This window comes from Cygnus atratus, chromosome 5 (assembly GCF_013377495.2).
Source record: "Cygnus atratus isolate AKBS03 ecotype Queensland, Australia chromosome 5, CAtr_DNAZoo_HiC_assembly, whole genome shotgun sequence".
In the NCBI taxonomy this organism is placed as follows: domain Eukaryota; kingdom Metazoa; phylum Chordata; class Aves; order Anseriformes; family Anatidae; genus Cygnus; species Cygnus atratus.
Window position 1 is genome coordinate 55,653,836 of NC_066366.1, and position 144,179 is coordinate 55,798,014.

Below are 144,179 nucleotides of genomic sequence, written 5' to 3' on the forward strand. Positions count from 1 at the left end.
TTTTTGAAAGATGTATTTTCCAAATACAGTTAATTGTCCATATCAGCGGTAACGGCATCCCCATGAGATAAATGGGGTGACAAAGTTGCTGCTTGATTACAATGAAGAAATGAATTTTTGCTAGTGGATTTGTTTCTGATTCACTTCCTTGGCAAAACCTTATGTGAGAACCCATGATTTCAGAATGTGCATGACTTTCAGTTTAAAAGTTCATGATTTTCAGCAATTTATACTGGTAGCTGATGAGTGCCAATGATTATTTCCCCAACTAGTTTTTGTTCTATCTCTATCTGACAGAGGAGGCACTTATTTTCATCTCCCTTTAGCTTACATGGCCTCATACAATCTTTTTGGTGTTCTTAGACAGACCCAGTGCTCAGATAATGTTTTTACTGGCATCTGGGAATACCAGTAAAGGTATTTTTGAAGTAAAGACCTTTTGAAAGCACTGTTTTCTACAAGCATGTCCAGAAAGTTTGTTGTATCTACGGTTTGATCATGTTTCTTTTCCTCACTTTCTGGGGAAAATTTGGATCTCAGGGTGGGGGTTTAATAGTATTTGAAGTTGGGGTAGTGTCCTCCTGACTTAACTTTTGTTGGACACTTGGATAGGATTCACCCAAACAAATCGTAAATAAAATTCTTCATTGCCTGAACTAGCTTTAGGGTTAGTGCAGACAAATGGGCGTTCTCGGGTGCGATGGATCTTACCACCTTGAAGTGGTTGGCCTAAGTAAGACAGACTAATTCTACCCTAAATGTACCCGTTTCTCTGTTTGCCATGAAATGGTGCAACATCCCTGTATCAGCCACAGACCTCTACGTTTCAGGCTGTGGTGACTTGAACCACCTTGTGAGTCTCCCTGCAGTCTTAGTCCTGCACAAACCCCAGAGCTGCTCAGCTTTTAGGATAGATGCATGTTGTTCCTCAGCTGCTAGGTTTATTTGAATTACCTTTTTTCTTCCTGGAGTGCAGCGGGAAGCAATTTTTAGAACAACAGGCACTAAAATTAGAAATAATTCAGTGACGCTTTTATAGTAGCCGCATGCAGGAGTGCTTGTTCTGTAGTAGTTTAACCTTCACAGTATCATAAAACAGCTGTAGAGCTGTTTTTGGTGTCAAGATGAAATAAATTTATAATAATGTTTAGTTACTACATTTCATGAGTCTTACACAGAGCAATTTTTGCCAGTAGTTTTTTTTTTTTTTCCTGACTCCATAAGAAATTGGGACTAGGAGGACTGGCCTCAAACCTGTCCCTACTGTTTTGGTGGGGTGTTTTCTGTGTTTTTTTTTGTTTTTTTTTTTTTTTTTTGGTCAGTTGATTTTTCACAGAATGACAGCATGGTTGAGGTTGGCAGGGGCCTCTGGAGGTCATCGTGTGCAGCCCCCCTGCTCAAGCAGTGCCACCTGGAGCAGGTTCAGACAGGGACATTGTGTGCAGTTGGTCTGAATTAACACCTGAAGTGTAGTGTATTGGCCCTTTCTTCATTTCAGGCAGTTTTAATCTGTTCTAGCAAATAGGTCAGCTTTCCTGGGCCTTACAGCCTAGCCACCCTTCTGAACCTGTTTGGTATCAATGGTTCATTAATTACTCTGGTAGTTTCATCCTGAAGCCCTTCTCAGCTGGTTTTGTTCCTTGTCGGCTTATTTTGCTAGATACTTTTTTGCCCTTAAGGCTCCAGCTTCAGAATTCATGTGACTTAAACATAACTGAAAAACTTTAAGACAGTTTCTAACTCTCATTGTGGAAGATGGGTTTGAAAAAGTAATCTGTGGGCACCAGAAATGCTCAGAAACTGGTAAACAAATGGAATCAAAGTCATTTTTACTCTCGTGATTTTTGCTGTAGGGTGGGGATGAATGATTCATTATGCCTTTTTCATTATTTAATTTTCTTGACGCTCGGAATTGGCAATATTGCATTGTAATAAGCCTGTAAAGATGTTCTCCATTAATATTATGACATCCAAACAGAAAGCCAAATCTTTTCTCTTTCACATGGGCTTAAAACCAGGAAAACTCCAGTTATTTGTATACTCTAATGGAACGGAATAAACAAATAGAAGCTACTAGTACTGCTACAATGATCAGAGCCTTTGCTGCTTCAGGTAAAACCAGAGATTCCCTATCCCAAACGCTGTCTGGTTTAACCCAAATTAGAAGGCTTGTGAAGCTACATTGTTGCATGGAAAAAATACTTTTGGTGGGCTGTTGAGAAGCACACTTTAAATTCTGGAAGCAAAAGATTGAAGAGGTCCCCTTGATGCCTCTGTTGCCTGGGCAGGGAGGATTCATAAGCACTTGAGGCCAGGTGAATCTGAAATATGAAGAAGAGGCTCTTTGCACTGTAGTCTTCTCTGCAGTATCTCCTATCTCCTCCACTGATGGACAGGGACCGAAATGATAATTTAGATTTAGGAGAATATCATGCATACTCCAGTGTGTTCCTTCTGCTCTCAGTGCAGTCTGTGAACTCACCTCATCAGGATGTGTTCACTCTGCTGCAGTTTCACAGCTTGATGTGGATTCAGCAGTCGTGCAGGTTTTTTTGGGGACTGCTGCTGGCTTCGTACCTCCGCAGACAAATGCTAAAGGTTGGTGTGGTGGCATCCCAGGCTCCCTCTAACCAGATTCAGATGTAAAATTGAAAAAGGCAATTTTATGCTCATGTCAAATTAAAGAATAGTGTTTTATTGTTTTCATAGACTCAAAGTTTATAAGGCCAGAAGAGGATACTCACATGACACTAATTTTAGACGGCATGTGTGAGAGGCTTATCTTCCAGGCATCTCCAAAGGGAGGACAGAGGGCTGTTGTGAGGATGGAATCCCCTTTGCTATAGAGGGAGCGTAGAAGACAGGCTTAAATCAAATGCAAGTCGGTAGGCGCTGTGAATGCTTTGGGATAAGCTAGTTCCCTCTGTTGCATAACACTGCTAATAGGATGTCCTTGGAATATTTATGGTTTGGGGTGGAACACATCTTTTACAAAGACGTGCAGTCCAATTGAAGAAAACAAGGCAATTTCCAGACTCTCTAAAATAAACAGGAGATTCATCACATATAATAATATTGTTCACGTCTCCCCTCCCTATTTTTCTTTCCCTAGTAAATACAAATACATTTTTCCTGGCTTACAGATTCCATTTTGTAATAAGGTTTTGGACAAAAAGCAGAGTGACCACCATACTGCTTTAAAAACAGGTGCTGAATTTTTATGTATGCGCAGACTGTTCAATAAACACCTAATATTCCAGAAGAGGCCAGCGTCTTGAAAAGTCTTACCTTTCCTGCCCCAAAGCCTAGACTTAGCTCCACAATCCATACCTAGACTTAATTGTAAGTGGTCTAGAAAGGCAACATGCAAGATACTGCAACTTTCAGCCTGTTGGCATCCAGGAGTGCGGGCATGTTGCTGCTTGTTGCCTCATGGTCATCATAAATCTGGTCTGGTGTAAGTTTGAGTCCATCCAGTCAGTTGTGACTTAGAGACTAACTCTGGTAGCTTGGCTCTTTCATTCAAGTGTGTTCAGTCACGGCCTTTCCCACTTAAGTCACTGGTGCAGAACAACATGGAAACTCCCATCTTTTCAAAGATAACTGTAAGCGGTATAGACGGGGACTTTACTGCTGCTGTCACCACCCGTGTAGCTGTGTAGTTGGTGGCTGAGGGGCTGGGATGGGTGTGTGCAACCTTCTACAAACGGCGGTTATTCCTGACAGGGTGCTGGAAGTTGAACAAGACCTATTTAGGAGCTGAAGTTCGTAGGCTTTTTTGGGGCAGGAAGAGTTGCCCTGTCTCCAGAGGAGCTGGGGGGTTCTTGCTGTTCATGATGTGGAGAAATGAGGGGTGGGCAGTGGGTGGGAGGCATATCTTGCTGCAGGAGCAGTGTGCGGAGGAGCTGGCCTCGGAGAGCAGCCTGCCAGTGCGTTCCTTGCACTGAGCCAAGAGTATGCTCCTGGGCAGGCATGATAAAAGAGGTGGGTTAAAATGGAAGCAAGAAAGGCATGGGTGCCCTGGTGGGGTAAGGAGAAGAATTAGGATGAATGTGTTAGGAAAAAAGGTAGAAAAGAGAGTGTGTTGGGTATTCATTTACATTTGTCTCTCTTTCAATGAAGTTTTGACCCAGTAGCTCTCTCCCCATGGGGAATCTGCTCCTGTGCACGAGTGCTACTTTTTCTAACCTTTTATTAGACTTTCCTTGCCTTCTCTGTTTCCATCTCTTTTCTTTCTTGACTCCTTTCTTCTTCATGCATCCTTTTCCTGAGTGCATTTCCCAAATCCTGTTTTCCTGACCTCTTCCTCCAGTCCCACCTGCCAGAAGGATCAGCAGGGGGGTAAGTAACCTTTGTTGCCCAGAGGTGTTGCTAGTTTTTCCAGGTATGTCCCTGCTAAGGTTTAGTTAGCAGGATCAGTGGATCAGGGAGATTGCCTCTCCCAGTTATTGTTTTTTTTTCTGAAGAAGATGTTTCTGAATTCTTTTTTCCCCCACTGGAAACAAGCTTTTCCTTTGTTTGAACAATCAGTTTGCGTCTGGTTTGTGATGGACTGTTTTGGCTTGACGTGTTCAGCAGAGCTGGCTTAGAACTTCTCAGCTATGCAGGAAAAGCAGCCAAAAAGTAATACATTGCCGTACAAGTAAAGCATGGGCCAGGTGCCTTTTGCCATTAGAAGGAAAATATTGGGGGTTCTGGTTCGCTGTCCCTTCTGTTATCAGGGAGAAGTGCCTGTACGAGAACCAGAGACGTTCCTTTTTCCCTCAGGAGGATCAGCAGCCTCAAGCTTGGCTTTCTAGAGCTCTGGCAAAGGCAGTAGAGACACTGGAGCTCATGGTCTTTTTTGCCACGTCTGGCTGCCTGCTGCTCTAGACAATACTAGCCTTGCCAGGGGTTGGAGCTGGCCCAGATGTTCCTTTCCTCCGTGTTCGTTTCCTGCTGGGTCAGGATGGCCCAGAGGTACAAACGCAAGGGCACGCGTTGTATCTGGTGGTGAGCACGCCTGAGCTTTGTGCACCAGTGAAGTATCTGTAGCCTGAAAACGTCTGGGTATGAGTGGGTACAGGGGGAGTGCTTTTCCCGTTTTGTGAACCATTTATAGTTTGTGTCATATTATGCAAGAACCTGTCATCACTTTTTGTGTCATAGGCTCTCCAGCAATGTTTTCCATGTGCAATACTGATGCTCTCACACCCCTTTCCTCCTTGTTTCACACAAAACTGCATTCATTCTGTTTTGCCTTCTCAGGCTGTCAGCACCCTGACACTGGTTTAGCTCTTCATCCTTCATATCCTAGGACAGAGGATGAACAATAGACAGCCAAACTTCAGTGCAAAAGTTGAAAAACTGGAAAAAGAAGGCTTTCTGGGAGGAAAAAAAAGAAGACTGCTTTAATGAACTGGTTGTTCTAACCACTTGATTACAAATTTCCTTTGTAAAGCATCTTCATGCAGAAGGGAGGAAAAAAAAAAGGAAAGGAGAGGCATCAAGGGTTTGTTGAGTCATTTGTTTATTGTGATATGTATTTTATTGAGACTTTTTCTAACGTGCAAAATGCGTGGCTAACCTCCAGCAGTTACCGTGCAGGTATTCCCCGATCCACTCAAATCCAGGCCTTGGCAGCTTTCCCTAGTGCCTCAGCCCCCCAGCCGGGCAGAGAGATGTTTGGTCCTCGCTGCAGCAGCAGCCCAGGGGAAGGCGAGCGCCCGGCCGAGCAGTGCCACCTGCCGTGAGCGGGGAGCACAGGCCGGGGGCTGCCCGACTCCAGACGGCTGAATGCTGATGGTTTTGGATCTGCTCGAGGCTTGGGATTCAAACTCCTCCGCCCTAGTCCCTAAATTTACCAGTGTTTCTGAGAGAAGAAGGTCCTGTCTGTGGCTGGCGGTGAAATGTGCTCTGAAGAGCTGCTAGGCTGTTGAAAAATGATCACCTGCTTTTTTCTTTGTCTCGTACTGACAAAGCAAGCCTCTTTTTTTAGTCAAGATACACAATTTGCTCTTTCCAATCAAGTGTGTCTAAATATTGAAGTTAGAAAATGGAGTATTTATGCTTGGTTAAGGGGTTAATGAGACCCCGAGCTCTGGACAGGGCAGTAAGAAAAATGTGCTCAAGATCCAGTGTGAGGAAAGAAAGAAAACAGCAACTTCTCTGGTAAGACAAGGCATCAGATGAGATGCCTCTGGAGAGCATTTGGTGATTTTGTTCCTTACAATATAGTCTTCGTTGGGTGGGGGGGATTATTTCCAGGGCCGTGCACGTTTTGTTCTCAGGTCACAAGAGCTGTAAATGCTTCTGTGTGGCTGGCAAAGCTGCTTCTTTCTGCTTCAGCCTCTTGGATCTTTTCATTTTTGACATGATGCTGTTTTACCTCTGATGAAAACACAGTTGTGAACATGATGTTTGATTTTTAAACAAGTGGCTTGTCACAAAGCAGCGAGGCCCTGGGAATGCCTCTGGGTGTGCTGCTCAGGGGAGGCAGGGGAGCTGTCTGAGGAGAGTGGAGATGGTGCCGGGCTCTTCCTCTCTGTCCCCTTATGCACTTGAGGCCTCCCCTAGGTCCTGTTTGCTGTCCGGGGCACTCACAGCCCCACAAGGTCTCTGCCACCTGGTGCCACTCCACTGATGTGAGGAAGAGGAGACTCCACTGATCCCACTTGGTGCCCCCACAGCAGGGGGATGACCTGCCCCAGCGAGCTGAGGGCCCCCGGCCCCTCACGGCCCCAGCCAGCTCCTTGGCACCAGGCCGGTATTGTTGGCAGCAGAGGTGTTTGTGTAAGGCATGGGTGATTTTTGGTTCTTGCCCTGTTTACGTGGGTTTTGTGAGGCAAAACTATCACAGGAAGGGGCACGACAGTCCCCAGAGCGCCTTGCTGCGAGCTCCTGTCGCTGGCCTCCCTTACGGCCCTGTGGAAGCCTCTAGGGGACGAGCACAGCCCCTGAGCTTGTCCCTTCAACATCTGCCCCCCGCTGCCTGTAGTTCGGGGTGCCACAATGTGAAAGGACACAAAACTGATAGGGAGTGCCCAGAGGAGGGCTACAGAGATGGTGAAGGGTCTGGAGGGGAGGGTGTATGAGGAGCAGCTGAGGTCCCTCGGTTTGTTCAGCCCCGAGCAGAGCAGGCCGAGGGGAGGCCTCATGGCGGCCTGCAGCTCCCTCACGAGGGGAGCGGAGGGGCAGGCGCTGAGCTCTGCTCTCTGGGGACAGCGACAGGACCCGAGGGAACGGCATGGAGCTGGGACAGGGGAGGGTCAGGCTGGGGGTTAGGAGCTCTGCCCTCCGCCATTCCAGGCCCGCTCCCCTCAGGCGGCAGCGCCCCGCTCCCGCCCCGTCTCCTTCCCGCCGCCGCCGCTGTCCGTGGTGCTGAGGCCCGGGCCCGGTGCTGCCCCCGCGGCGGTAGCAAGGGAGGGGAGCGGGGCCACGCGGCGTGACTGGGGCGACAAGAACCGAAACGGGAGGACGCGGATCGCGTGCCGCCTCTCTTTACGGCTTGCAAATTAGAATGGAAATTAAAAGGCTTGAAGACGGAGATCCCCACGCCTCCCGGACACGGACAACTGAGCACAGGATTGCCTGCAGCCGTCCCTTCCCCTGACCTTCACCAGCCGGTTGCAGGAGGGGCTGCGGCTCACGGGGGACCAGGGGCCAGGCGCGAAGTCAGCACCGAGCTGCACCCCCTCCAGGGGGTGCCCAGAGACCCCCCGGCACAGGTTGTCCCACCCGGACCTCCAGGCAGGTCACATCTGCTGCTGAGGTCCCTGAAGAGCGGTGGGGAGCAGCCAGAGGTTTTGGGTCCTGGGGAGCCGGGGCACAGGCACCCAGCCCCACCTGGGCACCCCCGGCTGCCCCAGGGTCTCCGTTATCTCCAGCCATGTCACCAGGGTGATCGCTGTTCTCTCCACAGCCTGCGAGGGCTGAAGTTTGCTGGGTGGTCACAACCACCCCCATCAGTTAGTGAAACCCAGTGCCAGCAAGCGGGCCCAACCCGAAAATGGATCAAACAGTGAACAAGTGAGAAACAAATGCACCCCAAAACTTGCAGCATCCCACAACATCTGGGCTGGCCCTGGAGCTCCCCAGTCCCAGTCCTGGAGCCTCCCGGCCCGCATCAGGGCTGGCCCCGAGCCCGAGGAGAGCAAGTGGGAGCTCCGGGGTGAGGCCCGTTAGGCGTTATTTAAGGTTCTGACAGTGTCAGGTATCAGGGTGAAGAAAAATGTTATGTCTGACAAAATGCTTATATTTTCCAGTAGTATTAATGAGAAGCTTGCCCGGGGCTATTTCCCCATCTCAGAGGGCAGCAGATGCAGGAAGTCCTTGGGGAGCAGATCTTTGAAATTTCATCAGCATTCATGGGTGACCTAGCCTTTTCAAGCACAATGATAGACATGATAAATCATCTTTACAATGAATTCTAATTATCCTCTATATGGCCGGGCAGCCTCTCGAAAAGCAGAAATCGCACACTTTTCCTTATCGCTTCCAGCTTTCGGTGAGGGAGGCAAAAGTCTCGTGCCGTCCCTCCCTGCTGTGGCCCGCGTTGTGTGGCGTTAGCCCTAAACCCACGAGTGCGCTGGAGTCAAACACCTCTATTAAGTTACACGCCTGCCTGTATTGAACTAAATTTAATTCCTTTCCTCTCTTACCCAATGAAATTATGTGGCGCGGTGTAAGATAGGATTAGAAGTATATCATTATAGCAATTAATACTATAATGCCTCCATGATTAGTGTGCTACATTGAATTTCATGGATTTTTGCTCACTGTTGCCTAGATTTCCCTTGGGTCCTCTAGCCCAAACCATTGTATTCTTAGTAAATTAAATGTGAAATCGTAGCAATATACTTAACAAACCCGCTATCACCTGCGTGGCGTATTAATAAATGAGTCCCGTGCAACCGGTGCGACATCACCTTGTGACCTGGGCCGCTTGCACTGGGCTGCAGAATTTTTCTGCTGTGGAGCCATCGGCTGCCTGCTGTGGCCCTGCCTGGGCCATCCCCTGTGGGAGCCCATCGCTGCCTACCACACACAGGCACAGGGGCTGGCAGCTCGTGGAGCCTTGTCTCATCAGGAGGGGAAGGGGACGCACTGCAGCACAGCCTCCCCACCCTACCTGGGGATGGGGACGGGCTCCCCCTGCCCGGGGTCTTCGAGCCTTCCTGCTGGGGGGGGGGGGGGCTTTAAAAGGAGCCTGTTTGAAGTGGCCCTGATGGAAACGGGGCTGGGTGAGAGGTAATGGCAGCCCTGTTATCTGCAGCAGGGCTCTGTGGCAGGGAGATAAGGTATTTATTAAGAGACCCTTTTTAATGCTTGGGGATCGCTTTCAGAGGGCTCAGGAAAAATGGACTTTATCTACTCTATTATTACGTACAGTCACCACGTTGATGTTTTACTTTAGTTTAGGCAGCATGAATAAAAGCCCATAACTTTCCCTTCAGCTGCTTTATCGGCAAGACAGCTGAGGGCAGCAGGCTGGGGCGGTTTTTGTGTTGTGAGGGGTGATGGAAGAGAGACCTCCCCGGGCCAGGGCCGCGGCTGCACTGCACGGGGCCTGCAGTGCCTGATGAGTGGGGCAGGCTGTAGGGCCAGGTCTTTGCAAGGAGTCAGAGCTAAAGATGCAGGGCATGGGGGCAGATGCCTCGGGGCTTCCCCAACGTGGGCTTGGCCGTGTTCATCTCTGCCCTCAGAAGTTTCCAAGCGTCCTTCCCCAATGCACGGGAAATGTCATGTGTTGCTCTGGGTTCTGGCGATGAGCGCCTTCCTACCTCCTGCTGAGCACCTGTGTGGGACACCCTACCTGGACACCACCACTGTGCTTGAGTTGTCTTTCTTTCTGCCTTCCCCTTCCTACCCCCTCAGTAACGGGGCACCTTTCAAGCATGGGGATCTGCCAGGGGCTGGGGCATGCCCTTGCTGTGCAGGGGACGATGGTGGAGCGCCACGCATGGTGGGTGGTGGGGGGCTTTGCACAGCAAGGCAGGAGGCAGGGATGGGGTTGGTGGGGAGTGAGGGGATCAGTCTATGCAGGGTGGGACAGGGGCTGGGTCTCCCTCAGACTCCATTCCCAGTGGGTTCAGGCGCTTCTCCAATGCATGGGCTTCTCATCGGCTGGCAACCCGGAACAGGTGGCACATTAAATTCATAGAATCATTAAATCACTAAGGTTGGAAAAGACCTCCAAGATCACCTGCTCCAACCACCCCCCTACCACCAATGCCACCCACTAAACCATGTCCCTAAGCACCAGATCCAGCCTCTCCTTGAACACCCCCAGGGACGGTGACTCCACCACCTCCCTGGGCAACCCGTCCCAATGCCTGACTGCTCTTTCTGAGAAGAAATGTCTCCTCATTTCCAGCCTGAACCTCCCCTGGCACAACTGGAGGCCATTCCCTCTGGTCCTATCACTAGTTACCTGTGAGAAGAGGCCGATCCCCAGCTCCCCACACCTTCTTTTCAGGCAGTTGTGGAGAGCGATGAGGTCTCCCCTGAGCCTCTCCTTCCTTCTCCCCTCCCTCCCTTCCTCCCTTCCTCCCCTTTTCCCTTCCCCATCCCAACCTCCCCTCTCCCCCCGCAGCTCCCCGGCCCTCTCACACCCCGGGGTGGCGGCATCGAGGAGGGGGACACCGGCCGGGCCCCCCCGGCAGCTCCGGGAGAGGAGCCGCGCTCGGCTGCAGCCCTCGCCCCCCCCCGGGGCGCCCTCCTGAGCAGCTGAATTCACCTCCCTGCCCCTGCCCGCACGGAGCGGGGCGATGCTTTTGTCCGGCTGCGGGGTAGCTGTTTAGGTGGAAAGCTCGTGGAAAGGGGATTAACGCCCCCACCCCGCTGCCGCCCGCTCCGACGGCGCCCCCAGGAGCAAGAAGCAGCCCCGGGGGGGGCCACGCGTGGGGCCAGGGGGCGTGGGGGCGGCCGGGGTGGGAGCCCCCAGGTGCCCAAATCCCCCCTGCCCGCCGCAGCCGTCGGGGGGGCTGCCGCTCGCTTCCCTCGCCCGTGGCGAATAAAATTAACCGGGGGGTGGGGGGGTGGGGGTTGTGAAAAGCCGGGCCCTCTCCGGAAGGTGCTGCACTCCCGCTCCCTCAGCCTTTATTTATTTATTTAGTCTCCCTCCCCAGCCTTTTTATTCATTTTATTTTTTGCGCTTTTTTCCCCCCTCCTAAACAGACTTCACCACCAGCTCTTCCCTCCTCGCGCTCAGGAGGAAGAAGGAGGAGGGAAAGAAGAAGAAGAAGAAAAAAAAAAAAAAAAGAAAAAACCCACCCTAAACCCACCCAGCAGCGGATGGGGGCAGGCGGGAGGCTCGCAGTGCGGGCTCCTGGCCAGCGGGCGGTGGGAGCCCCCTCGATGGCCGGCGGCGGGGCAGCAGGGCGCTGCCGGCCCGGCGCACCCGGGGGGTCGGCGGGGCGCTGAGCGGGGCTCGCACCGCGCTCGCTCGGCAGCCGAAGGTGCCGCCGGAGGAGGGTTGGGGGGGGGGGGGGGGTTGGAGAAATTGGGGAGGGGGGAGAGCGGCACGGAGAGGCGGGGAGGCTGGCGGAGCTGCCCGGCTGCTGGCCGCCTCGCCCCGGCTGCGCGCATCCTGTTAGATGGAGGAGTAACTCGCCCGCGTCTGGCTTTTTTTTTTTTTCTTCTTCTTTTTTTTTTTTTTTGTTTAAGGGGTAACAAGGGGTGTTGGCTATTTTATCCTGCCCCCCCTCCCTCCCTTTTTTCTTCTTTTTCCCCTCTGTGTGCATCCAAACACATCGCCTCCGCTCAGGGAGCCGGATATCTCCAACCCCCCCCCCAAAAAAACTATGGCTTTTCCAAAACCTCCCGATGCCTCCAACGCCCCGAGGAAAAACCCCAGCCTGCTGGAGATAGGAGCCTTGTGCTTGGACTCGGAGATCATCTTCGGCTTCACCAGCCACCTCCTGCGGAGGAAAGCCAAGGTAGGGGGGCCTCGCCCCGGCTGGGAAGCGGGGGGTGGGGGGGGGGGCGCTGCTAGCCTTGCCCCCGGCCGGCTCTCGGGGAGGGCGAGCGCAAAGTTGGCGATGCGAAGTTGGCGGCTGCCGCTCCGGGGCGGGTTTCAGCACCACGAACAGTCCTGGAAGCTCCGCGGAGGGGCGCGGAGGGACGCGGGGGCACCGCGCTCCCCGCCCGCTCCCGGGGCTGCTCCCCCCGGGCACCGCGGCGGCTTCGGAGCGGGCGCGGGGCGCACCGAGGCTCGGCACTCCCGGCAGGGTTTTGGGGTTTTTTTAATAGGGAAAGGAGTGGCTCAGCCCAGCAGCACGGCTCAGCCCCAGCTGCGGTGGGGAGTACACGCCTTTAGCCCCCCACCACGCCGCCCCGTCAGACCTGCGGGGCGCGGGGTCTGGGGGGGTCTCCCCCGGGCACACGAAATGTCGGAGCCCCGCAGAGCCCCACCTGTGCCCGTGCTGCCCCCCCCCCCCCCCCGCTGTCCCCGCCCGCCCCCCCGGGGCTAAGCACCGGGGACCGTGCAGCCCCCGGGGGCGGCTGCCATCCCCCGGTCCCTGTTCTTCGCCTCCCCTCCCAAACGTTTCTGGGGCTCCGAGGGGCGCTGCGGGGGCGTCCCGGGGCGCACACGGCCCCAGCCCCCCTGGGGACACGCACCCATTTAGTTGGGGGGGGGGGCACACTTCAAACACGTGCTGGGCAGAGCCAGAAAAGTTTAAACAGCCGAAGAAGGTGTCCCTAGGCGGGGGGGGGATGCATTGATTTTTAGACAAATTCTCGCCCCCACTCCGTGCTCAGATCACCGCGGCACCCACCCTTCGGTGCGGGGCAGGGAGCCGGGAGCTGCCCCACGGAGCCCCCGCCGCTCCGACCCGCACCGGGGCCGGGCCGGTGGCGCTGCGGGTCCGGCAGGTGGCGCCCTGGTCACGGCGACGGTGGCGGCGGCGACAGGAGCGGGGCTGAGCCCCGCGGAGCTCGGGCAAGTCCCGGCTCTGCCCCGCCTGCGCTCCCCGGGGGGCGCCGGGCACCGCGCCGGCACCGGGACCGGGCAGCCTTTGGGGGGGGGGATGATGGAAAGCGGCGCCTGGTGCCCTCTCTGGGGAGCAAAACCTAAAAAATAAAAATAAAAATAAAAAGCGCTAGCTGCACGAGCCGGAGCGGCAGCCAAGTAGACAATTAGCTGCTAACGTTAATTTCTCTGTCTGGCGGGGGCATCGCGAGGAGGGGCTGCGGAGCCGGCCCCGGGGGTCCCGGGGGTCTGCCCGCCTGCGGGGGGGTCCGGGCCCCGCTGCGCTCCCCAGTTCCTGAGGAACCCGAGGTTTGGGTGTGCAACTTGGGTCGAGCCGCTTTGGGGCTTTGGGTCTCGTAGGGTCACTACGGAAAGACACCCCCCCTCCCCCCCCCCCAAATAAAACCAAACCCAAATCCCAGCCCGCCCCGTGCCGGCCCCGCTCACCCCACCCCACCCACCGCGCCCAGCCCCTCCTCCCCTGCCGGGCGAGCACTTTTGCAGCTTTTTTTCCGACGTGCTCCCGTGCTCCGCGTCCTTCCCCGGGCCGCCGCGGGGAGCTCGCTGCGCCTCCCTCTCCCTCCCCAAAGCCGACTCCTTGGGCAGCGATGGCAGGCAGCATCACCTAGCGCCCTGCGCGGCGGCCCGGACGGAGGGGGGCACCGACGAGATCACCCCCGAGACCCTTCCCCCCCCAAAAGTCTCCTTCCCCCCTCACCTGCCCGCGGTCCCCGAGCCCCGCCATGGGCCGGCCGCGCCGCCGGGTCCCGCAGCGCCCGCAGTAGCGGAGCGGGGGCTGCCCCCCAAAGCCCACCATGAGCACGGCCGCCGGCAGGAAGGGGCCGGCAGCCGAGAGCCGCGCACCGGGGGTGAGTTGTAGCAGCGCTCCTCCTCTCCTTTCCTTTCCCTTAATTTAACTTCAGGCTGAGTTTTCACCCTTTTTAGATTTTTTTTTTTTTTTCTTCTCACTTTCCCCGGAGGGAGGGTGGGAATGGGGTTCCCCCCCCCCCCCTCCCCGCGATGCGGGGCTCTCAGCTCTCTCCTCTCTCCGCAGGTGGCGGAGGGGAGCGCGGTGCGGGAGCTCTCCCCGAGGAAGAGGCCGGCGGCCGCCGCCGAGGAGCGCTGCGCCAGCCGCCCGCCGCCCGAGGGCGCGGGGGCCGCCGCCGGCACCGAGCCGCGGCCGCTGGAGCGGGCGGCGGCGGCGGCCGGGGGCTGGTGCCGGAGCTGCCAGGCTCAGCTGGCCGAGCTGCGGAGGCAGGCGGCGAGGCTGGCGGCCGGAGGCTGCCCTCCCAACGCCCCGCCGGTAAGTGCAGCCCGGATGAGGGAAGGGAGGCCGGGACTCCCCTTCTGCGGTCTCCTTGGGGGCGCGGAAAGTTGGAGGGGGCGCGGGTTGAGCGGGGATGGAGGGGCTGCTGAAGGCTCGGCCCTTGCTTGTGGGCACCGGCTGCCGGCAAACAGCCCCGAGAGCGCGGCTTTGGGACGCTGAGCTGCTGGATTTGGGGTGGGCTCGGCAGCGCGGGCACCCCCCGGGGCCGTCGGGTTCGCGGGGTCCCCGCTGCCCTGTCCCGGCGTCGCCCCGGGGAGCCGGGGCTGGGGCTTTCCCGTACCCCGGGGGGGCTCTGGCAGCCCCTGGGGGAAGGTTTGGCAGAGCGGAGCTCCGACGCGCAGGGCTACACGTGTGTGTGCTCGGCCGCGCAGTTTTTCTTTCTTTATCGGAGCTCTTCAGTATCGCTGCTTCTCTCCCTTCAGTAAGCACGTGAAAAACTGTTAAAAAGAGAGGCAGGTGGAAAAAAAAAAAAAGCCTTGACACCTGGGGAGATCCTCGGGGTTAGCTGACGGGCCAGAGAGCAGCAGAAGACGCTGTGGTTCTGGTTCAGGGCACAGAAAGTGTGTGCTGGGTTTTTGATAACGTTTGGAAGTTACGTATTGTTTTCCAAACAATGCTTATCGGGATGTTTGCAAGAACGGGGGGGAGGGTCTGAAGAGGAAGCCAAACCCTATTGACCTTCATTTTCATTCAAAGAGTTCCTGTATGATCTACAGAATTCCCATTGAATCTAAATATAGGTTTGTTTGGAAGTGCATTGTAGAGCAGTGTCCGAACGCGCCACCAGGTTTGTATTCTCAGGCCCTTTGAAATCAACAGGAGCCTCCTTAGTGACTTGCTGGGTTTGGAGGGAGCTCTTTTTTCTGCGGTGTGAAAGGTCCCGCATCTCACCTCACTGAAGTCAGGACCACTGGACCTTTAGGTTTTTGGATTGCCAGGGGAAATAAGTTTTGTTTCCTGTTGTGCAGTGCCTCTTGCCCCCTTCCCATTGCTGCAGTGGGCTCTTTGTCGTGATGGGAGCGAGCAGCATCCTGCCAGTGAGTGGGTCCCACAGGTGCTCGGGCGAGGAGGGTGGCGAGCAGGGGGCTGGCTGTGTGGTCTCCTCCCCGCCAGTCCCAGGGGGCTTCCTTCATAAGCCCTCGATGATGGGTAAATTAATCCCCCTTTTCTGCAGAGTTTCAAGGCATGCTAAGGAAACTAATGAAATTGTCATCACCGCAGTGGCACAACCTTGACGGACTTAGTCACGGAGTAACAGATACCTGCAGGTTATTTAGTGAGTAGCACACAGATACTCAGATTTCTTCAAAAATCCATTTTCTAACAAGTGTGAGACCTCTAGCCTTAATTGCAAGCTCAGAAACCCACTAATCCAGGCCGGCGAGCGGCTCCTCAGGAAGGAAGAGGCAGTGACCAGCCCCGCTTACTGCCTTCTGAGTGTGAAGTAGGTTCGCGGGAGATAACAGTCAGTGGTTCGGATACTCAGCTGCTGCGAATTGGCCTTGCAGTGGGAATCTGATGCAATAAGCTGGCAGTTTGAGCACTCTGTAATGTCTGTGCCAGAAAGGCAGCTTGTGTTGTTTTTTTTTTTTTTTTTTTCCTTTCTTGTTTAATTATATAACAAGATGTCTGAAACAGCAGCTCCTCTCCATAAGAGCTTCGTGCCCATACAATAAAAGTTCAGAGTTTTTCATAAGCTCTTCTAAAGTACTGTTGAACGGAGCAGCTACTGGCTGGGCAAACACCAGAAACACCAGCTGCTTGGAGCACACTGCGCTCTCAAAGGAGCTGTGTCCTTTGCCATAATAGCGGAGGGATCTTTCAGCAGAGATTCAGCAAGGTTTCCACACCTGGTTTAAAACCCTTTGGAAAGGTGGGTGGGTGCCTCAGAGATGAAAGAAGGGCTAGTTTCCTGCTGTTGATATCTGTACTGATGAAAGAGAGAAGTTGTATTCTTATGCGTGGGGCAGCTGACAAGGGATTGAATTCACATTAGAATAAAAAGCCAAGATGCTGTTTGCAGTCTGCAGGGATAACAAATCTAATTGCTTGAGAGGGCTATGATTCATCCAGTTTATATGTTGCTGTCCTTTCAATTAGACATATTTAAAATATATAAATAATTTAAAGTTTCGGTGCTCAGATGTTGTGCATTGATTACAGAATACTGTTAGTTGTTTGGGTCTTTTTAAAGTCCTCCAAATCTCTGTTGACAGATGGTATAAAGATATACCTCTTTGCTTATGCTAAAACTCCTCAGCAATTCTCTTAAATGCAAGATTTACTGCACCCTCCACCGTCGATTCCCTTCTTCTTACTGCTGCTGTCTTTACAGTTTGCTGCCACAGTGAGGCCTGTGAGTGAATGAAAATGTGATTTTTGACCCAGCAAGAATGGGGGGGGGGGGGGGGGGGGACAAACAACAAGGTTTAATCTTAAATTACTCCAGATTAGCATTTTGGTGCTGCAGTATCAGCATCTGTTGCTGGATCAAGTTCTGAACTAGTGGAGAAGGGGGGGGGGGGGGAAAAAGGTGTCTTGATTTATCCCTAATTAAAAGTTTGGTGTGTGCCTTGCAGGCTGTGTCCCTGGGGAGCTGGTAATGGATCCCAAAGCTCTTCCTCCCAGGGCTCCGGCTGGAGGCGAGGCCAGGTCGATGTGCCTGGACATTGCTGCTGTTGGCAGCTGCGGGGCCGTGGCTGGGAAATGAGTTGGTGGTCTCTGCCTCGCTCCCAGCTGGCAAGGAGCCTTGTCGCAAAACCACCACAACAATTACCGCTAATTGGCATCGTTGTTGGCAGTTTCACAAGAGAGGCTGAGTGACTGAATGAGGATGTAGATTAAATTAGTAATAATAATACTTAGCACCTAAAATCTTCGCAGTACTTCACAAATGCTAATTAATTAATTTGCGTGGTGCCCCTGCTCAGTAAACCCAAACGTGCTGTCGTTTCTGAAGAGGTGTGCGCTGGCACGAGGCGCGTGTCTCCCCGGGGAAGGGGACAGGCAGGGGCTGTCCGGCATGGGAGATGTGCTGTTGCATTGCTGGACCGCTCCCTCCTGTGCTGGCATGGCCTTAGGGAGGTGCAGTGCTCCAAAAACGGTTTTAGCAAATCCCTTGTGGGCAGGGGAGAAAAGGTCTCTTGATATGAGAAACGTGCATGCTAATGCAGGTACATCCACAGAGGGCTTTTCTTCTGGTGGTTCTTATTTTGGTTGCCCAAAAGGGGAACAGTCATACCTACTTATACTAGAATAAGAGCTTAGTAGTGATTTAAAAAAAACAAAAAACAAATAAATAAATAAATAAAAAAAAAAAAAAAACAAAAAAAACAACAGAGGAGGCCAAGATCAGAGGAAGTTTTCTTTGGAGGCGATCAGCAAGGAGTTCCCTGTTCCTCCCTGCCCAGGGGTTCAGGCACCTTGTTTTGGCTGTCCCCAGCCCGAGCAGCACGTGCTGTACCTGCCGCCAGGGCAGGTGGTGCCAGCGGCAGCAGCAAGGGACGGGGAGGCACGTCTGCTGCATTGTGACTCCAGTTTGGCCAAGTTGTTCTTGTCCCAGTTTTTGAGAGCTGCTTTTTTTCGCTGTCACACAGTAGTGTTACATGAGGCACACCACTGAAAGGCTCTCTGGGACTCTGAGACAAAGGAGTGAATGCTGTTTGCTGCTGGTGGGATGGAGAACATCCTCTGATAACTTAAAAAACCAAAACCCTGTGTTCTCTATATTCCCAGTTGACCCGGTAAGCCACGGTTGGGTACAAAGAGGCATCTTGCCAGTCCTGGTCTTGAGAGAGTGTTGGTGACCAGGACAGGCTGTGCCTTTGGCTGCTAATGAGCTGTGAATCATTTGAGGGAGCTAAGCAAGTCCTAGCCCGCCGTGTCCTTGGCAGGGCTCCGTGTTACGCCAGTTGGAGATGGAGGAAGCCCTGGCCTTCCTGGAAGAAGGGGAGGATAGCAGAGGCTTTAGGCATGCTGTTTGCACTGGCGTGTCTCAGCTGTGCTCCCACCACACCTGCTTCTTACCAAAGCCGTGATCTCTTGGTACACCTGTGTGCTGCTGATTGCATTGCCTGAATGGGAAACAAAGAGCAAAGTTTTGGGAACAGCATATGCTTTCCTGTGGGTTTCTCACCTGTGCTAATGGATGCTTTGCTCAGCTCCTTGGCCCTCCCTGTGCCTCTGCACTGGTCCCAGGTGTTCATCCTTGTCGCTTGATGGTAAGAGGCAGCAGGTTCTCTGTCCTTGGGGGATGCACACCCCCTGTTCGACTGGGAGTGAGCTCGTGTTCCCTGGCCACCTGGCTTCTGCCAAACAATTAGTAGCTGGTTGGTCCTGCACAGCTTCTCTCAGACCAGTTTGTGGAAGTTACTGGCTCTTACTCTGAGTCTCCCACCTCAAATTCAGATCATCTGACAGGTTCAAAAGCTGTTAAGGAGGGCTGGCAGCAAGGAGGATGGGGGGAAGGACAACGTTGCTGTTCTCATTGCTTTGGAAAAAACAGGCTAAAAGGACAGGCCCAGGACTGTGGTACTGATGTGCAGGGGCCAGGTACACTTTGTTACTTCTGCCTTGGCTGCTCTGACAGCAGGGTGTCAGCAGGAATGGGAGCAAGGAGAGCTCGTGTGATCCCTGACCTCTGGTACCTCTCTCCTTGCTGTTGTGTGGACTTATGTGTGCTTCAGAAGTCAGGAGCCTGTGCTGCTCACAGTGGAGCTGGGCAGTGGGTTTTGTGTCCATGCAAGGACACTGTGAGCTCATGGCTCCCTGAAAGAGCAAGGTTTTTGGAGTACCTAGACATTTCTCTCAATGTTTGAAGTGCATGTGGAAGATGTCTAAACTTTGAGAAGCAAGCCCTGACTTTTTGTGGAGTTTTTCTTCCCATGCCCACTACTTTCTACTTATGTGTCAGCCTTTCCTGTTGAGTGGCAGGATCACCTGGAATCCAAGAGCCCTCTATTACATAAGGGCTGTTTTCCTTTCAATGGGAGGCCTTTCTCTTGCTGGCTTACATGGATAAGGGATGCTGAGCGGGAGAATCACGCCTTTTACAGATTCCTCTGTAGAGGAATTGAGTTTTCAGGGCTCTTTACAAGCACTAAGTGCGCCTTAAAATGTTCTATATTTAACATTTCAAAAATGCATAAGTGGAAAAGTAAGGTCTCAGTTAATAAATACGAAACTACAGGGCATTTTTTTGAGATGCACTTTTAATATTTAATTCGGTGAGAGAGACTCTTGCAGAGACTTGGCTGTGGAGTGCTTGAGGCTATGAGCTCAGATGTGGATTGCAGGTATGTTTTGCAGCCTAATAAAGGGGTTAGTGACAACACTGCACTGTCAAATGTGTTGACATGAGCCCTTCGCTTGTTTCAGCCAGTGCAGCGGTCCCCGCGCTGCATGCTAGGCTGTGGAAACTAATTGTAATGAGTTTACTTTAGACATTTAGGATTTTCAAGCATGCCCTTTTAAAATACAGGTGAGCAGGATTACCTCGCCGTACAGATGCCGGAGGCGATAGACCTTCTCGCTGGGGGATCTGAAGTGGGGGAGAGCGGGGATTGCGCAATTAGCTCGAGGTACTGCGGTCTCCTGGCTAGCTGGGGGTAATTAGTACTGCTGCGGTCTCTCTGCAGCTAATGCCTTCAGCACCCTGCCCTATTAGGGGAAAGGGAGGAAACGCTTAAACCATTTCAAAATCCCAGGGGGTGGAAAAGAGCATCTGCTCCTAACATCTGAGGTTACTTTGAACCTGTTGAAATATGTAGTCGCTGCTTTATTGTTTTTGCCAAGAGTTTCCACCTACGGTGATCCCAGCCTCTGACTTTCACGGGGAGGTTGTAGGAGGCAAGAGTCATCCGCCTCCCCCGTGGCTCGCAGCAGCTGATAGTGGCTGCTCCTCTGGGCCTGACAGTGCAGGGTGTTGGAGTGGGGACAGCTGAAACCACCAGGAGATTTGTCTTTCCCAAGACTAGGATCACCCACCACGTACACGGTTGCTGCTTGGGAACCCCACCATCGAGTCTCCCTCCTTGGAGATCTTCAAAAGCTCTCTGGATGTGGTCCAGGGCAGCCTGCTCTGGGTGGCCCTGCTTGAGCAGGGGGTTGGACCAGATAGCCTCCAGAGGGCCCTGCCAACCTCAGCCATTCTGTCAGCCTGCAGTAACTGCTCTCTGTGGGTCTGAATCCTTTTTCCCCACTGTGAGGATGCTGATGTAGAGAAGAGCCAGCTAGTCCTTGGGTTTTCGGCTGGCTGATGAACAAATTGTTGTGAAAAGTGAGCGGAGATTTTGTTCCACCTTGTGCAGAGGAGGAAAATCTGTTTGGAGTTGTGTGTGTGTCCCGTGGAAGATTTTTCTATGATGATGGTGTTGTCTTTCTCAAAATTGTATTACCTTCATGAACTAGGTCTGTTAGGGTATTATTCGCATTGAGTGTGTCATTTAGGAGTATCATATCCTGATTTTTTAAAAAATATATTTACTGGAAACTTATGGAATTTGTGCTGTCTGAATTTGTCTCCCTTTCCTCTGACCTTAGACTCGCAACATTGGAATAACTATTTTGTACTTAAATTTCCGGTATATCCCCGAATGGAAAGCATCTTCAGGAACACAGGAGTCTTGTCTGTTAACTGGCTATGCACATGATCAGGAACAGGTTGATTTCTTTTATAAGTGCTTACTAATTTTGTATAGTATTTCAGATGAGTGGCTAATAGGACAAAAACTTGGGCCTTAACTTTCATGAGAATTGGGTCTCCCGCTGCGTTTGCCATCAGGAGGAATTGTTCAGACACTAGATAGGGACGTGAGTCCTGAATGTAATCCCTAGATGTGTCACTGCCTTTATGTATAAATCTGGACAAAGTAGCTTACATACATGTGCTTAACTTTCCCTTTGCCCAGCAGAGAGAATTTTTCTTTTTTCTGTTTCTGATGAAAACTTTTTTTTTTTTGGTGAGGACTCTCTTGCTGTTGGCTGGTACAACACTGAGCATCATTTTCTGTTGTTCTTAGGGGGGTGACTGCTCTTGTAATACATGTAACAAGGAGGAATACATAATACAGAGAAACACAGAAAACAGTGGACTCGCAACTGAACTTTCAGGTTGTGTGTAACGGGCAGGAGAAGGGGATTTGGGGTGGGGGTCTCTACAGCAGCAGAAAGAGCAAAGAAAGCCAGGGGCTTCAGATAATCTGAAGATAGTAACAGAGACTCCTGAAAATTGCCAGTTCTCCAGGAGGGGAGCATTGAGGCTGTGGAAGATGCTGCAGAGGATATCCAGGGAAGGTGAAGCCTGCTTAAGTAGCAGGTATCAGATCAGCTCAGGGAACGTGGATTAGAGAGCTATCGATGGTATCTAAAAGGGGCTTATCTGCATACTGTGCTGTGCGTCCCCATGATGAAACTAGAAAGCTGCCTTGGGGAAACGTGGTGTGTCCTTGCAGGAAATCGGGGAACTCTTCAGTGGTTTCAGCACCTCCTGCTGCTGTTTAAGTTTATGCTGAAGTGTGTTACTTACTAGTTTTTCATTAAAATCTTTTATTTTTAAATGGGGGGGAAAAAAGGGAAAACTTTGTAGAGAAACCCAAGAGAAAAGCTTCAAATGATTATCCCAAATGAAGCGGTGGGGGCAATGTCACTTTGCAGAAGCAATATATTCCTTTGGATAAATTTAAGTAAAAGCAAACTTTTGGGGCATAGTTCTTTGGACCGACTTCTTTGTTTTGAAGCTGCACGAAGGCATAGTTGGCAAATCTTCATTTTCATCTTGGAAAAAGGAAGTTTAGCTGGTATAAATAAGCCCACCTATTTCAGGCAGCATAATGCCGTTGTTGCATGTTCTTGTCGTCGCTAAGTGTCTGACTGTTGGGTGCATCACCCTAATGTAGAATGAATCAGCGAAATCTCAGCACTTGCTCAGGGAAAAAAAAAAAGGTTTAGGTGCACCCAATTATCCTTCTTTCTGAGTCAGGCCTTAAAATCAGTCTTTGATCAGCGTTCCTGGAATTTGGCAGGCTGCTCTGAGCTTCTGCTGGGACTGGGCCAGCATTACCATATGTCAATACCTGTGCAGCATTGATTGAAATGCTGGGCAGCTGTGGGAAAATGATCAATTTTCATTTAGCTCTTAGCAAATCTTTCCCTGCTATTGCTGAGGGATTTTATGCTGATGGGTGAATAGGATGGGAAGTGTTCTGTACAAAGCTGAAATGTGATACTTCTGGCTAGGCTGGGCATTGACTGGCTTTCAGCATTAACTGCGAAAGTGAAGTATTAGTCCTAGTTCTCACAGCCTTCAAAAGATTATGTTTAAATGTGCTTCCTGTTTTACCACAACATACAACTTGTTACAGCATAGTTTGTGTTGCTGTCAGTGTGTGTAGATTGATCAGTGCTGGTTACACCGTAAACGGGCAGCATTTGGCTTTGTGCTTTGAGTTATTTGGGAAGTTAGATGTACTCAGTTTGCATTGTGCTCTTTTTTTATTGCCTTATGCTGTTCCTATTTCATTGTGTGTGGTAGTGTGTATTTACTCCTTTTGGCATTGTTGCTACCCTCCTGGACCTCAGAGTACAGCACTTTCCTAGCTTTTCCTAGCAGTTTCATAAAGCTTGTGTAACTTCATGAAATGAAAGTTTTTTTCAGGGTTTGCCTACTGCTTTTGCATCTTACTTGGCTCCTGAGCATTTCAGAGGTGGAGGCTGTTCCCAGGGTTTATCATGCAGCCCTCGGTGGAGCAGTGCTGCTCTGTGTTCAGAAGAGATCAGCCTGCTGCGGTGCCTGAGGTCAGTGGCACCATGCTGGACATGTGGTATGTGTCCAATTCCCATCCCAAAAGAGGGCTGTGGGGAGCTCTTGTCACCCCCAGACTGTCCTCTGGCTCCTGGGACTCCTTGGGATGTGGCAGTCCTAACAGCTGCCTGGAATATGAAGACATGCAAGTACCTCATATGATCAGGAAATCTGTCCATCCTTGTTTCAGTTCCTTTACTGCTTTTGGGTCATCTGTAGAGGAACTGGTCTTTCTCTCCAGCTCACTGTGGTGAAAGCATTCAGCTCTTCCCTTGGTAGCACTTGGGTCCTCTTTGAGTGCCTCTGGATGAAACATGCTGGTGTTGTGACAGACCCTCTCTTTAACACCAAATTGTCTGGAGTGTGTCGTGTCAAAGCAACTGCTTGTATCTACTGCCCAGCTGCAGCCAGGCTATAGGAAACAATGGCACAGTTCCCAGGAGGAAAAGTGGCTGGGAGCCAAACCTTATAAATGTGCTTAGTCTGTGGAGTCCTTGGTCGATGCTGGTGTGGAAGCGGCTCCAGAAGCCAAGACTGCTGAGAGGCCTGGGCAACCAGTCACCAGCCCAGGCTGGGAGCATCCCACATGGCCTGTTTCAGGAAAGCAAATGACTTTCAGCTGCAATAAATAGTCAGCACAAGTTGGACGGATCTGGCCCGTGTTCAGCAGATAAAGCTTGACTGATGATGCCAGAGCTCTTGACATCTAAATGATTGAAGAAATTGTAGGGAAATAGTTGAGCGAGCTAATCCATGGCAGCTGGAGCAAGGGGGAGTTTGCTTTCCATGTGGAGAGTCTGCTTAGGATGAGTGTGAAGAGCATGTGTATTGGGGTTTACGTGGCAAGGTTTTGATAGCAGGGGTGGCCTCTGTGAGCTGAGCGCAGCAGCTGCCCCATGTCAGACCAGAGCCGGCTCCAAAAGGGACCTGCTGCTGGCCAGAGCCGAGCCAGTGAGTGATGCTGGTTGGGCCTCTGGGAGAGCAGATTGAAGAAAGGGAAAAATCTTCTGTGCAACTGCAGCTGGGAGAGAGGAGTGAGAACCAGCCCTGCAGCCCCCTAGGTCAGTGCAGAAGGAGGGCAGGAGGTGCTCCAAGCACAGAGAAGTTCCCCTGCGGCCTGTGGAGAGGCCCCTGGTGGAGCAGGCTGTCCCCCTGCAGCCCATGGGTCCCACATGGAGCAGATCTCCACGCTGCAGCCCCCCCTGTGGAGGAGCCCCCGCTGGAGCAGGTGGATGTGGCCTGGAGGAGGCTGCGACCCATGGAGAGCCCCCGCAGGAGCAGGCCCCGGGCCGGAGCTGCAGCCTGTGGAGAGGAGCCCATGCAGGAGCAGGGGGTCTGGGGGGAGCTGCTGCCCATGGGGGACCTGTGCTGGAGCAGTTTGCTCCTGGGGGATGGATGGACCCCGTGGTACGGAGCCATGTGGGAGCAGTTCTTGAAGAGTTCAGGAAGGACGGCATCCCGTGGGAGGGACCCCACGTGGAGCAGGGGCAGAGAGCGACCGTGAAGGAGCAGTAGAGACAAAGCGTCAGGGACTGACCGCAGCCCCCATTCCCTTACCCTGTGCTGCCTGGGGGAAGGATGTAGAAGAGGGTCGATGGGGGGGAAGGTGTTTGTAGCTTGCTTTTATTTTCTCACAGCTCTAGTCTGGTAGTGGTAGGCAATAAATTACATTAATCTATGCTAAGTCAGTTTTGTATGTGATGATAACTGGTAGGTGAGCTCCCTGCTCTTATTTCCATCCCTGAGCCCTTTCCGTCGTATTGTCTCCCCTTTCCCTTTGAGGGGTGGGTGTGAGAGAGCAGTTGTGGTGGAGCTCAACTGCCCAGCAGGGTAAAGCCACTGCAGCATGCCAACCACTTCCAGTGTTGGGCTCTGTGTTAAAGCACCAGAGTTATGTTGGTGCTTTGGCCTGGATTTAGTAAAAGTGAGTGCTGAGGGTTAGGAAAAGGGAAGTTTCGCAGACCTGGGTATTATTTGAGAAGTGTTAGCCATGTTGTGATAACACATTGCTTTTGTGCTGAACACGTGTTGGGTAGGGGCCTAGCTTTTTCCATTGTGACAACTGATGCTGCAGTAACAGTGAGGAAACCAAGCTGGATCTCTGATATAATCACCACATAATCCCCAGGTATATGCCCTAATGCTGGGTGTGTTGTGAGGAAGAAAGGTGTTCCTATACCTGTCCAGCCCGGGCCATCTGGTCCCGTGGAAGCAGTCATTAGTGATGAGAAATCAAGCCCTACAATTTGCCCTACAAGATGTGTAAGAACCCTTGTAGGGATCCACAGTGGCATTTGAAGGATGGGGCAGGGCACAAGTGTGTTTGCCACTGTCACTTCAGGGCAATGCCAGTGCTCCTTTACTGGTAGGCGGGTAGATGGGAGGGCTGGTTTGTCCCAAATACTGCTTTGAGAAATGTCTTAGCCTTAATAAGAACTACGGATGTTGGCAGAGCTTTTGTAAGCTATCTTGAAACGTATTCTGTGGGTGAAACACAGGCCAGGATTTGGCCTGTAACTATTTTGCCTGTAGCTTGTAATTAAATATAAAGCTAAACCCAGACTCTCCAGTTGAAATGTTCATATCTTAGTGTAGCTTGTGTAACTGTGAACACAGAAGTGAACTGTTCTGTTGTCTTCTGCTGAAGATTTTGATGCAGAGAAAGGGTACATTTGACATTCCTCCAACAAGCTCCACGAGGGTAATTTTGTATGAATGATTGACTGGCATGGAAGCTCTGTAAGATATTGTCCATTTGTGGGTTTTGTAAAGAGGAGATACAGTTGAAGTAATTTATAATATGCAGAGTCTCAGCGGTCTGCTGAGAGAGCTTCCTTAAGCAATTACCTGTAAGAATAAAATAAAAAGCATTTATTATTGATATCCACATTCCACATATTAAGAAATATTTCTTCTGATATTGTTAATTTTTTATTTGTAGGCTCCAAAGGAGTGTAGAGTAAGACAAATGTGATCGGGGAAGAAAAATATATGAGTTAATGTATTAAGTTTACATATCTTTCGTTTGATGGATTTATGGTTTTTAATTACACCTTCATGTCTTGCATTGGGATCCCTGGGGGCCCTTTCTGAATTTCATGCTTATACTCTTATAAATATGAGATGCTTTAACCTGCCACCTTCTGCATTCTTACTGCTGCTTGACTGACCTCTGGTGAAGTTATTTTTTATTCCAGTATAAAATTCGAGACACCAGCAAAGAGCTAAACAATTAGAAAATATTTGTGTCATTTGGAATTTCTCAGCCTGATATGTTGTACCTGTGAATCCCAGGCTGTGAATGGGTTTCTCTGCTGCTTTTTTTTGCACAGCGTGGACTTTGTACTCAGCATTTGGAAGTTCGTTCAGCAGTAGCAGCACCCTGGCCTCAGCTTATGCATTTGCTGGCTCCCTCAGGGCTGTTTGGCAGTGGAAAGTCATGTCTTTGCTAACAACCCTTTGTGAAGCTGTGGCTAGATTTAGGGGAGAACGTCTTCAGAAATAGGTAGTCCTGAGTCAGGCTGTATTCTCTCTACTTCTGTCTTCAGTTACATACAGCAGTGGATTCTCATTCAACAACAGTTTGCATCGTGGTTCATTTCTTGAAAGTGGAATTGGAAACCTGTGTTAACAGGTGGAAAATGAAGCCTGTTGGCGCTGTGTGGTTTCAGTTGATTGACGCTGGTGAAACAGCATTGGATCAATGTGTTTATTTCAAATTAGTTTCTCTACATCTTCTTTACCAGCACATCCCCTTCATTTTTTCTGTTCCGGGGGAATATGATTACCTGTGTTGGGGACAAGCAGTAATGACTCAGACATCGTTTATCCAAATCTAACGGCAGTTCATCTAAGAGGCAAACAACTCAGACTGATAATACACAAACTTTCCAAAAGATATTTGCCTTTGGACTGATGCTGAGCATGAGTATTCAGTCCAACCTGTGGCATTTGAAAGCAGTTAAAGTAAGAGGGGACGTTTAGCGGTGCTGCCTTTGGGAACTTTGGGAAGACAGTAAAAGGACACACAGAGTTTATGCTGCACTAGCGTTACGGTATCTGAACCCATTTTCTCAGATTTGTGTGCTATATCCTTCTATTATTCTGGTCATGACTACTCCTAAAGAGCAAAACAGCTCTGATTTCTGCTCTTAAGAATTTAGTTGGGTTGTGGCATCCTACTGCCAAGTCTTGTGATGACACGGAAGATGTATTATGTGCAGGGCTGGCTTTTCTGACCCACAAGTTCTTCACTGGGCTTTTTATTACTGTAGGAGGGCTTGATGCTTGTAGGATTGGGTGCAATGAAAAGTAGACAGGTAAAGAACTGCAATGCAGAACAGAGGTAAACACTTGACCCAGGGAAGTGAACACAAGCGAGAATACAAAAGCATTATTCTGATGATGCTTTGGAAAATCTTTTACTTTTCTGTGTTTTCTTTTTGTACTTCCTCTCACTAGCCCAGGTTTGATCTGATTTTCTTTCCTCTTGCCACTGGGACAACAGTCCTGGTTGCTGGTACTGGGAAGTAGTCCAGGGCATCTCCTGTCCTTTTTGAGGGCTGTAATCCAGCTTTCTATGGAAGCAGTGAAAGGTCTGGTACAGAAGCTCACCTCATTTAAGCATAAGGCTACAGAAGCAGCTTATCGACATCGAAAGGAGTGAGCTGAAAAATGTCTGTGATTGTTCAACAAGAAAAAATGCAGATCTACTGAGTGAAAAATCTGTCTCTTTCTATGCCTTGACAAGATCCTTTAAGTCTGTGCAAGAGCAAAGAGTTAAGATAATCCTGATCTTACAGAGTAGTTAACCCAGAGTCTTGTATCTCAGCTGAGTACAATGCAGGAGTGTCATCACTGTGAGATTAGAATAAGCTTCGTTATCTTCAAAGACTGTTTACTTAATGGTTTGGAAGCTCTGTTTGTAGGTAGAGGTAGGAAATGTCCTCAGGCAGGCAGGAGCTGATAGCATTAAATAGAGCAGCAATGTTTCTCCTTGCATCTTTACATCACGTGTGTGCTTCTCCCAGCCTGCTGGCTGCCCCTGCTCTTGTGTACACCATCGGTGTGGAGGTCTTTAAGAGACTGCCAAGGTAATTTTGGATGCTCAGCACTGAGCCCAAGCAGTATCTTTGTAGCTTTTGGATTATTTCTTCTATGTCCTAGCATCTGAGGCCTTTATAGGTTAATTATGTGGTCAGTCTTTAGCCTCTGGTTTGTTTTTTTTTGTCATCTGCCTGTAATTTTCTTCCAAATTTCAGTGAATTTTCAGGGGAGATGTGCTTGCAGGGCAGCTTCTAAAAGCATACACCTGAGTGCCCACAGCTTGTTTGTCTGGGGAACAATGGGATAGTAAAGAGAAGGGAGCTGGGTATGCTGCTTTTCGGTGTTGGGTTATCAGTGGTGCGTCCTGTGGTGCGATGGATGTGGGACATGTCACCATGTGTCACTGGCTCTGCTGGGAGTCCCATTTTGTCAGGGGAAGGTGTCATGGAGATAAATGTCCCCTTCCAAAACCCTAATGTGGTAACCACCTGAGGAATCAACTTCTGCAAATCCTGGGACAATACCGCTTGTATTTTTCTTACAAATATACATCAATACCTTTTCCTTAAAATGTTGGTTAGAGATCTTTTAAAATCTCAGACTAGAGCAGTGTTACCTAGCTCTGGATATTCCAGCTATCGCTTGTAGTCCCGTGCAAGACGATACGCAGTTGTTTTGGGCTTTTGGAGGCTCCTTGTGCAGGGCTTGGATCTTTTCTATTGTCCCATCTGCAGAGTGCCTTTTGATGGCAGTGAAGTCACTTCTAATCTCTAGTACAAAAGACAATTTGTGCAGCCTGCTTTGTAAAAGCTGCAATAAATTTAATTTGGAATCTATTGGGATGTGTAAACGTGTCCCACATGCAAGTGTTTAGCTCTTCCATTTTTCTCGTGAGAACATTCCTGTAAAAGTGGTCTTAAAAGCGAATTTGTGCCTCCTTGGCACTTTTTTTTTTTAAGACAAAGCAGAGATGCAGTGTTTTAGGCAGATATATTTTTGTTCCCAGCTGTTTTGAATGCTCATTTGATGTTAAGTCTTTGTTCAATCCAGTCCTATGTCATTAATGACTCTGGAGTAAGTAGGTATGCAGAGCTGGAGGAAATCCTGTTTTATATGTTCCTATTCTAGGAGAGCCTCAGAAAGACTAACAATAATGCTGCTTGGTGAGGTAATGGGTAAACATAGTAAGAAATAAAAACGTGCTTACTCCTTACTGAAGCAGAAAAATAGCTTATAAAGCATAATGTTGACTTTGATATGTGTAGATAATCTGACCTGCTTCAGTCTGTGGATTAAGACGTGAGCTACAGCCGTCAAAACAGGAGAACCTGTCCCTCTGGTTGTAAAGGAGTTGTCAGCAAATGCAAATGAGAATTAAAAAGAGGTGGGAGCCCAGTCATAACCCAGCAAAGTCATTTTAAAGGCTCGTTTTGACTTCAGCGGTCAGTTAATTCCTGTCTGAGGTGGAGGGGCATGTTGCGCAGCTCAGCACTGCGTGTTATCACGAGTCTGACTTCGGTTCCAGTGACGGGGTGGGTGGTGCACAGAGAAGCTCTGGTGAAACATTGGGTTTGTACCTCTTCATGTGCCTTTCAAGACACTGGGGGGAAACAGAGAATGGGGGCTTTTCCTTCCCTTTGCTGAGGGAAGTTTAGTAGGAGAGAAGTGTTTGTTTTCAAGAAGCATTTTTATAGGAGGGCAAACTTCTTCATCAGGTTCTTCAGGAAGTCAAAGCTGGATTTAGAGCTTTTGATCTTGGTCAGTATGTAGAAAAACAGGATGAGATTTTGGTAGAAGTTTTGGGAAACTGACTTTTTTTTTTATTTTTAGAAGAAAACATAAAACTGTGTATGATTTTTCTTGAGCCAGATTCTGTAGCAGCTTGTGTGAGCACAGTGGAACATCCTAACTCCAGCCTACTGTCCTGTCTGTGCTATGGACTTCCCTAGGGGCTAGGGCAAGTCAGCTAGCACTACAGATTTAGATGTATTTACACATTTCACATATGCATCACTCGCATATTAGTGAGTTGCCCACATATATACCAGACCTGTGTAGTTGGTGTGCCTTATATTGCATCATTTTTTTAATGTGCATTACTCTGGTGCATACACTCAACTATAGTGCCAATCTCACTGTACCTTCATATTTTTGACTGTGAAACAGCAGTGATGCCTTTACTTTGAGGAAGTAGGCAAAGTCATACTTGTGGCACATCTTAAGATCACTTAGAGGTTATAAGCTTATTTAAATATTGGTGATTTATCTTGTTTTGCTTTATTTGATTTCTTAAATGTCAGCTGCTGTGAACAGTTCTTAGGATTTGCCTCTTTTATTTGGGCAATGTCAGCTGAAGAGAAGGCAGTGGATGTGCTAAAAGCCTTGCTCCCCTAAGAATTCAGTTTGCAGTGTGTTTAGCTGGGGAGAAAGCTCAGTGACAGCTGCCCTTGGCTTTTTCTTTTCTTTTTCCCCTAAAAGTTGCCATCTTACGCTGTTGGTTTAATGTTGAAAACAATGCAACACGTTTACCTGTGCAATGCCTTCCAGGTGGTGAGAGAGAACTGAGGAATGAGAGCAAGCCTGAGTGTGTAGTTGGATGGCTCTTGGCTGACCTAAGCTGATGGCTCTGTATGTAATCCTGATCTCTGCCTGCTTAAAAGAGCTCTTTAATGCGGAGAGCTGCTGCCTGTGTGATTCCTTTTGACTCATGGGTATGTGCATTCCCACCTCCTTGGTGGATGCAGCTACCTTCAGTGCTTTTTTGCTCCCTTCTGTGCTTCTGGAAAGGATGACCCCACCAGGAAACCTTCTAGGTACAGAGAGCTCCTCCCTGATGGTGGGAGGGAGCTGGGCTGGCTGCTTACATCTGCTGTAGAGGAGCAGGCGGTCATGGCTCCCTGATGTGAATGGTGGTTCTTGGTGGAGTATTTAGGCTAAGGGAGTGAAGGAATGAATATGCATTGGGTGCCACAAGCCTGTAACTGACTGGCGGAAAGTGCGTAGGAAAAGCTGCTTTGTAATTCGTACTTGCAGCCTCTCCCTCCCCTGGGACCCCAATAACTGCATTACTGGCTCCAAGATGTAGGAGGGAGGGAGACTGTCCACGAACAGCTGCTTTCCAGAAACACTTGAGATCAGAGTCTAATGAGCGTGTATCACCTCTAGTGTATCTTGCTTGTTTCAGGTTATGTTGTGATGGCAGTCCTGATCATTATCTCATATTAATTTTCTAGAAGCATGATGTATGTGGATACACCTACTGCACTCAGATTTCACTGTGAGATTAGAGACATGTTTAGGAAATTAGTAATGAGAGAAAAACGCGTAATTAAAAATGGTATCAGTTTGGAAGCTCATCCATCTTCAGCCAGCTTTCTGGAAGAGAAAGGAGTCTTACACAATGCTTAGTGGTGGGAAAACGCATTTGGCTCTCTACATTTTAAACAGGAAGGAACTATTTAAATGACAGACTCACAATAGTAATCAGGGCATTTACTTGGGAACATTGGGTTGCGTATTGTAGCAGCATGATGTTGAGGTAACTCAAACTGTATAAAGTTTAGAAGGATCTCATATTTGTTTTAATGATGCCTTCAGACAATTGTTTTGATTGATTTGGACCTTTTATAAAGTAATTGAGTCCTTGGACTGAAAACAACTTTTGTATTTTGAGATAGTCAGATTTACATATGTTAAATAGTGGCTATAATGTTACGAGGTTGCACAGTTAACAATTTATTTGTTTCCTGAGATGTGCAATTTTATATGAAATGTCTTAAATTCAGTATGCAACAGAATTTTAGCTCTTCATCCCCAATGACCATTATAAAATTGCCATATGCCTAAAAATGTGCTCAGCACAACTGTGATTCTTCTGACTCTGAATTTTCTCTCATTTTATGAAGGGAACCTTAGATCAGAATAAAATTACTCTTTTTCAGCAATAGGATAAACACCATTTGGTTATATATAGTTCATTATAAAATACCACTTCTACGCATTTCAAACAGTACACATGGTTTGTTTGTGTTCTTTATGCCATTTTTCATGAGCAGTAGTTAACAGTAATGTCTCATTTTTTTGTCATGATATGTTCATAAACTCTGTTATCTTTCTCTTTGGTCCAACTTAGAAACACCCAGAAAACTGAAGCAGATGTCAGAGCAATAACCAGGTGTACATTGTAGTACTTTGCTAAGTTTTAATTGCTGCAGGGATGTTTCCTAGTTAATGGATCTGTTTATTAAGTGGTTCTATCTGTTGTGTCTTGCTCAGGAACTTACCTTACATATGGTATTTCGGGGCTGAATCTGGGTATGTTATCTAGCAACAACCTCAGAATAACCTTGCAGAGGGATGTGTTTCTTCAGTTGTACTGTATGAAGTTGTACTGTCTGCAAAACTGCTGAATGGCTTGTCGTGCAGAGCTCTGTGTAACTCGTGATTTTGGTAAACTCATTAAATATTTTATAAATGTTTTAGAGTTGCGAGTTTGACACAAGGGGGTCTAGAGCCAGCTGGGCTTCTGAATGTGACCAATGTGTAAATATTTATCCTTGTTGACTCTGTAAGCACTCTGATGTAAGGCCAGGCATGGAGGGGGTGGTTGGTGACAGGCAGAATGGCTCTGTCTTCAGCTCCAGAGCAAGAGCAGAGCAAGAGCAGAGCATTTTAGGGTGGCTCTTGGGGGTCTGACTGTTTGAGATGATGGCTGCCGTTATCTGGGAGAACAGTGGGCAAGAAGGGTATGGCCAAAACAGCTTGTAGAAGACAAGTAGTTCTCAGTGGTGCTTGGAGTGGGAAGCTGTTAAGTTGGTGGCCAAGGGACCTCCTGGGGGTCAGCAGCAGTGATGGAGAGTGGTGGCAGCTCCCCAGCATTCCCTGTAACATTCACCCACGGAGGACTGGCCTTCCTGGAGGGGTGCGAGAGGCAGCGTGGTCTCTTGGATGCTCCTATGGAGTCTGTGCTGTCGTGGATGGAATGGGGAGATGTGGATGTAGTCCACGGTTGTTCGCAGCTGCCCTGTGCTTTAAGCCCAGAAGCAACTACATGGTACGAAGAGGAGACCCTTGGTCATGTTCTTGTGTAGTGCTGCAGATTTGGACCCAGGCCAGGCCCTGGAGCCAGGACTGGGTCTTTTATGAGCAATATTATGTATTGATGGAATAAAGAGAATCTTTTCCTAGGAATTAAATAATTGCTTCCCTGATGAAAGGACCCAACATCTGGCTCTTGTGCTCCATGTACTTTGTCATGTAGATGTAACTGTTTGCTTTGTTCCTGGCAGTAACGTTAGGTTGTTAATGTATGAAGCTGTTTCCAGGTCAGTGGAAAACTGCATATAAATCCTGATTACATGTAGTTGATTGTCTTTAACTCTTTATAAGATATAAGTAGTGTCCAGTAATCATATTGTGGTGCTGTTGCTGTGATTACACTGGTAGTTAGTGTGCAGTGCAATTCTGGTTTTATAGAGTGGATCTAATGTTAGCTTGATTAAAATAAAGGATAAATATCAGCCTGTGGTGTTGGCCAGTTCATTTTCTCACCTTTCTGCAGGCCAGTTTCATTGCCTCCTGCAGTTCTGAGATGTGACTGCCTGCTGCTGAGTGGGTTCAGATTAAAAAGCTGTGATTTTTAATATGTGGTGCTTCAGGTTGAAGTGGAGCCACTTTCAGTAACGGTGTCTGCGATGGGAGGGAAGCAGTGGATTGCAACAGGGTCTTCAAGGACAGTGACTTGGTACAGTGCTAGTGCCTAGAAATGTTTTGATCCTATTGTAATGAATAGCTGCTAGTTCCTGTTGTTGTTTCTGTTTTGATTGAGTGCCCAGCCGGTGTATGGTGGAGATAGGATGTTAGGGCAGGGAAGGGAAGTAACTGTCAAAAGTGCATCTCCCTTAGGAAAACAAGAATGTGGAGGTACGGTAGAGTTGGGGTTTAAATAGCATTTATTTTTCCTTGGTTTTCGTAGTGCGCTGATTGTGTGCAGTTTTCCACGTGTTGGGTAATGGAAAGTTGGCCCTAGAGGAAGTTACTTTGTAATTCAAGTTTGGGGTTATAAAATCAATCACTGTTGGGTCACTAATTGGTGTGGAAGATAGGAATTTCCTATACAGTATGCTAAGTTCATTGTTTTTTTGGCAGTGTGTGCACAGTGGGCTGTTCCAACGATATTCTTTCCTGGTTCTGTTGTTAACTCAGGAAAAGCATCAGGTCATTTATAGCTACACCCAGATTGCCTTTTTTTTTTTTCAGAAGAGTAAGGAGGAGGGGGAAGTTTGATGTCATGTAGAATCTGCATGTGTTGTATGAAGTTTGTTTTCATCTGTCTGTAGCATAATAGCGAAGCTTGGCAGCCATATAGTAATCGTGAAGATTGATTGCTCTTGGTGTTAAGCATCTCGCATCTCTGAGTTTATGTCAACACAAGCCTTCTTCCAGCAGCAGCATCTGGCTCATTGGCAAGAGCTGCGGGCAGTTGTTCTGATTGCTCTGGAGATGCTTCTGGCTGTCATGTGGCTGCTGCCTTGGCCGTGCTGCTTTGTTATTCTAGCTGGTCCCATTTTCATTTATTTATTTTTTTGGCTTACCTTTGATTCTGATGAATTGCTCTTGAGATTGTGGTCTTGAATAAATCTTGCCTAAGTTCCTTGTGCAGGGACTTCCATGATATGATTATGTTAATTTACTTCATTGAGTGCTGATTGAAGCTGGAGCAGTAACATCCCAGTCTGTGCCTTCTGTGCAGGTTTTTCCTGTGAATCACAGCATCAGTCTTGCGAAGTAAAACACATTTTTGAGCATATTCTGCATGATAGATTTCTCAGAGACTAGAGTTGCAGGGGTAAATCAAATATTACCAGTACTCAGCTGGTGTTCGGGATGGTGCTCTCTCCTAAGCTCGGAGTCCTACAGACAACCACTCGGATTTGTCAGCTTGATTATATGGAGTAAAGTTTCTGGCCTCGCTGATATAAACTATCGCAGGAGCAAAGAACAGCATGTGTCAGCTCAGGATTTACATCACCTCAAGTGCTGTTGCTGCCTGTTTGATGGTATGTTTTTATTCATAGTACTTTAAAAACATGATTCTTTCAGAAGTACTGTGGCTTTGAAAAACATGTAGGCTCAAGTAAAAGTGAATGTTTCATAAAACACTGAAGTTTCTATTTACATTAAATAGGCCTATCAGGGTCATTGCCTTTTCTGGTTGAAATTATCAGGGCTGTGATGTGCAGGAGGCCAGACAAGATGGTTATCTTCACCAGCCTTAAGCTGTAATGATCTGTAGAACTGCTTCAGCACTGTCCACAATTGGAGCTGTTTGACTAGCTGTCAAATTTCATAAGGATGTTAGCAAGGGATGGTTACACACATTTCTGGTTTAAAATGTGTATTTACATCTGTAATCATAATAATAAGGCACCCTGGGTGGCATGTATGGTGTTTTTCTGGTGATTTACTGCAAATTTGATATAACGTTATCTATTGCCACAAAACTTGATTTTAAAATGAAGGGGAAACTTGCACGTAAATTTAACTCATCACCCAGCAACTCCAATCATGCACTTCAGATTCATGTTATAGAATCACAGAATATCCCAAGTTGGAAGGGACCCACAAGGATCATTGAGTCCAACTCTTGGCTGTGCACAGGACCACCCAAAATCAGCCCACGTGTCTGAGAGCGGTGTCCAAATGCTTCTTGAGCTCTGACAGGCTCCCTGCTGTGACCATTGCCCTGGGGAGCCTGTCCCAGTGCCCGACCACCCTCTGGGTGCAAAACCTTTCCAAACACCCAGCCTGACCCTCCCCTGTCCCAGCTCCATGCCGTTCCCTCGGGTCCTGTCGCTGTCCCCAGAGAGCAGAGCTCAGCGCCTGCCCCTCCGCTCCCCTCGTGAGGGAGCTGCAGGCCGCCATGAGGCCTCCCCTCGGCCTGCTCTGCTCGGGGCTGAACAAACCAAGGGACCTCAGCTGCTCCTCGTACACCCTCCCCTCCAGACCCTTCACCATCTCTGTAGCCCCCCTTTGGGCACTCTCTAATAGTTTTGTGTCTTATTTTATATTTAGTGGTGCCCCAGACTGCCCACAGTGCTGGAGGTGAGGCCGCACCAGCTCAGAGCAGGCCAGTCCCTCCCCTTGCCTGGCCAGCAGTGCCGTGCCCGATGCACCCCAGGGTACAGTTGGCCCTTCTGGCTGCCAGGGCACGCTGCTGGCTCACGTTCAACTTGCTGTTGACCAGAACCCCCAGACCTCTTTTCAGGGAGCTGCTCTCCAGCCTCTGGTACCCCAGTCTGTACAGATATCCAGGATTGAAGGTGCAGAATCCAGCGCTTGTTTTTGTTAAACTTTGTATGTTTGACTGGCCAGCCCTCTAATTTGTCAAGATATCTCTGCAAGACCTTTCTACCCTAGAAGGAGTCAACATCTCCTAATTTAGTGCCATCTGCAAATTTACTTGGTATACCTTTCTCTTGCACCGAAGTCATTTAAGAGAACTGTCCCTAAAATGGAGCCCTGTGCAACTCCGTTGGCTGGCTGCCAGCATGATGTAACCTCATTTACTATAACTGTTTGAGGCCAACCTGTTCACCCATCATATTATGTATTTTTCCGTAAGCTGGATATTTTGTCCAGAAGGATACTGCAAGAAACAGTATTGAAAACTTTGCTGAAATCCAAAAAGATTACATCAGCTAGTTTCCCTTGGCCAGCTAGGTGGGTGATCTTATCATAAAAGGAAATTAAGTTTGTTAAACAGAACTTTCCTCTTGTGAACCCGTGTTGGCTGTTACCAATGACTGCATTGACTTTCAGGTGGTTTTTGGTAACTGTCAGAATAATCTCCATAATTTTACCAGGCACTGAAGTGTGACTGAGAGGCCTGTAATTACCAGGATCTTTTTTTCTTGCTCTTCTTGAAAATTGGAACAACATTTGTCAGCTTCCAATTGATTGGGATCTCTCCAGATTCCCAAGACTGTTTAAAAATAAAATAATTGAGAGAGGTCTTGTGATGACATCAGCCAGACCTTTGAATACCTTGGGATGAATCCCATCAGTCCCCATAGACTTGTATGTATCCAGCTGGAGCAGCAAATCCCACACAAGTTCAGGGTTGACTGGGAGTTTGTTGTTATCACAGTCATGGTCCTCCATCTCCGGGCTCATCAGCGCTGAAGACGGGGGTAAAGAAGACATTAAATATTCTGCTTTATCTACCTCCCTGTTTGTGAGGTGACCATCCTCATCAAGTAACTGACCAATGTTATCTGTGGTCCTCCTTTTGCTGTTAACATATTTAAAAAAAGTCAGCTGCCATTATGAAATGGAAAAACACATTGGTGAAGGGGTGTTTGTTGTTGATTTGAAATAAGGAATGGGGATACATGAATTTAGAAGGAGGGAAATCCTGACTTGGTATTCGGTATGAATGTTGTTGTGGCTTTCCTTAGGGCCCAGGTCTCAGTGGGGCTGTAATTTCTCCTCTTAAAAGAAACCTTTCCTCCTCTGTACTTGGCCTTTTCCAGCAGGGGATGAGGAAGCTTCTCTTCCAAATGTCTCAGAACACAAATGAAAATAAAAACATCCTATTATGTCGTACCTTCAATTGAATGGGAGCATAAATGTATCCTGTGATTTTAAGCATTGTCTATATTTGTGGAATTTCTATGGAAGTGACATTAGATACCATAAATGTTTAAGAGCCCTGTGAGCGTGACTGGTAGGGTGAGCTAGAGTCTTTCATCTCTTAGTTGCTGGTTTTAATAGGATCTGGCTTGAAGAGCGTTGAAAGTTGTTGCCAGGTGTCTGATTGCTTCTGTGTCTCAGGAGATAAGGCTTTTTTTTGTGAGGAGCCTGAAAGAGTTTACAGAGGTATTTTAGCCAGCCACCTATAGGCACGTCTATGTATATGTCTATTTTAATGTGTTCATATCTCATGTTATAATAGAGCTTATAAACCATATTATCTTGTCTTTCAAGATGCTCTGAGTGTGGGTAGAGTGGCTTTTTGTCTGCTTGTGGGTATAACTGTGTTGATTTATGTTTGTAGAAGAGACACCTTAGGCAGAGGGAGTTTCTTTTCTTTGATTATACCAGCCCTTTGTGTGGGGAGGGGTTGCACAACCATCCTGCAGGTTTTGCAGGACCTCACTGGGGCTTCTCACCCTTGCTGCCATAAGGATTACAGGTGGGCATTAGTCACAGTATTGTTGCCCTGCTGGGCTGAGGGGAGAGTGAAATAAAAAAGGCAATTTCTGGCTTGTTATTTAGGTTGCACAGAGAATGTACAGTGCTTTCAGTGGTCCTGTTAGGTGTTTTAAAGGTACAAGGCTGGATACATGCTTTCTTGCTTACGATACAGCATAGCCCCTGTAAGGCTTGTGTTAGAAGTAAGTTGTGGATAAGCATTATCTAATAACGTTCAGGAGAACAGTAAGATCAACAAAAGCAGCAACAACAGTACGTTACTCTTAATAACCTTACTACTGCTACTACTAATTCTGTTCTTACTATGTTTTTTACATAGTGTCTTACTGTGGCACTGCTACTGTCTCGTGGTCCACAATGTAATAGGTGCTGAACTTTTTGTCTAAAGAAACTGTTGATATAGGAGAAAGGTGTAAGTAAACTACAGCCATAGAACACATGGATATTTAAAGTTTTCAAGAGCTCTTAAAAAAAACTAAATCTTATCATTCTTTGTTCAGTGTATACATTTAAGTTCTTGGCATCTCCATCCCTATGTCTTTTGTGGGGGTATTCAGAGAAAACCATGCTCTTTTTTTTTTTGGGCGTGTGTGTGGTTATTTGCTATTCCTGAAAACATGGTAGATAGTTCTCAGGGTTAGAGGAGCAATGGGTATACTGAGCGCATCTTTTGAAGGTGTTGTGAAGTGTGCTCGTGATACAGTCTGTAGAAGCATTTGGACAGATAAGCCTGAAGATGCCTATGGATTCATCTTTCTCATGCCATCCTGTTGTCAACATTTCTACTTTCTAATGCAAGATGGGGCCAGCAGAATAGGGTCAAATACTACTGTGTACCAGCATCTTAGTTGAAACCAATTGAGAACCATGGACCTTGTTTCCATCCAAATATAGAGATATGGGACTTTGCTTTCCAACAGATAGCTGATGGCAAATTTTTGAATTTACTTGCTGAAATCCCTCTCCTGAAAAGTAATAAAAATGTAGAATCCATCTTAAAGAGCTGCTGTGGGGTGAATAGACTGGAGAGATGTGGTGTCTTGCTAATATGCCACCAAGTAAGCAAAGGTTCTAGAGCAGGCTGTTCAAGGTAGTGTGTGGCCTGCTTGTGGCTGAGGAGTGTAAGTATACTTCATCCTTCCTTTTCTGTTGATCCTATTCATCCCTGCTCAGAAGTTTCTTTGCTTTTGTTTTCCTGATTAAGTCAAAGCAAGGAGAAAAAGGGAAAACTCTAAACCACTGCAGTACTGCTTAAATTCAGATGTAAACCCAATTATTTTCAGCCAACAAGTTAGTTTTTGGTGAAGCAGTTAAACTGAAGCAGTGGCATTTTAATTAAGATGAAGAATAAGTGTAATGCACTTTGTTTCTGAAGACAGACTGCCTGGTGTGCTAACTATGCACTATATGCAGCAATTTGTAGCTTGCAGGAGGAATACACAATGGGCAGCCCTTCCATTCTGAAAGCTAAATCGTTTCTGTATGGTCCTCAAGTATTCATTTACCCAACAAATAATTGATAAAATGAGCAAGTGAAAGAGACACTAAGAGGGTGTGATCCAATGCCAAGCACTGGTTTTCATAGTTGATTTTAAATCAGCATTATGCTAATGATGTTCATTTGGAAGATGTGTCCACTCCCTAACTTCTGCTGCTGAGCGTTCTTTTAATTGGATTCAGATGGTTGGACTGAAACAGTTTTAGGGTTAGTATACAGATGTCCTGAGTGCTCCAAGCATTTTTTCCCTATCCAGTATTTCAAAGCCAATATTGCTTTCACGGAGGCTGGAGTCCAGACGTTCCTGAAATCCCACATTAAAGGTCTGTCTCATACAAATGGGCACGCTTCTCCTGAGACAAATGTGGTTACAACCACTTAAATGTACTGAAGATCTCATCTGGAGCGTTACCTCCTCTCCTGGCCCATTGGGCTGTCTGGACTGGGATGCTGGTTTCCGGCCAGTTCATCAGTGACGGAGTCCATCTCACAAGAATTGCCATTGTGGTCTGGTTCTGAAAACATGGGCTGGTGTCTGAATAGATGTACTAGTGGAAAGAGCATTTTGTTTTGAGTAAAATGATATCAAGAGATAATGTTTCTGAGGCATTTTGACAAGACAAGACGTTTTTTGTGGTAGATGCTGCTCAGATTTTCATGCCTATGCTGAAATTCAGAGATGCTGTATTACTGGAAAAGGTTGACTGAACTCAGGCTGTACGTGGAGTAGGTATCATTCAATGTGATGAAGGCATCAGAGAACATCAGTTTCCAGAATAATCATTCTAACACTTTTCATGAGCATATAGTTTACTCAAGTTTTTTTTTAAAAAAAGGCAAAAGAGGAGAGAAGTTGTGACTATTTATAGAGTCTAAGAGTTTCTGTGGTCTGAGTTCCCATGCTTGTAGGCTAACCAAAATTTACTCTCCAGTTTCAAAAAAAAAAAAACAAACTACTTACATTTTTTAAATGTCTAAATTCTATCAAAAGTTTTTGTGTGATGATGAGCATGCAACTATTTTCCCAAATGCTTGCTGCTGTGCTAAATGATAATACAATAAAGAGAGAAAGAAAAACACAATGGGTGTTGGAAGACTGTTTTCATATGAACAAAATCAGTTCAGAATTTGCATTCTGAAGTTACAGTAAGTCACAGACCCAAGAGGGAAAATTAAAGGATTACTTAAAACCAACAATAAACATGCAAATTAAAAGTAATCATTTTTAAATGAAGTCATACACTATTAAAAATAAGCACAAAATTACATACTAGTTTGGATGTGTAGTTTATAGAATACACAGAATGTTAAAATTGAATCAAATTAAGAAAAACATTTTCCAAAGGCAAGTAAAATATCTGTTTAATTAGATCGTAAAGAAAGGAGATTAAAAGTAATATTTTGTAACAGAGTAATTACTATTTTTCAGAAGTAGTCAGGTTCCTGTGTGTTGATCTAAATTTAAATGTGATAGGACATCTCTTTGGGGTCCTTTGTTTTGTGTGTGTCTTTAATTATTTTAAATCACAGGCACTACCTTTATTTTGTTTTCTTTGCACTAAACACACTGTGTGGCTGTTTGCTCCCATACTCTGCTGGCTCACAAACGCCACTGCTCTCAGAGATCAGCTCATACCCTCTGGTTCTGGGAGGTTAAAAGCCAAATCATTGCAGGGGACTATACAGAAGATAACAGGAAAGGCCCCTGAAACCATTGGGAGCTCAGTTGAGGTGCTGATGGGAGTCTGAGATGTAAATAAACCAGATTGCTCTCATTTCCTCTTTCCACTGTATTATGCATTCCAATAGCACTATTCATCTTTATGACAGACACCTATTGCTCTAACTTTACTGCGGGCCACTGAAGTACATTAAAGTGGGCAGGAAATGGAAATAAATAGAGTTCAGTGGAGGCTTCAGAATAACTAAACATTCTGCAGTCATTTTTAGTGTGGGGTCATGTGTGTTTTAGCAGATTGAATGTATTGCTTGACTTCTGTTATAAAGATGGCTGCTGTTTGAAGGAGATGCAGTATAAAGTAAGTGTGCTCTGATTGATATATATGTATGTATCTTAAAATCTTTTTTTTTCCCTCAAACTCTTTGGATCGCCAAAGATGAAAAGAAATATGGTTAAGTTTCAGCTGGGTAGAGTCGATGGGGGATACATCTGTGTGCACTGCCTCAGGTTGTGGTTAGAAACAGAAAAATGGCCTTGGAGATCTGAAGAAATCTTGCTGGCTGACAGCATAGGTGGAGGACCACAGTCCATTGGCTTAAATTAATCTTCCTCTTAAAGGTAGTGAGATGTTCAGGTAGAGAGACCAGATGGAGTTTGGCCTTAAAAATGCATCCATTTGTTTACTAATCCATTTGTATGTTACTTGTTTTGGAAATGTGTATTGCTCTCCTGCTTATTCAGAGGTCTGGATGTTTCCACAGACAGCTAAGTTACACTGCATGTGCCAGATACCCTTGGAAGAGGGGATTTCCAGTGAATTCTGTTCTTGTGAAAGCTTTGTGTGTTTATTTTTCCTTGATTGTTTATACTCTGATAAGATATAGGTCAGTAACTGAATGAATTTACAATATGGGTTACTTGAAGACTTAGAGCTATTATTTTCACTCCCTTGAGATAATCAGCTACTTGGAAACTATTCTGTTTAAAAATAAAAAGCTATTAACATAGTTGCGTTTTTCCTTGATTACATTGAGTGGTATCTAGTTTTGCTGAGTGCTGTGTTCTTTCTTCTCTTTTTCGGACCGTGACTTTATAGTCAAAAGCAAGCATCAACCTTCATCATATTTATCAATGTAGAGGATATTAGTGGATATTCCACAATGTCATGTAAGATAAACTAATTTGTAAGCAGCACAGCAGAAATTGGGAAAGACAATTAAGACAAAAAATCATTATCATTGATCCTTTTGCACTGGGAAAGTACATTCCTTTCTCCCAAAGCATCTTTAAAAATGTTGTTTGCCTAGGTCTGCATTTAAGGATATACTTTAGTGTAACATTTGGTGCATTTTCTTTCTTTTTAATTATCTTTATATCAAAAATTTAATTTAATTTGGAATACTGCTGCAGATATTTTGCATTGCAGAAACTAGCAGCAGGCAGAATTACAGGTAATTATGGGGGATGGTTGTTGGCAATTTGACTTTTCATCATTTGTTCGTTGTCATTTGTTCACACTCTGTGGATAGTTCCTCACTGAAAGGATTAGGTTACAGATGGGTGGGTGGGTATTACTTCAGTGACTCTAAGTGAGAATCCAGATGCTTTTCTGCATCCTCTCCTGTTGCTTGGTTTGGAGGTTGGAAGTCAGTAGCTGCAGGTAAGATTTAAAGTTTCTATCCTTGTTTCTCATTTGCAAAGCTTTCTATCATTCTTTATTAACAAAACAAACAACCTAAGTGCAGGCTTTAAAAGCTTGGGAATTTACAGACTGAGGTAAAATTTCAAGAGAATCTTGAGTTTTGTTTAAGTGCATGTCACTCAAATGGACTCAGGCTCTGAAAAGCGTTGAGCTCCAGCAAGGTCATTTGGTGTTGCTTGCTTTTGGAAACCTGGCTATTATTTTGGTGTCTAAGCTCTAGTGGGGATTTTCAGTTACTGGCCTTTGGACACATCACAGTTGTTTTGAGTATGTCTGTGGTTTCAAGGGCAGTGGGTCTCAGGCTGCAAAGTGTTTTACAGTAGCGAGATGCTGGGCTTTGTTTGTGCCCCACATGCAGCACATCAGTGTTAGTTGCATCGCTGAAAACCTGCTTGGTACTTGCTGGATTTCACAGGGACAAAATGCAGCGGTTGAGTCACACATCAGAGAGTGATGTGCGAACTAAATATTTTTTTTTTCTTTTATAAGTTACTGGATATGTTCTCAAATCTGAGCTTGTTCTACCTACTTTTGGTTTCAGAGAGAAAGCCTGAAGGCAAACTCCAGGCTAAAAGCAGCAGCACTGAACTATGTGGGTATTTCACTATTATTTCTAGCATGAGCACAACCCTGCTTTCCCACGTTTACTGTCTTTCCGGGTTCAGCTAGGAGCCACTTGCAGACCAGGTCTGTATGTGCTTATCCTTGTGTGGGTAATTTGCATGTGTGCGCTTAATTTTCCAGGAGCTTGCAAGGTCGCTTATGTATGTTAAAGCCACTTGCTGAGGAGCACTGGTAAACTCGGGCATTTTGGAAAATTCTTGCTCACATAAGTACACACAACTCCTGCTGGGGGCTTGCTGGGCTCCCCAGTGCAGTTGTCCATGGTGGGGCCTTTTATTTTGCTCATCTAAAAATGTTGTAATGTTGAATAACTAAAATTTGTACGCAAAAGTTAAGAGGGCAAGACTGAAATCAGGCTTTTGGTTTCTGTAGTGGGAGGGGAATCTGAATGTTACTGCATGACAGCATTTTGCTTGCCTTCCTTCTGAGAAGATAAGAACAGTATTTGGAAAGTTGGTGTGAGAAACAGCACAGTTTGTTTATACTGTACAAGAGTGAAGGAATCATAGTCTCTGTAGCACAGCAGACAAAGGTGGTTTTGGAGCACCGTGTGGAGTAGAGGCTAATACGTTATACACTTGAGTTTTGTGCCAGTGCCCCGCTTTGGCTGGCTCACCTCCCTGCTGGCAGAGCCGCAGTGCGGGTGGCTTTAGCTGCTCCCTGTGCTTGTAACACATTTGGTCACAGCATTTTATTTCTTTCCTCTGTAAAACATGAGAGGGCAACTTTCATCCAACCTTGTTAGGGCACAAGCTGCTGAATCGGGGGCTCCCCAGGACCAGGTGTTGTCACCGGGTAGTAAAACCTCTTTAATGGGGCTGGCTTAACTTTTAAGTTAGCACTAATGTTTTTAACAGTAACTTGTGTTTCCTCTGCCCTTCATGCCCAACCATTAGCCAGGTGTTTGTGTCGCAGGGGATGGAAAAATAAAAGTAATCTAACCACGCAGCTGGGCTCTTGGTGAGGAAGGAGCTGGAGGAGGGAGAACAGCCACAGACACCAGCAGGGCGGTGGGCTGCAAGACTGCTGGCGAGGGCCTGGCAATTGGAAATGAGAGAGCTTTTTTTTCCTAAATATAAATGCATTGGAAGGTTTAAATCTGGTATTAGGTGTGCTTGTATTGTTTGTTTTATGTTATTTTCTAAATAAATCAAGTTTCCCTCCCCCTTTAACATGGCATCCACGCAGTTTCCTTTTAACTGCAATATGGGCCTGACTCTGATCTGCCTTACGCTGTAAACTGTGTTTATGGAGCTAGAATTGGGGGTCATTAATTTTCTTTACATCAAAAGAAAGTCGTTTCTTTTAAATGAGAAGCCTGCTTCACCTAGTAATTCGCTTTAATTGCTCATTTGAAACTTTTGACATTCGATAGCAATTTAAGCGTTGCCAGATGAGGCCTATGCAGGCGGGAGCTGCAGGTGCTTCCTTGGGTGCCAGGCTCCAGTCACAGCGGTGAGCCCAGGCCGCAGCCGGGCGGCGTGGCGCTGAGCTGGGGTATTTTGGGGTCTGTGTGGGTCGCTGCTGTGTGTTGGTGACTACAAGAGCGTGCTCATAGGGGTCTCTTGTGGAAGCCTTTCTGTGGAGTGCAGGGCTGATTGTTTTTCTTGGGAGCTAGAGGGCATGGTCTTTGGTTAGCCTGAGGCTCAACAGTGCTTGCAGGGCTGCGTTGTGATGTTTTTCCAGTCTAACCAACAGCACTTTCTGCTGGAGGGCTGCTGGGTTAGAAAAAAGTTTCTGAATTATTAATTACTACTTTTTTTTTCCTTGACTAATATGCGTTAATTTAGTGTTGCTGTCTTCTGGGAGGCATGGAGGGAAATAATTTTCTTTCTCAGGAGGATAGGCAAATGGTGCAACTTCAACAGCATTTCTACCAGGATCTAAACCTCAGTAAAGAGAAAAGAGACAAAAATGAAACACGGTTTTTCACTTGAGCTTGTGAACTCCTTCACTAATGTGAATGCAATGCATTGTTCAGTCTGCAGCAGGAGTAGCTTTCCTTAGCCTGAGAGGTATCTCCCCCTGTATACCCCCCCCTCCAAGTAAACAATTTAAATTATCATGGGAAAACTAACTTTTGTTAGTAGCTTTTGGCTGTGGAGTGATGTGGTGCTAGATACACACGGTAGTTTATATCAACGCAATACTGCATTTTGTGAGATAAATCAAAAATTATTGCAGGAGCAGTCTAGCTAGATTTGCTGCTGCTGGAGAAATTGGTCAGTGTTTTAGGGTTTTCTGAATTCAGAGCGAAGGGAAATAGTGCAGTTAAAAGAGAATAATGAGCAAAGCCAAAGTACAAGTGCCAAGACTACTTAAGAGTTTTATTGATGTGTGTTGTAATTAAAACCAGAATTAGTTAGTTTTCTAATAGGACATTAATTTCTTCGAGAGCAATTGCAGTTTGGCATAAAGTAAGACATTTTTAAAAGGAATACTGATCTAGGGATACCTCCAGCATACGTAGAAAGGCTGGCTTACTAGCTTTGCATGCCCTCCTTGTGAACAAGCAAATTAAATATTTGCACTTAAAATAATTGTGCAAATAAACCTTTGGCTGTTCTGTGATTTCATTAAAACCTTAATTGTTTAGAGAGCTCGACAAGAGTGTGTGAAGTTCGGTCAGTTTTAGTGCACGGCATTCGTCTTGATAGCAGATTTACAGCAGGGCTGGCTTTAATCTCCTGCCTGATCTTTCCAGTAGCAGGCTGGGGATGAGAAGGCGTTTGTGTGTTTCAGGAGATAGGTAACCCTATCTCTGGACTGGAAACACAGACCTGGGTTTTAAAATTTTTGGACAGCCTTAAAATGAACTAGCAATGGGGGGATGGGGGAAACAAAAATAGGTGTTGCTTTTAAATCAGCTTCTTAGCGTGCACATTGTCACACCTTCACACATGGCTGTAGCCTCAAATCTATTTCTCATCAAAGCAACTGTAGCGTAAGGGAATATTGCTACCATCTGGGTTTCAAAGATCAGAAATAATGGTCCTCGCTAGCAGAGGAGCCAGCTGTGGGCAGTACCATGTAAACTGTTTTTTATGCCACTTGATTACTAATTTTTGAGGGTGAGGACAACAAAACGTTTACCAGGTCATACACCAAGATTTATGAAATACTCCAGAGTCTTGCTTTTCTGGATTTAAGGTGGTGGTATGTCTTGGAAATTCTTTGATATTTGTAGGGTTAGCATCTCAACTATTGTTGAGACTTTCTGTGTTGTTTTGACTCAGTATGCTTTTTTTTTCTGCCTTTCTTTAGGACCCACGATTATCAGCTTTAATTTTTGACAAGCTTCAAGTGCCTGACTATTTACAGAAAAACAGGAATGAAGGAGAGAGCAGATGCGAAACCTGTGCCACTCACTTGAACCAGCTGAAGCAGGAAGCCATTCAGATGATGCACACCCTCAGTCAATCCAGCTACCCAGAAATGCCCGACCTCCCACCCGGCGCCACGGCAGTGACCAGCATGGTACCAAGGGTGGTCACTGTCTCTTCGCAGAGGGACCTGCCACTCATTGCTGGGCAGGTGGGCAGACAGCCTGGAAAATCGCCGAATCTCTTCTCTGGGGCAGAGAGGAAGAAGGGACTTGGATGGTCTCAAGGCACAGGCGGTTTTCCAAATTCCAGCGTTCAAGTCACAGTGGCCCCCAGTGGCCTCAGTGGTGCTCTGAGTTCAGTCACCATCCAAGCTCAGCAGTACCTTGAGGGCATGTGGAGTATCTCCAGGGTGAACAGCTTCCTGCCTCAGGCTTGTCTAGTAAGTAGTGATAATGCAGATGCACAACTTCTGTTTATTTGCGTGTGGGTAAAGATAAATTTTGAGATATATCTATATCTTAGAGGGGATCAGCTAATAGTATTCTAAGCCATGTTTCAAGAACTGAAGAGCTGAAAAAGAGCTTTGAACAATGTTCTGTCAGATGTCACAAGGAATTTGTTTTCTTATCTCAGATGGTGAAATCCTTTCCTCAGATGTTTTTGCACCTATTTTAGCTTTACGTATACAGGTGCTGTTATTTGGCTGTCAAATAACCACTGACCTCTTCAGAAAAACATAAAAGGCCAAGTTTGGCACATAAGAAGCCTGTGACATTCATGGCAGTTATATCAAAGATGAGCTTGACCCTCAAGTCTAGCACTGAACTTCTACTGTGTTCAATTCAGCAGATGGTGTTGATAGACTGCAATGGGGAGGATTAATCTTCAGGTTAGGCGTGTTGCAAAACAGCTTGCTGTGAGGGAGGATGTTCAGAAGGTTGCCTCGGTGCCACATCCCTGTACGTCCCTGTAAATGTTATTGCACTTGGATTCTAAGTGTTAAAGTTGGTTTTAAACAATTCCTGTATTTGGTGTACATTTTAAGATTTCTTGTGAGAAGGGAAAAAGCTTTATAGAGTGTATGTTACCTTCAAAAGCAAGTTCATTACAGATTTGTGACCATGTATGGAATGCTGCTAAGGAGAAAAGGATATACAAACTGGCTTTGACTATTTATTCCTAAATGATTTTCCTATGATAGTCAACAGGGGAGTGTGAATAGAAGTCATTCTTTTCACATAGACATTGCTGCCGATCTTGCAAGACCACAGATCTTGGTGCTAGTCAGCTTTAAATTTAACATAATGCCTTATGTACTGTTGTATGTAAACACTACCTAGTATTGCTTGGTAGCTTCAGCTGGTTGAGCTCCAAAATCATCAGAGAAAAATGTTTAAGAGTGCTGTTGTGTAACATCACTTTTACAGAGTGGCTGTTGTTTCCTTCCTGAGAAGTCTTGGAGACTTCCTCCCATACTTCTCTTTCGTATGGCTATTTGTGAATGCACACATTTCCCACCATTGAGGGGACCCCACCTAAATGCAGTGAATCTTCAATGGTGTTGAATCATTCTCCTTGAGGAAGAGGAAAAAAATATCCCATTCAACTCTTCATAGTACATGAGGAACTGCTGATATGAGTGCTGTTCTCTGTTCATTCCTTTTCTGCCCTTATTCATATTTTAAATAATTCACTACCTGCCAGCTCCAAATTTCTTCCTGCTTAACCATGCTGTCTGATAGATGTGGTTTCCCCTAACCACTCTATTATTCTATGATAAAACTGAGCTACCTCATTTAACCCCTGTGAAGGAAAAAATCTGTATAAGGCAACAGAGCTTAAGTGTGATCTGGAAATGTGCAAAAAAGCTCAATAGCCTGGAAAACAGTGACCTTTAATTAAAGGACAAACACTGTTAGACTGTGAGTGTTGGAAGCTGCTTGGATGTGATCCAGTCATCTGCAAGAATGGTTTAGAGTTAGAAGCGGCTTTTGGAGGAGAAAAGCTTTTTTATTTCTTATTTAAGACCACTGTGTTTACTGAAGACTCAGTTGTTCATCGGTACCCAAATTGTCCTTTCTGTATCTTTCTGAATTCTCCTACTGCCTTTTGGATTATTATGAGCCCTGTGTCTGATGAAGCTGTCTGGGTACATAAGGCAGAAAGTGCCTCCCTGTCCCTTTTCCCTGGAGGAATCACAGGTGTCAGAGGAAATAAGGTTGGTGGGATTTCAGGAATTAGCTGGTCTGTCCCTAGTCTAGGACAGCATCTGCTGCAGGACAGTGGATACTGTCTAATGCTTGTCTCATCCCATCTTCCAATTTTGTGAAGATTGAGATTTCATAAGTTCTGATGATTGTCAACTCTCAACTTGCTTTCCAATTTCTTTTTTTTAAAGTTAATCTCCGCTGCTGTATTTTAAACCCATGATTCCAGCTAGTTTACACGGAGAAGAGTTTATTCAGTTCCTCTTCATACCTATTCTTTTCTTTTGCATTCAAGGTTGATTCTCTTGTTTCTCTTCAGTCTTTTCCTCAACAATAAAACAAATTATAAGCATTCAGCCTTTCCTTGTTACTTGTGATTTCTGGACTTCTGAGGACTCTTGTAACTCTCTAGATTGCCTCTTCTTTGGCTCATGTCCATCTAAACACCAGTGCTCCAAGCCGGGTATTTTGTTACACCTGAGGCCTCATTGAAATGAGTTGGATGGATAGCTCTGAGTTTTTGGTTAACTCCCCGGTTTCACCAGAATCAGAGAAAATCTGAGTTTTGTCGTTGTGGAGAAAATCTTCAAAATATGGAACTGGAGTAAGACATGAACTGGTCTGGTTAGAGGAATTCTGGAGGAAGGAAAAGAAATGCAGTGAAAACAGTAGCACTGAATGTATTGTTTGTTATGTGTAATGTGACTCTGTCTTGGAGCCCTCAAGATAACTGCACAAAAGAAGAAAAGATAGGCCCTGCCTTGAGGAGTTCACAATCTTAGTTGTGATGCAAGTTACTTTGACCACTCTGTAAATACTCCTGTTTCACGTGGAGTCTGTAGTTATCCCTTTTTTCCCCTCACTGGAGGGTTCTTCCTGAAACAAGCCTGTACTCCTTGGAAGGGAACTGTTATCCAAGTGCTTCACATCTCAGTGGTTTAACTTTGTGCTACACACGAAGCAAGCATGATTCATTTTCTAAAGTCTGGATGACAGATGCAGATGAAAGCTGGGATTCGTCTCAACTATTTTCAGCTGCCAAAAAGACAGGTGTTTATTCTAAGCTAATTACTGAGGCTTCCTTAATAGTAGTGGGAGAGCAACAGGCCTCTCTAAGAGGCACTTTATTATTCTCATCTTGGATGTCTGTCCTGGTTCATTCTGGACATCTGTCTTAGCTCACCTTGTCTGCCGAAGATGCCTGTTGCTTTCTGCTGGTACCAGTAGAGCTCAGCTGGGTCATGGGGAGCAAACGCTGCCTCAGGCAGCTGGCGTGGCATGTTTTGTGCCCGGTGCCTTGCTGGGGTAAAAATACACCACAGCAAGTGGCTGCAAAAACCTTAGGAGACCTTTTATCTACAGATGTTTCTCCAGGATCCATATTTTTTTATTTATGGTCAGTTTTAATAGTGGCGATATTGGAATTGTCTGTGGAGAGAAAAAGATGACTTGATTTCTGCTTATCTCCCTCCCCAAACTCGCATGTATTACCTTGTAATGTCACTTACGGTTGCAAAAACACTTCTGGGCTGAATGTTTGGGGTCAGAAGTGCAGGACGTCATAAATTTTTAATATATGTTTGGAGTTCAAGTGTGAAAATCCATTATATAGATTATAAATTTTTTGAACAGGAATGCATTTTCAAAGTGTAGTGTGGGTGCTGCTCAAACCGAAATAATAACTGCGGGCTTCAGGAGCTGTGAAGAGGAACAGTAATTAAGGATCTGGAGGAAGGTCCAGGAGGGGAAAACTAGGATTGCAACCAGAGTGCAAGAGGTGAAGATGTAATCAGCTGCTTTACCCAAGTGGCCTGTTATGAAAAATTGCATAAAATAATCACCAGTAGCAGCGATAAGTAGTTTGACCAGACAGCGAGCACCGTGGAGGGGAGGGAGCTGACATAACTCCATGTAAGACAGCTGATTTGTAGTGGACGACTGACAACTGTAATTAACAAATAGTTCTATATTGATGTTTTTAATTCTAGACCTGACAACTGAATACAAGGTTACTACTCAAATGAAAAGGCACGTTAGCAGTGCTCGTCATTGCCATGCTGTTTAACACAAACAGAGAAGTAAGGGGAATTTAGGCTCCCTACATGTGTTGGAATCTGGCTGAGATGTAGAAAATTAAAGCCACTGAATATATATTGTACATCTATTAAAAGTATCTGTATGTATTGCTTATTGTAGGGAAAAGCGGTCCAACTGCATGCTTTGAATTGACTGTGTTATTAGTACGCAGTATTATATTGAATACAAGTGGTAATGTAGCTGTGCCATGCGCTGTAAAGACATCACAGTGAAATAGAGCTTATTTTGCAAATTGCTTTTTCTTTCATCTTATGCAAAATGAAATCCTTGACACACTATATTTCTAGTTTGAATATACACAAATGGTGCTAGTTGTAAGGCAAAATATTGTGTCTCCTTAAATCTTTACTAGTTTCAAAGTTGCTTTAAAAATATATTAAAAAAATGCTTCATCAAAAAATAGGAAAAGTTGCAGTACTGGAAAAGTGAAAGTGACTTAAGTAGAACTTTAAAACATATGTATTTAAAATTGAAAATTTATCAGTAGTCCAATGTATGTCCCTGAGAGTATTTGTAAATTTAAAGTTAGGTATATGTTTATGGCCAGATTGAGTGATTTTCTTCAACTAGGGGTGGGGAGGGTTAGGGGGTAAAGGGGGAGAAAGAGGACTTAACCATCCATTTGCACATGCTGCGGGTATGCTCTAAAACTAAGGGAGTTATGTTCTTTTGTTTTACGTGAAAAATCTCTGAAAGTTGATTTAGCCACAATTTAAGCTTTCCTGGAGTTCTTAGGAATCAGTCTTCTGCTTACCCTAATGTAAACCAGATGGATTCATTTGAGGATAGTTCAGCCCTTGTTGACTTTCCTGAAATCCTCTTTGTTTGTTTATAGCAAGGATGACTTACATTTTGCTTAGAAGATGAAATGAAAAGCTGACTATGGAGAACGGAAGAATGAGAAGATTTACTTTCCAGCATTTACTTTTTTACATTGATAAATGTCATACCAACTGGATTTCTAAATTAATATTTAAAGTCTTTCTTGATAGCTTTCTCAGTGACCTTTTATTAATACTATGCGTGAAATATATTTTGTAATGAAACAATTAAAATATAGTGCTTTGACCATAAATTTTGTGTGTAAGACGTTTGGATGACTTTGAGCTTTGAGACATTTCTCAGACTCCATGGATAACATCTTGGCTCTGCAGAAGTCAGTAGCAAACCCCAGACTGGTAGTGGGGTCAGGACTGCATAGAGGCTGTTCTGTTTTCTCTTTAGCTTTAGTGGTGTTTGTGTTACTGCCCTTGCAGAGGAAGTACATAAAGGAAGGGGGGTGACAAAGAAAAATCTTCAAAGCTAGTGTTGGTCACTCTCCGTAACAAGTCCGAACAGCAGAAGGAAACCTTTTGATCCAAGTTAGTAAATGCTCTCTCATATTAACTTAATTTTATAGCCCCTATGTAAAAGACCTTTCCTGAGGCTGTTGTGTCTCAGATGGGCACAGTTCCCTTCCGCAGCACTTTGTTGCCTTAGTGAATGTAGAGGGAGAGGTGTGATGTGGAAGGACAACACTGCTACCAGCACCTTACATTCAGAGTTGCAAGAGAGACCTTGTCTCAGCCATCAGGTAGCACATCAGCCTGGAAAACAAAGAGATTCAGCCTCTTACATGCACATAAAAATGTAGCCCACTGTACTGTGTGACTGCTAAGGGCTCTCTTTTTTTTTCTAGATTGCTCCCAGTGTGGGATGCTGAAGATAAAAATGAGCTTGAAATGACTTTTTAAAGTATAGCTCGGGTATCAGAGTGACTCAGGAAGATGGTAAGAATTGACAGAAGGGTATTGGCTACAAGATGGAAACGAGCATTTCTGTAGGTGAGGGTGTGGATCTTTATATTGTGTATTTGAACCTGCCATAGCGTTGGTTTTACAGTTGTGGGACAGGATAACTATCCTCAGGACTCAGACCCTCTCAAGGCTCAAATTACCACCTGAAAACAGTTCTTTTGATCCTTCACCCCTCTAGGCTAAGCGGTTATTATTACAGCTCTCACAGGGAAGCAAGTCCAGACTAGCTTTTGTTGACAACTGAAGTCAACAAGCAATAATAAAGAATGTTGGCCCAGACTTCACCTATACTCATCAGGGGCAGATTTAAGACAAGCAGATTTCAGAGGTTATTTGCAAATGATAATACACAGAATTTACCTTTGTTGGGTCTCAGGTTATCTCAAGGCCTGTTGCTGACGTTAATTGCCTTCAAACTCCCAGAGGTTCTCAGGGTAACTTCTGAGGAGCTCCCTGAGAATGTCATGGGTTTAGGCACTGCCTTTTTCAAAGTAGCAGGGAATTTAGGTCCACACTCTCTCTCATCTGGAAAATGTATCATAAACTACACTGAAAGAGAAAAAACACTTTTTTACCCCAGGTTTTAAAATTATCTACTCTCCCATTTGAAATTGTTTCTTTAGGATGGCCATTTCTCTTCACCCAGTTCACTTCAGTTTCTTTTGCTTCCTACTAGTACACTTAAACTGCACATATTAACTGAATGTTAATCTATGCATCCCGCTCCCCCCAACATTAGAAATCACCTTACAAGAAAGTTTCTTACTTTTTGATGAGCTCAGAAATGTCCTCCAGTAGAGTAAGGCTGGAGTAAGATTGATTTAGAGTAAGATTAATATCTAATCTGGAAGTGCTTGCGTGAGGCTACCATTGCTCTGCATTGGCTATGTTGGTTGTTAAGTGTGGTCTTCAGTTGGATGATGCCATGCAGTTTCAGAGGCAAAAGCAGCTGAGGAGCCAGATAAATTGAGGCTGAGCTCAGACCTAAGTCACATGAAGACCGGTGGAGGAAAAGGCTTTTGCAGAGGTCTCTCTGCCATGTGGAAGGAACTGATCTGCATGCCTGGATACAAGTGTGGATTGCCCAGTCATCCTGCTTGTGCAAAATAAGATTAAACATCGCACATTTTTTTGGAAAGCACTTTGAATTTAACATTTGCTCCATACGCTAAGTACTGGTATGATGGTATGTTGAGGTTGAGGGACTCCAGGTGGTCAGGCTGTGCACAGTGTGAGCATCTTTTGTTGTTTTGTGGTATGAGCAGCTGAACACGTGGCAAATACTGATACTCTCTTACTTGCAACTGGAATCACTGAATACCCTGAGTGGCAGCTTTTGAAAGGAAGTTTAAAAAGCATCGATACAAAATGAATCTACATTTCTATTTGAGCACTTGGGAGAGAATTTATGATGTATAGATAGAGTTCATAGATGTTTCAAGCATTTCATATGTGTGCGTTTAATGGAATGGATTGCCACTTTACTGAACATAGTATCAAATCGGCTCTGTTAATTGAAAAAGATTTTTCACATTATTGCTAATGATGTGACACAGTTTTGTTAGAGATGGTGCATAAAACAGTGCTAGTTGAAGTGACATTAATGTATGCATTTAAATTCCTTCTTTTCCATTTATGTGCATTATTGATTTTATTTCATTGCTGGGGAGATAATGGATTTATAATTAGAGTACAGTCACTGTAATCAATGATGAGATTATTAGACTTATAAATAGAACTTTAAAACTGCGATGAGGTAATTTCCCAGTGTAACGAAGGATCAATAATTAGAGGTTTGCTTTGAATCTTAAAGTAGTACTTGTAAGATTTGAGCATGAAATACTTCTAGGGAAGTGAGTCCATATAAATCATTATACAAATTGATGTTGCAGTTTTGCCTTTTTCCGAAGTTGGCCAATTTTTTTATTACTGCTTTAGTTTGATGCTTGAATGCTTATGAGTTTATTCCTCTGGGTTTGCACAGCTTCCGCTGTCTCAAAATTGGACAAGCTTGTTCTTTTCTGATAACTAATTTGAAGGAAGTGTTTGAAAGGTGACATAGGCAGGAGCCTGTTGCTGTATTTTTGGTGCTGTTGGGCAAAGATCGTGGGTGTGCTATTCGGAGGTTCTCCCCCTTCTGCTTCTCAAAAGTCAGGGTGGTAAAGTTGGTCAAGGCAGTCAGCTGTTGTAGGGAGAAGATAGTGAGAGGATGAAGATGGGGAGACGGGGCCCTCATGATGCTTGCCTTGGGAAGGGTCTGAGTTTAGCTGATCTCTGCAGAGTAGCTGTGCAGATACTGTCTTCCTTCTGATCAGCCTCTCCTGATGACTCTGAAGTACTTGCGGGGTCCTATGGGAGTTGCACAGCCTCCCTGCTTCTTGTTAAGCTACGAAAGACTCTAGTGAAAAGATGGATGTGAATGATAAGAACATAAGAAATATCCTACTGGGTGTGAGCTGCAGCACATCTTGCCCAGGGCTGTCTCCAGCAGTGGAACAACAAAAGGTGTTTAGGGAGAGCTGTGGAGCCTGGCTGCTTTCTGCATTCTGCTCATAACACTCAGCCTGAACAGCTGGGGAGGTCTGAGGGACACACCTCTGTCTGTTACCTCTCTGTCTCTGCTTATAGGCCCGTTGTCCAGGAATTTATCCAATTCCTCTCTGACCCTGCTGACATTCTGTGCCTCCACGACCACCTTTGTCAGCAGGTTCCATGAGTTTGCTACCCTAGTACAAAGAAGTACTCACTTTCTTTCATCACCTTTAAACTTAGACCCAATTAGTTTCATTGGCTGTCACCTCTACCTCGTAATACAAGTATGGGTGAACAGCAATTCTTCATTCAGCTTATCCACTACCTCGGTGACTTGGTAGACCTCAGACAGATGCCTCTCAGCCTTCCCTTCTCTAAGAGATAGTCCCAGCCTCTTTCATCTCTCCTCCTAAGGCAGCTGATCCATCCTCTCGACCATTTGACAGACTTGTTTGCCTGTCATTTCCATAACTCCACTACCTCTGTATTCAGATGCAGGACTAGAACTGCACCAGCTACTCAAAATGTGGACACCCTCCTTCTTTGTTCTTAGTACCCTGCATTGTGATGTCCAAAATCTGGTGTTTTCTTAGCTGCTGCTACATCTTGAACTACAGGTTTCAGAAAACTGCCAATAACTCTTAGATCTTCCATGAGCTGTAACTACCAGATCTGAGTTCAACATTCACAGAAGATCCCGAGTTGGAAGGGCTGCGATGAGGTCGCCTCTAAGCCCTCTCTGGGCTGAACAAACCAAGAGATCTCAGCTGCTCCTCATACATCCAGACCCTTCACCATCTTTGTTGCCCTCTTCATGTAGCTAGGGCTTGTATCTCTTCAAGTGAGATACTAGGCAATGGGTGCCCTGTACTTAGTAGCTGTCAGGTAAATTGTTCTTGAGGGATGCTCTCTTTAAAGCAGTTATATGTGACATATAAGCACTTCAAGCATGATTGAAAAAAAAATTAGGTATGACAGTCTTCTGGCCACATTTGCCTTTTATTTGCTGACATTATATGTCAATCATTATAATAACATAATAAATATATTCAAATTGTAATAATAAGGACCTGTAATTCTTGGGAACATGATTATTCCATTTTGTAGAATAGAGAAAGCAAGGCATGGTGAAACCTTGGTTGAGTTGCCTAAAGTCATTGAGAAATTGTATTTTACTGCAGCATCAGGAAGGCGACATAAGTTGTTCTGCTTCAAAGGTCTGCACGTGTCCTGTGCTTTGTTGTTAGAGATGTTTGTGGCCTGCGGAAGTCAGTCCTAATGGAAAAGCATTTGTCTTCTAGTAGGAAGACAAATCCTAAGCTAATGGAAATTTGCACTATTGTGAGCTTGTTAATGAATTCCTTTGCTTGCTCATATCAGCCTCTGACAAAAAGCAGGGATTCAACTGTATATTTCTCCATTTGAATAAACAGTTCATTTTTAATTTTGACCACAATGGTAAATTAAAATACCCTGAGCAGTACACAGCTATGTATTTTGGCTTTGGAGGCTGTAGCTATTGTAATACATGTCAACAGAGAGGGCTTTGAGCAGCATTTTCTGATGCTTGCCTTGAGGCATTGTAAGAAACGGTTCCTCTAGTCTGGTTGCTTTAAACTGACTGCACATGTAAAGTCCTGATTTTGAGTGTGTTTATATTCAGCAGGGTCTATGCCCTTCTTGATACCTCTTTTTCATGCTCCCCAACTTTCTAAGTGGTGGGTTTGGCACGTGCAGATGGGAGGGGTGATGTTTGTGTGATTGGTGGTCAGAGAGCTGTGAAGGAGGATAAAGAGAGCATTGCTTGCTGCATCTTCCTGCACTGCTGTTCCCCGTGGTTGAAATGTGAGGCCACTTGTGTGGGTGCTGAAGCTCTGGCCGTAGAAGGCTGTGTGAGAATGAGAGGGGATGGTGTCATTGCAAAGGTGTGAAGGGAAGTGGGAAGGCTGCAGGTTCGTCATTGCCCCTGGCATCTTTGTAGTACCAGAGCCCTGGCTGCAGAGACCTTCTTGCCTGGGAACATGAGAAGACTGAAGGAAGGAATGGGTGCTTCGGAGGAAAAGGAGGCTTGCCCACAACCTTCATAAATCTCTCTGGAACGTAACAACACAGTTTAGCTGAGGTGTGGGATGGGATGATATCAGGAGCCCCTGGTCATAGGGGAAAAAAGCTGCCTCTTCTTCCTTGTATTACTAAAGACATCAGTGCTGGAAGTACTTTGGGTGTTCATGTCCTGCAGCTGAACAGTGATGTCCTTCCATGAAGCACAGACTGCTCATGATTTCTGATAGTGAAAATCCAAAACCTTAAACTGTGTTTGTAATTCAGGTATTAGTCCAAAAAGAAAGGGCTCTGAGGTTGCCTTTGGGTCTCCTACATTGCTTTCCTGTCTGATAGTAAACGGGCCTTCCTATTTCTGTTTAATTCTACTTTTGTGTGATTTTCCCCTTCTGCCTCATCTTTAGAGATCAACAATAAGCCATTAATATAATATAATGCCAAATAAGGCATTAGTAACTCTCATAGAAAATCTGGACCGGGGGAAGGGATGTTATGCTCTGCATTTTATGAGCATCGTGTGTTCAGTGCGACTCAAAGTCTGAAAGTACAGGTTTAGGCATTCTTGTTACCACACCGCAGCTGCAGGTTGTAAAATGACTTCAGTAGTGTATTGTAGTTATAAAATGCCCTAGTTATTTTATAATGAGCCCCAGCAGAAACATTGTCAAAGGATAGTAAAAAGTTTATCCAGAACACGTTTCACTTCAACCTGATGTATACTGCACGGTTAACTTTATGTGATGCTGGTCAACCTGGGAGGGAGACGTTTCATGTAGAAGATGTATGCAGGACTTATCCGTGCTTGAGGGGAAGGAGGGTTTATAGCATGAGCATTGCCCAGGTAGAGATTTACGTCACATTTGTTCCAGCTAGTAGGTCATAAGGATTTTAGCATAAATCATGTAGGGGGGGAGTTATTATTTTACCATATACAAACAATAACCTTAATATATTGTAAAATTGTTAAATCAAGCAGTTTTTACAGTTTAATTGGCTGTGACGTTCTAGTCTAAAAGTGGAAAATAGCAAGTTAAAGTGAATACTTAAAATTCTGCTGGTCTGTCTGTGAGTTGAAAAGGGGTAAAAAGAGCGTGGGAGAGGGGGGATGCCTCAGCAGAGACTGAGGCTTGATCTTGCTAGAGCTTCACCTGTGATTCACTAGTGAAATTCTGCTGAATGCTTTCATTATGGGACCAGTTTTTGGAAATAAAATAAATGGTATTGAGTTCTGACTTTGGTTACACTGATGTCTATCAGACATATGTTTTTGTAATTTTTTCCCTTCCCAATTCTGTGAATTCATCCTTAAGGACAAAGTATTAATACTTCCACTTAGATATTGTATCTGATTACTTTCTTTTGCAGCTCTATCCAGACTTCTGATTTTCTTTTACAATCACAGTGCTGACCAGGGAATGATCTATTTTTCTCTGCGTGGATTTTTATCTTCCTGTGTTTGCTTTTTGCCTGTCACCAGGCTCACATTTTGCACAAGTTTCAGGGACAAAGTAACAGCACCTAATTTGGCTTTTTTTGGGGTCTGTGAACAAAGATCGATGTCCAGAGAATGGAAATACTCAGGAAAGTGGAAACATTATGGCTTAGTTTTTGGCTTTGCACTTCAGACTTGCTAAGAGCTTGTTAGAGTTGTAATTGCCATTTACATGGTAATGACAGCATACTGCATACCTGGAAATTAAATCTATGGCCAACCTTTCTACAGTGTGACTTAGACAAGCCTGACTTGTTTAAACCTGGGCAGATGTTTCCTGCCACCTGGTCACAGCAGGGACCCCAAGTGCTGGGAATCAGGGATGGGGCGGGGGCTGCCCTGCTCTGCCCAGCCCATCTCCGCAGCCCGAGGATGTCAGGTTACCTCTGTCTCTTCTTGCCCTCGCCCTGAGCCTTCGGGCAATTTAACCAGGAGCAATCTGCGCTGCGGTTGCTTGCTGTGGACCTGCCAACCTCAGTTGCACGTGTGGATGCTGCCAGCCAAAATGCAGCCCATCCAGCTGTGCTCCCATGCCCTCAGGATGGGCATGCCAAAACCCTCCTGTCACTGACGCAGGCACTGATATGAAGCGCAGAGACATTGGCATGCATGAACCTGCAAAACACCTGGTGTCATATTTTCAACCCTTGCCCGTGCTGTGCTGTTACTGGTACCAGTTCCTCTGTGGCTTCAGAGTAAAGGGAAGGAGCCGTACAGAGCAGTTTTGGAAATCCTACCTTTGAGGATTGGCTGGTTTCCAGAGGGTTAATGGATTTTGTCACACCCAACTTTTTCTTAGAAAATAAAAACCATTAATCTCTGGATGGAGGCCTGTGATGTTTAAAATATTCAGTAACACTTTATAGTGACAGGGTTGTGATTTCTGTGTTTGATCATGAGTGATTTATGAGAATTTAGTAAACAGAGAAGCGCAGTTCCCTTTCAGCCACATGCTGGAGTCTTCTCCCTGTGCAAACTTGTGTGCTTAAAAAACACCCTGCAGAGCTGCTCCTGTTCTTCTAGAGAAATATTTTCCACAGGCAGTTCCCAGAAGAGCATGGATTGAGATGAAGGAGAGGCATGAGGTAATTCCCATGCTTAATTTAAAAACAAAGTTCACTTACCTCACTTGTACCCCTTCAGCATCTGTAAGTGACACAAGGAGAAACCATACTGTGACAAACTGGAGTGTGCAGGAGGGTCCGATTTATCTGTGTTCAGTGTTTCTGCCTCAGGGCAAATGACTAGGACCTGACAAATTTCCTCATACCTGAACTGGATTTTCTTGAACCAGTAACAGTCCTGGTATGCAGCTGCAAGGAGGGATGTGCCCATGGAGCTGTTTCTCCTAATGCTTGTGTCCTCCCTGGTTTGCTGTTGTCTTCAGGTAGCCTGATTTCTCTTCTTCCCTGTGATCCATCTTCGCCTTTCTGTGCTTCACTCACCTGGGTCCCCTAGGTCCTCTAGGGCTGAGGTGGGCCAGCCTCAGATGTCCAATTTTCTAGAAGAAATGAAAGGACTTAGGAGCTTAAATGCAGGAGCAAGTGTGTGGGATTGCAGCCTGGAGGTGTCTCAGGACATGTCCTCCTGGGCACCCATGTGCCTGTTTGGTCCCCGTGCCAATGGGGCTGCCTGCCTGGTTTCCACCAAGTCTGCAAACCATGCACAGAGCTGAAAATGGGCAAGATGGGAATGTGGCTATCAGCGTTTAGCCATGTAGCCATCTCCCATTTGGAAAGCTGAAGTGAGCTCCCAACTTATTTACCCATGCTGGAATGTTGCCTTGGATAGGGATGCTGCAAGTGCCTGTAGGAAGGCTGACCCTGCCCTCCTCATCAGCTGAGAAATGTCACTCCCATAGTGAGCTGAACGTGGTTGAGCTGGAAAGTCCTTCCACTTTGTATGGTGCAAGCAGTCCTTGAATCTTAAACTTGGAAGAGCTTGTCTGGCTTTTTTTCCAGCTTCTCACTGAGAGGTAGCATCAGTTTTCCTGCAGTGTTTAAGAATTCTAATTGAGTAATTGAAGACTTAGTGAAAAAGGTATGGATTGTCTTCCACGCTAGTCCTATGATGAATTTTTTATCTCGCATGTCTTATTTCACTTTCCTCTCTACAAGAGTCAATGCATTCTCCTTAGCTTCCCCTCATCCTCCTTTGGTATAAATTAAATGCATAGAACTGTGAATAATACTGCCAAAATTACCTAAAAATTACAGTTTGAGTTTTAGAAGTGTCTAATGATTCTGGGAATGGCAATTTACAGATATCCAGTTTAGATACGTTGTCTAGCAAACTGGTGGTTGAAAAGTATAAACCATCTGCTATCTGAAAAATGAGGTTTGATTTGGATATTTCAAGTTAGATGCCTGATATGCCCACAATCATTGGTCTCTAAGAAATGTGGGCTTTTAAATTCTCATAGAGGAAAAAAAGTGCTGAAGAAAGCATGTATGTTATCAATTTCTTATGTTTTTTGTTAAATGTGAATAGCTTCATGGGAACTGACCTGTCAGAAGACAAGTGGAGTGTTTACAAAGAAGCAAAACCTGGTCTGGTTAACAGATTCCTGTCAGTTCTTGTAAATCTAGCCTGCTTTGCTGTAAAATTCCCTGAAGTTTCATGCTAACTCTACAGATTTTAGTTTTAACTTCAGATTATGCTGTCACTTAGGTTATGCATGAGTATGATAGGTTAGAAACATGTTGCTTTTGCATTCCTTTTTCAATATGTTGTTTAAATGTGCTTTTCTTTGTTTCAAAATCCCACTGTCTAATACAGCTCCATTAAAAGTGAATGGAAAAATACATCTGAGGAATTCAGCTTGACCCTGTAATTTTTAATCTGAGACAGTGCACGTGACGGAGGGTTGTGGTTGTTTTCCTGGCAGAACATGTGGGAATATTCAAGCACTAATGTTAGTCTGGCAGTGCCTGCTGGTAGGGTTTCCCTCTCTTGTTGGCTGCTGGGCATGGCAGGCCCTTGGCATGCCAATCTGCAAGGCCCACGTACCAGCTCCAGCATTTCTCACCCCTTCTCTTCAGGAACCAGTCTTGCTCCACCTGGCTTCATCGCTTTGCTGTATAACTCTACTTTCATCACTCAGATTGCTTCATTGGGCGAAGCCCAGGGTGAAGCATAGCACCGTGTGTGCCAGTAGCAACACGGGGCAGCCTGGTGTTAGAGCTGATGCAGCAGCTTAGGTCAAAGATCGTAAGTCTGCCTTTTCCTCATCAGCATTTGATTGTCTCTGTGACTTCTGTGTCACGTGTTCTTCTGCTGGTTATTCTCCTATGCATCTGGTGCAGATTGCTTAATTCATACATTGCTAAGCCCATAGTAAGCTCTGCTTATTAGTAGCGCTTTGCATTGGTTTGGCTAACTCAGAAGGTGGCACGTTTGGATCTTTCCCAGTCTGCTTTTTTTCTTTTTTCGTTATGCCATATACTTTCCATAGTTGGTGTAGGTTAATAACATACACTTGCTGCTTCAATTTGTTCATGCTCTAGTACCTGTTTTATTCACCACCTACCTCACAGTCCTCCTTACTCCATTACTTAATTTTTAGCAAGTAACCGCATGAGCAGATCTCATCTTTTTCCAGGTATCTCAGTTCCTGGCTGTCCATGTGTGGTGGTTTAACACCAGTAGATCGTGGCAGGGATAGTTTTCATTTTTCTGAGTGTGTGTTGCTGGCACACCATTTTTTTTGTGCCATTCTTGACCTCTAGTGGTGTTTGGTCTCAGCTTTTTTACCTGCATTGCTAAAATATTTGATCTCCTGAGACTTCTGTATGACAAAGTGAAGGGATTTTGTAGAGGGTTATTTAAAGCTTCAAGTTAGGCTTTTAGCACAAATAACTTCACTAGGATTAAGTTAATCTGTGTGAATATTGTTCTGTGTCTCAGCCTCAGATCTCTTAGGTGAGGTCTATAAAAGTGCTTTTTGGTGTGGCAGTCTAGGGTAAAGCATTAGTCAGCCACTCCATAATACTGATAATATTAATCTTTAAAGAGTAGACGTTTGGAAGAGCTGAGTGCACTTTCTTCTTCTTGACTTCTCTGGGAACTGGGAATTCAGCACTCAGAACCTATGGGAATGAGTCCAAATAAAACTCCAGACAGCCTTTCATGCATCAGTCAAACACTGCTTGGTTGGCAGAGTTTTCTTATACTTGATACCTAATAACGGGGTTACCTCAGTTCTCATGAGAACAAGTCTGTTTTTTTATTGTATGAGGAAGTTGAGGGTGTGCATAGCTGGGAAGGCACTGATACCGAGTCTGTGTATTTGTAGTTGTAAAACATGATCTATGGCAGCACAAAATTTAAAATTTGGTGGCATCCCAGGAAGTACTTAATTGCGTTTGTGCTTCATTACAAGGCTGTCTCCTTTTCCGTAATTTATTTTAGCTAATTAGTTGGAAATGTCAAAGTAGTATTTCAGATGACAGAAATATCATATATTATCATACATGAAGCAATTAACTCTTTTGACAAATATTTATTGTGGTGTCTTCTTTAATTAAATCTTTAGTACTCCTAGACAGAGAGCAGGTTCTCCCTAAAATGAGTCCTTCCCAGCACCGTCAATGAGTATTTGACTGATGGGACTTAATTGAACTTGATTCTGAAGGAGGTAGTGGCCTTGGCATGATGATGTCGACGTTACACAATTTCACAATACAAATGTCTGATTTTTTGGCAAAATCCCCAAACAACCACCTCCTTCCAGACTCTGTCTCAGATACCACAGATAGGTTATGCTGGAGAAGATGCATCTCCAGCCACTCCTCTTTTCCCACTGGAACAGTTTGCAGGAGACAAAAATGCCAGGTACTTGTGCTGCTAAGATGCATAATGCAGACAAGCAGGGCTGTATACATATTTTAAAAAATCATTTTTTTTTATTTAGTTCCTGGAGTTATTCATGTGGAAACACGTTACAAATGTGACCGTTTGGTTAGTTCCTCTTACACAGATAGGTCTCATAGATGATGTGCCACTGAGAAATAATTCCTGACAGTTACAACTGAACCAGATAAACAGCTCTGCCAGCTCCCAAATAACACTGTAAAACAATGGGTTCTGCTTATCGTTTTCCATTTCTTCATGCCTGTCAAACTATTTAACTGCACATTACCCATCACAATAGGTCTCTGTTATTCTGCTTGTCTGTTACAGTCATGGTTTTTACCTTCTCTGTTGCAGGACCTTCTGTGGTACGCCTGTCCACTTGTGTCTCTCCTCAGCCACTGTTGGTCTTCACGTTTGCCCTTGCAAAGACACTCTTTGGAAGCACTGTATGTAATTGCTCCATGTCATGCAAGAGTATTAACCTGTATACGTGTTTTTTGTTTTTTCCAGGCAGAAACAGCATCAGAAAGTGGCCGGGATGGACCCAGCATTCAGGTCAGCTCAGGGCAGAACAATTCGGACCCCACGGGAACAGGTGGCTCAGTGGCCTCCCAGAGCTTGGTGGCTCCATCCGGGGTCTCGGCAGGTACCTCAGCTGCAGCTTCATTCTTCATAAGGTAGTTTGTCATTTTTCTGTTTTCTGTAAATGCTCATGGGTGTTCAAATGGTTGTGAAATGCTTTGAGTCTTTGCTGCAGGTAGAAGGTGGAGCATTTGGTGCTGGTTGCTGAGAGGTAGAGTTGGTCCTGTGGTTGTGACTGTAGCTTTCTACTGCCACAGGGGAGCAGGGATGTGATGGTGACATCCCCTTTCTCACTCTGGATGCCTGAGCAGGAACCTCATTTGATCAAAACCCAATAATATGTGCTGTGCTGGTCTTTGTCTAGTCCTTAATGGACATTTCTACCTGTAGCCAATCTGTTATTGAGTAGGTTTCCTTGAAGCAGAAGCTGAAGTAATGAAGCTTTTCCACTCTGATTGAAATTAGGTTTTTATTTGCATTTTTATTCAGTAGCATGACCGGATGTGCAAATGGAAGTTTTTTTTTCCCCGCAGTTGGTAACAACAGTTAAAACAATTTAAGACATTAGTTTTTTAGCAGCAGCCTAGAACAATCTTTTTTTTTTGGTTCTTGGGTCTTATAATGAAAATAAGCTGTTGGTTTTGTTTGTGAAATGTTTGTTGTAATTAGCACTGTTGATTAAATGCAATGTGCTCTCAAGCAGATGGTATTTAAAACAACAAAATTCAGGGCTTTGTACTTGCATTCCAAACTCCTTTTTTAATTCAGAACTGAGCATGTTTTTAGACAATATTGAAAAACGTATGTCTGTGAATGGCATTAAAGTAAAATTTATGCACTAACGATCATTTTTATCATGTAAAAATTGTATTGTTTCTCTTTCCTTGATCTTTAATTCTTTTTGCAACATTAAAAAACAGAAAAGGAAGTTTAGTCTAAGTTATAATCTGATCTCAAAAAGAGCTCAGCTTCCCAAGTCCTGTTAGAGAAGACCATGGTACAATGAGTCTGAACCATTATACGCCTACATACCACCATGCCTATGTACACAAGAGACTGGGAAGGGTCTACCCCAAGTATTGCGTATGGAAGTTCTAGCATTGAGTCTGTGCCTGCAGGCTTAAAGTCAACACAGAAATGGTTGACAACAGAGAATAATCCATCCATTTGAGATAGTTGCCTGAAGTTAGTGGAAGTAGAGAGGAAATTAAGGGGAAAAGCTCAGTTAGACATTTGTGGCTTTTTTTTTTTAGTTACCTAAATAAGGACAGATGAATCCACTCTAATGTACCTAGAGTGGACAGCATTACAGCTTTTATTACAGTATTTCATATTGTGAGTATGAACAGTCTGATTTAGTTTAAACTACTCTTTTTTTCAGGGTGAATCTGTATGTTCTAAACTAATGTAAAGGCTCACTTTACATCAGCTAAGCTGGAGAATTCAGAAAATAAAACAACCCACTTAGAATTGAAAGAAAGAAATTGGTGCATAATAATCTGAAATAACATCCCAAATGTTTTCCTCCCAGTGATAATTCTGTCAGTGGTCAGCAAAATGCATTTCTGGTTTTGTTGTAAAGAGATGGATCCTTGCTAATGATTGTCATTGGCTTAATTCAAAGATTCTTGAAGTCAACAGCAAGACTTCAAATGACATCACTGTATGTTGGATTAGGCCCTAATTGCTTCTCATGAATCTGTCTTTGCCCTGAGTGAGCTGGAGTTTTATAGCTTTAGCAGCTATGTGCTAGCTAAAACATTTTAATACCCATTAGTGCATTGCTTATTCCCTACCCATGTTTCCTCTGTTCAAAATTCCCTTCAAATTTTAACCAAATAATAGGGCTGGCTGATTTTTTTTTTTGCACAAAGCACTTGTGCGTTTCTTTCTTTTAACAGTTATCAGTTACCTGAAGTAGTTTTGTAGCATTTTCATGATCTTTAATCACAATGCGTTGCAGCATTAATTTCTCAGTCTTCCATAGCCCATTTAAGAATCTTTTGTTCCCTAAAAGCAAGCATTCAAGAAACAAGTTCAGTTATTGAAAACACAGATTGAAATGCAGAAAATCATATGAAAGTAGGGGGAGAGAGATTCAGTTTGATCCACGGCAGTTGCACATATGTTGAGCAGGTTCTCAGGTGGATACCATTGCCTAGTCCTGGCCAGGCGTCTCCATCCCCATTGGCCTTAACCTTGTCCTGCTGCTCCCCCTTTGCTTCTGATGCCTCCTGCCACGGGGACCTACAGAACAAAGCTTTGGTGCTGCCTCTTCCTCTCAATCCTGAGGTATGTAGCTCTCAGGCCAAGAGGAGAGGAAGAGGAGGAAATCTTCAGGGGTGAAGAGAGACAGATGCTAGCAGAAATTGTAGTAGAAGGATATCAATGGTTCCAGTGATTTTCTTCAGTCCTGGTAGGATATCAGGGTTATTTGATCTAACCTTTCCAGTCCCATCTCTTCCATCCCTTTGCACCATCCAGCTTACAGCACTTGGTGGAAGCACTTTGGAAAGGTCATCCCTGCCTTTGAATCCTTTGCAGCATCATCCTTTTCTCTGTCCTTCATCTCTCATTCAGCTAATTCTCTCCCAGCAAGCACCTTGAGATAAAAGACCAAGCAAGCACCTTGAGATAAAATGGCATTGGCATTATGCTGCAGTCCCTATTCATTGTAATTTCTAATTCTTTCCTTACCATCCTTCTCCTCTCAGCCACTTAAACTGTGAACTTGATAGCAGAGCCAGTCTGTTACTTGAGTTGTGCAGAGCCTGGCACATTTTTTTTCCTTGTTTGCTACTGAAATAAATGCAGTTAATATATTGATGATTTTGTACACACACCTTTTTTTCTAAAATCCTGCCCTCTTTTTGAACTCTGAGTACTTCCATCTTCACAGGAGTCCTTTCGAACAAGCGAAAGTAGATGGGACTTTTCCTTGGGAAAAAGGTGGTTTTGTCATAGAAATAAACTAGCTAGGCAAAAATATGCATGTATGTTAACTCTCAGTGTATTGGGGTGCATGGTTAGTTCGGACGACAAAGTCTTCGTGTCTGTGATTTACTTAGCAGCAGTAACAGTAGATCCAGAATTTTTCACATGAATAAAGGCTTCCAGTTGTCTTCTTCATGAAGTAGCATTAACTGTGTTTGTACAGGTCCTAGCACAATTAGCTTTTGGGCTGTGGCATGGTTTGCTGGCAGCAGATAAATGTCTTTTTCACATTAAAACTAGAGTCTCTATTCAGTGAAATAGCACCCTTTGACTCTTGCTTGTGGGCTGGCTTGTTCCTGGGAAGGGAGGAGGTCTGTGCAGCTTTTTTTTGGTTTACTTGTTTTTTACTCCAATTTGCTCCTCAGTGAGAGTTATAGCTTTGTGTATGTAGGGTCACAAACTCAGAAGACAATACAGAAGGGTTCATGTCCTTACATGGAAAAAAAAAAGAACTACAGCAAAATCTTTACCTAGTTGTGAGAGGTACATGTAGTTAAAATTAATATCTTTAAGATAGTCTTTGCTGTGAATGCATTGGTTTTGTTAAGCATATGTGAAGCCAAAATTTACATATTCATCCAGAGCTCTTTCTCATTTGAATGTCATATTTAATTTCTTCAAGATTAATTATGTTGTGCTTTTCAAAAAAAAAAAAAAAGGGGGGGGGAGAAAAGCATTTTATTCATTACCTAGAAATGCAGAGTGTCTAGCACAGAAGTGCTAAGTATTCAAAATCAAAGCCAAATATTAGAAACAGCAGACAGAAGCGTATTAAGAAATTAAATCAGTTTTTAAGCCTTTTTCCCTCACTCTGATCTGTCATAGAAGGAGAAAAGCTTTGATTAATGTCTGACTCTGTCACACAAGCAAATTGCCAGACATTGCTCAATGGTCATGTTACTGAAGGACTGGAGGATTTAGAAGAAAATGCAGCTTCTCAGTAGGTCACTGTCAGAATAAGAAAGCCTGAGCAAAAAGTACAGCTCATGGGTATTGATGGGTGTGAAGAGGTTCCCAGTTTACCCTTACAGTGCAGGTGACGCTTAACCTAGTATTCCTCAGATTTAAGAAAAATGGAGGTTGCTTTGACCATTGGCATGGAGTGAGTGATGCCTCGCTGCTGTAGTGGCTCCACACTTTGAACCTGTTTCCAGGGCCTTTTCCTTTTTTATTCTTCTTTCTCTGTCTCTCTTTTTTTTGTATAAGTGACTTGAATGTGCAATTACCAAGTGAAAATATGCAAGATAGCTGTAGGACTCTTCTGTGGTCTGAATTCTCTTATGCTCACAGCTAAGCAAATACTGGCTTATTGTGGTAGAAAGCTGTAATAAGCTGTCAGGTCTTTTGTCAGACGGACACCTGGGGAAGAGAGGCTGTGGTGTTTCCACGAACAGGCAGAAGGGCAGTGAGGAGGAGGAGAATGGGAACGCACTTTGGAAGAGGTTAATTGCCTAAAAAGAACATGCCACTCCCTTGGGAGAAGAATCAAGGCCCCCTAAAAATTGAAGCCGTCGGGTGATTTTTGCCTGTTGGTGGCTGGTAGCAGTCATGGCAGCGCTGACTGTGCTGCTGGCTGGGGTTGTGGAGCTTTGGTGGGAGCGCGGCTGTCTGGCCTTGGTGCCCCAAGGTGAGCTGGAGGGAAGGTTTGAGCAGTGATGGGGCAGCTGAGAGGAATCAAAGCAATTTAGAAGGAATGATGTATAAAGCCAAGAAACCCTGAGCAAGGTTGAGCAGAAGACAAGCTGTATTACATTGCCTTTCTTAAATATTAATCATCTTTGATAGTGGATTATTTTTGTGTCTTTTCAAGCTGGTTTGGTCACAGGGTTGCACTTGCTGCCACGGGACCACTGACTTTGACGCAGGGAAGGAGCCGTGTATATGCAGCTGTTTTCCCTCATATCTGCCTGCTTTTGTTTGATGAATTACTCTTCCAAACATAGCACTCAGTATGCGCTCACTAGTTTCTGGGTCTCTATATCATTTGCAGTGTTGCTGGGCTTTGCTAGATTAAAACCAGTTAATAAATCTGGAGAATCGTAATGGTGAATCACACCCATTATCTTTCCACTCTCGTCATATTCCTGCGTGTTTAGGAAAGCTGTGTCAATTTAGACATGACATAAAACATTACACATGATACACTTTTTGCAAGCAGCTTTTCTTAACCAGACATAACATACAAGCTCTGAGTAATGTAATTGAACATCTTAAGAGTTAAAATAAGCATAGTCGTCTTTTTCTTGATTCAGGATATTCCATCATATTGTAATGCCTGTGAGTTGTGGATTAAAGAATCTAATTATTCACTAATGAGCAGTAATGGTACATATAAACTAAGGGTCACTATCCTATTACAGGCACCTGATGGTTCACTGATAAGCATTTGGTCATTAGATTGACCATAAAATATAGTCAATAATTGAGGTTACTCATAGAGCAGACACCTTATCAGCTCTAGGCATGGTGGGACAGCTTGTCAGTACTCTGTGTACTGATTGTGCTGTGACTGAGCATATGATTAGGGTATTGAAGCAGCCTGTATCTAATGAAACTGCAGGAAAGGCATAGCAATATTAGCACAACCACTAAATGACTAATGTGTTTTTGTTCCAAGCCTCAGACACTTCAATTAGTTCCAATAAACTCTGATCTAGTGTAGCGGTAGGCAGAGGATTCAGATATTTTGTGCACAAGCTTTCATTACACTAGTCAAAATTTGTAACGTTTCGGGGACAGATGAAATCTGCATGGCTTTGAATGAAAAACGATGGAAATAATAAAGGCTGTCATTACCATTTTTACTTCACTTTTTCAGTTTTATTTTTGCATTTTTTTTCAGATTCAGAATCCTTTCTGAGACAATAGTTGCTGCCTGATTTAAAAGATGAAGCTGACAGTAGCAAATTAGATGTCTACATGTTCTGCTTTAAGATCCACTCATGCAGTTCATGTAGGCTTGTGCATATAGATCTAAACTTGGAACGTTCCTTAGCATTTTGTACCATTTGGAACATTAGTCAAATAGCCTGCCTCCTGAAAGCTTTTGTAGAGATATTGATTTTACTGTGCTTCAAACTGTTGCTGAGAAAATAAACTCAGAACCATTCTTTTATGATTTTTTTTTCTGTGAGGATGCCTTAACTTTCATAAATTATTTAATATGGTGAAGGATGCAAAATGCCTTTTGTCTTTCTGAACTGCTGTTCAGGCGTCTGTGATGCGACCTTGGAAAGTAACCATAGAAACATGTTAAAAGCATCAACTGAAAATCAGTAGTTCGGTTTGACAGTGATGCAAATTCTGTGAAAGAAGATTATGATGTATTAGGAACACTTGAGGCATATATTACTGCTAACCTGTTAAACCTGATTAGTCCATGACTATCAGTACTTTCAGAATTTAATGCAGGGAAAAAAAAAAGAGCAAAAAATGAAACATACATTTATTTTTTTTTAAGTTGCCATGTTTAAGATGTTTTTAGCTAAAGCACTTCAGCCTGCCATTCTCTGTCCTGTTAAAAGTAAGAATTATATTTCTGCTAAGCTCATAATGTAGTTCACCAGTTTTCTGTATTTAATAGCTGTAAACTTTTGCCCTGTACCCTGCTGGGATGTGCTGGTATCTCGGCTTTGTGCAGAGCTGGCACAATTTAAATCTCTTTGACAGCTAAAGTAGATAACTAGGTTATGAATAAGTAGTAGTTCACCAGAAGGTGAAGAAAACGTGTGACTCATTGGGTCCTGAGCTAGACCTTTTAGTGCTGACCTGTGGTAGTCAGGCTAGTTTGTGAGGCTGAAACAGAAATGCATGCAATAGTTACGGGTAACTGTAGTAAATTTTTGGCAAATGACGAGTCAAGGGAAGATGCAGAGTCAGTTGTTAAAGCTGCCTTGTTCAGAGTAGTCCACACCCAAGAAATCATACGTTGAGGTGCGTGGGAAAATTAAATTTGAATTTAATTTTAATTTTAATTAATTTTTTTCACCCCGGAAAGCAAGGTACCAGCTCTTTCCAGTTAAGACTGCCTTGCTGGCAGAGATATCCAAAGAACCGTGCGTGCATGGTTTGTCTGCACTTCGCAGCGTCGTGGCAGTATCATGGGAGTCACAGAGCTCTTCCAGGGACATAACTGTCTGGCATTAATGCAGCACAACAGCCACTCAGAGGAGCATCGGTCCTTCTTCATTAAATTCCCTGCAGTGCCCCGCTTTCTCTTGCTTCCATTTAATGGCAGTTGGAAGCCAGTTGGGAAGGGTGGCTGATCAACCTGTAGCTTGGGGGAGGAGATACAGGTGTGCAGATGAAGCATCCAGGTGTTTTAGGGGGAGCCAGATGTGTTAATTCCCCTTCATGAATCTCTCCTCAGAATCTGGTGGGCTGGAGCAGCCAGCTCACTGCATGCTGCTGGAGGGGGAGACACCTTCCCAGACCCTTTTTCCTTGCTGCATGGAGCAGGGGAGAGCAAGAAAGCCCTCACACAGGTGTGCAAATGCAGACGGAGCGGGTGCCACCAGACAGCTTGCCTCATCCTGTCGGTGCCATGCCGCGGCTGCTGGAATGCATTTACTAGCTGTCCCTGGGGTGCAGACATGACCCGTGCCTAGCACAGTGCTATGTGGGGACAGGAGACAGGGCAGGGTGTGTAGCATTGTGCCGTATCTTGTATCATCTTCAGGCAGCTTAGGCTTTTCTAGTTGCTGTGGCAGCATAATACTGCCTATAATTAAGGCCAAACAAAACAGTGTATGCTTTAGGTATATCCCGTTTCTCTTTAGCCCATAAATTAGAAGATAAGCCTGAATTTAGTAGGCTCTGTTCTTGGAGACAGAAATGACTCTCAGAGCAGCATGTTTAAGAGCAGGACATCATTACTGGTATCATTGCTAATACTGCATCATACATTTACATAGTGCTTTATCAGCATATGGTAAGCCAGGTTCCCTGCTATGAAGAGCTCGTTCGTGAAGACTGAGACTGATGAGGCAAACAGAGATGAGACAGAGCTGCAGTTCAGCAAAGGGAGGAGTTAAAGAAGTTGAAGCAGTTGAGGAGAGAGGAAAGGTAGAGTTTTGGACATCGGTACTGCTGAGCTGAGCACTGCTGAAAGCATGAAGAATGTCCCAGAGGTCAGTAGATCGGAGATTGGGATATAGCTAATTAATATGGCTAATTAGAGTGGGGAGGAGACCCTGAGTGCCTCGATGGGTAATATGGGAGGTTCTGGAGCACCAGAGGCAGCCCACCAGGAGATGAAATGACTTTTTGAGCTGCTCTAGGTGGCTCTGTTATGACACTATTGCAGCAGTTGAGTGTTGGATTAGTTCTATGTTCTGAGATGTTCGTGATGCCCAGGAGGAAGAGCAAAGCAGAATAATTTACTACAGATGTGCTCACAAATATGTGGTAGGTCAGAATTTGTGCCTTCAGAGCTGCCCAAGTTTGAATTTATAGAGACAGTGATTGACAGAGTGTGCATGTGTGTGGATAGATGGTGGTCAGTGGAAGGGGTTTTAAACTAGGGGAAAGTCTTAGATATTTATGGATTATCTTGTCTGGAGTCATGCAGATATTTCTATTGTCCTGTCTCTGATCTTCTGCTTTCCTGAACTTAATATTTTTCCCTTCATTTAGATATTTTTCATATGATCCTTTTTGTATTTTCTCATTCATCCATAGCTGAATGCACCTGCAGTTTACCTGAATATGTGGCATTTCAATGTTATCTAGCTGCCTCAGCCAACTTTTCCCTTTGTCCCTTGCTTTGTGCCCTTTGTGCTTGTTGAGAGGAACATCTCTCTGACCTCCCCCATCCCAGCCCTTCCCCTCCGCCTGCTGCTTTGGCTGCTGGACTCCTGAACATCAGTGTTTGTTCCGACCCTGTTATTTGGGGCTCCCCAGCTTGGCGGCCGTGGCAGCTGCACTGGTGGTTTTGCTGCAGCAGGAATGAGGCATTCCATAGGTAAAATGATAATGGCGACTTTCCTGTGGGGCTGTAATTTGACAGTTTGCACCTGTCTCACAACTTTATTGGGGACTTTCAGGCTCTTTCAGTAACACACTTAACTATTTTAATGCTTTATTAAGACAAGACAGATTTAGCAGTTGAAATAGTGAAATCAGGCTGATACTTACTGGAGTATTTAGCTCTCGTGGCTGACTTGCAGTCTCTGCTACTTGGTTTACTGTATGTTGGTTGTGGTTTGTAGGGCAGGTGGATTTTCAGCCGACACTGGCTGTGTTCTGAGCTAGACCTCTTTGCTTGCTTGTGCTAGTGGCAAAATGAGACACTGCATTATCACTCACAGCAAACATGAAAGGTCAAGGCAAAATAGGGCACCAGCACTACAGTTGCAGAGCTTGACCGACTACAAGATCGCTCAGGAAGTACTTTCATATTCTCTCTCAGTAGCAGTGAGTTTCATCTTTATAAAATTTCCCTAATTCTTCCTGTCAGAGGATGGAAGGTGTTTTTTTTTTTTTTTTTGGCAGGACACTTCAAAGCGCTTAGCCAGTACCTCACTCAGCATCGGTTAGTGCTTCTCTGCCCATTGCCATTGGGGTTGCTTTCAGCTTTGTTGGGCTTTTTGTGTCCTCACTTACTTGTGGAGCTCACTTACTGAGAAGCAGTGCCCTGTGGAGTTTTTACTGGAAAGAAATGACTCAGTGGAAGTTAATTGGCATAAAATGAATCTAATCTAAATGTTATTAGTGAAGCTAGTTGGAGTCCAAGGCAAGCTTCAGAACGTTATTTGGTAATACGTCTCCAGCAGGTCTTAAGGAGTTGCTTGTTTCTCCTGAAATTCAAATCCTTGGGTCACAAATAATCAAATCTCTCTATCGGCAGTGATGGGAGAACACGCATCTTACATTTTCCTGATAAGTGCTATTTTAAATGGTGCTGCAATTTCAGCCTGTTATACCTCTGAGAAGCACTGCTTCAGAACTGAAGTCAGTTAAATAAATCACAGGAACGCTGGGCTTTAAGAAGCCCATGTGTCCCTCCTCTGTTTAAAGTTACTCATTGTGTGGGTATACAACTTTGGTGTTTTCCACTGCATCATTTAGTGCTGTCAGTGCCCATTTAATTCCAACACTAGGAATAAGTAAATGCCCCCCTGAGAAGCTATTTGCCTAGCACTATAGGTGTCAAGCCTTTGGCTAAGTATCTTAAATAAAACCTGGCTGAAGGAGGGATGTCCTGTCTGTGGATTTTCTAGATGTTCGCTGAGATGTGCAACAGGTGGAGATGGAGGTGATGAGAAAGGTATGTCTGTGGGGATGGTGTGTTGGGGTAAAGGCAGATAACCTAAAAACATAACCGTCCCCAGAGCTTTTATTTTAATGGAGGCTCTACAGTCACGGATGCTACCTTATGTTCAGACCCTGATATGTGACCTGGAATGAGAATATCTTGCATTATGTGGACCTAAGTTCAGTCCCCCTCTTTCCTGTGTGACGTTTGCCTGAACCTCGTGCTTCAGACGAACCCTGGGTTAGCCCTGTGCTGCCTTTTCTCTCTCATCCCTTCCAATCACAGATGTGCCTGCTTCTTCCCTGGAGCAGCCTGAATGAGCAGAATGCTTTTGCTTTCCATACCAGATTGTTTTTGATGAATAGCATGGAGTGTAATATCCTTTGTAACAAAAATAATTTATTGCCTGATAAGTCATTTTGATACTGGCTTCTTTCTATATATTGGGAGCTGGTATTGCAGGGAAAAATGTTAAATGATCTATTTAAGTAATTACTTTAATAATGAATGGCTAGTTAGCAACATTGTTTCTGTTTCACTACTTTTCAGTTTAAAAAATGGCTTTATTACTTTTTCTTGATAGAATACAAATGAGAGTAAAATTTTGCTTTCCTCAACCTGTTTCAGGAGTCTGGGTCTTGCTTGCAAATAAGTCCAACTTTTTTTTTTTGCCTAAGGTATGTGATTGATGTGGTTCTGCCTGCTTTAGCTCAGTTAGTTCATTAGACAGAGCGAGACAACATTGCTGGCATTCAGGTAGCTTTTCAATACATAGCTATCTATGCTGTATGCGACCCAGGAGCTGACATATTTCTATATTAGGTGTTGACAGCCTTGCTTACATAAAGATTAACCTACACAGGTTTTCAGCAGTTTGTCATATGGTACAATTGTAAACAGCGAGCATAGAAGTACAGCAATATGTTCATCTGCTCTTGCTTTGTTTAACTTCATTAGTGAGCAGAGCTGGAAATGGTATGTGGCAGGCTGCGGTGACTAGCTGTTACTCTGCTGTGTATGTACATCAGTTCCTGATCCTTGGTTCTAGCTGCTGAAGAAATGTTCCTTGGCCAGAAGTGTCTTAAATCTGCATGCTGAGGAGAATACGGAGCTGACACCACCCATGACAATTTTGTAGCAGTGACCTCAGAAACTGATGGTCTGGGAGGGTGGAAACAATGGTTGGAATGTAAGTCAGTGAAAGCTCTTTGTCAAGATCTGCTCTTTGGTGTTTCTCAAATGTGGAAAAAAAATTACAGGGAAGAGCTGTGAGAATTCCTTCTTGGATTCCTGTATGCAAATCACTTGAATGCTTTGAAAGTGGGCTTGGTTGGTTGCTTCTGTTTAAATAGTAATGGGTAGTTTAGAAGAGGCATCAACTCTTGGGTCTGTACAGCATGGGAAAGCTCTTCTGACGTCAGGGGTACTCTGCAGGTTTGTTTTAACTTGTTGTCTTCCAGAGGTCTTTTTCAGTCCATCTCAAAGTGGCTTTGCCTGTTTTTTCTGTGTGGTGCCTGAATTCAGGTGGATTTCAGCTATTGTTCACCTGTCCATTAGGCCTTGATTCTGTACTTGATGAGGATGTGAATAGAGTAGAGGGAAAGCAACAAGGGTGATCAGAAATCAAGGGAACTTGACCTATTAGAAGACATTGGAAGGCCTGAGGTCTGGAAAAGAGAAGGCTGAGGCACAGCAGAAGTCTTCACACAGATAACAGCTGCTGCAGCAGAAGGAAATAAGCTCCTCTGCGTGTCTGCTGGGGAGGTGAAGGGGGAAATAAGGAACATAAATTCCAGCAAGGCAGATTGATGAGAGACATGAGGTGTGAATTTTCTAACAGTAAGAATAGGTAAAAACTGGAACTGACTGCCTCGGGAGGCTGTGGACTTGCTTTCCTTGAAGTTTGTAATAACAAATTGGAGAAATATATAAAGGGCATATATTAGGTGAAGTCCATCCTATGATGGACCATGGAGAATGTGTAGAAGATGATGTTGCTAGTATGTTAACATAGCTGATATATTTTTTTCCTGCTTTGCTGATTTTAATAAGAGATAGTAAGAGAAAATTAAGAGGTCACTCAAAGTGAGAGGTTGAAATTCAAGCCTGAATTGCAAGTTTATGCCGTGTGCAAGAGGCAAAGCATGAGCTTAATCTCACACTGGACGTGCTTTCTTTCATAAGGTTGGCTTGGTAATATCCTCACAATATTAGACGTGTTTTGATACTTTGGAATGTTTTAGAATGACGTTTTTTCTATTGAAACTTTATTACCATCAACCATTATAAAAATGCCATTGTTTGAGGCTGTGCATCGTGATCCAGACAAACTAGTTATTTATTGAAGAAGGGAGCCACCAAAATTAGGAACATCAGTTGTTTTTCCTGTTAGTGCTTCTGGACAGTGTTGCTGGGACAGCTAAGCAAACAAAGGTTTGGTGCTGTACTTGTGTAATGATACTGAACTGGGAAAGTCAGAACATGCTGCTGAAGCTATGCATGCATCACGGAAACCTATTAAGCTTGTTCTAGGGGGAAGAACAGGCCATAATCTAAAAACTTATTTCATATTTTATAAGTGATGCCTTGGACAAAATTTATTGCAGAAATAGAGATGGTGTCTTTTATTTTTTTCCAGACCTTCATGACAGATTTAGACATTCCCAGCTTTCTGTTTAAAAATGGCTCATTCTGAACTAGATTTTATTATCCAAACTGCCTGCTGTAAGTGAAAACTGATACCTTGCTTATTTTTAAGTTTGCACGGAGTTTTGGGCAGCAACTGTACTGTTTCATTGTGCTATCTTTCTAATTTTAGAACCACAAATCAAAAGTAATAACAATAATAAAAGTAATAATGCCAACCAAGTTTATTCTGTGAGTTGCGGAAGACTTGGGACAGAATGCTGCAGGGTGTATTGTAGGACATCCGTCCATTTGTTGTCTGTATTGATGAGTAATTAAGGAAACAATAACTGGAACTGCAGATACAATGACAGACTGACTTTCCCACTGCTTCTTTTGGAGATGGCTTGCAGTGGGAAAGGCTTGGTTATGTGATGGAGGGGTGATGGCCATGTTGGGCTGGGAGCTGGGAAAGTTCAGAAGAGTCCTGCTGTAGGGCACAGACTGATACCCAGTGCAAACCTGCACCCAGAATTTTGCAAACTTTGTGTAGGGTTCAGAATCAGGATAAGGTTTGGTCCTGAGATATCTGTCAAGGTCAAGCCAAAACTCCTGAGTGTACCCTCGAGTAAACTCAAGTTCAGGATATTTAAGGCTTGGACTGTACATTTCTTTGGCCTTGACCTGCTTGGCGAACCCCTAAGCATTCTCACAATATGAATAATGACAGCGATCTCTGAAAGATAAGGCTGGCTAGTAACGCTAAAGCTATGTTAATATGTAATGGCTCATGCTGAAATGAATGTGCAGAAGTTTTCTTTTATTATTTTGTCAGTGGAGCTTAATTGGAAGCAGGACTCCCAGTTCTATTTCTGACTTGTGTCAGTTTGTCTGCAAGCCCACCTTGTCAATTAAACCCTCTGCATCTGTCTCAGTTAACTCATTTCTAGTATGTGTCTCAGACTATATTTTGCATCACTCTTCCTTATGTAGCTTAATAAATGTTTGCTTAACACTTTGTGGGATTGTGTAAGTTTGCGTCGTCGTAAAAGTTTAAATTCTAGTTTTCTTTTTCATGGAGAAATTATGCCCAGAAGGAACACTGTTCTTTAGGGATTTAAATTGTGCTGTTTACTTTCACAGCTATAATGTGCAGAACGTGAACAGGGAATGTAAGCTAGAAGCAGCTTGCTGTACAACAGAATATCTGAAATGTCACATTAACTACACAAACAGAATTTAAAATAAAAAATTCATTTTTTTTCTTTTTAATGGGCAGGCTTCGTAGCTACTGTTGTTGCACACTCTTATTCCCTAGGTGCTGAGCATTATGTAATTGATCTGGCCATGCTTTTCCTCACTGGTCTCATCCATGCATGGCAGAAAATCTAGTAATCTGTAAATTGTGTTGGGCTAAAGAACAGGTTACAGACTGTCACTTGTCATTTGATATTTGAGTGCTCCTACATGTGTCATATATTAGTTTTATTTTCTACCATGACACCTAGCTATGAGAAGAGAGCTCTCCGGAGCATCTTAAAAGATGTCTTCTATTAGAGATGGAAAGAGTTAAGCAAAATGTAGATAGTAGATCTCACAGCTAGAAGTAAAAATAATATACATGGGTGTCTCTGAAGCTTTAATTGGAAGGGGGCATGAGAGAGAAAGGCTTAGTTTTCTTTTCAAGAATGCTTCATGGAAGTGAGCTAGGAGGTTGAACGGGCAAAACCTAAGGTAGGTGGAAAATGTGTATTTGTGAAAAACAAATTACTGTAATGCTGAAGTTTTGCATCCTATTCTCTAGTGGTCATAATTTTCCCTGCGAGGAAAAAAAATTGGTATTGCAGGAGTTCAGGCAGTCTACCATGGAGAGAGAGGTGGATTTAAAGGCCTTATGTGAGAGACTAAATTTGAGGAAGAGATGCAAATAGGCACAGCATCTACAGAAAGTGGTCTGGTACGATCTCAGACTGTGCCCTTCTGGTGCTAGACAAAAAGGGTCCAATTTACGAGAGCTTGGCCTTGCCTGTTGTCATGGGACAAATTCCACCTGAGGAAAGGAATGCTGGAGAAAAAAAGGATTGGAAACTCAGGTGTAAATTCAATAATGGGTTGTTGGATAAGGACTGTAGGAAACCCAGCACTCTGGAGTGTCTCCGCAGTGGCTCCCTTTAAGTATGTATTCTCATGATTTTTACTGAAGTAAGGAGTTTTTTGCAGTTGGATTTTGTTTCATTTGGTTGGGCCCATGTCCAAACCAGCCTGGCCTGTATTTTGGCCTAATGAGTACTTGGCTGGGATACCACCAAGTATATTGCTGGTGCTGCAAGAAGTGCATAAGGATTGATGAGCCCTTCTGTGGTTCTGTTTGCCTGGACCAGTCCAGGAGCCCAAGCACAGCATATAAAGGCTGCTGCCCAGCTGGCTTTTGTAACAGGTAAAGAACTGACTGTGATTTTTATAGGAACTGGAGGTGACAGCTATTTATGTTCATATTCACAGTCTAGAGTTTGATAGTTATATCTTGTTTTGCACCAGTTGCTCTATTCTTGCCAGTGGCTCCTTAACTTTCCTGTTTTAGGAAACAAACAAACCCAACAAGCTGTTTGGTACTGCTAGTGCACGATGTCTGTGATGAGAAACAACCCCATTTTGATGTCAGGTAAAGTGATTCTTGCATTCAAACACAGAGAGCTTTAATTAAGCTTTGTGCACTGCTACTTGAGAAGAGATGCTTTTTAAATATGAACTGCATACATCGTTATTAGTGCTGTTGGCCTGTTGCCTGTCAAAGCAGCAATTATTTTCTACAACATCTACTTCAGTTCCTCTGCTTTTTCGGTTTCCTGTTATCCCACATGGACATCTGCAGTCCCTTTGCCAAATTCCTCAGTACATCGTGGCACTCCAGACTCATAGGAAGAGGATTTATCAGCACAATAGCAGTTGATTGCTTTAGCTAGCATATGGCACTGTCCTTTGAACAGTGGAGGTTTAGAAAGCATGTGAATCCTGATGGAAGTAAAGCAGTTTGAAAGGTGGTCTGCCTTGGTGGGGAAGTTAAGATAACTAGTAGTGGATTTGGTGTCATCTTAAAATGGTCCAAAGCTGTGTTAAGAGCTATTTTGAGAGATGTTATATTTAATAAGGCTGACTTCTATTTGTTTGTGTTTTGCTTAGCTTGGCCTTTTTGGGTGCATTTGCTTACTGACGGTTAGCGCTTAGTTAGGTGCTTGAATAAACAAATCCTGAGTAAATTTGTTCTTTGTATCCCATTCTCTTTTACATGTTTCCCAAAGGAACTCCTTCAGCCAGATCTATTGAAGGAATAATTATTTCATCAGGTTTTAATGTATATCTTGATTGCACTTTGAAGACATTCTCTTGAGGAGTTTTTATCATTTCAACAAGGGATCATAGCATGTAAACAAGGAAATAAACGTTACCTTTCATATTAATCAACAAGATGATTAAATAATAACCACAATTGTTAATTGGTACTTGGAGAGAGAAAGTAATGGCTGTCTTGAGTTCCACAATGAGAGTACCAACAGTTAGAGACACTTTTCTGCACAATAAAGCTGCATATTTAGGAGGCATTACGGTTTTAATGTGCAGCTGCAACCCTAGTGTAGTTGTGCAACTGTTTGCCTGGTGTCCTGTTTCAGGCATATGTTTTCATACTGAAAGAGGTATTAGCAAGGGGTTTGGGGGTTTAGGCAGTGAAATCAGTTCTCATTGCCACTGAAAGCCCGAGGTTTTGTGTAAATTCATGCTTGCAGTATTTTGCTTCACCATAGGATACAGTTCCTGCTGGTTTCAGGATGCAGAAGGAGTCAAAAGCTGTTTCTTTCCTCAGAGGCAAGAGTCCAACTTGTCCCTCACAAGATAGTGGCATCTGGCTCCCTCTGAGTTTGGAAGTAGAGCCTCATCTTTTCATCACACAAGTCTTTGTCCTCTTCTAAATACTGCAGTGTTTGAAGAGGGAGAAGCGCATTGGGGGTCCACAGCTCCTGATGTTGCTGAAGGAAAAAGGAGTTTAACACACAGGTCGGGGAACGTAGAGCTTCAGGCTGGGAATTATGCAGAGCTGTATTCTGACTCCTGTCCCTTGTACTTAGCTGTGTAATCCTGACCCAAGCGAGTAATTTTGTTCCTTGGACACAACCAGTTCTTTGTACTGTAACTCACTTGAAGCAGGTAGTGCTGCTGGAAGCAACTGTGCCCTCCTGCTCTGTGCTCCTTTTTGCTTCTGACCTGCCATAAATATAAGTGAAAGAAGAGTTTCCTTCTCTGATCGGTTTACTAAACTGAGGCAGCCTGAGGCTGCATCATCACTACATTCCTGGCAAGGTTAGGGGTCTAGATTTACCCTGAATTGGGGATGACAGCAAAGCGCTGCCTTAGTTTTTTCATATGTCTTCGATTATAATACTTCACAGATACTGATGCCAGTTCATTATCACTGAAAAGTACTTCGAGAGCTTGGGCTGAAGGGCATGATGAAAATACAAAGTAGCCATTGTATAAAGAGACTTTTCTGGTCATATACTTCTAAACTGATTTATCCAAAGGGAAAGGCTTTTATATTGCAAGCAGGGGCTAGAACAGTGCTTTGCTCCTACTGAAGACCTGTTGGCATCAGTGGCATGGTCTCAGGTCACCCACAGATACCGGTAATATAACACTTTGCGTTTTTGCTGGCTTAACAGTCATTCAAAATGATGTTGAAGAATAGCATGTTGGATTCTTTTATGATATGTATCTGAGGGTGGTCTATCTACTGTCAGTGTCAGGGTCAAATCACATACATTCAGGTGACAGAACTCTCCTCGGCTTTGACAGAGCTGAGATTTCACCATCACTGCCATCCTCAGTTGCCCAGTGAGTGTCACTAACACAAATATCTGTTCCATGCACCTCTGCAGGGTGTTTTGTCCCATGCAGGTTTTGATGCAGAGTCCAGGTTCTGGTTTTGTTTCTTGCTATGTTTGGTGTCGCTGGTGGGGAACAGCAGAAAAAATGATTTTGTTCCTATTCTTAATCATATGGAATAATGTTACAATTTTACTTGCGTGTTTTAATTTTTCCTTCTTCTTCATCTTTTATGTTTTGAAATTCTGCATTTCAAAAGCAGGATCATTATCATTTAGAACATTAAAGCTTGTCTCTGTAATAGCTTTCCCTTTTAATGTGGAAGAATGGAATTGAGGAGAAAAAACCAATCTGTCTTGAAGGAAATTCTCTGTTATCTAAGGGTTTTCAGTGCAGCCAACAAGATAGGATCTTAGGCTCAGCTGACTTGGAGTGTCATTCTGTGTCTTGAGTAACTTGTAGCGTACAAAGCATCACTTTTGTAATCTTATCACCAGTAAGATCCATGCGGTTCTGCCAGTGACAAGGGGATTATTTCAGCTTTTTATGATGTCAGTGAGATTTTAGTATTTTAGGATTCAGCTGTTAAGCTGTTGGGGGGAAGAGGGGAAGTTAGATTATAATTGAACCTCTGTGGAGGGAGAAATTAACTGAATAATTTGCCTGTATTTTTTTCTACCCAAATTTCCTTCTATTAGTCTCCTGATGTTTTTTCCTTATGAAATCAGGTTAGAACACAATGACTTGATGTGTTAAACAGGCAATGATGCCAATGAACATCTGTTTGTCTGGTCCAGATTGCCATTAACACCTAGTAATATTGTCCTTTCTTGCTATTACTTTTATACAGAGCAGCACAGAAGCTTAACCTGTCTTCGAAGAGAAAGAAATACCATCCACCCCTGCCACACACACACGACTTCTCTATTTATGCTACTAACTTTAGTGGCATCCTGCAGCTCTGTCCTCCCCCAGCACCACCATGCCTTCTGAGAGCTGTGTCCAAAATCAAGGACAACCCTGGCATTGGAAAGGTAATTTTGGATTTCATTTTTTTAAAATAGGTTTATAGAGCAATTCTAATGGGGCTGGAAGATTTCAGCCTAGAACAAGGTTGGATAAGCTCAAGAGAATGGTCTTGGGATAGAGGGAGAGGGGCACATCTGTCTGAATGTGCCTGAGAGCTGTTATTTGTTGACTTTGGAAAATGTTTGCAGTCTCAGAGCAGATTCAGTGCATACGTACTGGCTTCACTGAAGCCAGTTAACATCACTGACAGCAATATCGACAAAGGTTGTTTTGTCCTTCCCTATGTTCAAGTTAGAGACAGAATTTCTCTGACTTCATTGGTCCAAAACCAATGCACATACAGGTGTCACCTTTGTCAGAAGTAGTCTCTGTTACCAGCAAGGCTCAGCTGCTGGTGCTGTCTGTTTGCTTTGGATTAAGGAGATAGGCAAGGGTGCTTGGTTTCCCTCTGCTTCACATGTCAGTGTAAACCAGAAGTAATTCTGTGGAAATCAAGTAGCAGGAGAGAAATAGATGTCTCTCCAGCTTGGGAAATTCAGCACCTTTCAAACTGTAACATTCATGCTAATTTTATTTAAAATTAATTAAAATACAACCTAATTACTTAGAGCTTTATTCATATTTATAACTGTTTAATCACCCACATGACAGAGCCTGAATACTTATTTACATAGGTTACAAGAGATTAGCATTTGAAGATAGAATTGAAGTACCTAATGTGCCCAGGAAAGCTAAAACATGCACCTTGACTAACCATATAAATCAGCATTAACATAGAGATCATCAGCCTAAATACTTGCAACTGACACTGTTGCTCTCAGAGAATACTCTGTATTCTCTTAAGCCAGTGAGTTTGTGATAAATAGAAAACAAAGCTGTAATTGATGCTATCTTTAAGCAGGTGGAAGTACCGTTGAAACTGTATTTTCTGCTCCTGTGTTTAAAAGTGTGTTAGAAAAAAGGGTGCAGTATTAAATGGTGGAATGCGGCAAACATGACAGTAATGTACAGGTTCTCAGGTGGAAGAAGAGTTTGCTAAGGAATATCCTTTCTGTGTGTATATTTTGGCAGAGCCCACTTGTGCCTGCCTCTTTTCCCTGAGGTTTAGCACTTGGCTATGACATGAGGAATGATGGAGCAGTGCATTTCTGAGGCTCTTTGGCTTAGGAAGACCTTTAAAGCATGCTTATATCTCCCCGTGTTGGCAGGTCAAAGAACTGTCTCTGTACCTCACCACACTCATGTGCTTACAGCTATGTGTAAACTAGGGACTCTAGCATTTTTCCTACGCTTTGGGCATGGTCAGTGGAGTTTATCTCCATGACTTGTGCCATGTAGAAAACTCTGGTTTATCCGGTGTCTTCAAAAAGATCAAAAAAGTCTAGTGAAGATCAAATGAATAATCCCAGATGGTAGAAGGTTATATGCCTTGGGTCGTGTGGTCTACCTACCTTTTTCATCAGTGAGCACAGAAGAGGGCTTTCAAAGGGAAAAGCTCTACCAGAATGCAAAGGAGAAGGTCAGGAACTTGTGCCAACCCACAGACCAGGGATATGCCCACCTGCTCAGTTGTGTGATCTTCTCCTTCGTTATGGAATATATATATATATATATATATATATATATATATATATATATATATATGTCCACATATGGCGTGCTGGCAGTGTGGGTGACTTTTATGGATCAACAGGCAGTTGTCTGACCCTCAGATGTCTTTGCTGTGTAAGCTGAAAATGTTATTGAAGGTGCTGTTTGTTTTGGGCCCAGAGTTCTAGCTGTGGACTTCTCACTGCATACTTGTTGACCACCATTTGGAAAACCCCTGCACAGTGCTGTGAAGTGCTGTGCTAGAGATAAGAGCTCTCTGCTAATAGCATCAGCCCTTTGGTTCTTGAGTTAAGATCTAGAGCATGCAGTGGTGACGGGGTCTGCTAGTTACTACTTGTAATTCTCCCCAAAATACAAGGTAATAAGGCATCTTCTCTTACCCATAGTTTAAAATGTACAATACCTCTTAAACATCTCTTTACCCATTCCTCTTTTGCAACTTGATAAATTAGTGTTTACCCGTAAAACAACTCCAACAATGTAGCTTTTTTTTTTTTTTTTTAAAAAAAAAGGCTGTTACTTTTTGGTCCCTCCTCTTCTAACAGCTTTTCACTTTACACTCCTTTTGGTTTTCTTTTTCCTTGTATTTTTCAATGAATTGTAGAACAGCTTGGGTTAGAAGGGACTTTGAAGATCACCCAGTTCCACCTCCCCTGCCCTGGGCAGGGATACCTCCCACTAGATCAGGTTGCCCAGGGCCCCATCCAGCCTGGCCTTAAACATCTCCAAGGATGGGGCATCCACAGCTTCTCTGGGAAGCCTGTGCCAGTGCCTCACCACGCTCTGAAGAATTTCCTCCTAACATCTAATTTACATCTCCACTCCTTTAGTTTAAAACCATTCCCATTTGTTCTATCACTGTCTGCTCATGTAAAAACCCATTCTCCTTTTTTATAAGCTCCCTTTAAGTACTGAAAGGCTGCTATAAGGTCTCCAGCTCTCTCAGCCTGTCTTCATAGGAGAGGTTCTCCAGCCCTCTTTGTGGGATCAATTTTGTGGCCCTCCTCTGGACCCACTCTAACAGATCCACGTCATTCTTATGCTGGGGGCCCCAGACCTGGATGCAGCACTTCAAGTGGGGCCTCACAAGGGCAGAGCAGAGGGGGACAATCACCTTCCTCAACCTGCTGGCCACCTCTCTGTTGATACACCCCAGGGTGCAGTTGGCCTTCTGGGCTGTAGGCACGCACTGCTGGCTAATGTTGAGCCTTTTGTCTGCCAGAACCCCCAAGTCCTTCTCTGCAGGGCTGCTCTCAATGAGTTCTTCTCCCAGTCTGTTCTTATGTCTGGGAGTGCCCCAACCCAGGTGCAGCACCTTGCACTTGGACTTGCTGAACCTCATTAGGTTCACGTGGACCCACCTATCTAGATTGTCCAGATCCCTTTGGATGGCATCGCTTCCTTCTGGTGTATCGACTGCTCCACTCAGCGTGGGGTCATCTGTAAACTTGCTGAGGGAACACTCAGTCCCTGTCAACTGACATGACTCCCAGTGTCGTTGGTAGAGCAGCCTGTCCAATTGTAAGTACAAGATACGCATAGGGGATAGAAGCAGTGCTGGATTCTGGAGTCAGTTTTTGCTACTGCAGCATCTGTGGCTGTGGCTGGCTCTTTCCTTGGTTTGTGTTATTGTTCCAGATCAGCAGTGTGCCTGTCCCTATTATTAATGTGTGGTTACAGTGGGTTAAGCAGCTGGTGTGGCAGTGTTCTCCTTCTTCACCTCCTAGCTTTCTGCTGTTTTGTCTTTCATGGTTAGTTTTGATGTGGAGGACTGGTTCCTTGCTGTTATCTGCTGTTTAGGTGAGAACGTAGGAGTACTGATGGGCTGCATAACTTCATCCTACTGACCTGACAATGACACACTGAGGACCAGGCCTTATTTTTTCTTGAGGGGCTGATTTCTCTGAGCACAGGCGGCTTGACAAGTTTTAATGGCCTTCTTGTCACGTGGCTTCTTCTGGAACAGGACAGGATACCATAGAGAAAAGCACCTTTTTGTATTGTAAAGGGAAGATATAAAATTTAAGGAGAAAAGTATAAGTTATGTGAGAATGAAAAACAGAAACAAACTAGAAACCCATGAAATGTCAGTGATACTTCAGTGGGGGTAGTGTAATTTCCTTCATGACAAGTTGAAGTGGTGAATGATATGTCAACTATGCGGAAATAGCATTTATATTAAGAAGGAACTAGTGAATAAGGCCAGGATCCTACAAAGACTGACTGCTACTGTTACAACACGCTCTAGGTAGTCCCATTTCTTTTGCAGATCTAAGTGCGAGTCCATGCTGAAATATTTACAATGTACAATATGATTGGCTTTCTACATATCCATGGCTGTGGTCATTTTTAACTACCCCCCACCACTGGTGCTCAGGGTTGTCTTTTAGCTGTTATTCAACACATTTTAAGAGGCACAGGAACAGCGTGTGGAAAACGTGATGTTACTTCGGGGCCAAAATGGGGAAAAAAAAAAAAGTCTCCAGAGGGAATCTGGAAGCATAACCTAGTAACCCTAACTTTCAGGTTGGGCACCCAGGCAAAGTGGCTGAAGCAATAATAAAGATCAAAATTAGCAGGCAGGGATTAATATGATAAATTAGGTATCAGTCAATGGAGCATTTATAGCCAGAACACATATGTTAGAGTTCTGTGGAAGAGTCAGCGAGCGTTTGAATAGGGATGGTCTGGTTGATCGAGTGTATTTGGGTTTTGAAAAAGCTTTTGATGAGTCCCCTGGCCTAGTTTTCTTAGAAAACCCTAAGCTGTCATGTTATTAATAACCAGTAGGAAACAAAAGGTCAGATTCCACACTGGAGCAAAGTTCTCCGTGTCATATGGAGATCCATGCTGTTTGGTGTCTTCCTAAATGATTCGAGTGAGGTGGTATAGCTACCTATTCAGACTAATCAAAGCTAAATCTGACTCTGAAGACTTGTAAAAACATCTCATAGTACTGGAATTATTGAGATGATAAAGAGGCAGATGAAGTTTAATGCTAATTAGCACAAGGGAAAGCGACTCTAACTCTGCGTGCACAAATGGTAAGCTGTGAGGAAATCAGGCATGACTGTAACCCATTTTACCAGCCATCATGGAAGCTACAGCATTGTTCGTTACCATGAGTCTCAGCTTCTGAAGAAATGCTTCATTGACTGTTCAGGAGGCAAGAAGGATAAGCAACTTTAGTTGTAAAGGGTCTCTTAGCAGTATGTGATAAAAAGACATGTTCCTCTTCTTGCCCATATTATTTTAATAAGTCACTGGTTGTGTTTACCTTTACTGGCTTTCTTCCTTACCATAGTAACTTTCAAGAAGTTCATTAAAGAATGGTAAGAACTGAAGAAACACAAAGACTTCCACTCCTCTCCCATGTAAATATCTCCAGAGGATCTTCTCAGAGGAGAGCTCTTCCCGTGCAGGCAGGAGCAGCAATGGTGTGCTTTGCTGCCAGTACAGGCCTGGACCAAAACTTTTTTTGGAAAAAAAGGCTTCACCAAACATCTGTACCTGGAATTTTAAGTTCCTTATTTAATGCACATTTTCAAAGCTGCCCTACCATGACCATTTGCTTATCCTGATAAAGAAACTTCTTTATGGCCAAAACACAGGTTCAGTGGAGAACTTTCCCACGCATTAAGTCCTTTTCATTGGTTTCAGAGTTAAACATGTGAATAAGAGCTATTCTGATCCGAGGTAGAGGACAGCTGAATCTAAGTCACTGAACGGAGCATAGGCAGCATCAGGACTACCTTGGTTGTTTCTGTCATGATTTGGAATCAGTCCGGCTGACAGATCCTGTCACTGTGAGACCCTGTCTTAACTTGTGAGCTCAGTGGGTGTTCAGGGGAAGGAAGTGGTTTGAATTCTTGCTTTTTCTTGCTATGTGACTATAGCAGGCAGTAACTATGTATTGTCACAACTGCTGGAGGAGGCAGGAATGTGAAAAGACTGTGATGGCTAGAACTTCCACTTGAACACAATTACTGATGTGAGCCCAAGGTCTAGAGTTGTTCGTAATGTATCTTCTCCATGCATATCATACGGTTCTGCTGTGATGAAATACTGCTTTTAATTTTTGTTGTTAGTGACTTACTACAGCAGAGATCCTATGTGTATCTTTTGCAATTTCTAATTTCTCATTGTTTCAAGTACTGTCTTGGAAGGTGAGTAGTAAATGTCTAATTTCTTTTACATTTCATAAATACCAATTTTTCCCTTATCATAATTTAATCAGGAGTGTGTGGATTTGTCCTGTGATTCAAGTCTTTAATTAATCTTTTGCATACTTTTCTTTACTAAGGGTGCAAAAGACTATATACTCTTCCAGGTGCTTGCAGGATTTTTCCGTGTTCAGGAACACCAAGCAGAAAAAAGTTTAAAATAAATAATGTTTGGAACTGTGGGTCTTTCTGGCACCCGTGTTTTGTATAATCAACCTTAATCAAACCCTCACACATGTACAAAAATCCTAGTACCAATACAAACTGAATGCTGAGAGGAATTATGTTCACTACTAATAAATGTTACATAGCAAATTTCATACCTTTGTCTTGAATGTGCCAAAAACATCAGAGTCCAAATCATTTAGCTGAATCCTACTTAAAAGGCAATGATCCAGTACAGTATGATTCTTGTAACTGAATCATTTTTGTGGTCTCTCTGGGTGTTATTAAATTTAATGTCAGAATAGTAGGAAAGACGTCTGAAAGCCATTTAATATTGTCACTGGAAAGAAGTTAGATTATGCTCAATTTCTGACATTAATGTGCTACTTAAGATAATTTATCATATTGTGGTATTAAAAAAGACATCCTTTTTACAGTGGCTGCTGTGTAGCATTCTAATGTGCTATTTTTCTTTAGCATGGTAGGAAGCCTTTTTCATGCAAAATGTTTTTTCTGCAGTTCTATTCAGCTCATTCTTTATAATACTGCATCACTTACAACAGCAGCTTTAAGTGCTTGTCTCTTTCAAGGATCCTGTCAATTTTTTTATGTTAGAATGACAGAAGCCTCCTATGTGAGACAATTGAAGTGGAGCATTTAAAGAGAACCTGAGTTGTCAGACGTGTTTCTTGGACAGGTATATACATATTGGTCTCCATTTGTGTGTTTTAGACATTTACTTTCATTTATGCTTTACCAAGCCACAGCTAAGGTACTGCTAATATGATTTACTGGTCATGTAGGGTTTTCTTAAGTGTGCTATACGTCCCATTCACTGGTTCTTAGAATGGTTTGATGATGGATAACAAATAGGTACTTAATTTTGTCATCTTTATTGCTGCTTGTTTCCTAATGACTAGAGTGTTATTTCTGATATAAATCACGTATCGTACTAAGTACTCTTCAATCCATGTATGTAGACCTGTGTAGGACAAGGTTCATACCTTCCTGCTGAAATGCGTTGAGCTGCTTCAACAAAAAAAATGTGAAAGATCAGATTAAAATACACAATTTCTTCTATTTTGTTTTCAATTTTTAAAAATAAAATAGTTTTCTTCATGTCTCCTGGGAGTGGAGAATCAATTCTTCTTTAATAGAGTACAATATAGAAGCGATTTTTTTTTAGGTTCTCCCAGGGGAGCTAAATGGTCTATGCTAGCATAGCAATTTTGCATATAAATTTGCCATCCACTGGTAGTGGCAGTATATGAAAAGCTTGTAAGAACTACCCACAGTAAACCAATTTAGCAAGGGTTATATATCTGTCAGTTACAATTAAATCCATGAAAAATATTGGCTCTGAACTAGGACTTTTGTAATTTGATTTACATTGTAGTTGAAAAACAAGTGATTTCATTGGAAAATGGCCTTCAACTGAATACGAATTCTTTGTAATATCTTGCTGAGAATTCTTAATTCAGAATGGTGGATGTCTAAGCATAGTTATGTAATTAACCTGCTGTTATGCGCCATTTTGTGAACATTGGACAAAATTAACTTCCTGGCTACACGTTGCCTGTCAAACGTGTGTTTCAAGGGAATATTTAATGTCTATTCAAATTTGATATAATGACATTTATTGCTAAAGACCAAATTGCTTGTTCATTTAGGGATTATGATACTACTGTAATGTAGAATATGACCAATGTTTATGGAATGGACTCCCCTATAGTGCCAGCACTTTCCCAAAATACAAAGTCTGAGCTTATTTTGGGGGGAAAAAAAGCTTGAGCTCATGTATTTTAAAATTTTATATGCTTTTTAATACATTCTTTCTGTTTTTTCCTTGTCATTCTATTTAATTTGAAACTTGACAACTGCATAAGCATCGAATGCTAACGAAGCATCACTATAAACACATGAACACTACACATCCATTCATTTCTAAGGAGGTACCATACGTTACAGTTACGCCTGTGCTAACATATTTGGCTGGGTCAGGGTCTTAATTTCCTCAGCGTTCAAAATGCCATGGAGTCTAGTCATTACTTAGTGAATAAGTGGTCTTTTTTGTCTACATGTCTGCCCCAAATTAAACTGTGTAGAGTATTTGCTCCAATGAAAGACAAATGATGAACTTTTTGATGTATGCAGTAGTTTTTGTGTTAATCCTTTAAAACATATAGTAGAGGTCTGTGATAGTCTTAGGAACAGAATCCAAATCATCTGGTTCTTTGTTTCAAGTGTGATATAGTCCTTCCCCTTTGTCTGGTGTCAGTGTAGATAGCCCTTCCATCTCTCTTGATTACAGGGTAATAATCAATGTGAACCTGGCTGTCTTAGTCTCTTGGCTGTTTCTGTCTAAAATTGTGTAGGATTGTCATTCTTTCTTTTATCACTGGCTCTTTTCTCTAAAAATTCAGTCGTGGATGTGATTTCTTCTGAGATGACGCTTGCCTCACTGGTCTTTGAGGAGTTTTGTGTTCATTGACGCGTGGCTTTACTGCAGCTCCATTCAATTCAGCATATCCAAAATATGAGGGCTGTATTAGAAAAAAAGTGCTAGCTTGCCTCTGGCCATCAGTCTCACATTCATGTCTTGCTGTCAGAGAGTTGCCTTGAAATTTGGTTTTCACGGCTTTTTGGTCTGTCTCTTACTTTTCCCAAACCTGCTTTTTGACATTGACATATCCTTGATGTTTTGCACTATCTTGAGCAGTCCTGCTGTCACACCCTCATCCTGCTTTCTTCAGCTCCAGCTGGTTCAATATGTGGGGGGAGGTCTGGAAGTCCCCCAGTCCGCACGAAGAGGGGTGTCCAGTGCTCCTGGAGGAGGTCGCAGCATGGGAACAGCAACCATCACATGGGGATGGGGCAGAAGGTCTCCCCTTGGAACCCCTAGGTGTGAAATGGGGTAAACAGTAGCAATGGCCTCTAAGAGGAGGAAGGGCTTGTATTAGCCAGGATGTGTGTTCCTCGGTTTCTGAGAAGTGTCAGTGTTTAGTTCAGAATTGTTAAAGGCACATGTATATTTGACTTTAAAAAGGGTCAAAGATGTCAAGGTCTAGAGTTTTGGCTCAGGACTCCCACAAATTAGTAGTATTTAAGTGTGCTGCGTGGTTCTGTCATTCGCTGGTGGCCTCATCAGGTGTTTCTAAAACTATATGGAGTTTAGTCGTAGCCATTGTCCTTCACATAAAGGTTTTTTTGCCTCTCTCTGATTGCAAATTATTTTTTTCAGAAGTCTACCCTTTTCCAGTTTGTCTCCTCTAACATTGTTTATGCATGCATAAAACAGTGGTATGACTTGTTTTTATGCTTCAGCATCCATTTATGTGATTTGCCCTTACATGGCTGGAGAAAGTGAATTCTAGCTTGCAAGTGTTTGCTTTTATAACCTTTCTTTTCCCAACTTCCACTGTAGGTTGACAGATAGACTTTAAAAAAAAAAAAAAGAGAGAGAGAGAAAAAAAAATCCTTGATTGCTATGAATCTTTCTTCCATCCTTGCCAGTGTTGGTTTAAATTACGCCCATTGTTGTGCTGGGTGGGTGGGCCTGTGACTTTATGCCACCCATTTCCAGGGCTTTTCCAAATTCCATGCGCATATATTTATTTATTAAATTCTTTGTATTTTATCAGCATATTCAGGATGTGTTTACCATCTTCTTTTCCAAACACTTTTAATTTTAATAGGATTTCCTTCAGCAATTCTGCTGACCTCCCGGTTCCTGCGGAAACATGAATTTGGAAAGTTCATTTGAGTGTTAACCCCCCAGTGTACAAAACTCCCAAGATTAGAGTCAGTTAATTATTGAGATACTTCAGTGAATCGTGTGATTTAGGTTGTCTTCAGGCACTGAGAAAAATGTTAATAATGTGCATGTACCATAATGTTTTTTATTTTTATTTGCAAAAATTGAACTGATACAAACCTGTCCTCTTTTCCTATCAACATGCTCATTAAAATTGAGCCTCTGTCCAGTATTCAGTGTCTCTGAGTATGTATGTACAAATCCTTGTATCCTTTATGAACTTTTTCCCTGTAATTCTTTTTTCTTACTCAGCATCTGTCTGTGACACTGAAGAAGAAATACAGAAAAGAAAATTACAAGGAGTTACTAAAAATGCAGTTATAACAGGAAGAGTCATACCCATCACAGGAAGGATTTGGGATCTTAGCTCTCCTTACAGAGTCTAAATAGTGGTCAGGGCAGAGATGCCCTGATCCTGAGATTACTTTTCCGGAATCACCTTATTTGTATCGTTTTTCTTTGCTTTTTTTTTTTTTTTTTTTTTACTCCGTCCCCCTGTTGACATTCCTTCTAGGTCTCCTCTTTGTTTTCTTTCAGACATGTCTTACTTTTCCCTTTCTTCATTTGTTCTCCTCTAAATTCCTTCTCTTAAGGTTTCTTCACTTCATACAAGTGTTACCAGTAGCTGGTACTGCTGCAGTTGGAGCTGAGCACCAGAACTGGCCGCACTGCTGAGTAACTGCCCACAGAGGATGTAATTCTGAGTGGGCCTGAAATTCATGTTATTGCATTTAGTTCTAGTCATTCATTTCATAAGCAAATAAAAGCATTTGAGTGCAGTACAGATACTGCTACTGTGCTGTCTAGTCATGGGCCAAAGTTACTTTAAGATTTACGGGTTCATGTGTTTTCTTGAGTCCTTCCCTCACTAAAAGCCCTTGTATCTGGGTGATTTTCTGCACTGCAAGTTGCTGTCTCTGCAAGTAAGCATGCCTTTTGTATTAAAAATTGATTAAGAGACCCAGGGGAAGGTGCAGTTAAGTTGATCCTTAAGGCAGGAACCATGCTGGCTGTACAGTACTCAGCTTTTTCTGCCGTGTTCCTCCTATCCCAACACAGAAAAGTACTGGGTTGAACTTCAGAGCTTTGAATACAAACCTGGCAATTAAGGTTGTTCCTGGAACAAAGGAGGGCTAGAATAATAAAAATGTATAACACCAAATCTTTCTTCTACATATTGAGAAGCATGTGCCTGCATGTGGGATCTGCCTGCACTTTAGCTTCTGCTTTTGCAAAGCGATAGGTTTGAGTAAGCTTTATTCTTGTTGGTACTTACATGAGCATTTTTAGTTCATTTCTGAGTGAAGTCAGTGCCTAGTTCGGCAGCTCAGCATTGTGAATAAGAGTGACACATTATAACCCTACAATTTCTGATAGGTAGCTTTAAACATTACGCCATCACTTGTGGATGGATTTAAAGGGCAAAGAAATGTAGATGGATTTAGAGGGCAAAGAAACTAAATTTGAAATCTGTTTTTCTACTCTGCAAATCAGCATTTATACACAAAACACCCGAAGAGGAACTCCCTCGAGCTGCTCTTTTCTTGCCCCCTCCCATTTGTCTTGAAAGCTCATTTTCTCTGTGAAAATGAAGATGACCCTTGAGGCCCATTAAGAGTTGGGATCTGATACCCTTTGAGAAGAGATTTTAGTACCTTTCTGCTTCAGAGAGATGGTCTCAAAAAGCTGATTTGGCACACAAGGTTTTTCTGTGGGTTAAGTCACCTTTTTGTTAGGAGGAATAACACTGATGGAGGAAACTTGCTGTTTAGGTCAGGAGGAGACCAATTTTCTTCTTAGCCAAGCTCTGGCTGCTAGAATCTAATAATAAGTGTAAGAGAGAAAAGAAAGGATTGTTTAGGGATTTATTTTTTTAAATAGCATATATATTAAAATTAATTTTAATCAAGTGACTCAGAAGTGGGCATTTATATGTATGTATTTATTTTTCTTTCTTTTTTTTTTTTTCCTGAGGGCAGTTATTTTTCTGAGCACCTTGGTAGCATGTCAAGGTTGAGCTAACAGGCTAATACACAAAGCTGGCTTCGTGGAGCTTTTATGGGGAAACAGCCTTGAGTCTGTCACCTCTGATGCACTTTGCTTTTGAAGCAGCTGTTTCATTTATTCTAAGGTTCAATTATTTTCTGGGACTATGTTTTCATATTCATATCAGCATAAAAGTGAAAAGAAGGGGGGACTGCCTGAGTTGGTAGGTGGAAGAATTTGCTGCTGCCTTTGGTGGAGCCTCCTGCGGTGTTTACTGGGTGGGTCAGTTGTTTCTTAAGCCCTTTGGAAAAAATGTTGGGGAAAAGCTTTTATAGCCACTTTCTGAAAATACTTTCTGTGATGGTGCTCAGCCATACCCCTTAGTGACTGTGCAGGGGATGCCTGCATGCAACTTAGCCCCCCAGAAAGGAGGAGCTGGAAAAATGGAACAGCTGAGAAATTAAATGAAAACCTTCAAGTTACCTACCATCCCTAGTTGATAAAGACAGGGACAGTTCAGCATGGTGCTTAGTGCTGTGAATCACCCTGGTCTGGGCACTACATCTCACTTGCACCCTCCGAGTGCAGGTGTGCATGCCATCACCTTCTCGTCTTGTCTGATATAAAGGGCAGTCTTAAAGGGTGGCTCAGCCTGCTCCAGTATTTGTTTGTTGCAATGCTGGGAGGACTGCATTTCCTTCTTGTGCTTCGCTGAAGCAATTTTTCAGCTTTGGTTCTTTCTTTACCATTATTTCTCTGGATGCAGGACTGATGGGGAGGTGCTGACTGCAAAGCGCATTTTTTTGTAAAGACAAAAAGAATGTGACAGCATAATAAATGCACACCATTCTAATGAAATAATATTCTCAGAACATAGAGATAAATTGTTCTGGAAGATTTAAGGTTAAATTTAGCAGTAACAAGTTACAAAAACAGGAGAATCCGTCTCTGTTAGCAGTGTATGCTCTCCAACCCAGCGTCCCCATGCAACATCCACCTCCATGCTAGAGGTTGGCCTTAGATCAGCAACTCTGATCAGCGTGCTCTATTTGGTGGGTTCACCTAGTGGGTTTGCAGAAGGGGGGGAGGGTTGCTATCTGTTGCTTCCCTTCCAAATCAGAAGCAAGCACTGTAAAAGGAGGACTGTACTTCATTAGGGTCAGTAGTTGCATTGCAGAAGACGCACATCCTGATGGGTGCTCTGAAGAGTGCGAATTGCTCCAGCTCTGCTGCATGTGGTGCATTACAGCCATGGAGGCTCTTCACCCAGCAAAACTGCGTTTAACGCTGGTGTTGGAGAACATGTGGTAGTTAGATAAGGACCTAATGCTGTTGTTCAGCATGTTTTTGAAGCATTTTTTTTACTGGCCAGGGAGAGTCACTCTGGCTGAACATTGCTTTCCTCTAAGTTTGATCTGCTGGGCAGTGCAGAATTGACGATCGGCGGAGTGATTCACTGCTCCTGTAATAGTCATTTGCTGCAGTGCCAGGTGTGTAAAACACACTGGTTCTGACCTGAGAGCATTTCATAAGGATAAATGGTCATAAGTGGGTGTGAGGCAGTATTTCACATTTTTTCAAAATAAGAATATGATTTCCAGGAAGCTTAAAAGAAGCAGGTGTGCAGCCTTTGCTGAACTTGAGTGAGACCCGGTCACTTGGCTCCCATAAGCTGCTTGGGAAATCACAGCCAACATGTGTGAGCTGTCTAAAAATGATGTCTTAAAATGCCATGTGTAGGAATAAAATGTACTTTGTGAGCAGTTTCCTTTCAAGATTTTGGACCTTTTAATGCTTTTTTTTTTTTTCCTTCCCTTCTTTGAAACTGCCATAAAATCTTCAACTAACCACCAAACTACCTAGCAATAACAGCATAAAGGCATCTGCCTGGGAAAGCTATAAGAGAGGCACCTGTTTATTAGGGGAACATGAAAAAGGAATTGAAAGTTTCCAGATTTAGTTTGAATGCACTAGCTCTCTCAGCTTTGTGTTATTCCCATGGATTTTGGAATTGATCAGTTTGTACTTTTGGTCACATTAAGTACATGGAAGGTAGGAGACTAGAGTTTCCTTTTCTTTAGGCATGGTATTACACCTACAGTGGATTATACCTGCTGATCAGATATTTAGAAATAGAAATGTTGAAATTGGAACAGAGTCAACAAAAAGGACAAAGTGCACCTTTAAAAGCTAATTCAGTGCAGACCCCAGGGTGGAAACCAGTCTGGAAAATCTGGCTCTGATTTTGTCCCACGGTTGTCCTGACACGCCTAAATATTATAAATGATCATGTCTTGGGAGGGGGAGCGGGTTTGGGAGGAATGCTTTGCATCTGTTTAGCTGGGAACTAAAGTTGTCAATTTCTTATGAACTTTTGCAGGTGAAAGTGATGGTAAGAATTTGTCCTTCTCAAGGAGCACATGAAACATCTGAATCCATGTCCTTCCTAAAGGTGGATCCACGAAAAAAGCAAATCACTCTTTATGATCCAGCGGCAAGTGGGCCTTCCAACATAGGTCACAGGAGGGGTGTTGTTGCTGTTCCAAAGATGTTTGCCTTTGATGCAGTTTTCCCACAGGATGCTTCACAGGTATTGAAATCACTTGCATAAACCTCCTGAGTCTTCACTGAATTTCTTCACTGAAAAGGTTGTGAGGCATTGGAACAGGCTGCCCAGGGAAGTGGTTCAGTCACCATTGCTGGAGGTATTCAAAAGATGTGTAGATGCGGTGCTTAGAGACATGGTTTAGTGGTAGACTTGGCTAGGTTAATGATTGGATTTGGTGAACTTAGAGGTCTTTTCCAACCTAAACGATTTGATGATTCTTATGGCCACTGTGTTTTCTCTGCCTTAAGAGTACCATCTTTTTCTGAGGATTTATATTAAAATGAGTTGCCTTAGTGCATGGAAAAAAACACAGTAATGAATAGACAGGTGGGTAAACTCTTACATTTTCAGTTTAGCCAAGATGTAAAATTAAGGAATAAAAGCTGGGGAGATGGATTTAGTGACTAAATTATCTTCTTGCCTTTCTCTTGTGTTAGTGAAAGACACAGCCAATTTGAAGTTCACTTTTCACTCCAGTTAAGTTTTAACCCCCTTGATGACATGAAGAATGTCCTTCTCCACTGTCTTCAGTGGGCAAGGAGCATGTGCTTAACATTAACTGCTGAACACCGCTGTTAGGAGAAGAGATACAGCTAACCCTGTGTTACTGCTATACCGAAGTAGTTAGGGAGCTTTTATATTTTCGTTCCCTTTTCCAATTTGCTTATTCTGTTTTTGACTGATTATTTTATCTTGATTGTGGTACTGATGGTATGTGCCTCTCACAATAGTGATTTCAACATTAGTCTAAAACTTAGTGGCTTTTTCTTACAGATAATAAAACTCCCATTGCTATCCCTGCTGCAAAGTGGGCTGGCCAGTCGCAGCCACCTTCTATGCTGGTTTTGGCACCAGCCTTCTGGATTGCTGATGCCTGCTTTGGGCTAGGCTCTTTGAGGTGCTTGTGGTGGACCTTTTGGGTGGCCTGTTTGTGGTGTTTCTGGGTGGCGTTGGCCAGCCCAGCCACTTTTATGCAAGTGTCATTGCTCAAGGCAAGCTCACTGCTGTGCACCTGCAAACAGAGCCTTATCATTTCACTGTAGTTACATATTTAACACACCACACACATAGCACTGCCCCCCGCAGTTGCCATACCTAATAGATCATCATATTGTATATTTGAGACCTTCACTGATGTGGATAAACTGGTTTTGGTACACTCAAGTATTTCAGCAAGTTTTCTTTATTGATAATGCTGTTTCCCCTGGAAAAGGAAGACGTGATTCTATGAAATCTTATTGAGGGATCTTAATGCATTTTCTCCAGTATGAATGTCTTTTTAATTCCTGTGAGCACTGTTGAGTAGCTTAATTTCAGTGGAGTTGCTACTATTGCTGAATAGCCTTGGCTAAGCTATTATACCAGCAGGAAGCCTAGTTGGATAGCATTCAGTTTGCTACGTTAGTCATAGAATCAATATTCCAAGAGAATTAGTTTAATAGAATTGAAAACTATTTTAGGCTGTAGTAGCAGATCTTATTATTTTTTTAAGATAGTATAGTTACTAAAATAATAGGACTGATGACATACAAATAAGGAGAATAATGTGGCTCAAAAATATTGAGCCATTGATTTCATACAGAAGAAGACAAAAAAAAAAAGCAAACAAACAAAAAAAACATAGTAGATGCTTTTACTTATTTGTCTCTAATCTTTGTTTCAGGCTGAGGTATGCTCTGGAACAGTAGCAGAAGTAATCCAGTCTGTTGTGAATGGTGCAGATGGTTGCATATTTTGCTTTGGTCATGTCAAGCTTGGTGAGCTCCCAAATTCGTTACAGTTAATTACTATGTCAGTCTGGTAATTACATGCTGTCAGCTCCTGGAACAATAAACCTGGAGTATATGAATAGATTAGAATTTCTTTTTAATTAGCTTTGCAAACTTATCATGGTTTATTTCTACACTGGGATTGTAAGTTTTAATTTGAAAAGGTAAAATGTAACATCAGATTAGCTTATTCAAGAGCGAGTTTATATATAGGTGCATTGTGATGAAAATCAAAAGATCAGAGATGTTTTTAAAATTTAATTTGCTGTGGGTCTGAGTTACAAAAATGGCAAAAATAGTTGAATAAATAGTAATGGATTAATAATTAAATACTTTGCATTTTTGCACGTTATTTCCCATTATCTGTGTAGCACATGGCATTGCATATAATGTGCCAGTAGTAATACGAAGAAAAAGTGTCTTGTACAAGAATGGTGAATTAAGTTCACATTTGTCTTTTCATTCTAGGAAAATCTTTTACCATGATTGGGAAAGATAGTTCCACACAAAGCCTTGGTATCATCCCCTGTGCAATTTCTTGGCTCTTCAAATTAATCAATGAACGTAAAGAAAAAACTGGGACACGTTTCTCTATTAGAGTATCTGCTGTGGAGATCAGTGGCAAAGATGAAAACCTTAAGGATTTGTTAGCTGAAGTAGCCAGTGGCAGCCTTCAGGATGGCCAGTCTCCCGGAGTTTATCTGAGAGAAGATCCAATATGTGGAACGCAGGTATAATGGATATCACAACATAAATTCTCTGAGTCCGACTTCCGTAAACTTTCTATTTCTTTTTATCTGACTACAATTATGAAAATTTTTAAGACAGTAAAAACAAATTTTTGGTTTTAATCTATAAGCCCTGCTCCCATGGTGTAAATATTTGTTTTGTTTAAGTTCTCAAGAGATTTATCCAGTTCAGGGGGGGGAAAAAAAAAGCTCCTGTGCAAATTAGTTATTCTCTTGTTTATGTTCCAGCTTCAAAACCAAAGTGAGCTAAGGGCCCCGACAGCAGAGAAAGCTGCATTTTTCCTTGATGCTGCACTTGCTGCCAGAAGTACCAGCAAACCTGAATGTGAGGAAGAAGATAGGAGAAATTCACACATGCTCTTTACTCTTCACATATACCAGTATCGCATGGAGAAGAGTGGCAAAGGAGGAAGTATGAATCTTCTCACCATGTTCTTTATTTTTAAATTACTTCAGTTTGGGTTGATTTAACAATAATTTGCAATAAGCTTAGAAAGAAAAAGTGAAATGAACCCTCAAGCCAGTCTACCTATAACTTCAGTAGCTGTAGCTAATACCTGGTTTCCTCACTATTAATATTTAATGTTATCATTATCCCGTGCTGTATTCATTATTTTCTTCATTTAAATATGTTTTGAATACCCAGTCTGGCTTGAGCTCATGCAAACACATGATGTACAACTGGTTTTCCCCTTTTTGTTTTAGTGTCTGGAGGACGCAGCCGTTTGCATCTCATTGATCTAGGAAGCTGTGAAAAAGTGCTGAGCAAGAGCCGAGATGGAGGAGGCTCTCTGTGTTTGTCTCTCTCTGCCCTGGGCAATGTAATTTTGGCCTTAATTAATGGTGCTAAGCATGTGCCATATAAGTAAGTGAATTATTGCATGTATTAGCGTAAATTTGTGGCTGGTGTTACCTTAACAATGAATTGCATTGCATCAGCAAATCACTCTTTACCTAAGATGAAATTAAAGGAAGTTTTGTCAGAGAGAGATATGTCTTCTAAGGTCGCTTACATATTGCAGATATATCTATTTATCTACCTCTGTGTGTGTGTGTGTGTGTACATAGAATGCTTAGAGGTCACATAGTAACATGAAATTCTTACTTAAGTGACCAAAAAATTGTATGGTTATTGTCATATGGTTAAGACAGTTTGATTGTTGAAAAATGCAGGGAGAAATGGTGAATTTTTTTTTCTGTCCTCTGTTTCCTGGGTCTTGGATTTAGACCTGTCTCAGCCAGCTGGACAGAAATAGTAAACACTTCCATCAAAATTTCATAGAATTTTGTCTCCTTTTACCAAATGTAGAAATTATATTGAAATTCAGAAAAAAAGATGAGCACCATGTTGCACAGTTTAGCAGAAGTGAACATTTATGCATATTGCTTTGTTGAGTGTACTTGAAAATAATGTTATGTTAAATGCACCTGTCAAGAGCCCAGCCCAAAGACAAGATCCACAATGTAAACATTCCTACCAGAAGTTGGCCTTCTGTCCTTAAATTTAATTGCTACTTGTCTTTATAACATCATTCCTTCATTATCAATCATGTCATTTTATCTAGTGTTGCATCTCAAACAGGTGTTCTTTCTTTCTGTATTAAACAGAAAGTAGATAACTTCCTCAGGCTAGTTGCTACATTTGTGGATGGAGTACAGGATGGATGTGTTAGAATAGGGAAGGACAGATCTTCAACTTTGTCACCTACTGTAATTTGGTGAGCATAGACTTGATGGTAGTTCCCACATATTGAGCCAGCTCGGAGTTGTGATGGAAGCAGCCTCCAGGGAGCCTTGGGTACATGTGTTTGGGACCCATGGAGGACAAAATGTCACCTGTTCTGTCAGCTTTGCTTTCCATAGCTGATGATTGCATCATCAAGAAAGTCTTCAGAGAAATTTAGCTTCCCATTTGCGATGTCAGAGCAGAGCACAGCAGGCAGAATGGAAACTAGATTGGTTAAGATGGCACTGATAATATGTTTCTGATATCTAATGTTATTTGTTTAGGATTTTCATACTGTTTCTGTTGACTTTTTTTTCTTATCAAAATTATTTGCATGTAGCTTACAGAGCTTAGATATCGAGATGCAAAGTCTGCTCAGGTAAAAATAAAGCAATCGTGAGCTGCTTGGGTAGTATGAGATAGACGTGAAATAACTAAACTAGTTATCAATCGTTTTACAGTTGTCTCAAGTAACAAATAAAATGACTTACACTAAAAATACACAGGCAAATAAATTGTCAAAATGCTTGTTATCTTTGTATGTGTGTGTTTAGACACATTTTAAGTATGGTCAAATAATAAGAGAAATTTCTTACTGACATGTACCATAGTTGTATATATCCTATGAGAATGAAAGCACAACTTGCGGTGTAAAAATCTGCAAAAAAAAAATAATAGTTTTTTCTTTAAACCATCCTAATTTTAATTGTTATACAGGGACAACAAGTTGACAATGTTGTTGAGGGAATCACTTGGAAACATCAACTGCAGAACTACTATGATTGCGCATATTTCTGACTCCCCAGTCAATTATGCAGAAACTCTCACCACCATTCAGCTTGCATCACGAATCCACCGAATGAGAAAGAAGAAATCCAAGGTTGGTGCACAAACAAGCTGCAATTAATTCATTTGAAAATAAGTTTTCCTAGCTTCTCGGTGGGGGAACGTGGGATTTCTTGGCGGTAAGAAATAATACAAAATGCATAAAAGCTCAGGAGAGGAACTGACAAATGACTTGGCACCAAGCCATCATCCCACCCTCAATCCTTAATCCTGAAATTCCCTTTCTTTTTGTTCCAAATGTATTCTTTCTTTGCTTGTATGTGAAACTATCTCAAAAGCTTCAATTTGTGTTAATTAAAAAACAAGAAGAAATGGAAAACTGTTGAGGAGAAAGACAACGTATAATATTTAATGTAAACTATCTGAAAAGGTGTGATAGATTACTCCTAATTCAGTAAAATCTATGTAGCATGACCTTGTTACTTTAATTCACACTAATATTTTTCCTCTAGATGTAATTGTAATCGTACACACAGCACAGACTATATAGAAAACCTACCTTTTTTATCAATAACGTGCATTTATGTATACCGATGTATCAATTCACATTAATAATTTTTCACTTTTTGATCATTTGCAGTATGCATCCAGCTCGTCTGGAGGAGAGAGCTCATGTGAAGAAGGACATGTCAGAAGACCTCCCCATCTGCGACCATTCCACCCACGAACGGTTGCCCTTGACCCTGACCTTCCTGTCCTGAGTATATCTAGTGATCCTGATTATTCTTCTAGCAGTGAACAGTCTTGTGATACTGTCATCTACGTTGGTCCCAATGGTGCAGCTTTGTCTGACAGGGAATTGACAGATAATGAAGGTCCTCCGGAGTTTGTTCCCATAATCCCATCCCTGAACAAGAAGAGAAGTAAAGACAATTCTGCTACTGGTAGGAGTTCTGACAAGGACCATTTTAAATGCAACACTTTTGCTGAACTGCAAGAAAGGTTAGAGTGCATTGATGGAAGTGAGGAACCCATCAGATTTGCTTGTGGAGAAATCTCTGTTGCGTCCAATTGTAGTCCATTGCCTGGAGGTACAGAAAATGCACAGTCTAAACTGATAAAGGAAAAAATATCTCCTCCTTCTGGAGGATTTAAGAAACCAGTTCCACAAGAAACTGCATCTCCAAAAAAAGGACATAACCTCCCTTTCCAGACTGTTGCACCAAAGGGTGGCAATGGTAATTGTCATGAGAAGAACACACCTCACTTGAAAACAGAGCTTTCCAACCCACAGAGCAGAGCTGACAGTAAAATAACAGTACTGGAGGGAGAGAGAGAGACAATCACTGATTCCCTGCAGTCCTCAAGGTGTAGCCCTTCAAAGAATCTGGAGCAGAATAAAGCTACAGCTGGCTGTGTCACTAAAGAAAAGTCCTTGTATGCGAAGAGACCCTTGCCAAGCCCAGCACCCCCGCCTCCACAGCAGAAAGAGCAGGTGCCAGGCCCCAGTGCTCAGAGTTTGGAGCTGGACAATAGTAGTGCAGTTCGCACTCCTCCTGTGGGAATGAGCAAGCAGATGGCAAACAAACCTGAGCAGAACCCCCAAGGAAGCACATTTCTGGTTGGTAGTAATGCCCAGAATCAGTCAGGTGCTATAGAGGTACACAGCTTCCGGTCAGCGTTCAGAGGTAAATGTTTTGATCGGGATATACTAACCACCACGGTGACTTTGCAGCAGCCTGTTGAGCTGAATGGAGAGGATGAACTTGTTTTCACTGTGGTGGAAGAACTGTCCATCAGCGGGATTATGGATAACGGAAGACCTTCAAGTATCATTAGCTTTAACAGTGACTGCTCCCTTCAGGCTCTTGCATCAGGTTCGAGGCCAGTTAGTATTATCAGCAGCATAAACGATGAGTTTGATGCTTATACCTCACAGGAAACTTCTACTGGTGTAAATATTGATATTGTTGTGCCCTTTGCTAAGGATCCCTTTACCAGCAGCAGACGTTCCTCCATCAGTTCATGGCTCAGTGAAGTCAGCATCTGTACAATTGAAAGTGATGGAGCCCAGTCTAGTGACAGTTTTGTTGCTCAGTCATCTTACAGCTGTAACAAGTCTGAGGAACCATTCAACTTGGATTCACCCAATTCATCTGTCCCCCTAAAAAGCGCTCTGAATGACAGTGGATTTTGCTTCTCTGAACTGGACAGTGAGAGCATGAATTCTAGCAAGCTGTCCTCAGGCTTTGGCAAAAGCCCTCAAACCTCTGAAACTACCAAAGCATCTCAGATTAAAAGTGCTTTTTGTGTCACTGATCAGCCTGTAAAAATAAAATGTGGTAATTCTTGCGATACACCTGTAATAGAAACAATACATTCTAGTCTTCCTAGGAAAACAAAAACTACCTCGTCTCCAATCCACAATAATACTGTCCTTAGCTATAACGAGCTGCAGAATCCACATTGCATATTTGAAGATCCCTGGCTGTTGCGCACAGATAATCAGCTGGAAACGAAACCTGCAGATGCATTGCTGTCTCCAAAATCTCACACATTTGGTACTGAGAAGCAGCCAGGAAAAGCTGCCCAGTATTTTGGTGCAGCATCTGGGCCAACGAAGTCACAGACTATGCTCACCTGTTCGCAGAGGGTTGTAGATGGTTGTGAAATGGCCTGCAAATCCTCCAGCGGAGCTGCAAAGAAGTCAGAAGCTGTGATGAAGATGCCACAGCTGAAGAGAGGAGCCACCACACTGGGAGTGATGCCAGTATCGCATGCTAACAGTAGTTTGTCGGAGGCCATCACCCGAGGGAATTCGGATGCTCCCATGGCCACTGGCAGCTTGAAATCTTCACTGGGAAAGAAGAGTGTGCCACAGAAGTCAAGCTTGTTGCCCAGGCCAGGTGGGCCAACACCTCCAACACCTCCCGTACGCAAATCAAGCCTGGAGCAGAAACCTGTTGCTCTGGGAAATGGTGGGGGAAAAGCCACCAGCTTGGACTTTGCCAGAGCTGCCACACCAAAGGCTGAGGATGAAATGGATTTGCGTTTGAAAGCTGGGTCTTACTTCAGTGAAAGTGCCAGCAGTAGAATGAACCTGAAGGGTGACCACTCTTTGCCTAAGATGACATCAAGCTTGAAGGTGAAGGCGTCAAAGAGTGAAGCCGTGCACCGCTATGGAAGCCACATGTCCCTGGAGAGGTGTGACAGCCTGACATCAGTCGGATCCAAAGCAAATGTGGCGAGGGAAAGTGGGAACCCCGGAAACAGCCGGACAGGACGCTCTGTCCCTAGGCTGGGCATCCCCCCTGTTGCCTCTGGTGTGGCTTTACCACCACCCTTCACCACCCCTGCACCTGGGAAAAACAGCCAGGTAAAACCCACAGCTAACCAGAAGGTCCAAGCCAGCGGGAATAAAAACCGGGGCCTCTCTGCCAGTGGGTCAAAGTCTCTCAGCTCCTCCGTGAAGTCCCTGGCGCAGCCCACGGGGAAGGGCTCTGGTGTGGCCCCTAGTGGGAAGGCGGCCCCCCGCTCCGTGCAGCCTGTCAGTGGCAAACCCGGCCGAGGGACCATCATGGGGACCAAGCAGGCCATGAGGGCGGCCAACAGCCGTGTGAACGAGCTGGTGTCAGGTGGCTCTGTCAAGGTGGGCCACTTCCGAGGCTCCACTGACTCTGACAGTGGCAATGACAGCGGCATTAACCTCAGTGACGAGAAGTCGCAGGTCCCGGTGCTGCCGTCTCCCTACAGCAAGATAACGGCACCCCGGCGGCCTCAGCGGTACAGCAGCGGGCACGGTAGTGACAACAGCAGCGTCCTAAGCGGGGAGCTGCCGCCAGCCATGGGGAGGACGGCTCTCTTTTACCACAGCGGTGGCAGCAGTGGCTATGAGAGCATGATTCGGGACAGCGAGGCCACCGGCAGTGCCTCCTCGGCGCATGACTCCATGAGTGAAAGTGGGATGTCGTCGCCGGGCCGGATGAGGAGCCTCAAGTCTCCCAAGAAACGATCAACAGGTAAGGAAGGAAGGGGAGGGCAGCCAGGTGGCCGCTAGTGTGCTGCTGAGTCCCTCAGGATGGGGATTTTCATAGCACCTCCAACTGGGATGGAGAGGTGGTTTGGGGGGAGCTCAAAGCCCAGGACTGCCTGCATGCACTTGCGTGCTTGTATCGCTGTGACAGCAGCTACTTGTCATTTATTTCACTTCAAAGCTGCAGGTGTGACACAGGTGCTGCGGCGGAGAGGGCAGGAGAGGTGCCGTGTGCCCTGGGGCGACGGCAGCCTCCCTGTGAGGGAGGAGGCAGCAGATGGCTGTCAGCAGACAGGGGTATGTGCCTTCCTCAGCAGGGTTGGTGGCGAGCACGGCACCAGGACGGCCCAGATTAGGAGGGTGTACGGGTGGATTGGGAAGAGTGAGGGTGCTGATAGCTTTTGTGAGGATCAAGTGAGAAATTCTTGTGCAGGCTGAGGGAGAATGGGGAGAGAAGGGAAGTGAGGAGAGGAGGAGCTCTGATGCTGGGAGTTAGTGAGAAAAATTTCAGTGAGGTGGGCTGGGGCTCCCATTTGGAAACAAGGGAATATGCCTGGAGGGGAGAATAGCACTTGTGAATTAATGAGGATTGCTGGGTGCACGTTAGGTTATCTAAAGGTAGGACTTGGGGGCAGACCAGAAGGGTGCATATGCAAGATGCAAGCAAATCCTACATTACTGCTACCAGCTAATCGCAAAATTATAGTGTTGTTCTGTAGTAGTGGCTTTATAATGTAATTCTAGAGTACACGTGTAGATTGTATAAACAATAGCAAACTGATGGGGGGATTGGTTCAGAAGAGGCTCCTGCTCACATACTGTGCCAAGGCAGATGCCTCTGACTGCACTGTGGAAAGGTGGGTGTACAAGTGCCGGGTCCTTTTTTCTGCTCTCTGGTGCCTTTCCTCGTTGCTTTCGCAGGTGGTGCACATGTAAATGCCCCCTTCATGTAAGCTGGTGGTAGCCAGATTCAGAATCAGGATCGTATGACTGCTGTTACAGTACTCATTTTTATTGATGTAGCTTGAAGTCCTGTAGTGTCGTAAAGAATCGGTAACAATCGGTGCCGTGTAGCTAATGACCAGCAGCCTCATTCAGCAACCTAAGCATACTGACTGGTAGAAATATAGTAGGATTTGATACCAGCAATGCACTGAATTTGAGTTTTTGGTTGGAAAAGGATAATTATTGCAGTCCTTGTAGATATCCATAATGCTCAATTCTGGCTCAGAAACCAGAAAAATTCCAGCCCAAGTGAGTTAAACTGACGTAGATCTCAGAGTGCTTTCTGGTCAAAGCAACTGAGTTGCTTCAGCAGGTGATAAATCAGTTTGGAAACTTAGTGCAGCATTTTGCTGCAGTTCTCTTTCCATAGCATATCAACCTATTAAACCTTTCCTACAAATCAATATTAACAGCTGTAAAATTTGTGCACATATTGAGAAGGCATTACCCACTGATGGATTTCTATTTGTTTTTGCCTCAGGAAATGCTTATAAGGTCTTTAAAAATGACAAACTATTTCTTTTTCCGATTGAAATTACTCTATATCAGTAAATTATGTATTACTTTTGTGGAATGCTTTAGACTTTGAGACCATAATGTATTTTATACATGAAAAAAGATTTCTAGGTACTTTGTGAAATATTTCTTAGAAGAAATGTTTGATGCAGACCCATTATTGGCCTAAAATATATTGTAATCTTTGCCAAGTGTTAGAGATTCTTGATGTTGCTTACATTGCTCCAAACTGTGTTTTAGCTGTGCAGTCTCTGCATATAAGGAAGCTTTGGAAGGGAAACCCATCCTGTGGAGAGATCCTACTCCCTTGGATGTTGCTGGATACCTTGTTCCCTTATCCTTGAACTTCATCTTTGGAGAAACGACATCAACTTTGGACTTTGGCTGGTTCAGTGGAAGGACTTTAAGTTTGTCTGTTTAGTGTATAAGTCTTACTGCACCTGTTCAATGTTCTTTTCAGACAGAATCCTGCTCTTACCAATGTAGTTCCAAGATCAGAGCTACAGTGGTTGATTTCAGCAGGCAAATAGCGGTGATTCAAGCTAAATAAGTTGGGTCGTGAGAATGATGAACAGGTGTTGTAGAAGTAGAATCAAGTCTTACCCTTTCCAAAATATTCCCTTTACGATTGTTGTTGTTACTTAGAAGTTAACAAAGATGTAATGAAGAATAAGGGATATTTTTCTTAAGACTATGTAAACCAGGTAACTCTTCAAGTATCTGTGGAGGTGTATTGTTCTCAGGGCTACCTGCAGGACTTTTGTCTCCATTTTCTCTGGAAGCTTGTGGCAGGGCTTACTTGATGGCCTTAATATGAATTTTACTTTCCTGCAGAGGTCTCAGGCCCAGTATTTACCTTGGGAGCACTCTCCTCTGAGCAACAGTGTCTTGTCTGTTGGATATGCTCCCTTTGGCAAGACGACCAGAAGTAATAAGACTCCTTACCTCTGAGTTGGTTTTCAATTAAAGCTGTTTATACTTCCTGCTAACGTGACATTTCAGTTTGTTTCTGGTGGCCTTCAGTCCTCCTGTTTGCCTAGGGATTGGACAGCAGGCTTGTTAACATTGTCTGAGCAGCCCCATGTGTGTGTACTCATCCTCAATGTATGTAATGTAGTGGTCAATCTTTGAGAGAATGAAGAGAGAGACATTACCACAAAAAATGCTGGAAAAAAAAGTGCCAGCTCTCGTATGCAAAAGTAACAGCATTTTTGAAGGACACAAGTCAGCTTCTGCTGTAGGAAACAAGTCTTGGCAATTGTATCAATGTAATGGTTTGCTGCTTATTTGGGGAAAAAAAAGGAATCGGTGAGGTTTGTCATGCTTTGACCTTCTGAATGTTAGTGCAAATAGTCAGTGATAGGCCTGGACATTGGAGGTGACTCAAATTGCAGCTTGGTTGGTTGCTGCCTTCTGAAGACCTCCTAATTCCACAGTGTCATTGAAAACTACTGGTATTTAGCTCCTTAAAGTATTGTTGGTAGTTCTGGAGAGAACTGTTGGCTCTTTGCAAAGAAGTAATGCAATGAAGGGGATCTTAGGTAGTCTTTCTTGGCTTTAACTGGAGGAGCAGGATATTTTCTGACTTGTCTGTCATTATCAGTATCGGTCTGAAATTACTCACAATCACATGTCCATTGCAAGGTAATGAGTACCATAATAGCTCACCAAAGATAAATTAATCCAGGAAAAATATTTTTGCAAGGAGAGAATAAACAACTGGGGCTCAGTCATCTGCTTTGGGAAGAGGAACTGCTCTTACTCCCATCAGTAAACCAAGAGGAAAATATTTTGCCAAGACAGTAATGCAGTCAGCAGCCTGAGGGTACTTTACTAAAAGGAGAAGAGCAAGAAAAGCATTTCTTCTAAGTTTCTGGAGAACCTAGATCTTTAATTTGCTGCAGTAATGTTCTACAGTCTGTTAGTCCTCCTAGAGTCTGAGGAACTTTTGTCTTTTGTGTTTTAGGTCTCCAGCGTCGTAGACTGATTCCTGCTCCATTGCCAGATGCTGCCTCACTAGGAAGAAAACCGAGTGTCACTGGCCAATGGGTTGACCTACCACCTTTGCCAGGCACTTTAAAAGAGCCATTTGAAATTAAAGTTTATGAGATTGATGATGTGGAACGATTACAGCGACACAGACAAGAGGAAACTGAGGTCAGCACATATTTTACAACAACTGTAGACAAATTACAGTATACAGGCAGAATCCTTGCTTGAATGCTGGAATGGTGTTCAGGAAAATGATTGCAATTAAAAAACTATAATTATTAATTTTACAATTCATATGTTGGGGTACCCTTAACACAGAAAATCAAAATGATTACTGTCTAAAATTAATTGTGTTTAACATGACTGATGGTGTAAATGGAAGTTACCAATTAATATATTATGAGAAGACTTTATAATCTTACCCTAGTTGATGAAACCTTACAGCCTTTCTCAACTGTAGAACTGTAGGGTCATTAACTCTTTATGTAAATGACGGGATTCTGTTAAGTCAGGGATACACTGAGTATGGTTTGTTTGTAGTTGGGAAACACCAGCTAATTCTATTTTGGAGACAAGAATTTCTATATTCTTCTGATGCCTTTTTCCCATTTCTTTCATAATAGCCTTTCCAGGATGTTGAGAAGGTAGGAATACTTTTAAGAAAATAAGAATTCATATGTCTTAGGATTAAATATGACCCTTACATTATTATTAGGCTTTATCATTTGCACTACTGGAAAAAAATTCCTCTACAAACATTAGTAATCTCAAAATATATTGGAGATGTTTACTAATTCAGAGAAGTGCAACAAATGCTCGAGTGATGTAGTATGCTGTTCCTCTAGATTGGAGGCCATTAATTTACACTCCAAATTAAAAAACAAATACCACCACCACTGAAAACCAACTTCAACAACAACAAAAACCCTTGCCTCCTAACTCATAAGTAGTGAGCTGGAGGCAATTTGTGTCCAGCTGTCAGAGGTCAGCTCATAACAGGTAAATTCATGAAATGTTTTTTCTGTGTTTTAAAAGGGTCTGATGTATTTCCATACCAAGCTGAAGATACTAGAGAGGCGCCAGCAGCGAATCAGAGAAGTAAAGGCAAAGCATGAGTTTTTGAAGGAAGAGTTGGAGGAGACAAAGTGCAGGTTGATGATGGATCCAAATAAGTGGAAAGAAGACTGTAAGTCTTATGCAAAATAGTAGTATGATCAGCATGTAACAATTTTTCAGCATGTGAGCAGTCCCACTGACAAAGATAAGCAGTTGCTAAGATACTCTGCTGAAATGAACTCTAAAGTACTCTGTGACCCCATTAGCATTTCTGCGACACAGATATTTTTTTTTTCAGTGCTGGATAGTATCAGAAATGGAAGAACTAAAAAAAATACAGTGGAAACTCACTGTGATTCTTGTTAATATTTATATAATCTTTCGTTATCCTTCTTTCCAAAGAAGGAAAAGATATTTCCAAATCCATGTTATGATTGGGAAACTGAGGCATGAGATTTGCTCACAGATTGAGTGCTGTGCTTAAATGGAGCCTCCAGGTAGAGGTTTGCATCTGCTGAACACAGTGAAAAAATTTCTTAGTTGAAGAGACGTAAGATAGTCCTCTACATGATTTTCTCCCTTGTGATAGAATACTGTTTTGCTGTGAGATGTTTGTCTTACGTATTTTATTTATTTTTTGTCTGACAGTTGAAGTGGATCCTGATCTAGATAAGGAGTCACAGGAATACCTCGAGGCACTGGAACAAGTGACAGAGGAACTGGAGCAGTGTGTTAATCTTTGCAAGTCACACATCATGATAGTGACGTGTTTTGATATTGGAATAACAGATGTACAAGATGGAGTAAGGGAAGTGGAAGTTTGAAGAGAGGTTTTTTAAGGGACTGAAGGAAGTGAAGCTGGATCGTCCGACATGAAGTAAAGAGATGAAGTCGCTGGAAAGTGAAGGAGGAAAGGTGAAGACTAAAAAGCAACAATGAATGTTGTAGGAGAAAGAAACAGATGAGGGGATGGGAATGTTCATAAATCATTTGGTGCCTCAACGTGACCTGAACTGTACAAAGATAAAAGTAGGAACAAGTACTGCTTCTGCCAGATGGAAGCGAAGAAATTTACAAACCAAGACATTAAAAAACAAACATACAATGGAAGTGCCTTTAAAGATCATTTGATTTTCATTTTTGTATTTGGTGCTAGAATTAAAGCCAGCAAACCTAAGCAGACCACAAAATGTATTCCTACGAAATATTTTATACTGTATAGTGTATTTATGACTATATGTAAAAAAAAAAAAAAAAAAACCACAAAAAACAGCATTGTAGCAAAAGCAATAAGTAAATTATGTTTTCATACCTGAACTTGCCTTCTTGTTTCATAGAAAAGCTGTTTTATGTAGCAGAATTAAAATTGTATTATAATTGTTTTCTTGGTTAGGGTTCAAGATATTTTTATGAACATTTATCTATTGAAAAGGTGTATTATGGCATTTTGAGATGATTGTTTTACCTTCAGGTTTTGTATTATTACTTTTTCAGATCAAAATAAATGTTTGTTTTCCATTTTATATATACATATATAGATATATATTAACTGCTTACCTACTTTCTTGGTTACTAACCTCACTTATCACAGACCTGGTCTTTTTGGAGTCGTTAACTTAAGGTGAGGATGTCTACAAAGGGCACTGTGGTTTGTTTTGGTTTTCTTTTTTCCTCTTTGACTGCAGGAATTGAGAATTATGTTTATTACCAAAACCATAAAACAAACAAAAAAAAAAGGAAACAAAGTTTTTGTAAATGTTAAGTTAGGTCCATATTTTTATATAGTTTTGACTATAAATATAGCATTTGCATTTTGAACTTTTAAGACAAATAGTATATCTTTTTACAGTTTTTCTAAGGAAGGCAAACCCTCAGGATCAAGTTTATACATGCTGCATGAGATTTGTGCTTTTTTGAAGGAGGCCACTTAAGTGTGGGAACTATTGATAAATTGTTGCCAAACAAATACTTTTGAAAAGGTTTAATAGTGTATGTAATACCACATTTCATAATGAATCATATTTTCTGATCATCTTCCTTTTTATGGTTTTTTCAAGTCCTTTGTACAAATATGTATTATAACAGCTTGCTTCAGTTTTTATCTGTGAATAAAAGATACATCTATTGTTACGATTTCTTCTTGCTATGTAAGTGATCTTAATGTTAGGAAGAGAGAGGATGGCCTGTGGTGCACAATGCTAAATGTCATATTATCTCTTTGCCCAAGAGAGATAACGGAAGAGAGTTTTGACATTAGTCATCACAAACCAATCAGGAGAAAGGCAAAACACCAAAGGGTAAAATAAATAGCAATGATAATACTTACATTCTCTTAGCACTTCATAGCTTACAGAACAAAGACCATCAGCTCAGATGCTTGTTTTCCCTGATGAGACAAAGCAATTAAAAATGGGTCTACAAACACACACAAACTTTAGGAACTGGAATCAAGCCCTGGGCCCTCTTGGTCCATCACAGCATTTATTTCTGCTGCATTTGCTCTCTGGTTAGGCAGTAGTTGTGCGTGGTGCTCATTTCCCACTGATGCCAGCTGTAGTAACTACAGGCAGATTGAATATAAAGCTAGTGCTTCTAATGGCACCATCTCAAGTATTTTCCAGCCATTTGGTCAAATGGGGTCTGTAATGCATGAAGTTTTCCCCTCCCTCTTTGTCTTCTTTCGTAGCCTTAACAGCACAGCATCCAAGCACTGCATTCTCTTACCTTCCTAAGATGTCTGTGAGGGGGGTAGATGCTTTTCTCATTCTACAGCTGGAGGATGGAGGAGAGTGAGAGCAAGAGTCTGATGCTCAAATACCTTTATGACTTTGCATAGGTTACAAGGGATGCCCTGCTCTTATGTGGTTTATCCCTGGAAAAGGATGCACCATGTTTACTTGTTGAAATTTGGTACTACAGTGAGTTGTATGCAGGGGAATGTGGCATCTAGAATTTCTGGAGGGTCCCTGTACTGATATCCTTGAATACCAGATACATTTATTAAGTTGTAAATTCTTGTGTTTACTTTGTGTGTGCGCAGAAAGTTGCGGTTCTTCCAAAGATCGAATTAAAACCAAGCAGTGATTTAATACATTGTGGGTTTTTCAGTGCAAAGATCAGATAAATACAATCAAAATAAAGGCAGCAGTGTGCTGAGGGATGAGGATTTCTTAACAAAAGAAAAAACTAGAGGGCTGAAGGAGAATATTTTCATGGGAGCTCTGTAGTGGGGTGTAAGTTTTGTGCTGGTGCCACTGTACCATCCTCTGAAGGCAGCCATCTTCACGGTGCTGCCTGCTACAAGGTGTGTTGACCAGTGGTATCCTCTGAGCCCTGGGCACAGCAGGCTGGACTCACATCTTTTCAGGGTAGCCTGTACACCTCTAATAAGTGGACATGAGAGTTTTTGTTTCTTTTGTTTGCCAGCTCACAAGTCTTGGTTGTTTCTCCCCAACTCTAGCAATATTATAATTGTCTGAAATAAAAATCAAGCCACAAATTATCCATTCCAAATTACATAAACCTTATTTGTTTAAATATTCATCTATGTAGTGTTTGCTGGTCAGTCCCGCAGTCTTTGATACTTTTCCTTAATTTCCAGCTATGGTTATGTTTTCCACAAAATAGCAAGAGAGACATTTCAGGGCTGCTTAGTTCCATGTCAACATGGCAATAGCATGCATATTAAATGTATTTAGCCTCTGGCTTGGTGACACAAAACAAGTCTGAGATGCAAAATAAGGTGAAGCAGTGATGGATGAAATAGTGGACTTTTCCCTATGCAAATTATGTTCTTTATTGGTAATTGTGGATAGTAAATCTTCCATATCTCAAGTCCTCAGATCCTGTAATATTCCTTTCTTTTTGGTTACCTTTGCAGTTCTGCCCAGTTAAGATTCATACAAACATGTGCTCAGTTTATAATTCAAGCCTATTTTGCAAAAGGCTTAATTATATAAGGTTGCAAATTATAATTGCAAAATGAAACTGGATGCTTTATTTCATTAATTTTCTATTGAGATTTAATGATTTAAGAGAGCCATTAAATTGCATGCTTGAAGGAATGATCTTTTTGAATTTGTTACATTACCAAATAAAACCTTAGAAACACAGTGGTGCTGGAGAACTCTGTGAGTTACTCTTGGCAGGGCTAATTCACACTAGAATTCTTTCTCCCTTGGTTGCAGATCTTTCCATGAAATCCCTCACCTCCTCCTTCCGGGGGAACCCTTTCTCAGTCCCTTGATGGCCCAATTTACCAAGCAGCTCACACTATGTTTATTTCCTGGTGACAAGATTGGGTCCCCCTCCACAAAATGTAGATGCTGTATTTTTAAATCAGTATAATGGTGTCTCTAAATAAAACCTGAATATTAAAGTTCAGGAAGTGGGACAAGGATTCCCCTTTTCTCAGACGCCATCTCTCATTAGATTCCTCTAACCAGGAGGCCAAAGGTGACCTTGCCTGTGTGTTAGAGGCAGGGAGAGGAGAGGAGAGGAGCGCAGCGCCTCGGACATATGGTCAGGCACCTTGTGGGAAGAGATACAGTATGGACTGAGCCAAAAATCAAGTGAGAAAGCCAGACTCTTATCTGGTTATCAGGGACTCAGGAAAGCAAGGAGAACCTTGGGTTCTGGAGGCAGCCTCCAAGCTTACTTTTCCATTTTCCCATCCAATGGTCATAGGCCAATAAATAAAACCACTTCTGGGAGGTGGGATTTCAACTTGCTTGTCAGAATTTGCAAGTTAGATGATAAGTCATTAGTCACTTCTGTAAGCTGTGCTGTTGCTAACCGTTCTAAGCAGTGTATATCTACAGGGATATTACTACAAGTCTTTGTAGATGCAGTTATTACAAACACAAGTTTCCTACAGAGAAATCAGATGGTGTGTAGGCAAAAATTAATTTCATGTATGTACAAAACCTCTTTTCCAAACAGTGCTTCTGGTCTAAGAAGTTCCAGCTGGAACACCCTAACTGCAGTATTGAAACATTGGTACTAATAGGGAATGCAATTGAAATATGAGATTATTTGTTCTTTTCTCAGCATGCAGAAAGCGTTTCATTTATTTCTATTTCAAGGTACCCAAGTATTTTGTTTCTAGTTATAAACCCATGTTTTCCAGTCTCTTGCATTTTATTTTTAAAGTTATGCGTGGAACATAACTCCACAGGCAGCTGTTCTACATTGAGGCTATAAGCAGAGTTTAACGCAAAAATGTTGGCTCTAAGATGACCTCTGTATCAGATGTCCAGGCTGGCAGAAGTGGACACAAATAAGAAATGGTGGTGTTTTTGGGCCCCAGTTCACTAGAGCACTTAGGCACCTGCTTAAGCAAACAAGTAATTCTGGTTTGTATCCAGCTAAACACTCAAATTTTGGCTTATATCCCACTGACTTGGATTTTTTGCTTCAGGGCTTCAGATGGTGTAAATTGCTTTAGCAGTGGTTCAGGGGAGCTATGCTGACTTTCACAGATGAAGGTCTCGCTAAAAGTATTTTACTTATCAGTGGTATTTGGGAGAAAGGAAAGAATAGTTCTGTTGATGTGCAACGATATCATGAGTGCAAATTAGAAAGCAGAAACTGCCTCCCAGGCTGCTCCTGTACGTAGCATCTCATGGCTTCATGCAGAATTTGACTTGCAGAAATCTGTTTGTAAAATACAGAGAATAAGACATAACTCTTGACAGTGTAGATGTTCAGAGAGATTTATTATCAGACCTGCAGGGGAACAGCCTGATGATAGGTTGTGTTTAGCACCACAGTAACCTTACAGCAGCTTCCTTAAGAGCCCATTATTTCCCCTCCTAAGACCCTTCCCTTAAGCTGGGGGACTGAAGGGGTATGGAGGGGAATCTTTCAGAGCAACCCACACTGGGACTCTGGGTTATGAACACTTCCTCAGTGACCTGGTTTTGCCATTTCTATGTATTTTGCTTCTCACTATTGCATTCAGATATTGCATTGAGATAGATTATTCCTGGGCATATTCCTATGGTTCCTGAATGGGAGGAAAGGACAACAATCCCTTGGCTACATCTGACCAGAGGATGGACAGAAAAGAGATGCTCATGCCATATTTCTGCTTTTCCCCATTGCATCAGCACTGATTCAGTAGCATAATTCACTTGCAGTACATTTACACTAATATATGCTCTAAAGACTAGGATGCTATTACGAGCTTGGTGGCCAGGAGGTCTCCCTGAGACAGCTTTTGTTTGGTTGATTTGTCTTTCGGATGGACAGCCTATGTCCTGACATGAGTCAGTACAGCCCAATCCTGCAAAGATTTTGCTTCATTTTTTGTAAAAACATGTAAAAACATCATGTAAACATTTCCATGGCAGCTTCCTATCAGGTCTGGCAAAGGAATGCAGCAGCTCACACTGTGCTGCCTGGTCTCCCTGGGATGGCTGAACAAGCTTGTCCTGACTTTTGAAAACACAAGCCTGTCTTTCACTGAGACTAAATGGAGCTTTGCTGTCGACTTCAGCAGGGGAAGAACCAGGTTATTAGTTAATTCCCAGCATCACAGTCAGTGCATTACACGGATAGAAGGAGCAAAGCCTTCGGTCCCAGGGTGGTGAAAAAGTAAGTTCCTACCCCCTTGTTATCTCGCTCTCCTGCCTGAGGTCACCAGATTGCTTTAGATGCTGCCCTTCAGAGTGCCAGGGACCTAATCAGGGCTGCAGAACACTTGACACAGCTCACGTGACTGTATTTAAAGCACATTTTAATTGATCTGACCTTGTATGGGAAATAACTACAGAGTTCTAATGCGCTGCTCTCTGGGAGGCACACGCAGTGCTCCAGGGCAGAGGCGCAGAGAAACACGCAGACATTCTAGAGTTTGGCCTTTGACTGGAAAAACTGACTTTTAAATATTGGCTCACCTAGACCTTTTCCCGCAGTCTGTAACAATGACGCCATTTGTCAGCACCTGGCACAGATATACCTACAAACGCCCCTGGTTTTGAAGGGTGCCACTCTTTTTGTTGTACATTACCATTTAAATGAGCTACATTTGTACCTAAAGGCTTCAGTCTCGTGGGGCTAAGTGCCGTACACACACCATTTTTTAGCTTAAATAGACAGGGCATGAGAGGGAAGGACAAAGTGGACTGCTGTGTTCCCCTGCAAACTGAGTATGTAGCAGTTCTTAAAAAGAAGTCTCTCACTTTGTCCTTTGCTGGGTACTGAGCAAAACATTCAGACGTGGCAGCTGAAATGCTGCAGACAGGCTGCAATAGGATGCCACTTTCAAACTGCTCAGTTTCCACAGTGAAGAAATATTATTTACTTTTATGACAGGAAATGAGAGAAAGCAAATTTTTCCCTCCAGCTTTTTATCTTCATCTTCTTGGGAGAGAAATAAGAGGAAAATGTAATAATATATAAAATACTTCCATAAAGAAAGAAAATGCCAGAGCCTGGACTGTGCATTTCTTTGCAAAAGCTGTGAGTTCTGAACATGTGCTGGTAAAGGAAAGCTGCCTAGCAGGAAGACTGGGAATGAAGTTCACCTCTAGGGCCCGAACACTTGACTATGTGGGGACCTGTGAGGTTATGTTTAGAAATGGATTGTCACTGCTGACAGACACAACAGACGCATTTATTTGTCATCTTCATAATATTATAGGTCACGATTTCTTCTGCTTGAAGTCTACTGAGCTATGCTTGTATTTGAATTACATTTGAGAACTGCTCAGTTTTGTGTCATACTTTGATTGCGCTGCTGGATATAGACAGTAAGCCATAAACATTACTGAATCTGAGTTAAGAAGATAGAACCTTATACTGTTAGTGTTTTTTTTGTTTTTTTTTTAAGATTTTTTTTAGGCTACTACTAAAATAATGCATATGCACCGCATACCATATACTCTGAAGAGCTCCAGCAAGAGAGATATTCATTTGCATGGGATTTCTCTATAAGATATCCAGCAAGCTGCTGAGTGAAGTGTTGAATGTGGAAACCAACTCTTTTTCTTGTTTTACAAGTTCAGAGCTTATTATGTCATTTTATTATTCCACTCTTTGGAATAAAACACAACACAGTGGATCAGCATAATGAAGTCTGCTATTTTCTTGGGATGCCCTGGCGCTCCCTTCAAAAATCTTGTGGCCTTGAAAAATTCCCTTCTCCAGTCTGGATGTTGAAGTTGCTTGATGGTGTTGTCCTTGATAGCCAGTCCAACACAAACCAAATTCTGAAACAGCATGGAAGCATTAAACTTCAGCAATGTATCTTACTGAACTTCTTCAAATCAGAAACTAGGGAAGTTGTTCCGATTAACTCTGCCAGGAGAGACTACCAGATGTACTGATGGCACACTGACTAGTTCAGCATGGAGACTGAAGAGCCCTTTTCTGGTGTGTAAATTGTAAATGCAGGTCTGAAAGCTTCATAAAATGTACCCCGTCACCTGCACTTCTCACGGTATGGTTGAGACATTTGAGTCAGTGTTGCTATAAGATCAGTTAATATAATAGATAGGTCTGTATATGTTGGGAAATTAGCCAGAAATTTCCACTCTGTATGCACCAGGCATGCAGCTGTGCAGTACTTGCCCTCCAAGGCCCTTCCCCCTTAGCAGTGTTAATAATCAGGTTGGAAATGAGCACAGCAGCCTGACAGCACCATATGCAAACTAACTGGGAGCCATTGGAAATGCTAGCGCCCTGCTTTCCCTTCTCTGGCAAAAGCTTCTCTCTGCCCCTTGTACAGACACAGCTAGTTAATGATTTTCCAGCCGACGGTAACTGAGAACATGCCGGGCTGCTGTCGGCGCTCTAGGACCCACGCAAGTTGTTGCATGCATTTCAAGTGGCTCCCACTGTGTTGCTATTTACACTGAGCTCCCCACACTTTGCAAGGGGAAATTTAGCTGTAATCTCCCACAGTAACAAGCTGCGCAGACAGTAGTCCTGTTATTTGTATTTAAGTTCACAATGTGGCAATGCTTCAGCAAAGCCAGCGTGGCCGTGTATTTACAAATGTGTTGCATAAGACTCCCCTTTGTTGTGTTATCATTGTACCAGAGTGAATTACTGAAGTGTTTTGCCAGCTTACAAAGCATTGGCATGTACTCATCTGAGACCTGTTGCCGATTTTTGTTTCTGGAGTGCGTGGGTGTAGGCTGGGGAGAGGGTCTGGGCATCGCTGAGCAACCCCACAGGTTGGCAGAGGCATTTGTGGTGACCAATGATTCAAGTTCTCCTTCTGGTTCCCAATCTGACATGGCCCAGGTTTAGCAATGTCACAGATTTCAGTGCCAGCATGGCAGGGCACTGTGAGACACCTGGGACCCCTTGCTTTTTTGTCCTTCTTGCACTGCAGTCACTGTACTTGCACCTTAAGTTTTAAACCGCTTAGTGTCAAGATGAGTGTTTTTTTTAGCATTAACACAGATCAGACTGCAATCACTCCTGCTGCCCAGAGGGATGTGAGACCCAGGAAGAAAAAACAGATTCCACTGTGTGTGTGGAACAAGGAGTGAAAAAGTTGTAGTCTTTGTTGCAGCTCTTTTGCATGCAGAGAGAGGAGCAGTAGCCATGTGGAAGGACTCAGCTTTGGACTCATTGCACCTAGACGCCCACCCAGAGCTCAAGGTTTGCTCTGCATAAAGACAAATTACTCTTTTTATTTGCTTTAAGTAGATTTTTGCCTTTTCTAAGATATGCAAGGAACCAAGGACAGCAGTAACATGTTTTCATGCGTTAGCAAACAGTCTTTTTTTTAATGCTGTCCAAACTTGAACTTGTCCAGAGGCCTTTCACTAGAAATACAGCAACAGTTTGCTTTTTATATTGGGTGTTTCAGACATGTTCTGACTGCATCATAAAATGATGATAGGAAAATTGCAGAACAACTCTAACAGGAGAGAACCTGCGGCTGTTAGTGACTATCTCTGAGTTTGCTGTGCTCCCTCAGACCATTCCCACACACACCAGTAATAGAATATATTAATAAAAGAGAGCGTTGCCCCACGGTTTGGCCTTCAGGCTGAGCATTGTATCTGACAGCAGAAACAAAGCGTGTTGTTTTTTATGGACTTAGGAGCACTTCCCCTTCATCTGTTCCCACTGAAGTCAAGCTCCTGACACGCTCCCTGTGACAACCCCAGCAGACAAAAGGCAGCTTGTGCTGCGGCTCGTGCAGGGCAATTTGCGTGCTGGCTGCTCGGCCGATGGCTGCCACGGGGACTGCGTGATGCCTGGCTTGTGTCCACCCTCCCCTTCATGGAGGAGTTAATTTCCTCCTCTATCTTGCAGCCAGTTTTCGTGAAACCCTGTGGGAATGTAATTATCACTGAGATTTCTGCCCTTTGTCAGATTTGTTTGATGTTGGCCAAAGCTCCTCCAAGTTACTGGGGATAAGGGGGAGACATTGCTATTGAATAAAAATGGCTCAGCAGTCAGAGGAGTTCCTATGTGCATCATGAATCTATATAATTTGCTTTCAAAGCGGAGCAGGGTATTAAAACAGAAAAAGACACAAGGAAGCTACGCCCTCCTGAGTGATTCAGGGACTTCTCGTCCTAAACCTGAGGTCATCTCCTTTAATGAGACACATCTGAAATGGGGTTTTGCCTTCCTCAGTAAATAACTCCTTTCTCTGCTTCCGGGAATGAATTGTAAGCAGTTGAGGAGAGAGGATATTGGTGCGGCCGCTCGATCTGTGTTCAGTGGGGTTAGACAAGCTGAAAATTACCCTGTTGTGGAATTTGCTTGCGAAAATTTCTTACAGATTCTGACCACAGTTTACGCTGGAGCAGATCAAGAGAGAGTATGCTCAAGTAAATTTGGTTTGCCTGAACTTAAATCGGTATTGATGAAAGCAGGATTTGGTCCTTAGGCCCTCATTGAGGAAAGCACCTGTTTAGAAAGGGCACTCACACACTGGCTTGACTTACTTCCATGCTTCAGAAAGCACTTCCCTAATTTACGGGCTTCATGCACATTATTGAGTAGTAGTGAATTAACTGGAGGTGAAAACAATTCCAACACATTTCTTCAGCTGCTGGCAATACATGTAACTCCATTGTCTTTAATAACGAGTGCTAATTTTACACCTGTTAAGGACTTGATAAAGAGTAGTGTTGGCAGGCTAGTGCTTTCTGGGGTGGATAATGAGCCATTTTGTGCCTCTGTGTCTGATTTCTCGCTTGCTTGTGTTGGCTGGAGCATTATGAGGGTGAGATGTGAGTTTTTTGCTTCCTTGCCCGCTTTGTTGTTTTGCCTCTCCTAGTAGCCATATGGGTGGCTATTTGGGGAGCATACAAGTGCTGTATTTAGACTCACACCTTTGTATAAATGGATTGAATGTTTTTCTTCACCTGTGTGATCAGATGAGGAGAACATTTGTAATAGTCTTGGCTCGCACGCACCTTTGTCTCTAGAAGTGAGGGCAGCCACGTCTCAGCTTTGGAGGAGTTCTAGTGAGAATTTTTTTAAGTCACTAATTGTACCATCCATCTGCCGTGGGGGGAGGGCTGAAAATGGTGGGTATTGTCTTAAGTGTGCATAATCCAATTTTTTTTTTTTTGGTGAATGCAGCCTTTAATCACCAGTCTTGCAAAGCAAGGCATCTGCTTCTGAATTTAAGTAACTGAGACTAATCAGACTAATTCAAGTTTTTCTGCAATAGGCCTAATTGATCAACCTAGTTTCTCTGGGGGAAAAAAAAGTTTATTTACGTTACTCCTTACAGTAAGGAAGTTGATGAGTCTTTTAATCACTTCACATGGTAATCTTGAAAGTTGATGTAGAAACTTGTTTACAAAATACACCTGTTCTTATTTGTTGTTACATCAAAGGCTGCATTGTGCTATAGGGAGGAGAAAGTGCTGATGCGTGCATTTCCTACCAGAGTTCTCTTGTTCTCATAGCAGTGCAAAAAGCATTTTCCCATGTTTGTATAGCACACCAAAATACTTTGGTTTCAGAGCTGAGCATCCTGCTGTGAAGAGAAATTGTTGGTATTTGTGTTTAGATGCACTGTTCCTAGCAAGAAGTATATTTTGCAAACATTAAAGCAAGCTATTAGTATTAGAAGAATGCTACTGAGGGTAAACAGGGGGAAAGCCAAGGCACGCAAGTGAGTGAAACTAGTAGATACCGGACTTGGCTCCTTATTCTTCACTCTAGATATTGGAAAAGAGTCTACATCCCAGAGCTACCAGTCTAATGCTGCCTGGACCTGCCCAAATATCTTGAAACAAATGTGGAAATATTATTTACAGGACAAATATGTGCTTCTGAGAAAAGGATACTCATTCTGTCAGTGTAAAACTAGAAAACTTGAATACTGCTAAACTTGCCTCGGGTAGGAATTCACTAATATTCTTAGAATTGTTTTTGTCATATTCCTGGAGAAAACTGATATGGACAAAATGATTCACTTTATTATATGCACAGATGCACATTCAGGCAGAAAACTGTGATAGCAACAAAATTGCTTTGTTTTGCTTGGTGAACTTGTTAAAATAAGGTGTTTTATTTGCTGGTGTTGAAAGCTAGAACAAGTCTTCCTCACAACTTTAGAAACCCTGACATTTCACTTGGGCCTCAACCCTGGGCAGTTTATTAACCCTTGAGTGTGAAGTTACCCTTGAACTCCATCTAATGTAGGTATATGAATAACTTCCCCTATGCAAGCTGTTATCTTAATTATGGTTTGCCTGCTGTATTAGGGAATTGTTTCATGTGCCAAAGGCAAAAAAAACTTTACATTTCTATTCCTCCAGCCCCTATGGGGCTAGACCTGTTTCTTAGAAGGTATAAGGTATAGCCCTCCTCCTCCTATTTTTATTCTGGTATCCTAAGGAGGGAAGAAGTTATAGAATCAAGCATATTAATGAAATAATGCTTATTGTTTTGTAAGGCTATAGTGGAAAATAACTAAGGGAAATGGCCAAAGTAAGCCAGTGAATGCTAACTTGCAAAACTCTGGCATCAGACAGTCAGAAACATGTGGCGAATTCCAACTCATTTCATTTCACTTAGTTAATATTTTGCAGAGTGTTTGCATGTACAGTGCTGATCAGTATGAAGATCTAGTCCACCTAACTGTTTTACCAGGTAAATAAAATATCCTCCAAAGAGCACTTAAGCATAGATAGCTATCTTGACTTCATCTGTCAGGAACATTAGTTACAAATGTTCTTGCCCCTTCCCCCCTTATTTCTAACAAAAACAGCACCAGAAGCTTTATAGGATATATTTGGATGTTTCTTAACTCCCAGAAGAAGGTGCAGCATAAATGACTTTATTAAGTGATATTACTTTACTGCTCCCTTTGTACATGTTCTTGCATATCACCTAACCAGGATAGGGCTTTGCTATCACTGCAGTGGTGGATTGAGGTATCTTGGTATCAAAAGTGTTACCACAGGGAGACATTGAGAGCCAAAGCCCAAGATAATTTCAGCACCCATAACTACGTACTGGGGCAGAATCAGACATAGCCATGATGCTCTGATGTGGTTTGTTGTTGTTCTGTTGATGGTGTTGGTGTAATACTAGGAGAGGAATTGTTACTATCAAATGTCTGATCTGTAAACAAGTAGTGGCCTAGTGAAATTTGATAAATGAAGTGACTGTAGCACTGCTACCAGAGCTGAAATAATGGGAGGCTGCTTGGTCAGGTGCTGGACTTCTTGGTAAATCCTGGCAGAGGGCTCCTTATCTGAGAGGCTCTGAGGGGCTTCTCTAAAAAACAGAGCTGGGTCTATTGCTCAGTTGTTGGAGATGAGGAAACAGGTCAACCTTTCTTGCGTGACAAAGTCAGGAAGGCAGGTTTGTATTTTGTAGTGAAATAACTGACTGCTGCTCTTTGTTCCTCTGGTGCTTTGGTGGCAGCACTTGGTGCGTGTCTTCTGTAACTAGGCCAGACTGTACCACAGACGTTCCGGACAAGTAGTGGGCTTGTGCTGGTAACAGCTAATGGGAGCTCTGTCTTGTTTGTTTGCAGTCTGCCATGGCTGATTTGTACTGGGGTGTGGATACAGGCAGGGATTTGAAACAAGCGGGGGGACCCTCTCCACCCTCACAGAGCCCTGCGATATCACACTTCTTATGGAGGAGGCTGCACCGTCACATTCCTCTAACTTGTTCTGCCAGAGTATGAGGTAAGAAGCTTTTTTTTTTATGCTATGAATAAATTGTGTTTTGGAAGTCATCTCCGGCTAGAATAGCGATTTCCTATCTAACTTTTGTGATGCACAAAGTATGCGACTGTCTAGTAAGAGCCTGTAATGTAGGCCTCATCTTCTGTTAACACTGGCTTAGTAATCACTCAGGGCATAGTTCTGATCTCAGACCCAGAGCTGCCTGATCAGAATAATCTTTGGCGTTTGAGAGTAGAAGTAGCTTTATACTTGTTCTGCTGATTTTTTGCAGTCTACAAAGTGACTTGTCTGCTATGTGTGTCTAGAAGAGTTGAGCTTAAATTTAAAATAGGGTCCTAGCACTGCACATTTGAGTCATCCTTATTCACCTGCAAGCATCCGAAGTGATGCAACTGAACTTCTTCAATCTGAATATTGATGAATGTGTTTATTCTGCATCCTGTACTGTGTAGGGGTGACACTTAAGGCTCTTCCTGCTCCTGTTCCTCCCTGCCCCCCCCCCAAAGATTTTTATTTTATGCTAGCAACTAGAAGAAATTCAGCTGTAATTGGGGAGTATTAGTCATTGGGACTGGAATGGACGCTGACAGTTATATATGTGTGCGTGTAACTTATATAAAATATATGCTTTATATATAAATTTTATATATATATATGCTTTAATCTGTCTGTCTTGGGTCTTCCTCACTGGTAAGTGAAAGCAATGCCAGTCTCCCTGACTGCAGCAGCTGGTTCAGTGTGCTGCTTTAGAGCCTTGCTCCAGGCTGGGTGACTGAGCATGAGGCAGATCAGAAGCATTCTCAGGTGGTGTTTGTTGCACAACTGACATACCTTATAGCTTGTTCTGTTTCTTTATTCTCCCTTTCTGTGCCCCAGTCTTCTCCCTACTAAACAGTCAGCCCTTATTCACTTCTTGCTTGTTGGTCCTTGTTTTGCTACATCTGTACTCAGATTTGGTACTTGTGATGCTGTTAACACCAGGTATTCTCAGTTGTGGTAGTTAATATTATGAAGGGTTAACTATGGCGGAAACCCAAGATGAGTAGCTGCAGAACTGTTAGTCTAGAGGTTTATGGGCTATTGTGTGTCTGAGAAATTATATTAAGCGATATAAATAACATCTTGCTTTCGAGTGCCTTCAATAGAAGGGATGATGCAGAATTTGTGGAGTAGGCCTCTTGAAGCTTTGAGGATTTCAGGTTTGTTGGCCTAAAAGCTTTGGGAACCACTCTTGTAGGTAGGTAATAAATGGAAAATAGTACCCTGCAACTGTTCTAGTTGTTAATCATAGGGAAGCTTCTGATAAGGAGATCCTACAGCTGGAAGAGCTAATATTTTTGCCTTTAGCTCTTACTTTCCTGATTTGGGGAGCATTTTTTTTTCAGCTGAAGTTGGATATGATTTCAGCTCACTGAAGGTCATTCTGCTGCTGCTGCTCTATTAGCCAAATAAAATACTGTGACCAAAAATGGGTGGAAAATTGTTTTCCTGTGCTTTAAAGGTCTTCAGTCCCGCAATATCTGTGTCTTTTTAACTCTGACACCAAAGTGCTGTTGGATTATTTTGGGGGTGGTGGGGAGATGTTGGGTGGGTGAAAGGAAAACAAGGCTCCTGAAAACAGAAGTCAGTGGAGGAGTGTGTGAAATGCTATTTACAAATTTGATATTCCTGATTCAGGTAAAAGACCTGGAACTTGACTCTTCCTAGCTGTGCTGAGTCAATGACATGTTCTACCTTTACATACTATTCATGGAAAATTGAACTTTTCCTCAGCCTCTTATTTCCAAGAGTGTTGCCTATCAGACTACTGCGACTGCAGTGCTCCAGTTAGGTTAGTCTCGTTGCCCTGAGATATCTGGCTCTTTGGAGTTCTTCTATCAACAAGAAGCTTCATCTTAACAGGGAAGGAATACTGACATGATTTTCTGCTCAGATGTTCCCAAGAAAGTCTTAGGTATGACAGGTTGGTGTTTCCCCATAGAAAATGAGGTTGAGGAGGGAATTTGGGCTAAATGGAAATGTCTTTGAGCGCACTTCTGGTGCTGTGAAAAGATCTGAGAGCACTTAGATCAACAAAGGAAGTATTGGGATTTGGGGACACCCAATTATGTCTCTTTATTTGAACATGAGCACCTCTTCCACACTTCCCTTTGTGGAAGAAATGTAGATTCTTAGGATGTATCCTCAGTGGAGGCAAAGCAGCACGGCTTTACTGATGTTAGACTGACACTGACTCTACCAGATCTTGCTTTAAGTCTTTTTCATCATTTTGCAGGGCAGAGTAGGTGTGCTTTCTTCTTAAAAGATTACATTCTCTGGAGCCTCAGTGATGAGTGAAGAGAAATCTTTCATTTAAAACTATAATTTATATTGATGATGTTAATATGTTGAATTCTATAACCACTTCCATCTCTCAGAAGGCTCTTAATACATCCTTGAGTTTTTGGGGCACCGTTTCATCTGAATGTAGTAGATGGATGTTGATGTCATGGGGTCTTTAATTTTCACTCCTTAGATTCATTCTCCTTCTTTCTGATTAATTTCTCTATGGGGTGTCTGCCTTTTACATCATGGCAAATGGAGTGCTGGGGGGAGAGAGATGTAATGTTTTATTAGCAGCCTCTGTTTAATGTAACTGTGCTGGTCCTGTGAACTAAATATGCTATCAAATGTAATTCCCCTGAGATGAACAGACTCTCTGATACTGGGAGAGCTGTCGAAGAACACACATAGGCTATAGAGGAAAGCTTGAGAAGCCAAATCTTCTCTGTACCTTTTTTCTAAGCCTGACCCGGGGTCTTCTCTGTTAATCTTAAATTTTGCTCTCTTGTAGAGGAGGAAGGAGGTTTCAATGTGTAGTAAGCATTTGACAGCTGACTGAGTGAAAAGGTTGCAGCTAATGTGTGATACGAATTGTACAGCAGTGGCCCTGGGAACACATCAAAGGCTGAAACCAACATGCTATATTAGAAGACCATATATATGGGAGGTGCTCTCTTATTAAGCAAATCTTTCAGTAAGTCTATTGAAGCACATAACTGAAAGAATTATAAAGTCAAAGCCAGTGTCACCCCATTATTTCTTGTTAGAAATTCACCTTGCTTGTTGATCTCTCTTCCTCCCCGTTAGAAATTCACCTTGCTTGTTGATCTCTCTTCCTCCCCGATGTCTTCTGCTGTATTGTGTCCGGAGGCCTCAGCTTCCTTGAAACAGAAGCTGCGCAGTCACAAAGGGACACAGGGCAGCCTATGCAGTGCTGATAGGTATGAGCAGTAAGCTATGATGTGAAGTTACAGTGCATTAGCATTAATTTGTCCATGTTACTGGGGCTCCAAGAAAGCATTTTATGCTTTGAAAGGGATGGTGGAATAAGCTGTCTTGTTTTAAGTCCCTCTTCATGGGGGTAGTAATGTGTAGCCTCCTTGGGTTAAACTGTCCTTTACCTTTTGTTATCTAAGATTAAATAAGCAGCTAACAATTTAGACGGGAGTTTTTCCCCTTCTTTCAAATATAAAACAACACTACTGCATGAGGTGGTTTGTGCTTTGTGTGGCTGGGGTGTTTTGATACTTTCTGTCATTATCTAGAGTGTCCTAGATCTTGCTCCTGTCACTAGTTTCTCCCACTTGTACAAGGGATGAACCTGGAGCTATTTGGAAGCATGCCAGCCACAAGACAAGGTGTATGGGAAAGGAGTGAATTCAGATCTCCCAAGTACCTATCTGGTGACTTAACTATAAAGCAGACTTCCTTTTCATTAATATAAAGAGCATTTTAATATGCCACAGGCTATTTAAAGGATCTGAGGGCAAGATACTTAGCTTCTCAGTCTGTTTACTTCTGCATTACATGGTACAGTAGATACATCTTACTGGAATATTATGAGGGTTATGGTGATTAGTAAGCCTCCTTGAGAAACCTGGATGCGAGGTATGCCAAATAATGTGATGCAACAGTGGTATTTTCAATGATCAAAGACTTCACTGTTACAAGTGTCTAGTTGTTGTACGTAGGAAGTCTGTAGCCAGGCAGAGGAGTTCATTGTCCAGAGGACTTTGTTTTGTAAACCAACAATTCAAAAGCTGTATTGACAAATAAGGTGAATTTCCTTTAAACAGGTGAAAAGGGATGTAGCATGCCTTTTGTTAAAAGAAACTGCTTATTTACACGTGCCTAAAGGTGTTCTTGTGAATCAAACTATTTTTAGTATCTTTTTTAATTAGAAGAAGGGGTGAAAGTAAAACATAATTCGAAGTTGAAAATTTCATTTGGAAGTTTGGGTTCTGCATGTGATATTGGACCTGAACTAGTGAATTCTCCATGCATACCTGCTTTTCATTTGAAATGTTCAGCAACAACAAAAAACATGCTTCACACCTGAATTTCCTTATCAGAAAAGATCAAGCCTTACCAGTGACTCTTCTGTTGATCCATGCATTTCCTGATCTGCTTACTGTGACAGTATTGTGGAAAACATCGCCAGTCCGAAGAGCTTGGTTACAAAAACATGATTCTTGAATGGCATTTTGCCAAGGGTGGCCCAGACACTCTTAAGAAAAACTACTACTATGCAGAGGTAGAGATATTTATGGTCACTGCAGCTTTTCCGCCATGTTTCCATTTTTCATCCTTGGCATTTTTCTACATGCATTCAGTGTCTCAGCCTTTAAAGTGAAAACCCATGCAAAACTTCTCAGGAAGAGCGGTACTTATGAGATTTCACTCTCAAGCGCTTCTTAGTTGCTTTTATGTTCACTCATGCCTTCACAGAACCCCCTTCTGATTTATTGTTGATGTTCCTCCTATATAGTACTACTGGAAAGGCAGAGAGATCTCCACTCTTCTTGACACTTCACTTCCAGTACCTTTAGTGTTGAGTTTAGCAAATTACTGTACCTTCTCCTGCAGTCCAACTGCTGTGCTGTTGTCTTGGAGGCTTACCTGATCTTCTCTAGTACCTATGGCTGTGGCAACACCTGTGCAGACATATGCTGTCTGTGATGATCTGGTTGCTGTAGTTGAGCCACAGCTGCTCATGAAGCACACTTGGGGGTGTTACAGAGGTATAATCTCCAGCCACCTCTGAATTGTGGCCCAAGTGACTAGATCTGTCTACAGTGCCATGGATCAAAGCTGCCTTTGGCCCATGTTTGGGCAGAGAGGTCTGGAGTTGTGCTGTGTAGTAGTGTTGTGCCATGCCACCTCCAGGCACCCAAACTAGGGTGTGCTTGTTCTGTGTGGGAATGTCCATACAGTTTGGGGAAATTTGACCCGTGATTCTTCCACATCCATCCTTCAGGCCATGAACTATTAAGCTGCACTATTTCTCTGGTGTGACATGGCAAGAGGCACAAGTCACCAGGTTGAAGTAGATGGGGCTGCAGTGGTGACCTGTGAGTAGGCCATGAACTGCTCGGTGCTGCTCACCACCTCTGTCTGGAAACGGGGTGCAGCCTGCCCATTGCTGTACATAACATCAGAGCACATGGTATCCCTGCTCAAACATCTTTAGACAAGAAATATTTCAAGAAAATATTGCATGTGCCACCTCAACATCATGTGCTGCCATCGCCTCAGGGGTAATTGTGACCCACTGAGTATGACTCACTGATAACAAGACAAGCTGTGACTGGGGAGTAGATAGAGTAAATGCTTCATTTATGTGTTTGTGTAACCGTGTCTTTTTTTCTCAATGCACAAATCAGTGATCAGAAGTGTTATTTAGTAATAAATTAAGTAAAATTCCCTGACTTGACTTTGGTGTTTTTTTTCTGGGTGACAGATGGAAAGGTTAAAGCTGGTAAACTTACTCTAAAAACATGCTCCTAGATCACAAGCCTCTGAAAATTAGGTTCAGTGCTGGTAGCTTTATGAATATGCTTTTGTTAAATAGCTACTCTGATGTTGCTTATTCAATCTTGAAATTAATGTATAAAAGATACCCATAAGCAACCAGCAGCTGAATTGACTGATTAGATGGATTATTACTATTACTCAGTCCAACAAGTTTTTGTATACTTGAGCAAATTTTGTAGTGCAGGCAAGGGGAATGATATGCACATGGGCTAACAAAATCCCTCAAAATATCCTAGGATTAGACAAACATGGAGTTGAAATAGAAATGAATTGCCTGTGCTTCTAAATTAGAGGCTTTCTGGCATTTACATGTTCAAATAGCTCCTATCAGCATGTTCTGTTTCAAATGAGCATTGACTCAGTTGCTGCTTTTCTCCCTATGCTAGGAAATAGGAGCTGATTTATCAGAGCATCAAACTGATTAAGAAGAGATTATCTGCTGTAGGGGCTCATTTACAGAAGTCTAGGGATTCCACCAAGTGGCTGTGTTCGGCTGAATTTGTTTCACACAGTTAAAGCCAGTAGACTGATTAAAAAAAAAAAGTCTTTAACTCTTTCTCTGGGGTAAAATAACTAGGAAGCTTTTAAAGCTTTGAGGCCATGTGATTTGAAAAAGGCTGTAAGAATCCCTGGTGAGGAGGTAACCTTGGAGTTTCTTTATTGCACAAAGACCAAGCCTTGCAGTGTGGACCGTGAGCCAGGTCCCATCACCCAGCACTGCTGTATCTGTAGCCAGTTGACCCTGGCTCTGAGCACGCGCTCCTTAGGAAGTGTGAGTGCTGTGCATGACAGACTGGGCCGAAGCTCACTCAGCCCTGTCTGCTTTGTACAGTCCCCTAAACGATGGTAGTTGGGTTAAGGTGCTGTGCCTTTCCTACTTCTGTACTTCTTGGGGAGCTCTGGAGCTTAATTTGAGGTAAGAACTGAACACATCTTGCGGATAGCAGGTAAACCTAGTTTTGAAAAAGGGTCTGACTAATGGAATTATCAGCTGAAACACAAATTGTATCATGACCCAGGGAACTGGAGAGTAAGATCACAGGTACTGGGAATGAGAAGGGAAGTAGGGGGTTCTATGTTCCTCTGTTCCCTCAGAGCCCCCGAGGACTTCATGTCCAGCTCCTTTCCAGATTTTCCAGATCTTTGGCGAAGATGACAGCTCTAGATTTTATTCTGCTCTACAGAATCAGATTTAATATCTGACTTGAGATAACCATTTTATCATCCTCTACAATGAGGAAACAGGTAATTGGTGTCTTTACTTAAGCCTGGAAATGGCCATTAAGGCAAATCCCTATTTCATCATTTCCAGGTGTTCTTTGGGGAAACTCTATCACAGGAAATTCAAGCTGTGAGCCAAGTAGTTACAATGCAAACAGTGTAATTTCAATCAAGGGTCTTTCTTCTGAAATCAACTATAAAAATACAGGAGAATACTTTATTTACTCTTTAAGTTGTTGCTCAGGAAAACACTTAAATCATTGTAAGGTTTACTGACTGCAAGGGGACTTATACATATGTTTAAGTGCTTTATGGACCAGAGGTATATCCCTAATGAGGGGCAAGCATGCTCATTTACTATGTGCTTTGCCCCTTGGGTCTCCTGTCTGATCCAGTTGCAGTATAGTAACTTCATATTTTGGATTGGTGTTGGAGCCTGGTGTACTGCTGCTCTGACTCTCTCATTTGGACAAGAGAGAAGGGAGCTATGGTGACTAGCGCAGCAGGCAATAGTACTTCCCGCTGGATTTGTATTTGTTGGTGGCAGTTCCTTGGTTGGATGATAACTTATGCCTTCTTGATCCCTAGTTATATGAAAGCCTGATAGCAGCTGGCTGAAATGCTGTGGTGTTTCTTTGTATAACCAGATGGTAAGGCTAGATCACATTGTTACTAAAGTAGCATCTGCTGAACAGGTAGAGGAGTGCACCACTGTAATGATACTGTCCTTTTGCAGTGATTCCTCAGCAACAGCTTAGAGGAAACGAAGTATCCTGTGTTTTTATAGCCCAGTAAGTCCCCTCCAGACTTGCTTCCTTTCATATGGTGCTGTGCTTGGGAAGCACCTCTTAGGTGAGGTGTCCTTGGGCTACTGTGAGCGCCCAGTGAGAGGCAGCCCCAGATAAATGCTTCTAATTGAAATAGAGCAGGCAGAGAAACAGAGGAAGATGAAAACATGGAAAGACATAATTGGGATGACAGGTAATCTTTACCTCTTCTTCCAGCTGTGGGCTCAGGCTTCCCCATGCACACTGGTGTGCCTCCTGCTTGAGGTCTTTCCCACATGCTTCAAACACATTCCACGGTGTGCTGCATATCAGTGACACGAGTCCAGGCAAAAGCGTCAGGCTTGTTGGCCCCAAAGGGTGTGGTAGGTTGAAAATGGCGCCTTCTTTCCTGAGTTGTGCTTTAACGCATCAGTACAGTTCATCACATTGAGAAAGATACGGAGCCAAAATAAAGACAACTAATGGTGCTTGTGCAGCCTGAAGAACATCCACTCAATGTGTAAAACCTAGCTAATGTGGGTCTAATATTTAAGGTAATTTTCAATCATCTGTTTAAAGCTTGCAGGTCAATGTATTTTAATTGTATTGTAGGCAATCAGTCAAATGTAAATATGGACTTTCAAAGATTAATTTACTTCATTTGTAAAAAAAAAAAAAAACATACACTTAATATATTAAGAATTTTGATTTTTCTGAGAGCTCTCTGAATATTAATTTAAGTAATAGTTCCACATATATAATAGGGTTGACAGAGAGGGAGAAATGAATAGCCATCTGCTAATCAGTTTTTCTCATAATGAAAACAAATCTGCAATTTCACTAATGTGAAGGGCGTAACGAACTAACTTTGCACGGAGCCAGTTACTTGCTGTTCAGGGAGCCCGCGTTCACCTTGCAGGAAGGAACTCTTTGTGTAGGGTTGTTGTGAAATGCTGCTAAACTCACCGTGATCTGTTCTGCCTGAAGTCAAAAGTAACCCTTGGTGCAGATTCCTACGTGCAAGACCTATAGAAAGTGACACCAGCTAATATCGTTAGATGTGTATGGCCCCATACCCATGTCCCAAGCCTGCTTCTGTTTAAAAGCCATGCAGGTGTTAGTGACCCTAATCCAATAAAACCTGCTGAGAAGTAGCGCATGACACACTTAGGAGGTGCAGTTATGTGCATGTTCAGATTTTGGAGCCGTGGGCAGGCTTCAAGGGAATGAGGGAGCTTCTGTTTCTGGGTCTAAAATGGGGGAAAAATTATAAGGTAATTTCCACTTAATGCTGCAAAAAGTATGCCCCATGAACTTGAAGCTGTGCCTGTTGCACTAGGCAGTGTCTGAGGAGTGTGAGAGTCAGCCCCGGTAAGTCCTCTTTCATTTGAAGAGCAGTGTGAGGTGGAGTGTTTTTCTGAATCTTGTGGCTCGTAGCATGTTAATAGCAAAACTGAGTATGTTCTTGCTTCAAAATTAAAGTTGTGATATGGAAAAGAGAGCTGATCTGAATATGCAACCTGTCAGTGCTGTAGCCTGAACACATCTACACTGAGCAAGCTTTCATGGCAAGTTGACTGAGCGTTGTGTGATCAAGTGCCAGAAACTTAGCCTGAGCTCTAATTCTCAGTTGTTCTATCTGATCACTGTCTTCCAGTGATGGTTGAATGCTGTGCCTGATCTCAACCATTTTGTTCCCTGCAGCAGCACATGACCAAGTAGAGTGCCAGGTGGCTCCTCCCATGCTCGTGTGCTGGGGTTCCAGCCTCGCTGTGGCTGTGGGCCTCCTACCTGACCAGGGGATGGCTGTGGGCCTTCTATGTGACTGGGGGAAGGCTGTGGGCCTCCCACCTGCCTCCACATGTCCTCCCCACCTTGCCTTTCTGGCTCTCCATGACGGCAGAGGCTGTCACTGCCTGTGGGAATGGAGCATGGTGTGGTGTTCTGCTCCTGTGGGGTACTTGGGCACTGCCCTAATATAAATCATCTGCTTGTACTGTTTTGGCTGCTGTGACTGGCAATCTGGGCAGAAGCCTTCCCTTCTGCATTGCAAGTAGTTAAATGCATTCCCTTTCAAGCTGGCCAGAAATTGCTATCTGCACAAAACAAAACCTGTGCTCTTAGCTGTCTCTTAACTTCATGGCATAATGGTTCATGCACCTAGAGGTCTGTCTGTGTGAAGGTGCTGGGGGATGAAAATAGTGAGGATTCTCAATACATGTAAAGTCTGACTTGGCTAATGAAGCTATTATTGAAAGATTTTACTGTTGCTGCTGGGGGGGAAGAAAGCACCTTTTAAGATGCTTGTGGGCTGTGCTAGACTGGCCAGCATCCTGATGTAAGGAAAAATTCCCATCTGAATGCACTGCTGTGTAAAAATCTTCCTTGCCAACATGCTGGTAGAGGGAATCATTTTCCTTGCCAGCATCCTGGAGCAAGGAATTATTTTTGCGCTAACTCCTGCAAACGCTGTTTGAGCATGGAAAACATGCGTGCTGAACAGTGACAGCCATGACCTTCTTGTTGCTGCTGCTGCAGTCCTCAACCAGAACCAAGTGCAGGAGCTGGCAAGGCAGTGTCCCAGATGAATCAGTCTGAGCTGTGGCTTGGGTGCTGAAGACCAGCTGTAAGGTTTAAACTATGTGGAATTGGTGCTTGTGAGATTTGTTGGTCTGGGGCTGACTTCCAGCCCTTGCAGAGGCTACAGCAGAGGGGAGTGTGGGCCTGGGAGCTCACCCCCCTATGGAGAAGGGCAGACTGGAAGCTGGGAGGGAGGTAGGATCAGACAACCCTCCCCAAAAAGCTTTAGGTACAGGAATTGCATACTGCTGTTCAGTTGCATGTTGTGTTGATCTTGGGCCTCTCTGCTGCAGGTGTAAACTAGCAATCCTAGTTTGTAACTCTGCCACTTTAGCATGGTGGCAGTGACTGTCCCAACACAGAAGTGCCTACATGCTGAACTGTTTGAGGAGTGGAAAAAAAAAAAACACTGGTTCCTTGTGTTTTTCTGCTACTCTGGCAGAAAGCAAGTCTGTGGAGCAGGGACCATAACTCATGTCAGAGGTGATAGCTTCGTCCATCAGGCTTGTGTGAGTTCATCAGTGCCAGCTGGGCTGGGTCTGCTGTGAGACTGGATGACACTTGGCTTTTGACTCAGATGGAGAAAATAACTGTCTCATTAGAATAGGCACATGGAAGCTCATTTCTGTGCTGAAAGCTTTTGGAGACCTGTAGCTTTGTCATGGTCTCTTCCAAACTTTCCTTGGTTTTTGGGTTATGGTGGACATTCATTACATAGGACTCTGCAGTGAGGAAGCAATGAAACATTTCTTACAATGAGCAGAGAGGTGCTCATAGGCATTTAAGGAGAACTTCTAGCTAAGCAGAAAACTGCGGGCTTGGGGAAATTTTACAAGCAATGGCTTCTGAGTATTGAGCATAAATGAAAGTACATGAAAGGATATGGGAAACTTTGTCAGAAAGATGGTAGCCAATCTTCATGTGACTTCTGTTTTTGTTGGAGATTACGTGATCTGATTTGTGATATGACATGACCTTATAATTACAGCATTTACATGTAGATGTGGCTTTTCAGATGTTTGCTTCCTTTTGAAGTAACTTTTTGGATTCTCCAGCTCCTCTAGAAAATTCTTTGTTCATGGTAAGTGGCAGCTGCTTTACATCTGGAAGGGTGTAGAAGAGTATTTGAAAGTTAATGTAGATCTCAAGCATGCAAGGGTTTGTTCAGACTGTCAGTGTATTTTTGTATATACCCTCTACTTTGCTTAAATAATGTATAAGCACAAGCAGCTTTGTCAATTTATACAAGAGCAAAACTAGCTAGGACATCTTGAACTAAAAAAAAAAAAGTTCCTTTGGCCTGGAGAGCTTTCCACTTTCTACTTTGATATCCAATTTTTCTCATGGCTCCCCTTGATGCATCATGAATACAGGCACTCTTATGATCCGTGTTAACTCCCTAAGTGTTTATCTCCCTTTTCCTGTGTTTTAAGAAAGAGCTGGGGAAGGAAGTGTTGGAGAAGAGACTCCCCGTTAAGTATTTCTTTAGAATGAAGCTAAATCAGTTTGTCCAAATAGCCCAGAATTTCACAGAGAAATCTTTGAAAACAACCAAAATGTGTGCCTTTTTTCTTCTCAGTGAATAATCCAAGTACTAGATTCATAAGCAGTCTGCCTGTAATTCTTGATTTGAACTGCTCAACTGATGTTTATAATGGTACCTACCCGCTCTTCTGATGTTTTTCAAGATGCAGATAGTTTTTATGTATCTGTACTTCACAGTGAAGTTCACAGGTAAGGGCACAGAGAGGGATGCAGTAAATCTTTCCACAGAGGAACAGAAGTGACTCATGTAGATGATATGCGTAGACATGAATTCAAACTTCTGTATGCAATTCCAGCTCTAACACATGCACTGTGTGCTTAGTGATTTTTTTGTTTGATTTTGGCCTAGTTTTGTCAGCACTGTTTAGAATTAGCTGCTAGGTGAAGTTTTAGATGTCTGAATTGCAGCTCTAAGAGATTTCATTGACATATCAATTAAGATCTAGTAATATCTTTAGATAGTAAAAGGGAACCTCGTAAGAAAAGGAGTGCATCGTTTTAATGTGCATATGGTAATTACCTATTTTGGGGTGACATTTAATAGACTGAAGTTCACTACTGTTCATTTTATCCTTTTGTATAAAGATTGCTCGAAAAGAACATGTACTTAACATTTTGGGATGTGACAAAGGAGGAGAAAATTACACCCCTTGTATATTCTCTTTTGATCTTGTTACCAAGGTGAGAATGTGGTATACATCAGATGCTAGCTGCAAAGTTCACCTAGCATATTTTTGTTTTGGACTGGCAGAGAAATTGGTCATGGCATTGTAGAAGCATTTATTTCATGGAAAAGACATGTTTGGCACCTATCAGTCCTTTCTTGGATGACTTCTAGCTTTTAGACTACGCGGTCGCTTTGCAGCAGACTAACTCAGCTGTATTTGATGTTGAAAGAGCAGAGATTCAATCTAGATTAAATCCCATTATCCTTGTTTTTGAGTTTGATTTGTAGGCAACTTAAGAATTTTACTTTTTCATTTTCATGTTTCATATGAAAGCAATATCGAATGTCTTAATTTAAAACAGAATAACAAAATTGGGTCTAAAGAATTATAATGGTGGTACAGGCCTTGGTTTTCATTAGTGACAACTAGGACTAGTGGGATTCTAACTAATTTTAAAAATCATTTTCATTTTATCATTGAGAGTAGGCATAGAGTGGGAGTTAACAACAAAACCTAAGGTTTCTGGCACCTCTGGAAGATATGGTATGTGTGAGTTTAATTGGCTCAAGGCTTCATGGGGAACTAGTGGCAGGGAAGGGAATTACATGCAACCTCCTCCTATGCTGTGGGTTTATCTCTTGTAAAATGGAGGTGTAGATGTGCAGGAGAAAGAACCCCTTGTGTCTTCAAGTTGCATGTAGAACTTGAGGTGACTTTTCTCTGGATTTTTTTTTTCTACCTCTGAAAATCTTCTCATGAGGCAAGTGGGTCCCTCCATTTTAGAAAGCAAGGAAATTCTGCCTGAGGAAATATAAATAGCAAAAGGTGAGGGGAAAATGGGTAAAGAAAAAACCTGAATGCTGATAACAATGGAGCCTGAAAGGCATGGTTAACAGCAATTCCCCTTCTTTTCAGACACCCTGCAGAATAGTAGGAAGCTCTTCAGGGAGGTTTTCTTCTGTTGCAGAGAGAAATGAAGGATTGCTTCTTTGCACAAAAAAGGTCATTTCTTGGATGCCCTATGAGAAGTGAAGTTTTACTATTATTCATCTAGTATACTGTCAACAAAGATGCCCAAATAAATTTTTTCTTAGAAGTTAGTCTCTGAAAATGCATCTTACGTGAGAATTTGCACAGAGGGAAAGAGGAAGATTACTGAAATAAATGACTGTCTGATCTAAATTGACAGTGGGGGCCCTGAAATAGATGTCTGTGCTGCGAGTTATGGGGCTGTCCCACTCACTTGTCATTGCTTATTCTTGGATCTCTAGTACATAACAGACCATGTACTTGCTGATGTACGTGGGTTGGCTTTGTACACTTGGAAGAATGACGCCATATAATTTTAGCTGTGTTGTTTAAACAAGTATTGTATACTATTCTGTAGAATATATATATTAAACTAATCATAACCAGCAATGCCTTCTGCTGAACTGAAACACTGGAATATCAGGCTAGCATAAATCTACCAGAGGAGTTGCTTTAGTTTATACTGGCTTGAGGATCTGTCCTAGACTTCTCATTATTCTGTTAAAGATTTTTATGTGAACAGAACAGAGGTTATTAAAAGTAGCTGCAGGTTGTTGCAGAGTCTGTAAATAAGCCCTTATTAAGGGCTACATGAAGTGGATTTTCTTTCTTTAGGAAAAAAAAAATGCTGGAAAATTAACCAAGTTAATCAAAGCTGTCACAAATTCAGGGTATATTCAGTGATTTCATTTAGCTGATAATTTTTATACATTTAAGGATTTTCTGTTTTTTTTTAAGCTGGACTTTTCAATTTAAAAATTGATCAAAGTAGCAAAGAAAAGCTTTACAGAACTATATCAAAATTAAGTGGAACAATTCAGTCTGAACCCAAAGTAACTTTTTAACCTGTTATTTCTAATAGTATTATGGGGTAGTTTTAGTCAGTTTGAGATTTTGCTCATTTTCATTATGAGGATGAGTTGCTCACTGCATTTAACACATCAGTCACAGTAACATTCAGGCAGAACTTTCAGACTGGGAAGTGATTCTTATGAACTAAAGAGCAGGAGTGTAATATGAAGTAGCCACTACCAATTTCAGCTGAAAGAAACATTAATTTTTTGTTGAACAGAAAGGTCACATTCTTGTCTCCAATCTACTGTACCAGAAGGGGAAGATCAGACACTTTTTTCCCACTTCCTTCTGATGAGGAATTTTGTTATTAAAATGTTTCTTCAGATTGGCTTGCCAGATCAGAAATCAAAGGCCATAAAGGTAAAAGCCAGGGTTTATTTCTACCCTGCTGCTGTAATTAAGGGGTCAGAAGCAACTGGAGAGTCCCAGTTCCCTTTTGTCCTCAGTAAGCCTCCGCAATTTATCCTAGGAGGAAGGTAGAGAAGGGAGGATAAAATAGCCATGTCCTTTTGACTGCTGATCTTTTTAAAGTCTTTGATCACTATCTGTTTGATTTTTATCTGCTTGATTTTTATCTGCTTTGCAGAGGAAGGAGCAGCTCACAGCTAAATGAAATAAATGTATTTAAGTAAACATGCATCTGATTTAGAGGGAAGGACAGGAAGGAACGCTGATGTGAGTTGCAGAAGGAACCAAGTAGCAATCTTAGCTAACAATTTCCTGTCAGCTCTTGTTTTAACATTTGTTTTAATGTTATTCAGATGGATGCATGCTTTTAAATTTTTTTTCTATTTGAAAAATATACTGAAATATAAAACAGCACTATCTAGAACAGTAACAGAAATATGCAATAAATCCTTAGTCTCTGCTGTGGAGTGGGAAGGAATGCAGTAAAAAAAAAAAAAAGGCAGTTGGATGGTGAGTGTCTTGTAACGTAAGATTAGACCCTGCCTTCTTCAGGGTCAGCTCATTCTGCTGGATTTGTGCAAAAGTACGTCTGAGCTATTCTAAGCAGCATCTGATAACTTCTGCAACACAAGAGGGAAAAACTTAGCAGGTGTCAGTGAGTATAACTGCAACTGCCCCCTGGGCTCTGCAGGGAAGTGGTTGCATTTCAGGAACTGGAGGGGGTGTTTATGGACAAGTACGTATGTGCTCTTTACCAGTGTATTTGGCTTAAGATGTCATATTTTAAGGTGTCATTACAGCCTGATGTGCTACAGGAATCTCAGGGCTGTTCTCATGGTCTACAGCATCATGGTTACCCTCCTTCCATTGCACTGAGTTCTCAGTAATTTGTGTCTAACTGAGGCTGTGCCAGTGTATCCCTGGGTATATATAAGCATTTATATACATATAAGCAAGTCTGACTTTATGTGGTAGGTAATTGATTTACCTCACTCCTGATGGTAATTTTTGGAACTCATTGCCACGAGCATTGAGGTTAAGGGCTTAGAGGTTCCCGAAACAATTATACTGTCATGGGTAACTCTCAGCTGTGTGTGGGCTGAGGTCAGGGAAGTAAGCAAGACCTTGCTCACTGTTAGTGGGTGATGGTCCAATTGTGGGCTGCCAGGTTTGGGTATTTTGTCACTCCGTGTTGTACAGACTGCATGCATCCAGGTAAATTGCCAGAGATAAAGGGGAGAGTGTGAGCTAAACCTCGAGATTTGATTCCTAATAGCTTCTTCAGAGTGCTAGGTGAAAATATGCTATTTGTTGACTGCAGAAATGGTAATGTATACTATGCCTTCAGTGGAGTCAGCTCCCTTGCTTTTATAGGGAAGCACTGCCACTTCCGGCTCTTCAGCTTTCATTTTCAATCTTAATATTGATGCTAATCTTAATGCCCTGTTTTCTTATTTCAAGCTAGTACCTGAGATCCTTCGTTTACCTTTTATTAAGAAGTTTGAAAAAGTGACCAAAGGGGGTTCACCCACTCAAAAATGTCCAAACGCATTTGAGTGGTGATGACACTTCTAACTGCATCCTGATTGTTGGAAACCTGACTCTTGGGTTTTGTCTTGCTAAAGGTGGATAGTACCATGCTTATTTCACCAGCTTTAGAAGACCTATCTTAAAGCCTTTAGTTAATATGTGGAAATAGTCTTTAATATTTTTTTAATCAAATTAAATTAGCTATTTCATGTGGTCTCTGCCTGCTTCTGTTATTTATATCAAAGCTGCTTTTGAACAGTGTGAGTACAAAACTATACCATAAAATTAACTCTTTACATTGATTACCACTGTCAAGCTTTGAAAAACATTATTTGAAGGTGGGAGGGCGGGGAGGACGGACAGGAATAAATGCCTCAAACCCGAGGTACAGGTCCTGAAAACAGGCTCATGTAATGAAGACCATTTCAGTACAAAATAGTGATCGATGATGTTATATAATGGACAGCAAATATTTACAGCCCAGCTGGAGGCTAGCAACAGCCTCCTTAAGGCATTAGGAAATTATCTTTTATTCTGCTCTAGAAGAATCATTTTAGACAAAATTGCTCAGAGGCAATGACTGCAGTGCTGTGGAAGTAAATGGAGTACATTCAAGCCCATATCTAGGTAACTGAGATAAGCATTGTCATCTCCACATTATTTTAATTTGTGTAGAACTCATAAAATATGCTAGGAGTCCCAAACAAAACTGCAGAGAAAAGCAAGTGTCACATGTGTTGTGGGGAAATGTATGTTGTAGTGAGTGGCATATTACAGGAGGGTAAAGGGAAGTTCTCTGCTGAGCAGTGTCTATAAACCCTGTTAAATGCTGATGTTCTAGCCTTTTAATTAAAACAAGCTGGCACTTATGGCTGTATGTAATCAAGAAATGGAAGATTTTATAACATCTCTTTATCCCTTGATATGTGGTGAGGGAAAATATCAGTCTGCCTTTATCCAGGCACATCATCTGTTAGAGGGCAAAGTTTGTCCACTTTTCCCATGCACGTAGCTTTTCATTGCTTGTGTAGCATCTGTGGACATCTGCATTGCCTGTCTGAATCCGCTTCTGAAGCAAACGTAATCATACGCTGTTAGGTGATGAGCACCAATCTTCTACTGGCCTGTGTATAATAAAACAACTGTGCATGCATTGTAATGGCATATTTAGCTGAGCAGTGTTGTTCCTTTTGTTGGGCTTCTGCTACTGCGGTTGGTTTCAGGATGCTATTAGAGTATACACCACATGAGTCATTCCTGTTCTTAGGCCCTTGTTTCTACTCCCAAGCTTTCTGTTGAGTTGGGATGACAAGTTGTGGTCTGTGTAGGGTTAGTTACTCTAAATACTCCTGCTCAACTTCTGTTCTAGACTTGTTTTTTCTCAATTTGTCATTGTGCCATAACTGAGTATCCTCAACAGGCAATGTACTTGGTAAAGGTGAAATTATTAATGTTCTTTACTATTGGTGTAGGCTCAGGTTAAAATATTTTATAGCATCATGTGCAAGCCACTTAGGCAGAAATTCTTCTATATTTGTCAGAAAACAAAACAAGCTTTTATAAGGAATGCACTTGAATACAAACTTGTGACTCAGGTGTGTTGACTGGCATTTCAGATGTGTACTGGAAAAAAATCTCTTTAAGGGGAAATTGCAGTATTGATCCTAGCTAGTTATTTTTTCTCCATATATAGGCTAACAGAACTCCAGATGTGCTATAAGTTTAATGCTATATTTGCATGCCCATAAGAATATGCTATCATACCAGTTGACAATGGTTTTGTTAACTGAAGCATTTTATTTCTTGCTTTACGTGCATCTTAACTGCTCTAAGTTCTCTCTGAAGTCTACTTCATGTTCTAGCAAAAGTTTGAAATCACATTGCTGTTCCTATTTAGGAATTCTGTGTAGCTTATGTATCAAGCTCCATTTGAGTTGCATGTGTAGAGGAGACGGATGCTGCAGAAGTGGTTTGTT

General features: G+C 43.2%; 1 protein-coding gene across 1 annotated transcript; it reads left to right on the plus strand.

Moving 5' to 3' along the window:
- Positions 1–13,464: 13,464 nt before the first annotated feature.
- Positions 13,465–113,742, plus strand: KIF26A (kinesin family member 26A). The gene is made up of 15 exons (XM_035551152.2): positions 13,465–13,821; positions 14,007–14,255; positions 47,110–47,610; positions 64,721–64,887; positions 83,392–83,575; positions 97,750–97,959; positions 99,641–99,734; positions 100,215–100,477; positions 100,724–100,907; positions 101,201–101,360; positions 102,939–103,101; positions 103,648–107,026; positions 110,528–110,718; positions 111,589–111,739; positions 112,258–113,742. Exons 1-15 carry the CDS (start codon positions 13,768–13,770, stop codon positions 112,431–112,433), a joined length of 6,126 nt encoding a protein of 2,041 aa, XP_035407045.1. The 5' UTR covers positions 13,465–13,767; the 3' UTR covers positions 112,434–113,742.
- Positions 113,743–144,179: the final 30,437 nt, after the last annotated feature.

Coding starts and splice junctions, on each gene's coding strand:
- KIF26A (XM_035551152.2), top strand. CDS start 13,768: ATGAGCACGGCCGCCGGCAGGAAGGGGCCGGCAGCCGAGAGCCGCGCA. Junction 64,888..83,391: donor GCAGCTTCATTCTTCATAAG/GTAGTTTGTCAT, acceptor ACTTTTATACAG/AGCAGCACAGAAGCTTAACC. Junction 111,740..112,257: donor AAATAAGTGGAAAGAAGACT/GTAAGTCTTATG, acceptor TTTGTCTGACAG/TTGAAGTGGATCCTGATCTA.